At 43.6% G+C, this 138,747-nt stretch overlaps 5 protein-coding genes and 1 pseudogene across 12 annotated transcripts in view; 2 read left to right on the forward strand and 4 right to left on the reverse strand.

Annotated features, from left to right (window-relative positions):
• The window catches only part of LOC109875711 (S-adenosylhomocysteine hydrolase-like protein 1), a 53,506-nt gene extending 39,296 nt beyond the window's left edge, over positions 1-14,210 (reverse strand). For 2 of the 3 annotated variants that reach the window (XM_031803833.1, XM_031803832.1), the window contains exon 1: positions 13,603-14,127. In XM_031803833.1, coding sequence (XP_031659693.1) covers positions 13,603-13,794 — 192 coding nt within the window. In that variant the 5' untranslated portion in view covers positions 13,795-14,127. Of the gene's footprint in view, positions 1-13,602 lie in introns of all 3 variants that reach the window. The other variant, XM_031803831.1, reaches the window with a different exon arrangement.
• Positions 14,211-24,225: 10,015 nt separating this feature from the next.
• Positions 24,226-38,992, reverse strand: LOC109875710 (nuclear transcription factor Y subunit alpha-like). 4 transcript variants are annotated; one of them, XM_031804084.1, is made up of 10 exons: positions 38,863-38,989; positions 37,801-37,891; positions 37,356-37,439; positions 36,193-36,339; positions 35,824-36,000; positions 32,560-32,737; positions 32,230-32,384; positions 31,601-31,774; positions 27,516-27,626; positions 24,226-25,611 (listed from the first exon to the last, which is right to left on the reverse strand). In XM_031804084.1, the coding sequence occupies exons 2-10, from the start codon at positions 37,867-37,869 to the stop codon at positions 25,546-25,548; spliced, it is 1,161 nt and encodes a 386-aa protein (XP_031659944.1). In that variant the 5' UTR covers positions 37,870-37,891; positions 38,863-38,989; the 3' UTR covers positions 24,226-25,545. The 4 variants fall into 4 exon arrangements, with proteins under 4 accessions (XP_031659944.1, XP_031659945.1, XP_020323720.1 ...); XM_031804085.1 differs by lacking the exon at positions 38,863-38,989 and adding an exon at positions 38,102-38,785; XM_020468131.2 differs by lacking the exon at positions 37,356-37,439 and having other exon boundaries at positions 38,863-38,992.
• Positions 38,993-39,857: 865 nt separating this feature from the next.
• ngrn (neugrin, neurite outgrowth associated) lies at positions 39,858-42,712 on the forward strand. Of its 2 annotated transcripts, none has more exons than XM_031804337.1 (4): positions 39,858-39,988; positions 40,625-40,871; positions 41,159-41,269; positions 41,685-42,712. In XM_031804337.1, exons 2-4 carry the CDS (start codon positions 40,660-40,662, stop codon positions 42,463-42,465), a joined length of 1,104 nt encoding a protein of 367 aa, XP_031660197.1. In that variant the 5' UTR covers positions 39,858-39,988; positions 40,625-40,659; the 3' UTR covers positions 42,466-42,712. The 2 variants fall into 2 exon arrangements, with proteins under 2 accessions (XP_031660197.1, XP_020323728.1); XM_020468139.2 differs by having other exon boundaries at positions 39,859-39,988; positions 40,622-40,871.
• A 91-nt stretch (positions 42,713-42,803) lies between these two features.
• Positions 42,804-77,304, reverse strand: LOC109875708 (sortilin). Of its 2 annotated transcripts, XM_020468129.2 has the most exons (19): positions 76,651-77,301; positions 68,051-68,110; positions 67,612-67,685; positions 67,334-67,436; positions 66,901-67,062; positions 62,832-62,905; positions 59,871-59,920; positions 59,272-59,399; positions 58,850-58,994; positions 55,522-55,677; positions 55,018-55,227; positions 49,406-49,574; positions 48,973-49,163; positions 48,527-48,716; positions 47,904-48,020; positions 47,087-47,198; positions 46,303-46,415; positions 45,630-45,756; positions 42,804-45,458 (listed from the first exon to the last, which is right to left on the reverse strand). In XM_020468129.2, exons 1-19 carry the CDS (start codon positions 76,909-76,911, stop codon positions 45,444-45,446), a joined length of 2,457 nt encoding a protein of 818 aa, XP_020323718.2. In that variant the 5' UTR covers positions 76,912-77,301; the 3' UTR covers positions 42,804-45,443. The 2 variants fall into 2 exon arrangements, 1 of the variants encoding a protein (XP_020323718.2); XR_004205330.1 differs by having other exon boundaries at positions 45,630-47,198; positions 76,651-77,304.
• Positions 77,305-89,393: 12,089 nt separating this feature from the next.
• On the forward strand, positions 89,394-99,962 carry LOC109875717 (synaptophysin-like protein 2). Its single transcript, XM_020468138.2, has 6 exons — positions 89,394-89,551; positions 89,736-89,813; positions 92,366-92,484; positions 92,600-92,801; positions 97,700-97,891; positions 98,128-99,962. The coding sequence occupies exons 1-6, from the start codon at positions 89,534-89,536 to the stop codon at positions 98,260-98,262; spliced, it is 744 nt and encodes a 247-aa protein (XP_020323727.1). The 5' UTR covers positions 89,394-89,533; the 3' UTR covers positions 98,263-99,962.
• A 16,768-nt stretch (positions 99,963-116,730) lies between these two features.
• On the reverse strand, positions 116,731-117,419 carry LOC116356911 (glutamine-rich protein 2-like; annotated as a pseudogene).
• Positions 117,420-138,747: the final 21,328 nt, after the last annotated feature.

A 138,747-nucleotide genomic window follows, 5' to 3' on the forward strand; every position in this document is an offset into this window, starting at 1 on the left:
TATGTATACGTGTATATATATATGTATACGTGTATATATATATGTATACGTGTATATATATATGTATACGTGTATATATATATGTATACGTGTATATATATATGTATACGTGTATATATATATGTATACGTGTATATATATATATGTATACGTGTATATATATATGTATACGTGTATATATATATGTATACGTGTATATATATATATGTATACGTGTATATATATATGTATACGTGTATATATATATGTATACGTGTATATATATATGTATACGTGTATATATATATGTATACGTGTATATATATATGTATATGTGTATATATATGTATACGTGTATATATATATGTATACGTGTATATATATATGTATACGTGTATATATATATGTATATGTGTATATATATATGTATACGTGTATATATATATGTATACGTGTATATATATATGTATACGTGTATATATATATGTATACGTGTATATATATATGTATACGTGTATATATATATGTATACGTGTATATATATATGTATATGTGTATATATATATGTATACGTGTATATATATATATATACGTGTATATATATATGTATACGTGTATATATATATGTATACGTGTATATATATATGTATACGTGTATATATATATGTATACGTGTATATATATATGTATACGTGTATATATATATATACACATATATGTGTGTGTGTGTGTGTGTGTGTGTGTGTGTGTGTGTGTGTGTGTGTGTGTGTGTATATGTGTGTGTGTGTGTGTGTGTGTGTGTGTGTGTGTGTGTGTGTGTGTGTGTGTGTGTGTGTGCGTGCGTGCGTGCGTGCGTGTGTGTGTGCAGTGATCGTAGTCCCACAACTGTTTGTTTTGAACTGTCCTCGACATATTTTATAAAGACATAAAAAGTATTGTAATTGTAAAGTTGCAATATTTTACAGGCTACCAAGTGTAACAGTATAACTTTAGACCGTCCCCTCGCCCATACCGGGGCGTGCACACATCAACAACAGTCACCCTCGAAGCATCGTTACCCATCGCTCCACAAAAGCCGCGGCCCTTGCAGAGCAAAGGGGAACTACTACTTCAAGGTCTCAGAGTAAGTGACGTCACCGATTGAAACGCTATTTAGCGCGAACACCGCTAACTAGCTAGCCGTTTCACATCCATTACACAAGGACGGCCAACCATCCTCCAGGAGAGCCTTAAAGGGGCAGTGTTGTAATTAGAGACAGGATTGAATATGCAAAGGAACCAGGACCTCCACATCCGGTTTCTTCATCTGCAGGCCCCACAAAGTCCTTTCGTGGGGAAAAACTCATTCTGATTGGCTGGGCCTGACTCCCCAGTAGGTGGGCCTAGTTGGCCCCCCATGGCTGCACCCCTGCCCAGTCATGTGAAATCCGTAGATTAGGACATCGTGAATTTATTTAAATTGACTGATTTCCTTGAACTGTAACTCAGTAAAATCTTAATATCTAAATGTCTTATATAGTAGGTATCCGATTACAGAGCAGAGACATATTCTGGACTAAAACACTATATAAACACTGTTTCTAGGTAGAGAATAGATAATAGAGAATAATTATGCTAAACAACTTCATAAAGAGTGGGTAACTTGCCTGCTCCATCCCGTGCCGATGCCCACATCCATGTTGTGCTTTTCTATATGTCGTGGTTCCCTGTCTGTCCTTCTCCATGGTCAGCTCTTAGTCTCTAGCTCTGCCTCTTTCCCTCAGCCTCTGTTTCTCTGTCTGGGTGATGGTCCTGCGCGTCGCTGTCTGAGTGATGGTCCTGCGCGTCGCTGTCTGAGTGATGGTCCTGTGCGTCGCTGTCTGAGTGATGGTCCTGCGTGTCCCTGACGTTACGTTGCTATTGGGTTATTATTACTGAACATACACACCCCAGACCAGACAGACAGGGGGAGGTTTCAGGCATTGGAGATCACCATCATGTCTAATGGACATTATGTAGAAAGTGGGGGTGTCCAAACTGTCCAACCTGAACAATCTCTCCTCTCCCCCTCTGTCTGTCTGTCTGTCTCGGTCTTGTCCTTGGCAACTATATGCTAGCTAGAGCCGCAGACCATATGTTTAACACACCTGCACACAAGACACCACACACACCGAACTCTCAGTCCTGCCTTACTTAATCTACCCGAGGCCATTGCCAACAGCTCTTCCTTTCCTACTGTTGGTTCCCAGTCAGACAGGACTCCTAGCTAATAAAAAGGGGATTGAGGTGGAATTAAACCTTAGTTTCCATGAGCCTCCTAGCCTGGTTCCAGATCAGTTTGTGCTGGCTACAAGCCTACAGTGCATTCCTATACCCATCTAGTCATCCTAAAAATACTAATTCTGTCTCTTAGATGGCTGAGTAGGTATTCTGGTTCCCCTGGACTCTGTGATCCCCTAGTGACTGTCAATAGGAGGTGTAGGAGCAGAGAACAGGCTAAGTATAGAGGAAAATTAAAACCACTTAGAGTGGCACCACTAATACCACCATCTGACAGAACAGGACAGTACAGGACAGGACAGGAGGTGTAATCCATAGACCAGGGGTAGTCAACTACGATTTTAAAAAGGGTCGGGTCACACATACGGTGCATTCGAAAAGTATTCAGACCCCTTGACATTTTCCACATTTTGTTACGTTACAGACTTATTCTAAAATGGATTACATCGTTTTTTTCTCCCTCATCAATCTACACACAATACCCCATTATGACAAAGCAAAAACTGGTTTTCAGACATTTCGCAAATTAATTGAAAAGCGTGGAGTTTTTTCTTTGGTATTTTTTTATTAATCTTTTTTTATTTCACCTTTATTTAACCAGGTAGGCTAGTTGAGAACACCTTTATTTAACCAGGTAGGCTAGTTGAGAACACCTTTATTTAACCAGGTAGGCCAGTTGAGAACAAGTTCTCATTTACAACTGCGACCTGGCCAAGATAAAGCAAAGCAGTGCGACAAAAACAACACAGAGTTACACATAAACAAATGTAAAGTCAATAAAAAGAACGCAAGAGTGGGTATGACGCTACAAGCTTGGCATACCTGAATTTGGGGTGTTTCTCCCATTCTTCTCTGTAGATCCTATCAAGGTCTGTCAGGTTGGATTTGGAGCGTTGCTGTACAGCTATTTTCAGTTCTCTCCAGAGATGTTAGATCGGGTTCAAGTCTGGGCTCTGGTTGGGCCACTCAAGGACATTCAGAGATTGTCCCGAAGCCACACTTGCGTTGTTTTGGCTGTGTGCTTAGGGTCATTGTCATGTTGAAAGGTGAACCTTCGCATCCAGGACCTCTATACCAGGCGGTGTCAGAGGAAGGCCCTAAAAATGATCAAAGACTCCAGCCACCCTAGTCATAGTCACACCGCCTGGTATAGAGGTCCTGGATGGCAGGAAGCTTGGCCCCGGTGATGTACTGGGACGTACGCACTACCCTCTGTAGTGCCTTGTGGTCGGAGGCCGAGCAGTTGCCATACCAGGCAGTGATGCAACCCGTCAGGATGCTCTCGATGGTGCAGCTGTAAAACCTTTTGAGGATCTAAGGAGCCATGCCAAATCTTTTCAGTCTCCTGGGGAGGAATAGGTTTTCTCGTGCCATCTTCACAGCTGTCTTGGGGTGCTTGGACCATGTTAGTTTGTTGGTGATGTGGACGCCAAGGAACTTGAAGCTCTCAACCTGCTCCACTACAGCCCCGTCAATGAGCATGGGAGCGTGCTCTGTCCTCCTTTTCATGTAGTCCACAATCATCTCCTTTGTCTTAATCACGTTGAGGGAGAGGTAGTTGTCCTTGCACCACAAGGTCAGGTCTCTGACCTCCCTATAGGCTGTCTCATCGTTGTCGATGATCAGGCCTACCACTGTTGTGTCATCGGCAAACTTAATGATGGTGTTGGAGTTGTGCCTGGCCGTGCAGTCATGAGTGAACAGGGAGTACAGGAGGGGACTGAGCACACACCCCTGAGTGGCCCCCGTGTTGAGGATGAGCATGGCAGATGTGTTATTACCTACCCTTACCACCTGGGGGCGGCCTGTCAGGAAATCCAGGATCCAGTTGCAGAGGGAGGTGTTTAGTCACAGGGTCCTTAGCTTAGTGATGAGCTTTGAGGGCACTATGGTGTTGAACGCTGAGCTGTAGTCAATGAATAGCATTCTCACATAAGTGTTTCTTTTGTCCAGGTGGGAAAGGGCAGTGTGGAGTGCAATAAAGATTGCATCATCTGTGGATCTGTTGGTGCGGTATGCAAATTGGAGTGGGTCAAGGGTTTCTGGGATAATGGTGTTGATGTGAGCCATGACAGCTGCGGAGAGCGTGATCACACAAACGTCCGGAACAGCTTATGCTCTCATGCATGTTTCAGTGTTACTTGTCTCGAAGCGAGCATAGAAGTGATTTAGCTTGTCTGATAGGCTTGTGTCACTGGGCAGCTCTCAGCTGTGCTTCCCTTTATAGTCTGTAACAGTTGCAAGCCCTGGCGCATCCGACGAGCTTCGGAGCCGGTGTAGTACGATTCGATCTTAGTCCTGTATTGATGCTTTGCCTGTTCATGGTTCGTCAGAGAGCATAGCGGGATTTCTTACAACCTTCCGGGTTAGAGTCCAGCTCCTTGAAAGCGGCAGCTCTACCCTTTAGTTCAGTGCGAATGTTGCCTGTAATCCATGGCTTCTGGTTGGGGTATGTAAGTACAGTCACTGTGGGGACGACGTCATCGATGCACATATTGATCACAGTGCAATCCGTTTTGTCACCAAAGCCCCATATACTACCCACCATTGCGACCTGTACGCTCTCGTTGGCTGGCCCTCGCTTCATACTCGTCACCAAACCCACTGGCTCCATGTCATCTACAAGACCCTGCTAGGTAAAGTCCCCCCTTATCTCAGCTCGCTGGTCACCATAGCATCTCCCACGTGTAGCACACGCTCCAGCAGGTATATCTCTCTAGTCACCCCCAAAACCAATTCTTTCTTTGGCCGCCTCTCCTTCCAGTTCTCTGCTGCAAAAGACTGGAACGAACTACAAAAATCTCTGAAACTGGAAACACTTATCTCCCTCACTAGCTTTAAGCACCAACTGTCAGAGCAGCTCACAGATTACTGCACCTGTACATAGCCCACCTATAATTTAGCCCAAACAACTACCTCTTTCCCAACTGTATTTAATTTTTATTTATTTATTTATTTTGCTCCTTTGCACCCCATTATTTTTATTTCTACTTTGCACATTCTTCCATTGCAAATCTACCATTCCAGTGTTTTACTTGCTATATTGTATTTACTTTGCCACCATGGCCTTTGCCTTTACCTCCCTTATCTCACCTCATTTGCTCACATCGTATATAGACTTGTTTATACTGTATTATTGACTGTATGTTTGTTTTACTCCATGTGTAACTCTGTGTCGTTGTATGTGTCGAACTGCTTTGCTTTATCTTGGCCAGGTCGCAATTGTAAATGAGAACTTGTTCTCAACTTGCCTACCTGGTTAAATAAAAATTTAAAAAATTGATGAAGCCAGTGACTGACGTGGTGTTCTCCTCAATGCCATCGGAAGAATCCCGGAACATACTCCAGTCTGTGATAGCAAAACAGTCCTGTAGTTTACCATCTGCTTCATCTGACCATTTTTTTATAGGCCGAGTCACTGGTGCTTCCTGCTGTAATTTTTTGCTTGTAAGCAGGAATCAGGAGGATAGAAATATGGTCAGATTTGCCAAATGGTGGGCGAAGGAGAAATGTTTACGCTTCTGTGTGTGTGGTGAGTTTTTTTCCCCCTATGGTTGCACATTTAACATGCTGATAGAAATGAGGTAAAACTGATTTAAGCTTCCCTGCATTAAGGGCTTGTAAGTAAGCATTTAATATTATTTTTGATTTGATTTGATCTGATTTGACTGATAGTCAAACACTGTGAGCACAGCACTGCAGCATGACTCAGTACTGCTGGTAATGTCAGAAATAGAGAAGGTACTTACTGTTCCAGATTAAACAATGTTATCAACAGAGTTGCTGTTTGATTTTAGTGTTGAATTTAGATCCACGAGGCACCAGAACAGTTTCTGTCATAAGATCAACAGCGATAAAGCCTAGATAGTAAGTAAGCATTCAAGTTCGTTCTATAGCTATTTGCTAATAGCTTATCTTCTATCTCAAACATGCAGTGTATATTAAATGAATATCTGAGCTTGACCTTGACGTAAACAAAGTATGCCATAAAATGCTATCACAAAATAAAATGGCTTTGAATGTTTGACTAATGTAGAACATTGTTTTTCCTAAGAGGTAGTCTTTCATGACTGCCAATGACGTAAGTGATATGACTGCCTATTACCTAAGTGATATGACTGCCTATTACCTAAGTGATATGACTGCCTATTAACTAAGTGATATGACTGCCTATTACCTAAGTGATATGACTGCCTATTACCTAAGTGATATGACTGCCTATTACCTAAATGATGTGACTGCCTATTACCAAAGTGATGTGACTGCCTATTAACTAAGTGATATGACTGCCTATTACCAAAGTGATATGACTGCCTATTACCTAGTGATATGACTGCCTATCAACTAAGTGATATGACTGCCTATTACCAAAGTGATATGACTGCCTATTACCTAAGTGATATGACTGCCTATTACCTAAGTGATATGACTGCCTATTAACTAAGTGATATGACTGCCTATTACCTAAGTGATATGACTGCCTATTAACTAAGTGATATGACTGCCTATTAACTAAGTGATATGGCTGCGAATTAACTAAGTGATATGACTGCCTATTAACTAAGTGATATGACTGCCTATTAACTAAGTGATATGACTGCCTATTACCTAGTGATATGACTGCCTATTACCTAGTGATATGACTGCCTATTAACTAAGTGATATGACTGCCTATTACCTAAGTGATATGACTGCCTATTAACTAAGTGATATGACTGCCTATTAACTAAGTGATATGACTGCCTATTACCTAAGTGATATGACTGCCTATTACCTAGTGATATGACTGCCTATTAACTAAGTGATATGACTGCCTTTTACCTAAGTGATATGACTGCATATTACCTAAGTGATATGACTGCCTATTACCTAAGTGATATGACTGCCTATTACCTAAGTGATATGACTGCCTATTAACTAAGTGATATGACTGCCTATTACCTAAGTGATATGACTGCCTATTACCTAAGTGATATGACTGCCTATTACCTAGTGATATGACTGCCTATTAACTAGTGATATGACTGCCTATTACCTAAGTGATATGACTACCTATTACCTAGTGATATGACTGCCTATTACCTAGTGATATGACTGCCTATTAACTAGTGATATGACTGCCTATTACCTAAGTGATATGACTGCCTATTACCTAGTGATATGACTGCCTATTAACTAGTGATATGACTGCCTATTACCTAAGTGATATGACTGCCTATTACCTAGTGATATGACTGCCTATTACCTAGTGATATGACTGCCTATTAACTAGTGATATGACTGCCTATTACCTAAGTGATATGACTGCCTATTACCTAGTGATATGACTGCCTATTAACTAGTGATATGACTGCCTATTACCTAGTGATATGACTGCCTATTAACTAGTGATATGACTGCCTATTAACTAGTGATATGACTGCCTATTAACTAGTGATATGACTGCCTATTAACTAGTGATATGACTGCCTATTAACTAGTGATATGACTGCCTATTAACTAGTGATATGACTGCCTATTAACTAGTGATATGACTGCCTATTAACTAGTGATATGACTGCCTATTAACTAGTGATATGACTGCCTATTAACTAGTGATATGACTGCCTATTACCTAGTGATATGACTGCCTATTAACTAGTGATATGACTGCCTATTAACTAGTGATATGACTGCCTATTAACTAGTGATATGACTGCCTATTAACTAGTGATATGACTGCCTATTAACTAGTGATATGACTGCCTATTAACTAGTGATATGACTGCCTATTAACTAGTGATATGACTGCCTATTAACTAGTGATATGACTGCCTATTAACTAGTGATATGACTGCCTATTAACTAGTGATATGACTGCCTATTAACTAGTGATATGACTGCCTATTAACTAGTGATATGACTGCCTATTACCTAAGTGATATGACTGCCTATTACCTAAGTGATATGACTGCCTATTAACTAGTGATATGACTGCCTATTAACTAGTGATATGACTGCCTATTAACTAGTGATATGACTGCCTATTAACTAGTGATATGACTGCCTATTAACTAGTGATATGACTGCCTATTAACTAGTGATATGACTGCCTATTAACTAGTGATATGACTGCCTATTAACTAGTGATATGACTGCCTATTAACTAGTGATATGACTGCCTATTACCTAGTGATATGACTGCCTATTACCTAAGTGATATGACTGCCTATTACCTAGTGATATGACTGCCTATTACCTAGTGATATGACTGCCTATTACCTAAGTGATATGACTGCCTATTACCTAGTGATATGACTGCCTATTACCTAAGTGATATGACTGCCTATTAACTGGTGATATGACTGCCTATTACCTAAGTGATATGACTGCCTATTAACTAGTGATATGACTGCCTATTAACTAGTGATATGACTGCCTATTACCTAAGTGATATGACTGCCTATTAACTAGTGATATGACTGCCTATTAACTAAGTGATATGACTGCCTATTACCTAAGTGATATGACTGCCTATTACCTAAGTGATATGACTGCCTATTACCTAGTGATATGACTGCCTATTAACTAGTGATAACATCAAAGGTAAACGCTTTTATAAATGTATTGTAATGACTCCATTCTCAGCCACATTCCTCCCAGGAGGTGTATTGTTGTGTTACTAGTGGGTAGATTGCCTACTTCCTCCTCTTCACCCACCCACCCACACACACACACACAGGGCAGGCACAGCCAGTCAAACGTTTGGACACACCTACTCATTTAAGGGTTTTTCTTTATTTTGACTATTTTCTACATTGTAGAATAATAGTGAAGACATCAAAACTATGAAATAACACATATGGAATCATGTAGTAACCAAAAAAAGTGTTAAACAAATCAAAAGATATTTGAGATTCTTCAAAGTAGCCACCCTTTGCCTTGATGACACACTCTCAGGCCGATAACTACACTCCCAACTTGCATAACTGTCCAGGGTGCAGCCATTTGGTATGGAGAGAGGTCCTGGTTGAGACTTGGGGTAAATAAATCTCTTCTATTTGAAATGTGTTTGTTTGGTTTTAGAAAACCATAATAAAGCTATGTATTTTCCCCAAATATCGCTTCCCACTCATGCAAAAGAAAAGCATATTTTTGGTAAATACTTTTTAGATTTTATCTATGTTCAGTGTTTACAAAATCTATGTTTAGTGTTTACATAATCTTCTTCACTATTTTAACCCTGTAAATTAATCTTCTTACTCAAGACATTAACACCATTACATGTGGCACAGCTTGACAACAGTCAAGAGCCCTGGCTCACAGCCTCTCACATGAATTCATAACGCAGATTTATTTTCCTAAGACTCAGACCACATTCCTCCACTGTTTAAACACCAGGACCCGTAATCACAGCGTTTCTCAGAGTAGGAGTGCTGATCTAGGATCAGATCCCGGCTGTACATATAATCTTATCAATTATTATCTTAAAGGGAAAACTTATCTGATATCAGCAGACTTAGCTATGTCTGTTCTGAGATTAATTAATCTCCAAACCCAGAACTCTAAATATAGCGTGCGCTGGCCAGTTTACTGTTCATACTAAACAGTCTTTCACAGGAGGCATACCAAGTCCACTACTTTAAACCATGGCCCAAATTGGGCTATTTGGGGAATAGGGTGCCATTCAGGACACAAACAAACAAAGAGTAGGACAGATCCAATTTGATTTGGGTTGAACCAAGAGTTGACTACGCCCTGGATGCTTCAACAGAGACCAAAAGGTTTGTCCCGTCCACACTCTGGGGTTAGTATACAAATCAAAGGGGTAGTGCACCAGTTAAATCAGTTTTGCAATGGACATCCTTTCATGATGTTGGTTAGATCATATCAAGTTTCCATCTGTAGTAGCCTACTTTTATCCCCTGACTATACTGGATCTGTCTTTACTGAAACATACTCTGGGGATTAGCAAAAGTATTTATTAGTCTCTGTTGGGATTAAGATCAGGACTCTGTGAAGGCCAGTCAAGTTCTTCCACACCGATCTTGAAAAAAATTATTCTGTATGGACCTCGGTTTGTGCACGGGGGCATTGTCATGCTGAAACAGGAAAGGGCTTTCCCCAAACTGTTGCCACAAAGTTGGAAGCACAGGATCGTCTAGAATGTCATTGTATGCTGTAGTGTTAAGATGTCCCTTCACTGGAGCTAAGGGGCCCAAACCATGACAAAAACAGCCCCAGACCATTAATCCTCCTCCACCAAACTTTACAGTTGCCACTATGCATTGGGGCAGGTAGCGTTCTCCTAGCATCCGCCAAACCCAGATTTGTCCGTCAGACTGGTGAAGCGTGATTCATCGCTCCAGAGTCCAATGGCGGCGAGCTTTACACCACTCCAACCGACGCTTGACATTGCACATAGTGATCTTAGGCTTGTGTGCGGCTACTCGGCCATGGAAAACTATTTCAAGAAGTTCCCAACAAACAGTTATTGCGCTGACGTTGCTTCCAGAGGCAGGTTGGAACTCGGTAGTGAATGTTGCAACCGAGGACAGATGATTTATACGCTCTACGTGCTTTAGCACTCTGCGGTCCCGTTCTGCGAGCTTGTGTGGCCTACCACTTCGGGGCTGAGCATGTTGTTGCTACTAGACGTTTCCACTTCACAATAACAGCACTTACAGTTGACCGGGGCAGCTCTAGAAGGGCAGACATTTGATGGACGGACTTGTTGGAAAGGTGGCATACTATGACGGTGCCACGTTGAACGTCATTGAGCTCTTCAGTAAGGCCAGTCTACTGCCAATGTTTGTCTATGGAGATTGTATGGCTGTGAGCGTGATTTTATACACTTGTCAGCAACAGGTGTGGCTGAAATAGCTGAATCCACTCATTTGAAGGGGTGTCCACACAGTTTTGTATATATAGTGTATTCAAGGAAGATGGTCATTATAATAAACATACGGGTAAATGCTAAAAATCAAGGACCGACATAAAGTGTCTTATCAGGGCATTGGGCCTCCACTTGCCAGAACAGCTTCAATGCACCTTGCCATAGATTCTACATGTGTCTGGAACTCTATTGGAGGGATGTGACACCATTCTTCCACAATAAATTCCATCCTTTTGGTGTTTTTTTGTTTGTTTATATTGGTGGAAAACGCTGCCTCAAAGGCACCACTCCTGAATCTCCCATAAATATTGAATTGGGTTGAGATTTGGTGACTGAGACCGCCATGGAGTATGGTTCACCTATTTTCATTATCATCAAACCATTCAGTGATCACTCGTGCCCATCCTATAGCAATGGCACCGAACACGTGGATGTGCGATTAAGGCAGCCCCCGCACCTCTCTGATTCAGAGGGGTTGGGCTAAATGCGGAAGACACATTTCAGTTGAAGGCATTCAGTTGTACAACTGACCAGGTATCCACCTTTCCCAATGGTAGCCAAAATAATGGCCTGCCCAGCATTTATGACCCTTAGGCCGGGTGTGTATTACACGAAGTTCAAATTCCAAACTGGTTTTCGCTGAGCCTCTCACATTAAACGACCGTATTTCCAGTAGTTTTTTGTTGTTGTCTTGTAAGTGTAGTGGTACGCACACTAATAAAGCCGAGTGTACGCTACATGATTTTGGCCACGATCTAGCTGTCCCAGACAAGTTTTTGAGATCGGAGAAAAAAATCCCCATGCCAATGCCGACTCTGGGCGCACGGCAGTCACCGACGCTCGTTTAATTTGAGCGGATCAAACACTCAATCTGAGGACTACCGATCTCATTTTTGAGCAGTCCCAGATGTCCCGATATTTTCTCAGCACAAAATCTGCAACGCTCTTGTAGTGTGAGACGCGCAACGACAAGTTTAAAGAACAGTGATCAGCAATAGCCAATGAGAGCTCCCCAGAGAAGAAACCAGCGAGATGATGACGTTGTTTCGCATCACCCAGAATGTGTTGACTCTAGCAGGAGGGATGACTACTACTACTGTAGTATGACCTTGTACTTACCTTTAACCGAAGCCAAGGTGTCAGGTAGTTACAGCTCTGAAGTTTCCATTCAAAATGTTGGCTAGATACTTCAACTCTGTATGGCAAGCGTGACTGTCTTATTTAACGTTCACGAGTCTTCTTTTGAGTCACAGCTCGTAGCTACGTTAAATATAATCACATTGAATAATCTTGTAGTGTCCCTTACAAACAAAAAAAGACTGATGTTTTGAAACTGCTGTAAAAGTGCAGTAAATGCAGTCAACTGTGTTACTTTGGACGCCGATTATTGCCGAATAGCGGCCGTGTAGTGCACTGTAACTGCAGAACCACTGCAGAATTACTTCAGTAAAACAACAAGTGTCATTTTGGACGCAGTGTTTACATCATACTGCAGATATACTGCACTTTAACTGCAATATTTTAAGGGTTGTGGAGTTGTAAGGGTTGTGACCACCATCTGTGCCATATCGTTTGGTGTGCGCACTAAAGGCAAGTACAAACGTAAACTAATAGCTTGAAAGTCTTCACATTCTGGGTGACGCGAAACAACATCAGCATCTCACTGGCGAGCCCTTATTGGCTATTGCTGATCTCCGTTCTCAAAATGTGTCATTAGACATTAGACATCTCACATTACACGAGCTTTGCAGATTCTGCGCGAATAAAATAAAAAAATGTTTTGAAAATATCGGGACGTCTGGGACTGCTCAAAGACGAGATCGGTAGCCCCTCTGATTGCGTCTCTTGAATCGCTCACATTAAACGAGCGTCGATGACGGCTGCGCATGGGGATTTTAGTTTCCGATCTCAAAAACTTGCCTGGAAGAGCTAGATCGGGGCCAAAATCGTGTAGTGTACACCCGGTTTAAGCATGATGGGATGTTAATTGCTTAATTAACTCAGGAACAACACCTGTGTGGAAGCACCTGCCTTCAGTATACTTTGTATTCCTCCTCATTTACTCAAGTGTTTACATTATTTGGCCAGTTACACTTGTAGAATATATTCAAACGAGCATTGTGAAGGTGCTTCTGGCTCGTTATGGCCCAGCGCCCCATTAAGACACGTTCTCTTTATTTTGACAGTTACCTGTATATTATTAGAAAAAAGGTCCTGCTCTAAATGTAGAATTTCTCAATAAATAAATCAAACCTTTATCATTGGGTAACATGAGGTTTAACACATATTTGGTATGATTGAAATGTTATATTTTAGAAGGTCAGACATGCAATAGGATGTTTCTTCTCGTGAGTATGCTATAGCAGGCAGATCCTGCACCCATCGCTCCATCCCGTATATATGCAGTTTCCACAACAGTATCCTAGGCCTACGGTAGTGAATGATGATGCTGATGCTGATGGTGATGATGACTGTGCTTTGCTTCTTACCTTCTTGATGGGTTTGAGAGTTGGCACAGCAGTAAATGCTGCGGACTGCAATTCACCCACGTTCATGTTCATGTCGCTGTTCTTGCTAACGGTCATCGCAGAATATTTTTCCGCGACGTTCTCGGTCTCTTTGACATATTTAGTAGCCTGTTTCACCGCCTCCAATTTACCGTCCACGACCGCGTCTGTCATCTTCGCATTCAAGTGATTCCGACCTCTTGGTGATGATGTCAGACTTAGTAGCAACTGTGTAGGCTAGGATCTCTCACTCTCTGCTGTCACGCACCTCTCTCGTCTCCTTGTCCTGTGAGCTTTTCTGTTTCGTGTTTGTAATTTCCGAACCGAAACGGCCTGCTGTCAACCGCAAAATATAAAGACGGACCTTGTAGCACTAGCCTGACTATTATAGACAGTGTGTGGGCAGTGTTGAATGAGAACTCTATTTTTCTTGCCGTCGTGACTTCGGTCTTCGGCCGGTTAACCAGTCCGTTGCCAAGTCACAAGCTCAGCATCCGAAGTGGGCGGTTTGTTGGATAAGTCACCTGAACGAGGGGCCGGGTAGTGGGAGGCTTTCATCCAATGGTGACACGGGACTGCTTCTGTGCCCAATGAGAACTGGATTTGACCCATCTCACTTCTGGTACAGTTTGATAGCGTCATGACCACTGTGAGCCCACCATAGTAATACAAATTTGAACAAAATGTCCTGTCATTAAACTGTATTGATGGTCAAAATCAAGAGATGCACCATATGACTACAATTTAATTTGTAAAAAAAAAATTGTTCACTCAAATAATTTGTTAAGCACAAAAAAATGGCTCTGTCATCCTTGAAAGACTATACCAGAAGAATATAACATAGTCATTGATTGAGGAGATTAATAGCAGGGATTTTCTTGATGGAGAAATCGTACACTGAAGGTCATGAAATCAGAGGGTGTTATCATTGGCCTATATTAAGAACTAATTATGAACTAACTACTTATGAACAAATTATATTCTTAGAACAATTGATAGGAATTTAAGAATTAAGAGTTTTACGGACCCATTTACAGCGTGATACAATCTCTGTTTGAGACAGATGCAGAAACCACTGTTACAGATACTTTCACAGGTAAAATCTTCAGAGGATGACCTTCACAATAATGTGTATATAATGTATGGAAAGTGTCTCTCGGTGAATGTGTGTGTAGTTGTGTGTTTGTTCCCCCCACTGGGGGTTTCTGTCTCACTGTCAAGGTAATGAAAGACCCTGGGGGTTTCTGTCTCACTGTGAAAGTAATAAGACCCTGTTTTTTTGTCTCACTGTGAAGGCACTGAGAGACCCTGGGGGTTTCTGTCTCACTGTGAAGGCGCTGAGAGACCCTGGGGGTTTCTGTCTCACTGTGAAGGCAGTGAGAGACCCTGGAGTTTTCTGTCTCAATGTGAAGGTACTGAGAGACCCTGGGGGGTTCTGTCTCACTGTGAAGGCAGTGAGTGACCCTGTTTTTTTTGTCTCAATGTGAATGTAATGAGAGACCCTGGGGTTTTCTGTCTCAATGTGAAGGTAATACCTGGGGTTTTCTGTCTCACCCCCAGGGCCTCTCATTACCTTCACAGTGAGACAGAAAACCCCAGGGTCTCTCAGTGCCTTCACAGTGAGACAGAAAACCCCAGGGTCTCTCAGTGCCTTCACAGTGAGACAAAAAAAACAGAGTCGTATTACCTTCACAGTGAGACAGAAACCCCCAGGGTCGAAAATAGAAAATAGCAAAAATAAAGAAAACCCCTTGAATGAGTAGGTGTATCCAAACTTTTGACTGGTACTGTATATACTGTATATATATTTTGGCATGGAACCTGGGTATGTTCACAGAGTTTGTGTGGTGGTGGTACTGCATACGAAGCACATTCACCACTAGGCTCTCTCATTACCTTCACAGTGAGACAGAAACCACCAGGCTTTCTCATTACCTTCACAGTGAGACAGAAATCCCCAGAATCTAGAACCTGAACTCATTCTAAAACCTGTTGAACGCGATATTGAGGGAGAGCTCAGTTTGTTGTTATGGAAAGTTTTGAAATTCTATTGAACAAGTTTGGTTACTAGCTAGCTGCCTTTTGAGTTAGGATCCAGCAACACAGTTGGCATCAGTTGCTGGGACCCCTACTATCTGTCCAGGGATCCTGCCGACCAAGGCCGGGTTTGAGAAGCTGTTTGGCGTAGCAGCTAGAGTAGCTGCTAGCTAGCTGCCTATCAAGATAGTAGGGTTTTCTTGAGGTCTTGAACGTGTGAGGTTAGCCATTACGGCTGGGACCTCGGATTATCTGGGGCTTGTGGCTGTCTAGACCCCTGCTGTTTGTTGTTGTTTTTAAATCTTCCCTGTGACCTGCCCTGTCTGGAACCGCAAGGAGTAACAGCGTAACCTACTGTTGTTGGGATTACAAAGACCCAAGCCGGTGGGAGTACCGTTGAGGACAGTAGTGTCTCTCTATCACAGGTGAAGGATCCTTTAAACAAACAAAAAGAGCTCTACCAGCAGTTGTTACAACAACAAGAAAATAGCTTCAAGTGTTTTATCCAAATGCTGGTGGAGTCAACTAATAAAAGAATGGACTATGTAACCAGAGAGGTCCTGGACCTGAAGAACAGCTTTCAGTTCTCCCAGGGTCAGCTCGATGAGTTGAAACAGGAGAACGGCAAGATGACAGAAATTTGTAAGAGCACATCACTTCTGCATGTGAGTCCATGATAACAATGAATGAGAAATCTGATTATCCCGGGGGAGAATCTAAGTGGAATAACATGGTTGTGGACGGAATTGCAGAATAGCCCCATGAGACTGAGGACAGAGTGAGGGAAATTATCTCGGAGAAACTGAAGATGGACCACAGGAAGATCGAAGTGGAAGCGCGCCCACAGGATTGGAAAACCCACCACAGGCCCAGGTGACAGGTCCAGGTGACAGGCCCAGGTGACAGGCCCGGGTGACAGGCCCAGGTGACAGGCCCAGGTGACAGGCCCAGGCCCGATAGTGGTCAAGTTCCTGAGATTCAAGGAAAAGGTAGGTGTTCTTTTAGGGTTGTTGCTACAGGCAACCAAGTGCTAAAAGTCAGTATCTAAAAAATGCGTGAAATGCTTGTTAGTGTATGTGATGTAAACAGAGAGATCTACTTTCTTGGGGACCTGAATATTGACTGGTTTTCATCAAGCTGTCCGCTCAAGAGGAAGCTTCTCACTGTAACCAGTGCCTATAATCATGTTCAGGTTATTAATCAACCTACCAGGGTGTTTACAAACACTACAGGAACAAGATCCTCCACATGTATCGATCACATGTTTACTAATACTGTAGAACATTGTTCTAAAGCTGTTTCTGTACCCATTGGATGCAGTGATCACAATGTAGTGGCTATAAGGAAAGACAAAGTTCCAACATCTGAAATAGTTTATAACAGATCATACAAAAGATTTAGCTGTGACTCTTATGTGGATGATGTAAAACATATGTGTTGTTCTGATGTGATTAATAAGGAGCATCCAGACTTTACACTTGAATTTATGAAATTGATTCTTCCAATTATTGATAAACATGCACCTGTTAAGAAACTGACTGTTAGAACTGTCAAGGCTTCATGGATTGATGAGGAATTGAAAAACTGTATGGTTGAAAGAGATGGGGCAAAAGGAGTGGCTAATAAGTCTGGCTGCACATCTGACTATCTGCAAATTGAGAAAAAATATTATTATTGATCAGTATGACAACCTCCTGGCATTGACAACTTAGATGGAAAGCTACTGAGGATGGTAGCTGACTCAATAGCCACTCCTATATTTAATTTGAGCCTAGAGGAAAGTCTTTGTCCTCAGGCCTGGAGGGAAGCCAAAGTCATTCTGCTACCCAAGAGTGATAAAACGGCCTTTACTGGTTCTAACAACACAAATGAATGATTGTTTGAAGTTAATGATAAGAAGATTGTGGGAGCTGTACTGTTAGATTTCAATGCAGCCTTTGATATTATTGACCATAACCTTTTGTTGAGAAAACTTTTGTGTTATGGCTTTTCAACCTAAGCCATATCGTGGATTCAGAGCCATTTATCTAATAGAACTCAGGTTTTCTTCAATGGAAGCTTCTCTAACGACAAACATGTACAGTGTGGTGTACCACAGGGCAGCTCTCTAGGTATTCTACTCTTTTCTATTTTTTACCAATGACCTGCCACTGGCATTAAACAAAGCATGTGTGTCCATGTATGCTAATGATTTAAACCATATACGCATCAGCAACCTCAGCTAATGAAGTCACTGAAACCCTTAAAGAGTTGCAGTCTGTTTTGGAAAATTGGTGGCCAGTAGAAAAACTAAGAGCATTGTATTTGGTATAAATCATTCACTAAGTTCTATACCTTAGCTGAATCTGGTAATGACTGGTGTGGCTTTTGAACAAGTTGAGGAGACTAAATTACTTGGTGTCACCTTGGATTGTAAACTGTCATGGTCAAAACATATAGGTTCAATGGTTGTAAAGATGAGGAGAGGTCTGTCTGTAATAAAGAGATGGGGAGAGGTCTGTCTGTAATAAAGAGATGAGGAGAGGTCTGTTTGTAATAAAGAGATGAGAGGTCTGTTTGTAATAAAGAGATGAGAGGTCTGTCTGTAATAAAGAGATGAGGAGAGGTCTGTCTGTAATAAAGAGATGGGGAGAGGTCTGTCTGTAATAAAGAGATGAGGAGAGGTCTGTCTGTAATAAAGAGATGAGGAGAGGTCTGTCTGTAATAAAGAGATGAGGAGAGGTCTGTCTGTAATAAAGAGATGGGGAGAGGTCTGTCTGTAATAAAGATATGAGGAGAGGTCTGTTTGTAATAAAGAGATGAGGAGAGGTCTGTCTGTAATAAAGAGATGGGGAGAGGTCTGTCTGTAATAAAGAGATGAGGAGAGGTCTGTTTGTAATAAAGAGATGAGAGGTCTATCTGTAATAAAGAGATGAGAGGTCTGTCTGTAATAAAGAGATGAGGAGAGGTCTGTTTGTAATAAAGAGATGAGAGGTCTGTCTGTAATAAAGAGATGAGAGGTCTGTCTGTAATAAAGAGATGAGAGGTCTGTCTGTAATAAAGAGATGAGGAGAGGTCTGTCTGTAATAAAGAGATGGGGGAGGTCTGTCTGTAATATAGAGATGAGGAGAGGTCTGTCTGTAATAAAGAGATGAGGAGAGGTCTGTCTGTAATAAAGAGATGAGGAGAGATCATTCTGTAATAAAGAGATGGGGAGAGGTCTGTCTGTAATAAAGAGATGAGGAGAGGTCTGTCTGTAATAAAGAGATGGGGAGAGGTCTGTCTGTAATAAAGAGATGAGGAGAGTTCTGTCTGTAATAAAGAGATGGGGAGAGGTCTGTCTGTAATAAAGAGATGGGGAGAGGTCTGTCTGTAATAAAGAGATGGGGAGAGGTCTGTCTGTAATAAAGAGATGGGGAGAGGTCTGTCTGTAATAAAGAGATGAGGAGAGGTCTGTCTGTAATAAAGAGATGAGGAGAGGTCTGTCTGTAATAAAGAGATGGGGAGAGGTCTGTCTGTAATAAAGAGATGAGGAGAGGTCTGTTTGTAATAAAGAGATGAGAGGTCTGTCTGTAATAAAGAGATGAGGAGAGGTCTGTCTGTAATAAAGAGATGGGGAGAGGTCTGTCTGTAATAAAGAGATGGGGAGAGGTCTGTCTGTAATAAAGAGATGAGGAGAGGTCTGTTTGTAATAAAGAGATGAGAGGTCTGTCTGTAATAAAGAGATGAGGAGAGGTCTGTCTGTAATAAAGAGATGAGGAGAGGTCTGTCTGTAATAAAGAGATGGGGAGAGGTCTGTCTGTAATAAAGATATGAGGAGAGGTCTGTTTGTAATAAAGAGATGAGGAGAGGTCTGTCTGTAATAAAGAGATGGGGAGAGGTCTGTCTGTAATAAAGAGATGAGGAGAGGTCTGTTTGTAATAAAGAGATGAGAGGTCTATCTGTAATAAAGAGATGAGAGGTCTGTCTGTAATAAAGAGATGAGGAGAGGTCTGTTTGTAATAAAGAGATGAGAGGTCTGTCTGTAATAAAGAGATGAGAGGTCTGTCTGTAATAAAGAGATGAGAGGTCTGTCTGTAATAAAGAGATGAGGAGAGGTCTGTCTGTAATAAAGAGATGGGGGAGGTCTGTCTGTAATATAGAGATGAGGAGAGGTCTGTCTGTAATAAAGAGATGAGGAGAGGTCTGTCTGTAATAAAGAGATGAGGAGAGATCATTCTGTAATAAAGAGATGGGGAGAGGTCTGTCTGTAATAAAGAGATGAGGAGAGGTCTGTCTGTAATAAAGAGATGGGGAGAGGTCTGTCTGTAATAAAGAGTGGGGAGAGTTCTGTCTGTAATAAAGAGATGGGGAGAGGTCTGTCTGTAATAAAGAGATGGGGAGAGGTCTGTCTGTAATAAAGAGATGGGGAGAGGTCTGTCTGTAATAAAGAGATGGGGAGAGGTCTGTCTGTAATAAAGAGATGAGGAGAGGTCTGTCTGTAATAAAGAGATGAGGAGAGGTCTGTCTGTAATAAAGAGATGGGGAGAGGTCTGTCTGTAATAAAGAGATGAGGAGAGGTCTGTTTGTAATAAAGAGATGAGAGGTCTGTCTGTAATAAAGAGATGAGGAGAGGTCTGTCTGTAATAAAGAGATGGGGAGAGGTCTGTCTGTAATAAAGAGATGAGGAGAGGTCTGTCTGTAATAAAGAGATGAGGAGAGGTCTGTCTGTAATAAAGAGATGGGGAGAGGTCTGTCTGTAATAAAGAGATAAGGAGAGGTCTGTTTGTAATAAAGAGATGAGAGGTCTGTCTGTAATAAAGAGATGAGGAGAGGTCTGTCTGTAATAAAGAGATGGGGAGAGGTCTGTCTGTAATAAAGAGATGAGGAGAGGTCTGTCTGTAATAAAGAGATGGGGAGAGGTCTGTCTGTAATAAAGAGATGAGGAGAGGTCTGTCTGTAGTAAAGAGATGAGGAGAGGTCTGTCTGTAATAAAGAGATGGGGAGAGGTCTGTCTGTAATAAAGAGATGAGGAGAGATCTGTTTGTAATAAAGAGATGAGAGGTCTGTCTGTAATAAAGAGATGAGGAGAGGTCTGTCTGTAATAAAGAGATGGGGAGAGGTCTGTCTGTAATAAAGAGATGAGGAGAGGTCTGTCTGTAATAAAGAGATGGGGAGAGGTCTGTCTGTAATAAAGAGATGAGGAGAGGTCTGTTTGTAATAAAGAGATGAGAGGTCTGTTTGTAATAAAGAGATGAGAGGTCTGTCTGTAATAAAGAGATGAGGAGAGGTCTGTCTGTAATAAAGAGATGGGGAGAGGTCTGTCTGTAATAAAGAGATGAGGAGAGGTCTGTTTGTAATAAAGAGATGAGAGGTCTGTCTGTAATAAAGAGATGAGGAGAGGTCTGTCTGTAATAAAGAGATGAGGAGAGGTCTGTCTGTAATAAAGAGATGGGGAGAGGTCTGTCTGTAATAAAGATATGAGGAGAGGTCTGTTTGTAATAAAGAGATGAGGAGAGGTCTGTCTGTAATAAAGAGATGGGGAGAGGTCTGTCTGTAATAAAGAGATGAGGAGAGGTCTGTTTGTAATAAAGAGATGAGAGGTCTATCTGTAATAAAGAGATGAGAGGTCTGTCTGTAATAAAGAGATGAGGAGAGGTCTGTTTGTAATAAAGAGATGAGAGGTCTGTCTGTAATAAAGAGATGAGAGGTCTGTCTGTAATAAAGAGATGAGAGGTCTGTCTGTAATAAAGAGATGAGAGGTCTGTCTGTAATAAAGAGATGAGGAGAGGTCTGTCTGTAATAAAGAGATGGGGGGAGGTCTGTCTGTAATATAGAGATGAGGAGAGGTCTGTCTGTAATAAAGAGATGAGGAGAGGTCTGTCTGTAATAAAGAGATGAGGAGAGATCATTCTGTAATAAAGAGATGGGGAGAGGTCTGTCTGTAATAAAGAGATGAGGAGAGGTCTGTCTGTAATAAAGAGATGGGGAGAGGTCTGTCTGTAATAAAGAGATGAGGAGAGTTCTGTCTGTAATAAAGAGATGGGGAGAGGTCTGTCTGTAATAAAGAGATGGGGAGAGGTCTGTCTGTAATAAAGAGATGGGGAGAGGTCTGTCTGTAATAAAGAGATGAGGAGAGGTCTGTCTGTAATAAAGAGATGAGGAGAGGTCTGTCTGTAATAAAGAGATGGGGAGAGGTCTGTCTGTAATAAAGAGATGGGGAGAGGTCTGTCTGTAATAAAGAGATGGGGAGAGGTCTGTCTGTAATAAAGAGATGAGGAGAGGTCTGTTTGTAATAAAGAGATGAGAGGTCTGTTTGTAATAAAGAGATGAGAGGTCTGTCTGTAATAAAGAGATGAGGAGAGGTCTGTCTGTAATAAAGAGATGGGGAGAGGTCTGTCTGTAATAAAGAGATGAGGAGAGGTCTGTTTGTAATAAAGAGATGAGAGGTCTGTCTGTAATAAAGAGATGAGGAGAGGTCTGTCTGTAATAAAGAGATGAGGAGAGGTCTGTCTGTAATAAAGAGATGGGGAGAGGTCTGTCTGTAATAAAGATATGAGGAGAGGTCTGTTTGTAATAAAGAGATGAGGAGAGGTCTGTCTGTAATAAAGAGATGGGGAGAGGTCTGTCTGTAATAAAGAGATGAGGAGAGGTCTGTTTGTAATAAAGAGATGAGAGGTCTATCTGTAATAAAGAGATGAGAGGTCTGTCTGTAATAAAGAGATGAGGAGAGGTCTGTTTGTAATAAAGAGATGAGAGGTCTGTCTGTAATAAAGAGATGAGAGGTCTGTCTGTAATAAAGAGATGAGAGGTCTGTCTGTAATAAAGAGATGAGAGGTCTGTCTGTAATAAAGAGATGAGGAGAGGTCTGTCTGTAATAAAGAGATGGGGGGAGGTCTGTCTGTAATATAGAGATGAGGAGAGGTCTGTCTGTAATAAAGAGATGAGGAGAGGTCTGTCTGTAATAAAGAGATGAGGAGAGATCATTCTGTAATAAAGAGATGGGGAGAGGTCTGTCTGTAATAAAGAGATGAGGAGAGGTCTGTCTGTAATAAAGAGATGGGGAGAGGTCTGTCTGTAATAAAGAGATGAGGAGAGTTCTGTCTGTAATAAAGAGATGGGGAGAGGTCTGTCTGTAATAAAGAGATGGGGAGAGGTCTGTCTGTAATAAAGAGATGGGGAGAGGTCTGTCTGTAATAAAGAGATGAGGAGAGGTCTGTCTGTAATAAAGAGATGAGGAGAGGTCTGTCTGTAATAAAGAGATGGGGAGAGGTCTGTCTGTAATAAAGAGATGGGGAGAGGTCTGTCTGTAATAAAGAGATGGGGAGAGGTCTGTCTGTAATAAAGAGATGAGGAGAGGTCTGTCTGTAATAAAGAGATGAGGAGAGGTCTAGCCGTAATATAAAGAGATACTCTGCTCTTTTGACACCACACTCCACAAAGCAAATCCTGCAGGCTCTAGTTTTATCTTATCTTGATTATTGTCCAGCCATGTGGTTCAGTGCTGCAAGGAAAGACCTAGTTGAGCTGCATCTGGCCCAGAACAGAGTGGCATGTTTTGCTCTTCATTGTAATCATAGGGCTAATATTAACACTATACATGTCAGTCTCTCTTGGCTAAGAGTTGAGGAAAGACTGACTGCATCACTTCTTCTTTTTATAAGAAACATTATTTTGGAAATTCCAAATGGTTGCACGTTCCACTTACACACAGCACTGACACACCCACTTACCACACCAGATATGCCACCAGGGGTCTTTTCACAGCCCCGGAGGTCCAGAACAAATTCAAGGAAACATACAGTATTATTCAGAGCCATGAGTGCATGGAACTCCCTTCCATCTAATATAGTGCAAATGAAGAGCAAATCTAGCTTCAACAAAACATATAATGTGACCTACTTGTTGCGTTTATGTACTGACATACATGTGAAACTGATAGATGAACACACTAAATTTTAATGTTTAAAATATTTTGTCTGTATGACAAGCTGTTGCCATTGGTATCGGCTAATGGGGATCCTAATGAAAACAATATGAACACACACACACACACACACACACACACACACATACATATATATATATATATATATACAGTGGGGCAAAAAAGTATTTAGTCAGCCACCAATTGTGCAAGTTCTCCCACTTAAAAAGATGAGAGGCCGGTAATTTTCATCATAGGTATACTTCAACTATGAACTTGTTATACTGATAACAAGTTCAAACAGGTGCCATTAATACAGGTAACGAGTAGAGGACAGAGGAGCCTCTTAAAGAAGAAGTTACAGGTCTGTGAGAGCCAGAAATCTTGCTTGTTTGTACGTGACCAAATACTTATTTTCCACCATAATTTGCAAATAAATTCATTAAAAATCCTACAATGTGATTTTCTGGATTTTTTCCCCTCATTTTGTCTGTCATAGTTGAAGTGTACCGATGATGAAATTATAGGCCTCTCTCATCTTTTTAAGTGGGAGAACTTGCACAATTGGTGGCTGACTAAATACTTTTTTGCCCCACTGTGTATATACATACCTACATATATAACACACACACACACACACACCCTAGAAATACAATCAATGAAACACACAGAACTATAAAAAAGACAAAGTGAACCTAATACAATTTAATTAACAGATTAATACACAACAGTTCACAGTCAAACAATGTTGTAAACCACAAAAAAATAAATGTATGGTCCTTCAGAATCAGAAGAATATAAAATGTACTTTTCAAATAAAGATCCACGTAGAGTTAAACAGACAAAGTACATGGATAGTCAGACATCAATGCAACATACATGTGCTGTCTATCTCACAACAAACATCTAGTTTTTATCACGACAGTTGTATAAAATACATTCCCTGTACAAACAACCGGGGACTGGATATTGAAAAGCAGTGTTGGGGTCAATTCCATTTCAATTCAGGAAGTAAAGTGAATTTCCAATTCTCCTGTTTTTCTATGAGAAGTGCTTCCAAAAACATTCTTAACGAATATCCATTTTCATTTAGTCTGTCAATATCTGACTTGAGAATCCCTATGGACCAAGGCTTCTATAATGTTGCCTGTTTCAACAAACAAGATGCATAACTACCATAATTTTTTGACTCCGACAGCTGAATTTGTAAACAGTCTTTGCTTCAATAAAATACACACAAAAAAATTAAGACCAACGAAATGTATTCTGCAACTAAACTACCATCAGTTATGACCTGCTTTAGCAAACATGAAGTCATCGACCAGGGTTTTACTGAAGGCAAAAAGCATCTCATAGTTGTAACCTTAGTATTGGTTTCCAGGACACAGCATAACAGTTCCAGTAAAAGGTCAAGGGTTGAAGTTCATTCATAGTGACCCTTCATGGAGAAATCCCAGTTACAGAATACAGGCAGAGCCTTATATGGGCGAGGGGTGGGTAAGGTTGGGCAGTATCAAGATTTTCATAATGTCACACCGTTTCTGTACCATACTGGGTATTACTGGAAATGCACATAATGGGCGCTATTAAAATGATAATATATATATATATATATATATATATATATATATATATAAAATTACGCAATAAACAATTTAGGCAAGAGGGTTGAGTGTTCTTGATCCAGGATGGGATTGACTGTCTTTGCAGTAACCAAGAAGCTTGATCTTGACATCTAGCTACTTAGCGAGCAAGTTAGCAAACCAAATGCATAGCTGGAGCCCTGAACAGGATATCATTTATTTGACACATTTGAGATTTCTAAGCAGTGTTGTAACATGCACCCCCCAAAACAAAAATATGATTATATATATATATATATATATATAAACGGTATTGAAAATCATACTGCCGGTATTTGGAAACACCCCGGTACACGGTTTATCGGCCAAGCCTAGCGAGAGGTGTATATACGGAGGAAGACATTGTCGGGGTGTCGAATGCTATGAAACACGGACCATCTGGGCTACAGAGTCTTCTCCTGCCTGGGCGGCCAGCTCTGCCTGTTGCTACGGGGAGAGAAGGAGAGAGAGAGAGGGGAAAGATGTAAGGATACCAGTCAACACATGCAACCAAAAACATTCACTAGTTAATGTCTATACACCCATTACACAGTCATCAATGCCTCAAAATTGCATCTCAAAAGGGAATACATTTGATGATGTTTGTTTTTTTACTGATCTACACAACCTACTCCACATTTTCAAAGTAAAAAACAAAACAAGTTAAACTCTTTATTTATTTATTAAACAATTTAAAGCTTTCTTCAGACATCACAGCTGTGGAATCATTTTGAATAAGATTCTACCTACAGTGTCTTCAGAGAGTATTTGCACCCCAAGACATTCTACACTTTGTTGTGTTACAGCTTGAATTTAAAAATGGATCAAATTTAGATTTTTTATTTATTTATTCACACAATACCCCATTAATGTTAAAGTGGAATTATAAAAAATAAAAAAATTATGTTTACAAATTACACTGAACAACGGGTATAAACGGAATATGTAAAGTGTTGGTCCCATGTTTTATGATCTGAAATAAAACACACACAAAACTCTTTATTTCTCTCAAAATTTGGCAACAATTTTGTTGACGTCGCTGTTAGTGAGCATTTCTCCTTCACCAAGATAATCCATCCAACTGACATGTGTGACATTAAGAAGCTGATTAAACAGCATGAGGCCACTCTAAATGTTGCATTTTTGTCACACAAAACAATGCCCACAGATGTCTCAAGTTGTGAAATGGGAAATGCAATTGGCATGCTGACTGCAGCCCTATTTTAACAGTAAAGTATAACAGTAACTGGATTAGTTTGCACATCAAAAAATATTTTGAATCACAACATTTTTAGATAAAACTTGTTATGGAATACCTTTTCAGTCTTCTAATACACCTCTTAAAGCTGCAACATGTAACACATAACATAACACTTTGTGTTCAGGACAAATGAAACGGTAGATCTGTTCTATGTGCGCTATTTCTATGTTTCCTGTTTTTAATTTTCGTTTTTGAACACCAGTTTCAAACAGCCGAAAATACAATATTTTTGTGTTATGGAAAATATGTTTTACAGCGGTTTAGATGGTACACTGATTCTCTACAGTACACTTGCTTTTTTTGTTGTCACAAACTGAAATTAGGCAAACTATTATAATTTTTGCAAACAGGAAATGGCGGAGCGATGTCTGCATAGTGGCACCTTTCATAAAGCACTTAATTTTGCAGTGATTTTTGTGAAGCTTGATTTTGCTGTGGCTATTATGACATTTTGCATGGCGATATGCAACGATTTTGTTGAAATTGTCGTGAAAATTGACGTGTGGCTTGATTGAACCATGACATGGCAATTTTATGCGGAAATAGTGCTGTTTTTAAAAATGTATTTAAACCTATATTTAATTAGGAAAGTCAGTTAAGAACAAATTCTTATTTACAATGACGGCCTACCCCGGCCAAACCCTCACCTAACCCGGACGATGCTGGGCCAATAGTGACGCCAATAGTACTGTGATGCATTGCCTTAGACCGCTGCACCTCTAGGGAGCAGTGATTGGTCAAATGAACAAGCCCTTGCATAATCTAAGGGGAATTTGTTATTTTTTTAAAATTTTTTAAATGCAATCGCAGAACCCTGGAGGGACTGGAATGACATTGAATTTGTTTCTATTGTGATGCCAAATCATGGGCTAGTGCCACCAACTGAAAAACCTATTGGCACCAGTGAATTGTTGTCTGTAGCCCTGGATTTATGTGTATTGTATATAGCCTGAAGAACTTAGTAAGGACTCTTCACTTCAAATTGTATAATGGCAGTTATGGGGAGAAGGCAGATTGAGGCAGCCAGTAGGAGCTCAAACAATTCCTTCCTCAATTTCTGCTTTTGGTTCCCCCTCTCCAGCTCTCCTACCTGGGCCAGAGCCAGGGCCATCTCCTCCCTCTCCTTGGGAGAGAAGAAGCGTCCTCCGTCTCCCCTCTTGCGCTGCATGGCGTGGCGGTGACGGGACTCATGCAGATATTTCTGTCAGAGAGAGAGAGAGAAAAAGAGAGAGAGAGAGAGAAAGAAAGAGAGAGAGAAAGAAAGAGAGAAAGAGAGAGAGAGAGAGGTGTTAGTCACTAACAACTAGGGTTGTAACAGTTCACTAAACCCACAGTTCGGTACGTATTGCGGTTTTTGAGTCACGGTTCGGTTTCAGTACAGCGGGGAAATTAAGTGCCATTCACAATGTTCCTTGCATTGTCTGTTGTGACCGGATTGCTATTTTGGGCCTCTCAAGTTTCCACTCTGATGCTGCGTTCGTAACCATGCGGGGGAATTTACCGTGAAGTCGTAAATACCAGTTGCATTCGTGTGATTTTAACTCATTGAGGAACACTGATTGGTTAATGAACTAAAAGTACAGCTATCATGCTTGTAAACAAATTGTTGAGTTCAAAAACTCAATTTATAGATAGTTTTTTTTATAAATACTGTTTTTTTGTTGCATTTAACTGCCAACAATGCTGTTATAGAGGCCATTTTCTTAGTAGGTGACATTAGAGGTCCCCATGTGTGAGAAGTGGGAGCTCAGGATGATCGTCAATTTCCCACTAGAGTTGCAGCGATGTGACAAGATTGAAATTGGGGCGAAAGAGAGGGTAAAATAAAAAATAAAATAAAAACATTAATAATAAATAAAAGGGCATTATGATAATTTTTTACAATTTTACAGTATTATTTCAACCAAATAGAAATATATACAACACATAGGCAAATCATGTGTTTGACTGCACTGGGCCTTTAAGTAAGCGCAACACTGGGTGCATCGCCAATTAATTGAAAACTTGGGCTTCGGTTTGCTTATATAGAGAGCGGGTACAACTTACTTGCTGAAATGGGTGCAAGAGGGAAGCTAGTAACATGGTTCGAGGCCTTTCACAAGGTGCTGAAACCCCCTATTCACAACCACTGAGACGCAAATAAAAAACATATAAACACGTTGCTAAGAAAAGACAAACTAACCGACGGTAGTTTGCAGACAGTAAGATACACGACCAGTAAGAGATAGTTAACTAGGGGCTGTGCGTTCCCTGTGGAAACAACGTGGAAGGTGCATTCCACAACACGCTGGCAGAGCGGAACTGACCTTCCACTGATTTGCATTATTTTCCAGAGAACGCATAGCTCTCCTCCGGGTTGATTATCCCTTTTATACCATGGCTATAATTTAACACATTTAACGCCAAAAAATAATAATAAATGTGATCAACATCCACTGAAGTAGTAGTACAGTAGTTGCCTTGGTAACCAAACAGACTTGCTAGTCTGGCTAACCAAACCATCAGTCCTATAGCTTGCTATTATTATGAAAATCGAATTCAACAACGCCAATAATGTTTTCAAGTCGACTTCTGCTTTCAAAAGCAGCTCAAACATAAAACATGTTAAAAAAGAAGACTGCAGCAGTCCTGCTCTGAGAGACACTGCATAGACTATCTGACTAACAAACACACTATTCACCATTCAATTCTACCGTGCAAATATACTGTATACTGTCTTTCACGAGAGAGAATGTCCTAGAATGTCCGAGAAGCCCTTCAAACCTTCTCCAAACAACCGTTTTTCTCGGGCTTTATCACTTATCACGAGTTACCAACATATTTAAAATAATGATTGAAACATTTTCATTAAAACATTTTTTTTTTTATATAACATAATATTTCATCCTTTCACGAGATATAGTCTCAACACAAATCTAGGGTTTGTTTTTAAATTCATTTTTTATTCGTTATTTTACCGGGTAAGTTGACTGAGAACACGTTCTCATTTGCAGCAACGACCTGGGGAATAGTTACAGGGGAGAGGAGGGTGGATGAGTGAGCCAATTGTAAACTGGGGATTATTAGGTAACCGTGATGGTTTGATGGCCAGATTGGGAATTTAGCCAGGACACCAGGGTTAACACCCCTACTTTTACAATAAGTGCCACGGGATCTTTAATGACCTCAGAGAGTCAGGAAACCCGTTTAATGTCACATCCGAAAGACGGCACCCTACCCAGGGCAGTGTCCCCAATCACTGCCCTGGGGAATTGGGATATTTTTTAGACCAGAGGAAAGAGTGCCTCCTACTGGCTCTCCAACACCACTTCCAGCAGCATCTGGTCTCCCATCCAGGGACTGACCAGGACCAACCCTGCTTAGCTTCAGAAGCAAGCCAGCAGTGGTATGCAGGGTGGTATGCTGCTAGCATACCCAAACCGGCTGGTTGTTTCGTTATATCGGTTCGTTTGCCAGATAAGTGACCCAGTCGTTATGTCTTTTTGTTCTGTATCTATGGACGCGACCCAGTCGTTATGTCTTTTAGTTCTACATCTATGGACGCGACCCAGTCGTTCCTTCTAAATGTTCCGTTGTCATGATGGCTGGCAACGTACTTATCCCTTGTTTGGTAGCTAGCCAACTTTGGCTAACACATTCACGACAAAAACAGTGCAGCCAGAGTAACAGTAAAGTAGCTGCGAATAATTAAAAAAATAGAACAAAACCGAGAGGCTTGGATGGCCATTACATTTCTAGACAATTATAAATATAGTTTGTTTAAGCTGTTTTCTAGTGATTTGTTTGGTATACATCCATAACAATGTGCAATTTCACCTGGCAATGAATATTTGCTCTCTCGCCAGGCCACTGTTCAGAAGAGATATCCAACTACAACAGCTAACACAATAACTTAAAACTGAAACGACAAACTAGCTGCATTTCGTGTATTTTTTATAGACATTTCTTCGTATATAGCCATAAAAATTATGCTGATTCATGATTTCGACTGTCTGAGAAAAGCTGCCAGCAAGCCTGTCTCTTTCCGACTCCCAACATGTTCATTACCATAGGTCAGCTGGAGATTGAATTTCAATATTGAAACAATTTTGCAAATGTCGGAGAGACAGACAGCATGGTTTATTACAAATCTCTGCTGTTGAAAATCAAATGTTTGTCTAAAAGAAATGTGAGATAATGTCTAGATGCTTTTTATAGTGGAGATCAAGTTTATAAATTGCCTGGCTGGGCTGATGAGACAGTGGATTGCGCAGTCAGATGGAACAGAGTAAATAGCCATTTTCAATTTCATAGATCGGTACCGGTGCCCCCTGTATAACCTCATTATTGTTATTCTTATTGTGTTATTTTTGTATTATTACTTTAGTCTAGCTTGGCTCGGGCCTGTCGTTACACACTAACCCAGGCTACTCACCCTCCTCTCCTTGGGGATCTTGCCCTCTGCCTCGGGCCTGTCGTTACACACTAACCCAGGCTACTCACCCTCCTCTCCTTGGGGATCTTGCCCTCAGCCTCTAGCTTGGCTCGAGCCTGTCATCACACACTAACACTAACCCAGGCTACTCACCCTCCTCTCCTTGGGGATCTTGCCCTCTGCCTCCAGCTTGGCTCGGGCCTGTCGTCACACACTAACACTAACCCAGGCTACTCACCCTCCTCTCCTTGGGGATCTTGCCCTCTGCCTCCAGCTTGGCTCGGGCCTGTCGTCACACACTAACACTAACCCAGGCTACTCACCCTCCTCTCCTTGGGGATCTTGCCCTCTGCCTCTAGCTTGGCTCGGGCCTGTCGTCACACACGAACACTAACCCAGGCTACTCACCCTCCTCTCCTTGGGGATCTTGCCCTCTGCCTCTAGCTTGGCTCGGGCCTGTCATCACACACTAACACTAACCCAGGCTCCTCACCCTCCTCTCCTTGGGGATCTTGCCCTGTCTTCACACATTAACCCTAACCTGGGCTACTCACCCTCCTCTCCTTGGGGATCTTGCCCTCTGCCTCTAGCTTGGCTCGGGCCTGTCATCACACACTAACACTAACCCAGGCTCCTCACCCTCCTCTCCTTGGGGATCTTGCCCTGTCTTCACACATTAACCCTAACACAGGCTCCTCACCCTCCTCTCCTTGGGGATCTTGCCCTGTCTTCACACATTAACCCTAACCCGGGCTACTCACCCTCCTCTCCTTGGGGATCTTGCCCTCAGCCTCCAGCTTGGCGCGGGCCTGTCTTCTCTTCAGGATGCGATGGTACTGTTTAGCGTTGACGTACAGAGGTTCCTCCTCTAACATCTCAGCCCCGGGTAGAGGGATACGCTGCATAGCAGGCACCGCACCTCCACTAGGCATCATCTAGCAGGGAGAGAGAGAAAAAGAGACATACTAGATAGAGCCTCTGGCAAAGAGGAGAGAAGGATAGAGAGAGTGGGGTGGGGGAGAAAGAGAGACACTGCATAGACTATCTGAATAGCAAACACACTGATCGCTGTGTGTGTGTGTGTTTGTGTCTGACCGAGGCTAATTTGCAACAATTATTTCTGATCAAACACCCCATACCACAGAGATAAACTATTGTGTAATATTTAATTATATGACCTCACTGAGACGAGGTACTAGCCCACTACAGGCTCTATACTAACCCACTACAGGCTCTATACTAACCAGGTACTAACCCACTGCAGGCTCTATACTAACCAGGTACTAACCCACTACAGACTCTATACTAACCAGGTACTAACCCACCGTGCCCCAACCCCCTCAGTGATCTAGGTAATAGGATGTCCGGGTATCTCTGGTTAGGGCCTTACCATGACCATGCCACCAGCGTTCATCATGTTGCCTGAGACTGGCAGGGTGACGGTCACAGTGCCCTGCTGTCCACTGTTGGTAGTGGTGGTGTTGGCACCCCCTGTCTGTACCATTTGGGCCCCCGCCAGGCTGCCTGCTGGGATGGTGATCATTCCTGGGGAGAAAAAGCCTTCTTATCACCACCACCTTCACCATTTTATTTGTGTGTGTGTGTGTGTGTGTGTGTGTGTGTGTGTGTGTGTGTGTGTGTGTGGACAAGTGTAGGTGTGTGCAAGTGTGCGTCCAAGCATGTCGGTGTGTATGTGTGTGTGTCCATACTGTAAACATACCCTGTTGCAGGACGGTGCCATCTGCGTTGACTGGCTGGTAGACGATGGTCTGTCCATCAGCCGTCTGTGCCAGCTGCTGGCCCTGTTGCAACTGAATCTGCTGGCCCTGTTGCAACTGAATCTGCTGGCCCTGTTGCAACTGAATCTGCTGGCCCTGTTGCAACTGAATCTGCTGGCCCTGTAGGAACACACAGGACAGGGTCATATACAGTATGGCAACAAGTAAAGATGAGCATTGGCTTGTGCGAGCCACAATGGCTCATAGGAGCATGAGCATCTCTCTTGTTTCTGTCGTGTGAGGCAGCTTGATGTACCAGTACAGGGACAGGACGCTAGTCTATCGCAGGGCCTTACCCCTGATCGATCTCCTTAATGCTATAAAATATAATTAAAAATCTAAATACAATGTTATTGGTCACGTACACATATTTTGCAGATGTTATCGTGGGTGGAGCTAAATGCTTGTGTTCCTAGCTCCAACAGTGCAGTAATATCTAGCTAAATGCTTGTGTTCCTAGCTCCAACAGTGCAGTAATATCTAACTAAATGCTTGTGTTCCTAGCTCCAACAGTGCAGTAATATCTAACAAAATGCTGGTGTTCCTGGCTCCAACAGTGCAGTAATATCTAACAAAATGCTGGTGTTCCTAGCTCCAACAGTGCAGTAATATCTAACTAAATGCTGGTGTTCCTAGCTCCAACAGTGCAGTAATATCTAACTAAATGCTGGTGTTCCTAGCTCCAACAGTGCAGTAATATCGAACTAAATGTTCCTGGCTCCAACAGTGCAGTAATATCTAACAAAATGCTGGTGTTCCCAGCTCCAACAGTGCAGTAATATCTAACTAAATGCTGGTGTTCCTAGCTCCAACAGTGCAGTAATATCTAACAAAATGCTGGTGTTCCCAGCTCCAACAGTGCAGTAATATCTAACAAAATGCTGGTGTTCCTAGCTCCAACAGTGCAGTAATATCTAACTAAATGTTCCTGGCTCCAACAGTGCAGTAATATCTAACTAAATGCTTGTGTTCCTAGCTCCAACAGTGCAGTAATATCTAACTAAATGTTCCTGGCTCCAACAGTGCAGTAATATCTAACTAAATGCTGGTGTTCCTAGCTCCAACAGTGCAGTAATATCTAACTAAATGCTGGTGTTCCTGGCTCCAACAGTGCAGTAATATCTAACTAAATGCTTGTGTTCCGAGCTCCAACAGTGCAGTAATATCGAACTAAATGTTCCTGGCTCCAACAGTGCAGTAATATCTAACTAAATGCTGGTGTTCCGAGCTCCAACAGTGCAGTAATATCTAACTAAATGCTGGTGTTCCGAGCTCCAACAGTGCAGTAATATCTAACTAAATGCTGGTGTTCCGAGCTCCAACAGTGCAGTAATATCTAACTAAATGCTTGTGTTCCTAGCTCCAACAGTGCAGTAATATCTAACTAAATGCTTGTGTTCCGAGCTCCAACAGTGCAGTAATATCTAACTAAATGCTTGTGTTCCGAGCTCCAACAGTGCAGTAATATCTAACTAAATGCTGGTGTTCCGAGCTCCAACAGTGCAGTAATATCTAACTAAATGCTTGTGTTCCGAGCTCCAACAGTGCAGTAATACCTAACAATACACAAATCCAAAAAATAAAGAGAATGAAATTAATATAGAATATAATAAGTAAAATTAAATAGAAAAATAGTATATATATATATATATATATATATATCAGACTGAATCAACAAGGGGGGTTTATACAGTATATACAGTATATAAGGTGGCAAGAAAAAGTATGTGAACTCTTTGGAATCAGTTGGGTGATGCAACAGGACAATGACCCAAAACACAGAAGTAAATCCGAGGGATCACAGTTTGTCCACCCTGCACTGTGAATGTTTAAATGGTGTGTTCAATACACATGAAAACATATAAGTGTTTGTCTTATTCATTTTAAGCAGACTGTGTTTGTATATTGTTGTTACATTTTATGATCAATTTATGCAGAAGTCCAGGTAATTCCAAAGGGTTCAAATCCTTTCTCTTGCCACTGTACACACACAGGCCAGTTTATTAGGTACACACATCTAGTACCGTGTCCAGCCCCCGTTGCATACAGAACAGCCTTAATTCTTCGGGGCATGGAAATATTACTTAATTTGAATCAAGGGACCTAACGGGTGCCAATGAAACGTTCCCCACACCATTACACCACCACCATCCTGTACTGTTGACACCAGGCAGGATGGAGCCACGGACTCATGCTGCTTACGCCTAATCATGACTCTGCCATCAGCATGACGCAACAGGAACCGGGATTCGTCGGACCAGGAGATGTTTTTCCACTCTTCCAATTGTCCAGTGTTGGTGATGGCGTACCCAACTAGCCCTGCTTCTTCTTGTTTGTAGCTGATAAGTATGGAACCCGGTGTGGTCGTCTGCGGTAATAGCCAATCCGTGACCAAGGACCGACGAGTTGTGTTTCGTTATTTCCCCTGTCTGTTAACTTACACGATTCTTGCCGTTCTCCTTCGACCCTCTCATCAACGTGCTCTTGTCACCCACAGGACTGCCACTGACTGTTTTATCTGTTGTGGTAAAATTCTCTGTAAACCCCTAGACACTGTGTTGTGCGTGAAAAGCCCAGACGTTTATGAGATACTGAAACCAGCACGTTTGGCACCGACGATCATATCACGCTCAATGTCTCTTAGGTCACTCGTTTTGCCCAATCTAAAAGGTCAAATCGGAACACCGAATGTATATATTGCATAGGATTGAAGCTAAACATCTCTGGCCTTGCTGCAACTGGATCAGTTGACCCATGAATCAGTGTCAATGAGAGGTTTGAATTTACATTGTAGTTCATCATGTGGAAGTTGAACTAAAAGTATGTTTGAATTCAGACTCAAATGCTGTTTTTTAAATTTTATTTTACCTTTATTTAACTAGGCAAGTCAGTTAAGAACAAATTCTTATTTTCAATAACGGCCTAGGAACAGTGGGTTAACTGCCTGTTCAGGGGCAGAACGACAGATTTGTACCTTGTCAGCTCGGGGATTTGAACATGTAACCTTTCGGTTACTAGTCCAACGCTCTAACCACTAGGCTACCCTGCCGCCCCGGTTAGCGATGATGTCACATTGTCCCAAAAGAGGAAGTGTGTAATCAGAAGTCTGTATAGGTGTACCTTTCAGAGTGTGAGTGTGTGTGTGTGTGTGTGTGTGTGTGTGTGTGTGTGTGTGTGTGTGTGTGTGTGTGTGTGTGTGTGTGTACCTGGTTCTGTCCGGCTGTGATGGCTTGTTGTGGCTGTTGGATGATGATCTGTTGGGGTTGACCCTGCTGTCCCCCTAGCTGTAACATCTGTCCGTTCTGCAGCTGGATCTGTTGTCCCCCTAGATGGATCGTCTGACCGTTCTGCAGCTGGATCTGCTGTCCACCCTGTAGCTGGATCTGACAATGAAACATAATCAGATGATAGTGTGCTCATAATATCATTCCAACTCCAGACTCTGGCTCAAATAAATATGATTCCTAGAATGGGAAAAGACTCTTAAGAACACTGCACTCTGAAAGCATTCTAATTGAATTGAACGGGTTCTAGCAATTATATGTCTATGGTTTTCCTCTCATCCCATTCCTCACCTGTTGTAGTCCCTGTCCTCCAGACACAGGCACCTGCATGATGGTCTGTCCCTGTCCTCCCCCCATAGCCTGCACCATGATGGGTTGCCCTGACGATGTGATCAGCTGCCCTCCGCTCACCTGCACCACCAGGGGCTGGCCTTGGACCTGTGGGTGGGTGGGTTAAAGTTGGGTTAAAGTTGATATTCATTCTTAGATAATCATATACATTGAGTGTACAAATAATTAAGAATGCCGTCCTTTTCCCCCTCACAACAGATTCAATCCGTCGGGACATGGACTCTACAAGGTGTCTAAAGCGTTCCACAGGGATGAAGGCTCATGTTGACTCCAATGCTTTCTACAGTTGTGTCAAGTTGGCTGGATGTCCTTTGGGTGGTGGACCATTCTAGATTCACACGGGACACTGTTGAGCGTGAAAAACCCAGAAGTATTGCAGTTCTTGGCACAAACCGGTGCGCCTGGCACCTACTACCATTCCCCGTTCAAAGCCGCTTAAATCTTAAATCTTTTGTCTTGCCCATTCACCCTCCGAATTGCAAACATACACAATCCATTTCTCAATTGTGTCAAGGATTAAAAACCCTTCTTTAACCTGTCTCCTCCCCTTCATCTACACTGATTGAAGTGGATTTAACAAGTGACATCAATAAGGGATCATAGCTTTCACCTGCACTCACCTGGTCAGTCTATGTCATGGAAAGAGCAGGTATACATAATATTTTGTACACTCAGTGTATACTATAACTCTGCAGTTTCATGTCACAGCCAGAGCGCTGCTAAAACACCAAGCGTGTCATTAAGACAGAATATAAATTGCTGTTTTAGGACATAAAATTATGAACACATGAACCAGTTGACAGTGTAAGCGTATCATAGCGTGAACAATGGTGAAAAACTGGCCATAATATGATGGTCAATCCGATGTTTCAGACTGTTGCTAGTACCTTCATGGATGACTCGGACTGACTCAGTCAAACCAGTCACTGAGCTGGGGACATGCAGCTCAGAGCAGCGATAGCATTCTAGGGAAGCTAGCACTGAGATGGGGCATGGTAATCATGGTAGGCGAGAGGCATGCTGTACACTGTGACAATAATGCAGTGCGATGTAATACTGTGACCGGGTGACAATGTGACATAGGCAGACGGTCACACCACTACCTGGAGTGTCTGCACCTGCTGGCCAGAGGCCGTCAATACCGGCGCCTCGGTCTGCAGCTGCACAGCCGTCATTGTGCCCTGAGTCTGCAGACAAGGTCATGTTCATTAGGGCACCCAACCGGAAACCGTTTCAAAGCATTTTTGGAACGGAAAAAAATTATCATTTGCATTTCTTATTTAAACAAGCCCCTAAATCCAGGTAGTCCCTCGCTGTTTCGTTCAGTTTTCTGACGTTTAGTGCCTAATGAACACGGAACAACTACAGTTCACTTATCCCAGAAGTCTCAGAGATTAGATTGAATCATTTTATATAAAATGAATTGCCTATAATGACACTTCTCAGTCTAGACTCAACAACATGTAGGCCTACATTGTATTCCGTTGGTGTACCTCAGTAAAGTCTGGTTGAGATTCACCCAGCTCAGGTTGAACCGTTGCCACTCACCTGTTGTTGGATCTGTCCATTGGACGTCTGCACGACTATCTGCTCCCCTGTTGAGGTGGTGTACTCCATGGTCAGTTAGTCACAGTCCTTCCTGTCATTGTCAAAATACAGTTTGATCAATGAAATTAGAGGCATTGTGACAAATTAGGGATACAAAGGGAAAAACCCAATACAAGCTGGCATATCAATCCCAAAGGGTCACACAAGCAATCATAGGCTATGAGGTTGTTGTTGCCACATATAACAGGAAAAATACTGTGATTGATTGTTGGGCCATTAGCTGGACTAGCTAAACAGTCACCATTTCAGCAGACATGTGGAACACAAGCCTTCATGTGTTTTCCGGTTCTTGTTCCCCAGGATTGTAGCCTAATTTAAAGATTCAGCTGAGGCGGGTACATCATCGGATATCACTCAGTTTGAGTGCAAACATTTCGCTACAACCGCAATAACATCTTCTAAATATTTGTATGTGACCAATAAAATTTGATTTGGACAATATTTCTTGAAATTAACAAAATGGGCTACATGGTACACCCTGCAGCAAATGAATACAAATGCTAGCTAACGTTAGATTTGTTGAAGGACATCTTGAAGTGTGTGCTTTTTCTTTGTTGTTCGCTAGCTTTACTACTGCTAGCTACACAGCTAACGTTAGCTAGCTTGAGACAAGGCACAGGTATTACATTAGGTAACTAGCTAGCTGGATAGTTGACTAGCTAGTTAGCTTAGCTAGCAAGTTAAATGTTCACATAAAGAACGGAAGCGTGTTGAAAATTTATACATATTTGGGTATAATATTAGCTAGTTACAACACAACAAAAAAATCACATTATTTATAGGATTTATTCCAAGCTAACGTTGCATTTAGCATGCAAATCTGTCTCGGTTATGTAACAAGGATTATGTTATACTACAATCATACTGAAATCATTACAGTTCAAAAAATACAACAACGTTGATTTGCTTCAACATGCGATTCCTGTATTTTGTAGAGTTAGTAATTTGGTTGGTCAATGACAAACCAATCCGTGCTGACAACAACCATAGGGCTTCTATTACCGTTTCTCTGCTGTCCGGTATCCCTCTGATTGGCTCCAGTTCAGGGTTCCAAAGCCCAATCACCAAAGTGAGCAGACAAAATGGCGCAAATGAAAAACAACAGCGATGTCGAAGAGTTAAGCCATGTGATCGTTTAGGCGAAGAACGACGAAGATTGCCGATCTTTACAACCCGACTGATGATGCAATTGGTTCAGTATGTAATGTCCTGCCTATTTTTTTATTTTTTTACTGTTGGAGTCAGTTGTGGAAAAAGTACCAAATTGTCATACTTGAGTTAAAGTAATAATACCTTAATAGAAAATGACTCAAGTAAAAGTGAGAGTCACCCAGTTAAATACTACTTGGGTAAAAGTAAAAGATTACTTGGTTTTAAATATATTTAAGTATCAAAAAGTAAATGTAATTGCTAAATATACTTACGTATTAAAAGTACAAGTATTAATCATTTCAAATTCCTTATATTAAGAAAATCACACGGCACCATTATGTTTTTTACATTTACGGAAAGCCAAGGGCACACTCCAACACTCAGACATCATTTTCAAACTAATAATGTGTGTTTAATTAGTCCGCCAGATCAGAGGCAGTAGAGCTGAACATAGTTGTTGTCTTGATAAGTGTGTGAAATGGACCATTTTCCTGTCCAGCATTCAAAATGTAACAAGTACTTTTGGGTATCAGGAAAAATGTATGGAGTTAAAAGTATTTTTTTTCTTCTTCGGGAATGTAGTGAAGTAAAAGTAAAAGTTTTCCAAAATATAAATAGTAAAGTGAAGTACAGATACCTCAAAAAACTACTTAAGTAAAAAATACTTCAAAGTACTACTTAAAGACTTTACACCACTGGTGCTAATCTCTCTTTACTAAATGTTACCACTGCATACATGGGTAATATCCATAAATATCAATGCATTTACTTAAATTAAAGGTTTGTTGTTTGGTATTTTCGATCAAGTAGTGACTGAAATGTATCGGGGGTTTTTCAACACCACATGCCAGTAGGTGGCAGTATGTGGAAATATAGGTTGTATGCCAGACTGTTTGCGGAAAGGCTGCATTGTTTCCACGAGACAAGCAGATCTAGACTGAAATGTAGCTAAAGAAAGCAGGAGAATCTTATTTGGGTGAATACAATTGTTAATTATTTATATCAATGTTGGCTAGACACCTGGTTATTGTTTGACTACTTTGTGAGATGTGAATGTGCGGTAGCAGCAAGAGGCGTATTTAGCTAAACTAGCTAAGGTCTTTGGCTCTGTATACTAGCCAAGGTTACTATCAAATCACATTTTATTGATCGCATACACATATTTAGAAGATGTTATTGCGTTTGTAGCGAAATACTTGTGTTCCTAGCTCCAACAGTGGAGTAGTATCTAACAATTCACAACAATGCACACAATGTAAAATGGAATTCCACATTATTAAAGTGGCCAGTGATTCCATGTCTATGCACAGTGGGCAGCAGCCTCTAAGGTGCAGGATTGAGTAACCGGGTGGTAGCCGGCTGGTAATGGTTTGTTGGCTTTGAGATAGAAGCTGTTTTTCAGTTGCGGTACCAGGCGGTGATAAAGTCCGACAGGATGCTCTCAGTTGTGCATCTGTAAAAGTTTGAGAGTCTTTCCATTGGCAATGAGGTTATTTCATTGAGCTGAACTTTTTTTTTTTAGCTAACTAGATCAGACAAAATGGACGTACTGGGCAAATCGGATAGATTGAAAATGTTGAATTTCTGATCCTGTCTTTTCTTCATCCAGTAGTGTCTGGTGACCAGTGGTGAGCCTTCAGAATAGCCATGATGTCTTTCAGGATTGTCTCCAGGCTTGGCAAACTGTCAGTGATGCCCACAAGGAGCTGTAGTAGACACCTCTGCAGCGATGCCAGCAAGGCCTGGATGGATCAGAGGCAGACACACAGGACCTCGGCCCACAGACACAGAGGGAAGGAGGAGAGGTCTGAAGATCCAGATCTGGACGATGTAGACGACAAGGTCCAGGCTGTGTTCAGGTGAGAAACATTTATCCTAAACTGAACCCTAGGCTTTGCCTGGTCCCAAGATCTGTTTGAGCAGCCTTTCTGACAACAGCTGTTGGTGATTTATATGGCACAAACAGACCTGGGACCACCAGGCCTATTGAAGGATGCCTGTCTACATACTTTGCCACTTTCACACAGTCAGTGATGGGTCTACATAGTATCTTAAGATAAATATCATATCATTTATCAAGTCGTCACTCCACACTCGTGATGCAACTAGGCCTAATGCCGCCCCTCTCACCTTGGCCCCGGTCTAGTGAAGAGAGGAGGAGACAGAGGACGGTGAAGTACCATATAGTTAAGAGACAGCTGACTGAGTCTGGAGCTCCAGAGAGGATGTTGAGCTGGGACGCCATGGAACAGATCAGGTGAGGAAGGCTGCAATGTTACTAAATATTCAGAAATATATTATATACACACACACACACACAGTACAAAAGTCTAAAGTTTGGACACACCTACTCATTCCAGGGTTTGTCTTTTATTTTTTACTATATATATATATATATATTTTTTTTTAAAACTTTTCTACATTGTAGAATAGTGACAACAAACTATGAAATAACACATATGGAATCATGTAGTGAGCACAAAAAAAAGTGTTATATATAAATAATTTGAGATTCATCAAAGTAGCCACCGTTTGCCTTAATGACAGCTTTGCTATACTGTATGAATGACACGTTTTGATTGTCTGTCAGGTAGACTAGGGAGTCGTGTCAGCTTTATCTGCAACATTGTCAACGTTTTGCCTCAATGACTCAATTACTGACTACACCCCAGGTATCTGAAGCAGGAGCTACCAGAGGAATGGACCATTGACCGTCTGGCAGAGGGATTCTCTGTCCATCGTGACGTCATCCTACGAGTCCTGAGGAGCAAGTTCGCCCCCACCCCAGAGAGGAAAGCTAAACAGGACACCAGCGTGTGGGCCAGGCTGAGACAGCAGGCCTTACCTGGGGGTGGAGCACGGGGACAGGGCAGGCAGGTGGCCCTACCTGGGGGTGGAGCAGGGGGACAGGAGAGGCAGGTGGCCTTACCTGGGGGTGGAGCAGGGGGACAGGATAGGCAGGTGGCCCTACCTGGTGGTGGAGGGGCAGGGGGGCTGGGTAGAACACAGTATCCTGCCTCTGGACATAGAAGTAGCAAACCAGCCATGCTGCCCACAGGAAGTGGCACTGGTGCCCTGGTCACCCTGGCTAGCCACAGTAGCCAGAGGCTGATAGCCAGGGACTTGGAGGATGACCCTGGCCCAAGAGCCATGATGACTACTGCTAATTATCCTGCTGCTCCTCTCACCTCACTACCCACCCAGCTCTCATCCCCACCAACCCTGCACAGCAGACACACCTCAGGACAAGATAACTCGAGAGAGGAGTGGGAGGAAGAGGAAAATGTGTCGGAGAAGGTTGAGGAGAAAGACGACCAGGAGGAGAGATGGGATGGAAGGGTGTTTTCAGAGGAAGAACTGGAGGAACTAATGCTGTCGTCAAAGCCTTCGCCAGTGGTACCGAATGGGAGAGAGTTCTTTGACAGTGAAGGAAACTTCCTGTACAGAATCTGAGATAGCAAAATGGCACCCTATTCCCTACATAGTGCACTACTTTTGACCAGGGCTAATGGCACCCTATATTAGTGCACAACTTTAGACTAGGACCCGATGGGTGCCATTTTAGAAGTAGCCTGAGATGTTGTTGATGTGTTGGTTTCCTAAATACAGTCAAATGCAATAGACTTTGTTGGAAGATGCCAGAGACTGATTATCCCACAAACTAATAAAGCACCATTTCAAATGTATGGGTTAGTCACAAGTTTTGATTCTCTACTTTGGTTGTTTTCTTGAATGTTGCACATATTGACATTGGAATGAAATGCAATTTTAGTCCAGAAGAGGCAACTTTCAAAGGGGCAAGTTAATTTATTGGTCGTCAACCCAAAGCAAAATTATCTCAAATATACAGAACAAGAGATACCCAGATTCAACAATTGAGCATCACAATTATTTCTTTATACAGCCATTTTAAACATGTAAGAAAAGAAGGGTCACCTCTCAAATCAAAAGACAAAACCAGCATGATTAAATAGGTATGAATAATTCAGAACAAGGGTCTTCCCAGTGTTAACTACAGTACAGGTGTTGCCTCTATATGCCAAGCGACATTTATTTTAGTCCTGTGCAAGTACAGAGATGTTTTTGTACAAACCGAACACCACGTATAGGCTGCATTATGAGATGAAACATTGCATTTGTCTGTTTCACAGTGGACAAATCAAGTTGTATTTTATTGTACCTTTATTTAACTAGGCAAGTCAGTTAAGAACAAATTCTTATTTTCAATGATGGCCTGGGAACAGTGGGTTAACTGCCTGTTCAGGGGCAGAACGACAGATTTGTACCTAGTCAGCTCGGAGGTTTGAACTCGCAACCTTCCGGTTACTAGTCCAACGCTCTAACCACTAGGCTACGCTGCCACCCCCTGTATTACATGACAAGGGAATCAAATGAGTTTTATGTTCCCATTGCCTTATAGATTGGGAGAGTATTCAGAGAACAGTTGTACTGAACAGAAGGGTAGTCGGTATTGAAGGGAGTTTCATTTGAGGTGAAATCCTTATTCACATAATTACACTAAGTGCAATCTACGGGGTGTCAATGACAAAGTGAATGCAACTGTGGTTACACAGACATCTAGGGTGCATCCTATGGGCCCTGGTCAAAAGTAGTCCCCTATATAGGGAACAAGGTGCTATTTGGGATGCACACTTTGAATCTATTATAGACAGTACATACACTTGCCACTCATTGGGAAGGCACAGACCCAACCCCCCATACTACACAGACATTACCCCCAAATGGGCTTCCGAGGCTAGAATGATCCTGTCTCTGAAACTAAGTCAATGACCTTCTCAGGTAGTTAAACCGTAATAAAATATGTGATTCAGTAGAATTAGCTCATCTCATATTCACATATGAGCTACAGTACATAGAGGTCGGTTCTACACACACTGAAAACAGGCACGCCAGTGTTAAACTGCTACACATCCATACAACATTGTTATAAAAACCCCACTTCTTCTAGCAAACTGCTTCATCAATAATGTTCAGATCTATGTACTACATTTACAAATGTGCTTTTACTTCCTGTGTTTACATTGGTGCCCTCTCCATCTTATCAGCTCTGATCTACTGCTCAAACATGCTCTGCCCACAATGCAACACCTGGGCACAGTAGCAGCCAAATATAAACCAGCAGCCTCGATGTGTGTGTGTGTGTGTTAGTGCTAACTCATTGTGTAGTCCAGTGATGGATTCCAACTGTTCTTTCTTCACTTTTAGATCTACTTTCACTGATGTAGGATTACCTTAACATATTAAAACACCATTTTTTATTGAGAAATGAAGAGGCGTAAGGCCAATAGCTATTTGTACACTAGATTTTCTCCCTCTGACTAACTAAAACAGACAGTTCTCAAATACAAAAAAAAGGACATTGTTCCACAGCCAAATTATAATTTGAAATACATGCACGCAACATTATTTTGTATTACCCCATTGAAATCAAATGCATGATTTAGGAGGTGAAAGTTTGAGTCAGGTACACATTTCTCGGGTTAGGATGCGTTGCTTTAGTTCAGTCTAGTTTAGAGGGATGTTCACTCCTGCTATGAAAGCTTAGTGTGTTGATACAGTGGATCTAAAACATGTTATTGCTATCCAACTTTAAATGCTTATAAATATTTCCACTTGCATCTTATTAGTTAGGCAAAATACTTACAAATCATTTTTCCAAGCCACAGTACCCAACAGCAACCCATGTACCATGTCCCTGACTCTGTCACATCAATGAAAAAAGGAAAGCTCTTTATGTACAGTGCAGGGGGGGGGAAACAGGAAAAGTCTTCATTAGAAGCGCATATATGTAATATTCCCAAGAGCCCCAGTCCCAAGCGTGTATAACCCGTAATGTTGTTTATGTTCACTTGGTTGAAAAAAAAAAAAGATAGCTTTATGTTGTTAAGAGAAGATGCTGATGATGATAAAAACAGCTTCTACACAGCAGTTCCAAAGGTCCATTATTTAAATGTTCACCAGTAGTCCAGAACCACCACATTCCATCACTCAATTGTTCCCAAAAGAACTTGGAAGAATACATTCTGAAATCAACCACAACAACAACACTACTGGCCCCCTTTGCTCTCCTGCTGAACTCTGTATGTGTGTCTCACTCAGAACGGAAAGCCTCATTGGATACCTCACTGATGAGAGCTGCGTTAGAAGGACTCTCCACCAGGCGATGTAAGGTCAGGGGTTAAGAGTTAAAGGGTCATGGTGGAGGGGAGGAGGAGGAAGTAACAGGAAGCGAAGAAGAGAGCAGCAGCGAGCCTCGGTGTACACATAGGACAAACTTGTTCTTCAATATAGAGCAGTGAGCCTAAGGACAGACAGGAGACTAGATTCCCCTGGTAGCTGCAGGAGCTTCTAGGTTGTAAAGGAGAGACAGGAGGCTAGGGGTTCCTCCTGGTAGCTGGAAATGCCACCTGTTACTCCAGAAGATCCTAGAGACACACAGAGAACAAACAACATTCCTATGTAAGTGGACCTTTAATAGGAAGGACTAGAGAAAACACTGAGGCAAAGGAAAGTCACAACCAATTCTTCACCAATTGTATATTTATAATAAGTGCGGAGGCCATACAAAAAAAATGTTTGTGTGTTTGTACCATTACCTCGTCTGAATCGTGTAAGCCGGTCTTGTTGCTAGCCCGAGTGTGGTTGCTGTCTAATGGCTCGTCTACTCCGTCTCCCTGGGCCTCAGCATGCTGCTGTAGGACAGAGTACCTGTGTACCAGGAACCTGGAGGAGCCAATCAAAACAGCCCGAGCCACTTATAACCTTTTCACACATCATTGTGCCGACCAGAACCAAACGGTGCTGGCTCAGATATTTAACATTTTTTTCACTGTGCTTGAGTAACCGTCTCTGATCGTAAACAACAGTATAGCTTGATTTGCTATGTACCGATCTTAAAACAACAGTATAGCTTGATTTGCTATGTACCGATCTTAAAACAACAGTATAGCTTGATTTGCTATGTACCGATCTTAAAACAACAGTATAGCTTGATTTGCTATGTACCGATCTTAAAACAACAGTATAGCTTGATTTGCTATGTACCGATCTTAAAACAACAGTATAGCTTGATTTGCTATGTACCGATCTTAAAACAACAGTATAGCTTGATTTGCTATGTACCGATCTTAAAACAACAGTATAGCTTGATTTGCTATGTACCGATCTTAAAACAACAGTATAGCTTGATTTGCTATGTACCGATCTTAAAACAACAGTATAGCTTGACTTGCTATGTACCAATCTTAAAACAACATTTGCTGTACTGACCTTCCACCGCAGACGTACTTCTTGACAAAGAGGAACCCGGCCACGACACTGAGCAGGATAATAATCAGAACCGTCACTACGATGGGCGCTGAGCTGGACAGATGGCCGTCCGTCTTTAGGAGGGGAGAGATACAGAGAGAGTACAAGGACAACTCTTCCATCGTTGTCATGCAGTATACATAGAGAGAGAGAGAGAGACTTCCAGAAATGGGAAATCATGTGTTACCATGACTACTGACAGTCGTGCAGCAGGATTAAGGTCATGTAACCGATGGTTACTGAGGTTTACACTGTTTTGAAGATGAAATCCCTATCAATCTTTCTGTCAGTCTCTTGGGTTAAAATGTTTTAAGTGATTCCACGTTCCAACTGCCCTTGTTATACGTAAGTTGTCAAATTCAATAAATGTTGTTACGCAAGGATTCCTTCCATAGTTTTTTTTACATTCTAGAACAGGACCAGTGAGAACCAGTGAAAACCAGTGTGGACCACTGAAGACCAGTGAGAACCAGTGAAAACCAGTGTGGACCACTGAAGACCAGTGAAAACCAGTGTGGACCACTGAAGACCAGTGAAAACCAGTGTGGACCACTGAAGACCAGTGAGAACCAGTGAAAACCAGTGTGGACCACTGAAAACCAGTGTGGACCACTGAAAACCAGTGTGGACCACTGAAAACCAGTGAAAACCAGTGTGGACCACTGAAGACCAGTGAGAACCAGTGAAAACCAGTGTGGACCACTGAAGACCAGTGAGAACCAGTGGCGTGGTCATCTCTACTCACCAGTAGTTCCTGAGGTCCCAGTAGGTCATTGACACACCTCTTACTGAGGTCTATCTCTTTTCTTTCCGGCTGTGTTCCTCCCTCACACTTATCCCCAGGGATCTTCCTATAGCTGTGGACCAAGACGACATGGTTAGTGGTTAGTCATGGTCACGAAGAAAGTATCTTAATTAAATCAAATTGTATTGGTCACATACACATAGTTAGCAGATGTTATTGGTCACATACACATAGTTAGCAGATGTTATTGGTCACATACACATAGTTAGCAGATGTTATTGGTCACAAACACATAGTTAGCAGATGTTATTGTGTGTGTAGCAAAATGCTTGTGCTTAAATATACAGTGGGGCAAAAAAGTATTTAGTCAGCCAACAATTGTGCAAGTTCTCCCACTTAAAAAGATGAGAGAGGGCTGTAATTTTCATCATAGGTACACTTCAACTATGACAGACAAAATGAGAGAAAAAAAAAATGCAGAAAATCACATTGTAGGATTTTTAATTTATTTATTTGCAAAAACTTTTTTGCCCCACTGTATATATATATATTAAACTCTTCCATCGTTGATCATGCCGTATGCACAGAAAAAAACTTCCAGAAATATGAACCCATGTGCTACCATGACTACTGACAGTTGTGCAGCATGATCAGGTGGTTCCGTGATCCACACTCTGATAAGTCACCTTGTCTGAGACCTGTAGACTTGTGTTAGCTCCTCAAGCTAATTCCTAGACTTTAGCACAGTGGGCTAACACAGTCTTGTGATACACAGCGCAGGAGAGCCAGGTTAGACCACAGATGACTAAAGCCTTACCCTCTGGTCTGCAGCAGCTCCTTCTTGCCTTGCAGACAGAACTCCAGAACGTGGCCCTTCAGGTCCGGCTGCTCCACACACTCGGAGCTGTTCTCTTTACGATAGTACCCAAAGTCACTGCAGGATGGCAGCGTGGAGCAGGTTAGACAGGGACAGCAGGCAGACAGCACAGTTAGTGGTGTTGAGAACAATTACTATTCTTCTGCCACTGGTAAACTGTCTGGAGCTAGGGTGATCACCACAGTGTACTGTAGCTAGGGTGACCACCACTATGTACAGTAGCTAGGGTGACCACCACAGTGTACAGTAGCTAGGGTGACCACCACAGTGCACAGTAGCTAGGGTGACCACCACAGTGCACAGTAGCTAGGGTGACCACCACAGTGTACAGTAGCTAGGGTGACCACCACAGTGTACAGTAGCTAGGGTGACCACCACAGTGTACTGGAGCTGACTGAAACATATGCAGTAAACGGTAAAGTTCACCCAACTTTAAATACCATTGTGGTTACATTCCCATCTCCATACCGCCACACCAGAATGCATGCCCAATACAAGGCTTGATCTTAGGTAGTATACTAGCGTGGCTAAGGGAACAGATTCATGAGGACTAGACTTCTCACCACAGAAAGTCATCCAGGGTGCAGGGACAAGGGGCGGGTTGCTTGTTGACCTCATAGTCCCGTCCGTTCAAGCAGACAGAGGCCTTCCTCAGACGCAGGAACTTCTCCTTGTAACCCAACATACAGCCGTCGTTAGGGTCGCTGATGTCATCAGAGTGCGCCAGCCACTGCACGTAGTCTTGGTCCTCACCTGAGAAACAGACATGAGTTTGCAAGAGGCTTTAGTTCGGGGGGCTAACACAGACCTGTGATGTGCTGGAGACCCAGGAGCCATCTAATACGGCAGCTTTTTTCCCCTGGTATTGGGTACTCAGTGTTATAATGCACGTCTGGGTACTCAGTGTTATAATGCACGTCTGGGTACTGGGTACTCAGTGTTATAATGCATGTCTGTATCACATCATTAGCCTACAGTAGCTGTATCCCATGGTATTACTTGTACTCACAGTCTCTAGTGAGCAGCTCTCTGAAGTCGATGGTGACTGATACCCAGTACTGACTGAGCAGAGAGTCTCTGTAGCCCCAGACACTGACGTTCATAGACCTCGCCCCCGGCTCCGATGCTAGCCCTGTGAAGTGGATGGGATCGCTAGTGAACTGGTGAACGTGCCAGCACTGGCCCTCGTCTGTGGAAAACCTGACAGGAAAGAACACATTACTGTATATCAGCACAATGAGGTGTTTTATTGTACGTTTAAGTGGTTTCTTTCTTTCTTGGCCTCTGCATTCTAGCCTGGGTACCAGTTTGTCTTACAGCCGAATAGTATGAGACTGGGATCCAGGCTTCCTGCGTCGCCTGTCTGAAACGACAGCCTGATCTATTCCTTATACAGTACACAACTTTTGACCAGAGCCCTTCTTATGGAAACACAGACGTACTTGATGTCTTTGATGGGCTGAGCAGAGTGCTCCACGGCCACCAGGAGTCCACCAGAGTCCAGGATGGCATAGTGGTGTGGTCCCTCCAGGGCCTGTAGCCAGGTGTAACCTCCATCATCTGACACGAATACGTCAGGCTTCATCACAGAGATGGCATCGCCCACACTCCCTGAGAGGTCAGAGGGGTCAGGGGTCAGAGGTCAAAATTAAATAGACAGTAAGGTGTAGCCTCTATCATCTGATAGTTTAACTATTTATTAAGTTACTGTATACTCTTCAAGAATCCATTTTCTATTCAGTATATCATTCATTTAAAAAATATATATATATATATTTTGAAATGGATGTACCAATCCATTTAGAGAACAGATGGTATACCTCCTGATCCATTTGACCTGTCAGAAAGAAGAAGAAGAAGACCTCACAGCCCTATCCATAACACACTGCACGGCATATCCTCTTCAATCATAATCAGTCACTTAGTGGTGCGATATTGACTACATTTTGCATGTCACCATTTGCATGCCAGCAGGGTGTGGTCCATCAAGGTGATGGAGTGACACAGGTGTGTGTATATGTGTGTTTACAGCACACAATCAGCTTCAACTTTGTCAATGGAACATCAGCTGTACACTTTCCAGACCAGGAGGAGAACTCCGTCCATTCATGTGTGTTCCTTTTATCTCAGAATGGGTGTCTAATGCAGACCTGGGTTTAAATACTATTAAAATGGTATTTCAATTACTTTCCAAGACATTTGTTAGTAAATAATTGGAAGAATATTTAGTTTTTAAACACAATTAGTTGAATATTTGATATGTTTGGAATTACACTTGGAAAGTATTAGCATGTATTTGAAAATACTAAAATACACAGTATTTATACAAATACATACTGTGCTGCATTTAAACCCTGTATTTAAAATGATGTATATGGACATATTTTGAAAAAGTTGGTTATTTATAGGACATTATTTGAAAATACTTTTAAATAGTTCCAACAGAGGTAGGTGATTCAGTCCACATTAATTTAATACTCCAATATATATATATATATATATATATATATATATATATATATATATATATATATATATATATATATATATATATATATATATATATATATATATATATATATATATATATATATATATATATATATATATATATTACTACCAATCAAACCACACGTGTATTGAAAACCAGTTCTAAATCTAATGTATGAAACAAAATGGGGGAAATGCTAGTTTTGCAGAATTTTGATAATGTCTTATTCAACACATCTCATGTCATTTTCTGATATGGAGTGATTTCCTTAAATTGACTGAGTAGAAATGGAATTCACCCCAAAATCTTGATTCCTTTGATTGATACATGCTTTACCGTACCATTTGCAACAGGAATAAACTCGATCATTGTCAAAGCATATTAAAGCCCACACACCAATCCAGAAAGTGAAGACATGAACACCTCAGAGACAAACAGAACCTCAGTAGTTGGCCTCCATGCACAAGGCACATCCATCAACACTGCTTCCTGCGCACTCAATCTCATCCTGAGTGTCCCCAACCAATGGCTACGTCCTGTGGCTGATCATGACTAGAGTGGGAGGGACAATATGGCCTCAAAGAGTTATTCTCGCTCAGACCTGGCCGTGTCTCTTCTGCCTGAATTCTGTCTTCTTTGTTGTCAGCATACACATCAAATCAACTGCCGTCTCAAGTCTTGCAGCATTTGGCACGGGTCTCTTGTACACTGGTCGACCCTTGTTTCAAAGCTGTATCCGTGTGGAGCGTTACCTGGCGGTGGTTTGTAACCTTTCTGAAGTACAAACCCCTGAGATACAGGGTGGGCTGTTGTGGTGCTGTCTGGCTGATAGTTCTTGGGGCCGGTTTGTTCGGTGTGCATCTGATTTAAAATGTCTATATACATCTATGCTTACTTTGATTCTGTACCTCCTCCTGACGTCTGTGAAGAGGTTCTGCTGACTCTCAAGGCTGTGAAACAGCCTGGGCCAGGGGACAGAGAGGGGACAAATAACATGAGGATGAGGGCGTTTAAGGTCATTTTGATTATCTTGGTGTCTATGATGGCGAGTTACCTCCCCATTATTGTAATTCTATCTTTAGCTATTGTCCCTCAATCATGATGAAATGCAGTACTTCACACATACCATTGGTTTATCCATTTTTGTGATCACTGGGTTTGTGCAGCCTCTCCTTTATGTCCACAGGGCTGGGAAGCTCCCCTGTACCAGGGCTCTCTCAATCTAGTTCCTTTCTTTTCTTCCTGATAGATGTTTTAAAATGTTTTGGGCATTAATCCTCAACAATTGTTTTCTATATTTTGATAAATCAGGATAATAATTAGTTGTTTGTTTTGTTCTATAAATATTTGAAACGGGGAGGAGCCTTTACAAGCCTCTCTGGGTTTTCTACCTCTCCTGTAAACGCTATTTTGACTTGCCTTTTAAACCCTCATCACATTGTCTTGTATTTTCCTGTGTGCAAATAAAGAAATAACTTAATTAAAAATGTAATCATTCTCTGAGGATGAGGTGAGCAGACTACCTATTAGACACAACTGATTCGAACATTGTATATTGGTGGTTCTCTGTGGTTCAGTTGGTAGAGCACGGTCCTCTGTGGTTCAGTTGGTAGAGCACGGTCCTCTGTGGTTCAGTTGGTAGAGCACGGTCCTCTGTGGTTCAGTTGGTAGAGCACGGTCCTCTGTGGTTCAGTTGGTAGAGCACGGTCCTCTGTGGTTCAGTTGGTAGAGCACGGTCCTCTGTGGTTCAGTTGGTAGAGCACGGTCCTCTGTGGTTCAGTTGGTAGAGCACGGTCCTCTGTGGTTCAGTTGGTAGAGCACGGTCCTCTGTGGTTCAGTTGGTAGAGCACGGTCCTCTGTGGTTCAGTTGGTAGAGCACGGTCCTCTGTGGTTCAGTTGGTAGAGCACGGTCCTCTGTGGTTCAGTTGGTAGAGCACGGTCCTCTGTGGTTCAGTTGGTAGAGCACGGTCCTCTGTGGTTAGTAGAACACGGTCCTCTGTGGTTAGTAGAACACGGTCCTCTGTAGTTAGTAGAACACGGTCCTCTGTAGTTAGTAGAACACGGTCCTCTGTAGTTAGTAGAACACGGTCCTCTGTAGTTAGTAGAACACGGTCCTCTGTAGTTAGTAGAACACGGTCCTCTGTAGTTAGTAGAACACGGTCCTCTGTAGTTAGTAGAACACGGTCCTCTGTAGTTAGTAGAACACGGTCCTCTGTAGTTAGTAGAACACGGTCCTCTGTAGTTCAGGTAGTAGAACACGGTCCTCTGTAGTTCAGGTAGTAGAACACGGTCCTCTGTAGTTCAGGTAGTAGAACACGGTCCTCTGCTGTTCAATTGGTAGAACACGGTCCAGGATAGTTGGTTCGATACCCGGGACCACCACTAAATGTATGCAGCATGAATAAGTTTGGATAAAACTGTCTGCTAAAAGGCATATATTGTATCATTACAGCGGTGTCAGACTAATCTGCAAAATTGTAATTATTTGCCTACCTCCTCATGCCTTTTGCACACATTGTATATAGACCCCCCCTTCGTTTTCTACTGTGTTATTGACTTGTTAATTGTTTACTCCATGTGTAACTCTTTGTTGTATGCTCACACTGCTATGCTTTATCTTGGCCAGGTCGCAGTTGCAAATGAGAACTTGTTCTCAACTAGCCTACCTGGTTAAATAAAGGTGAAATAAAAATAAATAAAAAATGTATTAATAATAATATAATATCCAGTGCCTTCGGAAAGTATTCCGACCCCTTGACTTTTTCCACATTTTGTTAGTTTAGGTTATAAAATTGATAAAATATCCCCCCCCTCTCATCATTTCTACACACAATACCCCATAATGACAAAGCAAAGTGTTTTTTTTAAAACTGAAATATTGCATTAGCATAAGTATTCGGAACCTGTACTTTGTTGAAGCACCTTTGGCAGCAATTAAATGACACTACAAATATGAAGCAAGCTTGGCACCTGTATTTGGAGAGTTTCTCTCATTCTTCTCTGCAGATCCTCTCAAACTGTCAGGTTGGATGGGGAACGTTGCTGCACTGCTATTTTCAGGTTTCTCCAGAGATGGTCGATCGGGTTCAAGTCCGAGCTCTGGGTGTGACACTCAAGGACTTCTCCCGAAGCCACTCCTGCGTTGTCTTGTCTGTGTGCTTAGAGTCGTTGTCCTGTTGGAAGGGTGAACCTTCATCCCAGTCTGAGGTCCTGAGCGCTGTGGGGCAGGTTTTCATCAAGGATCTCTCTGTACTTTGTTCCGTTCATCTTAGCCTCGATGCTGACTAGTCTCCCAGTCCCTGCGGCTGAAAAACTTCCTCACAGCATGATGCTGCCACCACTATGCTTCACCGTAGAGATGGTGCCAGGTTTTATCCAGACGTGACACTTGGCATTCAGGCCAAAGAGTTCAATCTTGGTTTTATCAGACCAGAATCTTGTTTCTCATAGTCTGAGAATGCTTTAGGTGCCTCCTGGCAAACTCCAAGCAGGCTGTCATGTGCCTTTTACTGAGGAGTGGCTTCCGTTTGGCCACTCTACCATAAAAGGCCTGATTGGTGGAGTGCTGCAGAGATGGTTGTCCTACTGGAAAGTTCTCCCATCTCCACAGAAACTCTGGAGCTCTGTCAGAGTGACCATTGGGGTCATGGTCACCGCCCTGACCAAGGCCCTCCTCCCCCGATTGCTCAGTTTGGCAGGGGCAGCCAGCTCTAGGAAAAGTATTGGTGGTTCCAAACCTCTTCCATTTAAGAATGATGGAGGCCACTGTGTTCTTGGGGACCTTCAATGCTGCAGAAATGATTTGGTACCCTTCCCCAGATCTCTGCCTCGACACAATCCTGTCTCGGAACTCTACGGACAATTCCTTCAATCTCATTGCCTGGTTTTTTCTCTGACATGCACTGTCAACTGTGGGACCTTATATTAGACAGGTGTGTGCCTTTCCAAATCATGTCCAATCAATTGAATTGAAAACAGGTGGACTCTAATCAAGTTGTAGAAACATCAAGGATGATCAATGGAAACAGGATCACCTGAACTCAATTTTTAGTCTCATAGCAAAGGGTCTGAATACTTATGGAAATAAGGTATCGGTTTTTTATTTGTAATATATTTGCAAACATGTCTAAAAACCTGTTTTCACATGTCATTATGGGGTATTGTGATGTCATTATGGGGTATTGTGATGTCATTATGGGGTATTGTGATGTCATCGTGGGGTATTGTGATGTCATCGTGGGGTATTGTGATGTCATCGTGGGGTATTGTGTGTAGATTGCTGAGGATTTGTATTTATTTAATCCATTTTAGAATAAGGCTGTAACGTAAAAAACAAAAAGTGGAAAAAGTCTCGGGGTCTAAATACTTTGCGAAGGCACTGTATGTCTTTTAGATTACGGGAGAAGGCCACAGATCAGTGGCTGAGTCTAGACATGAACCACGAGTGTCAACGCTGGACCAGCCTCCGGCACAAACACAACTGCCTGTCCTTTTTGCTTAGTCAAATTGAAATAGTCATGGACAGGTTAATGAGGATGAGGTGTGTGTGTGTGAGTGATTTACCGTGAGCCATGATGAGTCCTACAGCATTTGGTTCACTGAGAGGCAGCATGGGGACGTTCAGCTTCATAGCCGTGCTGTAAGCTGCGTGGATGTGGAGACTGCACTTGTCTGGGTCTTTGGCTGTGGAGTCACATTTGGTGTTGGCAGGTTTCTGCAGGGGCACCCATTCCCCTCCCTGGTCGAAGGACACCACGGACTGCACCGAGCCGTCTGGGGAGAAATAAATAAATGCAACGACGAGACAGAGGTTATTCTGAGAGACATATAGATATAATCCAGCGTTTCTCCATGTATGGCTCTCCTATAGACATGCAGCTGAACTCACACTGAACAGCTAATGAAAGTCATTCATCCTAGGCCTCATAACTGTTACGGCGGAAACACACCGTAGTCTGTCTGGGACACAGTCACGCAGCCTTTTTCCTGCCACACACCAATGCCTTTGGAACTCCCTTTACCATCTCAGGCCTGCTCTAACTGTTGGGGTGTGTGTGTAGTCCCTACCCTCTGCCAGTATACTGGTGATGAAGACCCCTCGTAGAGAGGTAACGTTGGTGAAGTCAGTGTCTCCCCCTGTGGTGGTGTAGAGGTGACGCTCCAGAGACTTAGAGTACACCGTACCCCTGTCGTCTGACACGTAGATGCTGCCGTAGCCTGTGTCTGGGAATATATAGGAGAAGAACTGTATTTGGGTACTGTAGAGATAAGATATGGAGATAAGAGGAGGGGAGTAACAGGGGAGGAGGACAGTAACAGGGGAGGAGAGGATGACAGGTCCAGGGGAGGAGAGGATGACAGGAAAGGAGGAACAGGGGAGGAGAGGATGACAGGTCCAGGGGAGGAGAGGATGACAGGCACAGGGGAGGAGAGGATGACAGGTCCAGGGGAGGAGAGGATGACAGGAAAGGAGGAACAGGGGAGGAGGACAGTAACAGGGGAGGGGAGGAGGACAGTAACAGGGGAGGAGAGGATGACAGGTCCAGGGGAGGAGAGGATGACAGGTCCAGGGGAGGAGAGGATGACAGGTCCAGGGGAGGAGAGGATGACAGGTCCAGGGGAGGAGAGGATGACAGGTCCAGGGGAGGAGAGGATAACAGGAAAGGAGGAACAGGGGAGGAGAGGATGACAGGAAAGGAGGAACAGGGGAGGAGAGGATGACAGGAAAGGAGGAACAGGGGAGGAGAGGAGGGGAACAGGGGAGGAACAGAGACTTAAACAGTGCCTCTGTCATCTGACAAATAGACGGTGCCAAAGTCAGTGTCCAGGGACATAAAGGATTAGGTCACTGTATTAGGTCACTGCGACAACTGTATTAGAATATATAAAGAATGGAGAAAATTAAAGGAGAGGAAGAGAGGAGACATGGCTAGAGACAATGAAACATTTAGAAACTAAAGGAGAACATTTTAAGAGAAAGTTGTTCCATATAGTGAACCTGTTATTCAATGCATTTGTATGGGCTAAAAGCAATAAGGCCCTCCAACATTTTTTTAATGAATAAACACAATACCAGTCAAGAGGTTGAACACACCTACTCATTGAAGGGTTTTCCTTCATTTGTACTATTATTTACATTGTTACATCATGCAGTAATTTAAAAAAGTGTTAAACAAATCTAAATCTATTTTATATTTGAGATTCTTCAAAGGAGCCACACGTTGCCTTGATGACAGCTTTGCACACTCTTGGCATTCTCTCAACCAGCTTCATGAGGTAGTCACCTGGAATGCATTTAAATTAACAAGTGTGCCTTGTTAAAAGTTAACTTGTGGAATTTCTTTCCTTCTTAATACGTTTGAGCCAATCAGTTGTGTTGTGACAAGGTAGGGGTGGTGTACAGAAGATAGCCCTATTTGGTAAAAGACCAAGTCCATATTATGGCAAGAACAGCTCAAATAAGCAAAGAGAAACTTTAAGATATGAAGGTCAGTCAATGTGGAAAATGTCTTGAACTTCGAAAGTTTCTTCAAGTACAGTCGCAAAAGCCATCAAGAGCTATGATGAAACTGGCTCCTATGAGGACCACCACAGGAAAGGAAGAATTACCTCTGATGCAGAGGATACATTCATTAGAGTTACCAGCCTCAGAAATTGCAAGGGTTTTTCATTTATTTGTACTATTTTCTACATTGTAGACATCTGGGTTCGCACCTTGGGCTATACTTGGCCTTGTCTCAGGATGGTAAGTTGGTGGTTGAAGACATCCCTCTAGTGGTGTGGGGGCTGTGCTTTGGCAAAGTGGGTGGGGTTATATCCTGCCTGTTTGCCCTGTCTGGGGGTATCATCGGATGGGGCCACAGTGTCTCCTGACCCCTCCTGTCTCAGCCTCCAGTATTTATGCTGCAGTAGTTTATGTGTCGGGGGGCTAGGGTCAGTCTGTTATATCTGGAGTACTTCTCCTGTCTTATCCGGTGTCCTGTGTGAATTTAAGTATGCTCTCTCCAATTCTCTCTCTCGGAGGACCTGAGCCCTAGGACCATGCCTCAGGACTACCTGGCATGATGACTCCTTGCTGTCCCCAGCCCACCTGGCCGTGCTGCTGCTTCAGTTTCAACTGTTCTGCCTGCGGCTACCGGATGTGCTACCTGTCCCAGACCTCCGGTTTTCAACTCTCTAGAGACAGCAGGAGCGGTAGAGATACTCTGAATGATCGGCTATGAAAAGCCAACTGACATTTACTCCGGAGGTGCTGACATGCTGCACTCTCGTCAACTACTGTGATTATTATTATTTGACCCTGCTGGTCATCTATGAACATTTGAACATCTTGGCCATGTTCTGTTATAATCTCCACCCGGCACAGCCAGAAGAGGACTGGCCACCCCTCATAGCCTGGTTCCTCTCTAGGTTTCTTCCTAGGTTTTGGCCTTTCTAGGGAGTTTTTCCTAGCCACCGTGCTTCTACACCTGCATTGCTTGCTGTTTGGGGTTTTAGGCTGGGTTTCTGTACAGCACTTTGAGATATCAGCTGATGTAAGAAGGGTTATATAAATACATTTGATTTGATCAACTATGAAATAACACATATGGAATCATGTAGTAACAAAAAAAAAGTTAAACAAATTGAAATATATTCAATAGAAACACAAGCAATGGACATTAGACCAGTAGAAATTTGTCCTTTGGTCTGATGAGTCCAAATTTTTGAATTTGGGTTCCAACCGCCGTGTCTTTGTGAGACGCAGAGTAGGTGAATGGAGGATCTCCACATGTGTGGATCCCAACGTGAAGCATGGAGGAGGAGGTGTGATGGTGTGGCGGTGCTCTGCTGGTGACACGGTCTGTGATTTATTTAGAATTCAAGACATACTTAACCAGCATGGCTACCACAACATTCTGCAGTAATACGCCATCTCATCTGGTTTGTGTTTAGTGGGACTATCATTTGTTTTTCAACAGGACAATGACCCAACACACCTCCAGGCTGTGTAAGAGCTATTTGACCAAAAAGGAGAGTGATGAGTGCTGCATCAGATGACATGGCCTCCACAATCACCCGACCTCAACCCAATTGAGGTAGTTTGGGCTGATAAAAATAGTTTTAAAAAATAAAGAAAAACCCTTGAATGAGTAGGTGTGTGCAAACTTTTGACATATATATATATATATATTTTTTTTTAATTTTATGGACTTCAAGGGGTCTTAAAATTCCAATTCAAATTGCTAAATGATCCTTGCTATGACCTTCTTAAAACAAGTAGAAGAAGACCGGAATAGGAGTGGAAGGAGATGAAGGGAGGTCAAGAGGACATCGGTCCTGTTGTGTCTCCAACATGGTTAACTAGAGTGACATTCTGTGGAAAAAAAGAACACAGTATAGGCTATTGACTGACCTCCTGGTTCATCCACGTGCATGAAAACCATGTCGTCATTGGCTGACAAGATAGAATAGAACTCCTCGTGGCCAACCGGAGGCAGCTGAGCCATGTTCCAATCCTCCCCCTGGTTAGTCGACACATGGATCATCCTCAGAGTGCCCTGGGTGAGGGAGACAGAGACAGACAGAGAGAGGGGAGGGAAAGACAGAGGGGGAGGGAGAGACAGAGAGAGAGAGAGAAAGAGGGGGGAGAGAGAGAGGGGGAGAGATGCAAAGATAGAGATGCAGAGATAGAGAGTGCGAGGGAATGAGAAAGAGAGGGAGATAGATGGTATCAGCTAGGCCTTAGGCTTAAAAAACAAGCTCACATACAAAACATTTGCAAACTAACACACACAAATAAACAAGTACAGCACACAGACACACACTCATACTTACAGTTCCAGTCATAACAGAAGCAAACAGGAACTTTCCCCCCAGGCCGAAAGAGAAGATTTTAATGGCAACAGTCTTGATGGTCTTCCCGTAGTCTGCCGTCTTTCTCAAGTCTAGCATCCCCCTTTCATCTGAGAAAGAGAGAGAGAGAGAGACAAAGAGGAAGAGAATGAAAGAGAGAGAGAGGGATTGGTGGAAACAGCAAGAGGGATTGAGAGAGAGAAAGAAAGAGAGAGAGAGAAAGAAAGAAAGAGAGAGAGAGAGAGGGATTGATGGAAACAGCGATAGAGGGATTGAGAGAGAGAGAAAGAGACAAAGAGGAAGAGACAACGAAAGAGAGAGAGAGGGATTGATGGAAAGAGAGAGAAAGAAAGAGAGAGAGAGAGAAGGAGAGAGGGATTGATGGAAGACTTGGATTTGGGATTGATCAAGACTTGATACAGTTTCTAACTATAAGAATAGATAAAAGTAAACATCTGTCTCTCTCCCTCCCTCTCTTTCCTTGGCATCCATGTCAACTATTTATGTCAGTCTGTCACGAGAGACTATGAAATCATTTTCAAGGTTTATTAGCTATTTGAATGGATGTCGGCGTCACTCACTGCAGGATCCATTGAGGTTGGTGGTAAAGAATAGATTACTGTCCATCCCCCTGGAAACAGAGAAGACAAGCTGTCACACATTACTGTATAGAACCTAGCTTTTGGAAACATGTACAAGCTGTCCCCCACACATTACTGTACAGTTCCTAGCCTTTGGAAACAGAGAAGACAAGCGGTCACACATTACTGTATAGAACCTAGCTTTTGGGAACATGTACAAGCTGTCCCCCACACATTACTGTGCAGTTCCTAGCCTTTGGAAACAGAGAAGACAAGCTGTCACACATTACTGTATAGAACCTAGCCTTTGGAAACATGTACAAGCTGTCCCCCACACATTACTGTACAGAACCTAGCCTTTGGAAACATTTACAAAATAGCCGAACATGTTTTGTTGTACAGCACCATGGTCACTTTTTTTGAAACTATAGTGGAATAAAATATGACCTTGTTGAGGATATTCTGTTGGGACACACTGGTAACAGTTGAAAATACGCTGCTCCTGCTGTACTAAAAAAAGACCTTGGTGACGTGTTTCATCATCTTAGCGGCTAATTGTCATGGTGCCACATGCCTACGGTTAGTTTACCACACGTCCCATCCCGCAGACTGTTAGAGCCGTGCCCTTCTCAAACAGGTACTTCGCGCCAACGGTTCCATTGTGCCGATCTTCAGAATCTCGTCATGTCCTAGTTAGGAATATAGGTCAAGCTAAACTATCAAGGTTAGGTTTCAAGGGACTGGGAGGAGAGGCTGGGTGGCGTGATATCGCTGTATGTGTTTCTGCCTGCCTGCCGTCGTGTGTGTGTGTGTGTGTACTCAAAACTACTGGTGCTGCAGCATTAGAAAGTGAACCAGCGAAGGTAAACAAACAGAGCTAGTACCGATGCCCTTTCAGCACAGCTAGTACTGGCTTGGCCCAGAGAACACCTAGTCAAACACTAAACTAACAAAGGGCTTGGCCCAGAGAACACCTAGTCAAACACGAACTAACAAAGGGCTTGGCCCAGAGAACACCTAGTCAAACACTAAACTAACAAAGGGCTTGGCCCAGAGAACACCTAGTCAAACACTAAACTAACATAACTGCAATGCCAGTTTCCTGCCTGCTTTTACTGTTTGCATGGTGCCCTGACAACAGTGGGGGAAGTACTGGATGTTTATTCAACATACTCAGGGGTGAAAGTAGATGTCATTTCTTCCTGACACGGACAATCCTGTGTGTATGAGCTCTCTGTGGGCCTAGTCTGTGGACTGGGCCTAGTCTGTGGACTGGGCCTAGTCTGTGGACCGGACCTAGTCTGTGGACCGGACCTAGTCTGTGGACCGGACCTAGTCTGTGGACCGGACCTAGTCTGTGGACCGGACCTAGTCTGTGGACTGGACCTAGTCTGTGGACTGGACCTAGTCTGTGGACTGGACCTAGTCTGTGGACTGGACCTAGTCGTGAAGATTTGTCATTTAACGTTTAAACTGCATTGCCTTTTATTGTGTCAAACACAACCGGTCCGCACGTCTCGGTGTCGCCCACTCGACCTCTGCCTTGTCAGTGTTTTCATCTAAACACGGCACATTTTGGAACGTAGGCTATACCCCACGTTTTCAAGTTCATTCCTTCATGTTTCATGCCTCTGACATGCAGTAATGATAAAGAATAATAATAACTAGTAACGATATATAGTAACGGTAACGATAAAGAGTAACGATAAAGAGTAACGATAAAGAGTAACAATATATAGTAACAGTAATGATAAAGAGTAACGATATATAGTAACGGTAAAGAGTAACGATATATAATAACGATAAAGAGTAACGGTAACGATAAAGAGTAACGATATATAGTAACGATAAAGAGTAACGATATATAGTAACGATAAAGAGTAACGATATATAGTAACGATAAAGAGTAACAATATATAGTAACGGTAACGATAAAGAGTAACGATAAAGAGTAACGGTAACGATAAAGAGTAACGATATATAGTAACGATAAAGAGTAACGATATATAGTAACGATAAAGAGTAAAAATATATAGTAACGATAAAGAGTAACAATATATAGTAACGATAAAGAGTAACAATATATAGTAACGATAAAGAGTAATGATATATAGTAACGATAAAGAGTAACGATATATAGTAACGATAAAGAGTAACGATATATAGTAACGATAAATAGTAACAATATATAGTAACGATAAAGAGTAACGATATATATTAACGATAAAGAGTAACAATATATAGTAACGATAAAGAGTAACAATATATAGTAACGATAAATAGTAACGGTAACGCTAAAGAGTAACGATAAAGAGTAACAGTAACGATAGAGTAACGATATTGTACTGATAAGTAACGATATAGTACTGATAAGTAACGATATAGTACTGATAAGTAACGATATAGTAATGATAAGTAACGACATAGTAATGATAAGTAACGATGATAAATAGTAATGATAAGTAACGATATAGTACTGATAAGTAACGATATAGTACTGATAAGTAACGATGATAAATAGTCATGCTAAATAATTGTGTAAAAGCCAACAGTTTTTCTTGACATTGTGTTGTAGTTATTGTGATTAGCTCATGTTTCACCTGTATAGCGTACCCCACTATCTCTTTAACTGGAACGCCGTACCGGACCGGAACACCTTACTTTGACCCTTGAACTAAATGTAAAACTAAAAATCGGCTAGCTGCCTGAGGGAGAAGAGGTCAAGAAAATATAATTCCACCAAATCAACCTCAGGGACTCAGAGCTGCCGTTTGAGAGGGAATGAACATTCAGTACAGTCTACATAACAATAGTGGTCATTATAGGAAATCAAAACAGACCGTGAACAATGGTATAACTGGCTGCTAATAGATCATATATATATATATATCTCTCTATTACCCTGTGGCAGCCATGTAAGGATGAGTTCTTAATATATTTACCTAAAAAGTTGTCTCTTACCATTTGGCCAAACACACCATGTCGTGGATCTTCCTCCACTTCTCCCCAAAGTCCTCAGACAGCCAGAGTTCATTCTGGTAGAAGGGTTAAATGGTTAACAAGGGTATTCAAAATGCATGCACACACACACACACACACACACACACACACACACACACACACACACACACACACACACACACACACACACACACACACACACACACACACACACACACAAAAAGATAAAGGACGCCAGTAATGTTCTCTAGTTTTGTTTGGATTCCCACAGCTCAACTCTCCACCTCCGACACAGACCTGCTATTGCGTCAGGCCTGCAATTGCGTCAGGCCTGCTATTGCGTCAGGCCTGCTATTGCGTCAGGCCTGCTATTGCGTCAGGCCTGCTATTGCGTCAGGCCTGCTATTGCGTCAGATCATGAAGTGATTTAGAGGGTCTTCACACTTAAAGACTTTCTGCTAAAATACTCTCTGAGCATGGGCTCAAAAAGTGTGCCCGTTTCATATGCAACTAAATATTTCGCTGTACGACCAGGAGTTTTATTTTATTTTGGGAGCACAGTACAACTAGGAAATAAATCTCCCAGATAATAACGGTTGCGGTGATAAGGCTTCCCTTGTACCATTGTTTCAGGACGGCCTTAGAGGAACGAGTGCAGATTTCAAAAGCGTCACGGTTGCACCATCACTACAGTGAAAACGGCTTTGCTTTCAACCCGATCAGGGTCGAAAGATCTGACCCATATTACCGGAACCAAATATGTATCTTCCTGTAGCGAATTCTTTAAAATAAATAAATGTAGAAACCATGTCAAGGACCGTTCTAAATCTACTCATGTATCGTAAACACATTTAATCGTGTCGACAATTTAGGTTTTTATAATAAATGTATATGTCTTTACAGCATTATGTAATAGTTGTAGATGTCCTTCAGAAGTAGATTGAATTCATACAGGCCCAGTATAGGCTGAATCTCAATCCATTATTAAACAATATTTTTTTTAAGTATTTTCTGGTGCTCCTAAATTTCATGTGGTGCTCCTAAATTTCATGTGGTGCTCCTAAATTTCATGTGGTGCTCCTAAATTTCATGTGGTGCTCCTTACTTTCATGTGGTGCTCCTTACTTTCATGTGGTGCTCCTTACTTTCATGTGGTGCTCCTTACTTTCATGTGGTGCTCCTTACTTTCATGTGGTGCTCCTTACTTTCATGTGGTGCTCCTTACTTTCATGTGGTGCTCCTTACTTTCATGTGGTGCTCCTTACTTTCATGTGGTGCTCCTTACTTTCATGTGGTGCTCCTTACTTTCATGTGGTGCTCCTTACTTTCATGTGGTGCTCCTTACTTTCATGTGGTGCTCCTTACTTTGTTAAGTTGGAAGCACCAGTGCTACTAATTCATAAATGTAAAAAAATGTAGAGTCCTACTACAGTTGCTCCCCATCTGTCGGGGCAGTGTAAACAGAATTGTTTCATTGAGCCAACACTCTTACAACGTTTTTTGTTTTTTTAAATCGCAGAGCAATGTTTTTGAAACAACTGAAATGTACAGACATTTTGAAGACTTGTCTTAAGTTTTTTACTTGAATTGTAGTAACAGGCTGTTTCATTTTGAAATTGTCGCCGTAGCTTTAAATCCCAGCAGCATTTCTTTGTTGTTGCTTGCAGGCAATAAAGAAACTCCCCCGCTGAATCATCAGTGTTTTCAATGGAAACGTGCTTTTACCTCATATAATGACTTCCATGATATTGATCAAATGAAGCCTGCTTTGTTCTAAGGTCACTTTGATATGCTAGTGTAAGAGTACATACAGTCCCTTCGGGAATGTATTCAGACCTCGAGACTTTTTCCACCTTTTGTTACATTACAGCTTTATTCTAAAATGGATTAAATAAATGAAAATTCCTCAGCAATCAACACACAATACCCCTTAATGACATCACAATACCCCATAATGACATCAGAATACCCCATAATGACATCAGAATACCTCATAATGACATCAGAATACCTCATAATGACATCAGAATACCTCATAATGACATCACAATACCCCATAATGACATCACAATACCCCATAATGACATCAGAATACCCCATAATGAAAAAAGCAAAAACAGGTTTAGACATTTTAGCAAATGTATAAAACATTTCAAACAGAAACACCCCATTTACGTAAGTATTCAGACACTTGGCTATAAGATTCAAAATTGAGCTCAGGTGCATCCTGCTTCCATTGATCATCCTTGAGATGTTTCTACAACTTGATTGGAGTCCACACACCTGTCTATATAAGGTCACACAGTTAACAGTGCATGCTAGAGCAAAAACCAAGCCACAAGGTCGAATGAATTGTCCATAGAGTTCAGAGACAGGATTGTCTCTAGGCACAGATCTGTGGAAGGGTACCAAAAAATGTCTGCAGCATTGAAGGTACCCAAGAATACAGTGACCTCCATCATTCTTAAATGGAAGAAGTTTGGAACCACCAAGACTCTTCCTAGATCTGGCCAAACTGAACAATCGGGGGAGAAGGGGCTCCCGAGTGGCGCAGCGTTCTAAGGCACTGCATCTCAGTGCAAGAGGCATCACAATAGTCCCTGGTTCGAATCCAGGCTGCATCACATCTGGCTGTGATTGGGAGTCCCATAGGGCGGCGCACAATTGGCCCAGTGTCGTCCGGGTTTGGCCGGGGTAGGCCATCATTGTCAATAAGAATTTGTTCTTAACTGACTTGCCTGGTTAAATAAAGGTTAAATAAAGGTTAAAAAAATATTTAAAAATTAAATAAGGCCTTGGTCAGGGAGGTGACCTAGAACCCGATGAGCTCTGTCAGAGTGAACCTCTGTGGATATGGGAGAATCTTCCAGAAGGACAACCATTTCTGCAGCACTCCACCAATCAGGCCTTTATGGTAGAGTGGCCAGATGGAAGCCACTCCTCAGTAAAAGGCACATGATTTTGCCAGGAGGCATCTAAAGGACTCTCAGACCATGAGAAACAAGATTCTCTCATCTGATGAAACCAAGATTGAACTCTTTGACCTGAATGCCAAGCGTCACGTCTGGAGGAAACCTGGCACCATCCCTATGGTGGTGGCAGACTCATGCTGTGGGGATGTTTCTCAGCAGCAGGGACTGGGAGACTAGTCAGGATCGAGGCAAAGATGAACAGAGAGATTATTGATGAAAACCTGCTCCAGAGCTCTCAGAACCTCAAACGGATTAAATTGAAGACAGACGGAAGCTCTGAACACCTGTGTGGAATGGAAGAATGGCCACCAGAAATGTGATGTCACTGAAAAACACTGTCTTTTGCTGCAACTGTGATAAAGCAGGTTAAAACAGTGTGCATTAAGTGTATATTTAGCTTTTATTATTATTATTTTTGATGTGATAGGAAAGTAAAGGGCTTTATGTTTCTAGAATCGTATCACAATTGAGAATGGATTCACGTTTAGATGGAGTATTTGGCTGTTTTGGCTGCCAGTGCCAGTCAACCTCTGAACCATATTACACTCTTGAATAATGTAACAATTCACAAGTATGTGCAGACAATTAAAGGGTTTATTTTCTTGTCCGTACACATTAAATTAGCTGACAAAAATTTAATTTAATTTCTTGGGGACCTCCAGAGCAAGGCGGGGGGGGCCCACGGGCTTGGATTGTTAAATAGTTTGTGCTTAATGGCTAGTGGCTACTGTGATATTTACGGTAAATTTGAGCTGCGACCCAATAATGTCACATTTCCAGACACAACAAAAGGCTAAGGCAAGGATGTAATATGAATTGGCCACTCCTCAGACTCTCCTTTATCTCTTGTAGTGGGAATAAGGCCATAAGATAAAGAAGGTCTGAACGGCTCTTGTCAATCCTGAGCGCTACATCACGGGAGACTGGCCAGGTGACAGGTGTGTAAAAGTACTGATAACTTGTGTGTGCTGATGGGTCTGGGTGTTAGGAGAAGTAACAATATGTTGTATTACTCCACAGCTTCCATAAGCAAGCACACACACACACGCGTGCACACACACACACACACACACAAACACGCTGACCCCCCCACTCACAGTGTTGCTGATGACCAGGAGAACGTTGGCATCTATGGGGTTGTATATGATCTGCATCAGGGGGTTGAAGGGAAGGTCCTGCTGCTCAAAGCTGTTCCCAAAGTCTCTGGAGATAAAGATACGAGAGCCCAGGCTGCCAGACACATCACCTGTCAGGATCACCTGAGAGGAGCAGGACAGGCGAACCAAATTAACTCCTAGAACTAATAGGAACATCGAACATCTTTTCTTTGCTACATACGGAGACATCCTGTATCATAAGCTTAGAAAAGTAACTAAAAGTAACTAAAAAGTAACTAAAAGTAGCTAAAAGTAGCTAAAAAGTAACTAAAAAGTGTGGTCTTTATTTTCAGGAAAACATTTCTTATAGGATGAATGATGCCATGAACATGTAAGCTAGTTCACGGGTTTAAAAACACAAAACGAGTCCTACCTTCCCAGAGTTCTCTGGTCCGATGGCGATGCCGAACTCTGTCCGGATGAAAGTGTTGTTGATGAGGTTTGTGACGTCCTGGAACGACTTCCCGTAGTTCTCACTGAGGAGGCAGAGGAGGTGAGACGGTCAAATAGGACACTTTCTTGTCCACTTTTCTTGTATACTAATATACTTTTAAATATTTAACCAGTTGTCAGCTCAAATAATAGCTGTATTCTTACACGGACATTCTTGCGACATAACTGGTGGTGAATCGCAACATGAAGAACCCTTACCTTCGATAGAGTTTAGACTGACCGAATCGCAACATGAAGAACGGCACCTGGAATGTTGTCAGAGCCAGGATGACCTGTAGAGAACAAGTCCAGCTTAAGGACTAGTATAAACTGTATGGTTCGGGCCCTGAATGCTGATTGGCTGAAATCCATAGTATGTAAGACTGTATACCAAGGGTATGACAAAACATGTATTTCTACTAATCTAATTACGTTGGTAACCAGTTTATAATAGCAACAAGGTAACTCAGGGAATGGTGGTCTATGGTCAATATACCACGGCTAAGAGCTGTATTGGTCATATATTTATATCACACACCCCACGGGCCTTACTGCTTTAGTAAAGAACACCTGTATTCCATCAATGAGTTTGACATGACGATCATTTAAAATCAGCACATAATTATGACAGAATGGAACATGATAAAACAAAACTCACCCCGGTGGCGTCTCCAACCCAGGCCAGTGACACGGACCCACTCAGGTCATTGAAGGAATACTGAGAAGAAAAAGTGAGATAAATCAGAATATTTGCATTCTGTTTATTGTTGGCTGACTGATATGCATCACATACATACAGTTGGCGTTGGAAGTTTACATACACCTTAGTCAAATACATTTAAAAACTCAGTTTTTCACAATTCCTGACATTTAATCCTAGTAAAAAAAATCCTTGTTTTAGGTTAGTTAGGATCACTACTTTATTTTAAACATGGGAAATGTCAGAATAATAGTAGGGAGAACGATTTATTTCAGCTTTTAATTTCTTTCTTCACATTCCCAGGGGGTCAGAAGTTTACATACACTCAATTAGTATTTGGTAGCATTGACTTTAAATTGTTGAACTTGGGTCAAATGTTTCAGGTAGCCTTCCACAAGCTTCCCAGAATAAGTGAATTTGTGGGTGAATTTTGGCCCATTCCTCCTGACAGAGCTGGTGTAACTGAGTCAGGTTTGTAGGCCTGTAAGCACCCCCACAACATGATGCTGCCACCCACGTGCTTCACAGTTGGGATGGTGTTCTTCGGCTTACAAGCCTCCCCCTTTTTCCTCCAAACATAACAATGGTCATTATGGCCAAACAGTTCTATTTTTGTTTCATAAGACCAGAGGACATTTCTCCAAAAAGTACGATCTTTGTCCCCATGTGCATTTGCAAACCGTAGTCTGGCTTGTTTATGGTGGTTTTGGAGCAGTGGCTTCTTCCTTGCTGAGCGGCCTTTCAGGTTATGTCGATGTAGGACTCGTTTTACTGTGGATATAGATACTTTTGTACCGGTTTCCTCCAGCATCTTCATAAGGTCCTTTGCTGTTGTTCTGGGATTGGTTTGCACTTTTCACACCAAAGTACATTCATCTCTAGGAGACAGAACGCGTCTCCTTCCTGAGCGGTATGACGGCTGCGTGGTCCCATGGTGTTTATACTTACGTACTATTGTTTGTACAGGTGAACGTGGAACCTTCAGGCCTTTGTAAATTGCTCCCAAGGATGAACCAGACTTGTAGAGTTCCACAATTTCTTTTCTGAGGTCTTGGCTGATTTCTTTTGATTTTCCCATGATGTCAAGCAAAGAGGCACTGAGTTTGAAGGTAGGCCTTGAAATACATCCACAGGTACACCTCCAATTGACTCAAATGATGTCAATTAGCCTCAGAAGCTTCTAAAGCCATGACATAATTTTCTGGATTTTTCCAAGCTGTTTAAAGTCACAGTCAACTTAGTGTATGTAAACTTCTGACCCATTGGAATTGTGATACAGTGAATTATAAGTGAAATAATCTGTCTGTAAACAATTGTTGGAAAAATGACTTGTGTCATGCACAAATCAGATGTCCTAACCGACTTGCCAAAACTATAGTTTGTTAATCAGAAATTTGTGGAGTGGTTGAAAAACTTGATTTTAATTACTCCGACTTCAACTGTAACTAAAAGGAAGCAAGCCATCACATTAGTCATGGGGTGTGTAATACAAGAGTGGTTTTTAGGCATACGTGATCTTGAAAATTAACTGCAGAAGATCTAACAACATAATAAGGATATACACCACATGATCAAAATATCTTGTTCTGACTGGCAGCACGTTGTCTAACTGGAATTTACACTACATGACCAAAAGTATGTGGACACCTGCTCGTCAAACATCTCATTCCAAAATCATGGGCATTAATATGGAGTTGATCCCTCCCCCTTTGCTGCCATAACAGCCTATACTCTTCTGGGAAAGCTTTCCACTAGATGTTGGAACATTGCTGAGGGGATTTTCTTCCATTCAGCTGGAAGATCATTAGTGAGGTCGGGCACCGATTAGGCTTTGCAGTCGGTGTTCCAATTTATCCCAAAGGTGTTTGATGGGGTTGAGGGCAGGGCTCTGTGCAGGCCAGTCAAGTGCTTCCACACCGATCTCGACAATACATTTCTGTATGGACCTCACTTTGTGCACAGGGGCATTGTCATGCTGAAACTGTTGCCACAAGTTGGAAGCACAGAATCATCTAGAATGTCATTGTATGCCGTAGCATTAAGATTTCTATTCCCTGGAACTAAGGGGCCCGAACCATGAAAAACAGCCCCAGACCATTATTCCTCCTCCACCAAACTTTACAGTTAGCACTATGTATTCAGGCAGGTAGCTTTTTCCTGGCATCCACCAAACACAGATTCATCTGTCGGACTGCCAGATAGTGAAACGTGATTCATCACTCCAGAGAACGCGTTTCCACTGCTCCAGAGTCCAATGGCGGTGAGCTTTACACCACTCCAGCCGACACTTGGCATTGCGCATGGTGATGTTAGGCTTGTGTGCAGCTGCTCGGCCATGGAAACCCACTTCATGAAGCTCCTGACTAACAGTTCTTGTGCTGACATTGACTTTACTTCCAGAGGCAGTTTGGGACTCGGTTGTGAGTGTTGCAACCGAGGATTCATTTTTAAGTGTTACGCGCTTCAGCAGTTGGCGGTCCAGTTCTGTGAGCTTGTGTGGTCTACCATTTCACGGCTGAGCAGTTGTTGCTCCTAGATGTTTCCACTTCACAAAAACAGCACTTCGAGCTAACCGGGGCAGTTCTAGCAGGGCAGAAATTTTACGAACTGTCTTGTTGGAAAGGTGGCATCTTTCGACGGTGCCACGTATAAAGTTACTGAGCTCTTCAGTACCGGCCGTTCTAATGCCAATGTTTGTCTATGGAGATTGCATGGCGGCGATTTATATCCACCTGTCAGCAATGGGTGTGGCTGAAATAGCTGAATCCACTCATTTGAAGGGGTGTCCACACAGTTTTGTATATATAGTGTATTCAAGGAAGATGGTCATTATAATAAACATACGGGTAAATGCTAAAAAGCTATTTGGGCACTTTATAAAATGTAGATTAGACATATAACACACACACATACATATATATATATGTATCTGTATGTATACGTATGTATGTATGTATGTATGTATGTGTGTATGTGTGTATGTATATATATATAGTATAGTATATATAAGTTATACGCCTAATCTACATTTTATAAAGTGCCCAAATAGCTAAGCAACATAAGTGTTATGTCTGTTTGTGTGTGTGCACAAGTGAACCTAATTCCCTTTCCCTCCCTACTGCTGTACCATTCGTCTGCCTCTCACTGTTATCTATAAAGCGTCACATGTAGACACTAGAGTGTTACAAAGCCACACATGTAGACAGTGTTACAAAGCGTCACATAGACAGTGTTACAAAGCCACACATGTAGACACTAGAGTGTTACAAAGCCACACATGTAGACACTAGAGTGTTACAAAGCCACACATGTAGACACTAGAGTGTTACAAAGCCACACATGTAGACACTAGAGTGTTACAAAGCCACACATGTAGACACTAGAGTGTTACAAAGCCACACATGTAGACACTAGAGTGTTACAAAGCCACACATGTAGACACTAGAGTGTTACAAAGCCACACATGTAGACACTAGAGTGTTACAAAGCCACACATGTAGACACTAGTGTTACAAAGCCACACATGTAGACACTAGAGTGTTACAAAGCCACACATGTAGACACTAGAGTGTTACAAAGCCACGCACCACTAATCCTTAGCGTGCAGAACCAGACCAGTAGGCCTTGGACCAAAATGTCCTCACAGTAAGAGGCTGCACTATAGTATAACTAGTCCCAACTGTCAATCAACTGCCAAATCCTCTTTAGAAGAAGAGTCAAACATACACGTACTTAACCCAAATTACAAAAATGACATGTTGTTTTCCTTATGACAGCAATCCATGATTTGGTTTAGTTTACCTGGCACTGTATCTACATGCTTAGGGTTTTAGCAGTTGTGGCATACATCCAATCAAGTCCTGGCTGGTCCCGATATTAGCATTTTCTTCTCTCCAAAATCCTCCTAAAGGATCTAAAATGGATTGTTAAGCTCAACAAAGTCAACAAAGTCACTTACAGAAAAAAGATGCTAATATGACTTGAAATGGGATTTGTGCCACAACTTCTAAAACGTTAGCATGTGGAAACAGTGCCAGGGAAATTAAACCAAAAGCATGGATTTCTGACCGGAGCTGTTGGTTCTGCTAGCTAGCTAGAATAAGATACTTAAACTCTTAATCTCATCAAGCGGTTACTCTACTCTTTCACTTATGTGGACATTCGTAGGATTAGGCCCAGGCCACATCCGGGCAGTACTATCTATAAACCAGACCTGGGTTCAAATAGTATTTGAAATCATTTCAAATACTTCCATCTGTGCTTGATTGAGATTGGTTCCTTTGCAGCAGGCAATAGACCAATCCCAAAAGTGCACCTGGCACTCCAGGCAAACTCTCAGAGTATTTAATAGATCTGAAATATTTCAAATAGTATGTAAACCCAGGTCTACTATAAGCTGCAGTGGGAACTATGCTGTACGGTACCCAAACAGGAGTATGTTGGACCTATGGAGGACATTTAGGTTGAGCCTCTTGGAATTCTGCCTTCAGTCTTTAGGGTTCTTCCAAAATAGGACTCTATTCACTATAAAAAGGTCACTACTTTTGACCAGGGCTCATAGGAGAAAGTGTGGCATTTGGGACACACTTTTAGTCCCTAGATTACCCATAATCCTGCCTTTGGCTTCAAGGTCTGGCTGGGACAGAGAAACTATGCAAAGTATATCGCTTTGGAATGGCGTTAGATCTGAAACTATGTCAATCATTATCAGTGCATGACTAAGAAGATCTGTGACAACACAATACTGTACGCACAGGAGTGAATCCGTTTATTATAATGACTAAGTGGTCATTGTTTGTCCTATTCACGGTTGGTTCAGAGATGTACAAGTTGTAGCCAAGGACTGACTATAAAGCTGATTGTTCATTGTCAGAGGTTAACTAGGGTGCAGGAGGTGGTGTCCCTACTCTTTCCACCTCAGGGCCTGGTGTTACCACTTCTGAATCATGTCAAGCTTCCTTGTGTAGCCAACGTGCAAAAACACATTCATATGTAGGAGGAAGGTATCATTTGGAAGAAAGTGCATCGTTATAAGTTCCTACTAAAACGTTTATACTAAATGTAATTTGTTTTCACTTGCTTAGAAGGTAATGAAGGACGGCGGTAAGGACAATCAAGAACAGGACACACACTCTTATCAGGAACTACCAACTAAATCAACGAGGTGTCTGTGAATAAGCTGTTTTGTTATCCGAATAGACCACAGACATATTGGGTAAGATGTTGTAAAAAAAAAAAAATTGGTTTACTCTATCCTGTGTTAACACAGCCAGATAATTATATAGCCTTGTTTCAAGGACATCTAGTGATCTGAAATTAGACTGTGCTTTAAGGAAGAGCTAGCTACAGGGTGTTTGAGGACAACATCAATAAGAAAGGCAGTCAGCAGCTTGTTCATGATGTACAGTGCATTCGGAAAATATTCAGACCCCTTGACTTTTCCCACAGGGGCGGCAGGGTAGCCTAGTGGTTAGAGCGTTGGACTAGTAACTGAAAGGTTGCAAGTTCAAATCTCCGAGCTGACTAGGTACAAATCTGTCGTTCTGCCCCTGAACAGGCAGTTAACCCACTGTTCCTAGGCCGTCATTGAGAATAAGAATTTGTTCTTAACTGACTTGTCTGGTTAAATAAAAGGTTAAATAAAGGTTAAATAAAGGTCAGATAAAAAAGGTTACAGCCTGATTCTAAAAATGTATTAAAATTGTATATTTCCACCTCAATCTACACCCCATAATGACAAACCAAAAACGGCTTTTTAGATATTTTACATAAATATTCAGACCCTTTACTTGTTGAAGCACCTTTGGCAGCAATTAAATGACACTACAAGTATGAAGCAAGCTTGGCACCTGTATTTGGAGAGTTTCTCTCATTCTTCTCTGCAGATCCTCTCAAACTCTGTCAGGTTGGATGGGGAGCGTTGCTGCACAGCTATTTTTCAGGTCTCTCCAGAGATGGTCGATCGGGTTCAGGTCCGAGCTCTGGCTGGGCCACTGAAGGACATTCAGAAACTTGTCCCGAAGCCACTCCTAAGTTGTCTTGGCTGTGTGCTTAGGGTCGTTGTCCTGTTGGAAGGTGAACCTTTTCCCCAGTCTGAGGTCATGAGCGCTCTGGAGCAGGTTTTCGTCAAGGATCGCTCTGTACTTTGTTTCGTTTAGCTTTGCCTTCATCCTGACTAGTCTCCCAGTCCCTGACGCTGAAATATATCCCCACAGCATGATGCTGCCACCACCATGCTTCACCGTAGACATGGTGGCAGGTTTCCTCCAGACGTGACGCTTGGCATTCAGGCCGAAGAGTTCAATATTGGTGTCATCAGACCAGAGAATCTTGTTTCTCAAGGTCTGAGAGTCTTCAGGTGCCTTTTGGCAAACTCTAAGTGGGCTGTCATGTGCCTTTTACTGAGTGGCTTCCATCTGGCCACTCTACCGTAAAGGCTTGATTGGTGGAGTGCTACAGACATGGTTGTCCTTCTGGAAGGTTATCCCATCTCCATAGAGGAACTCTAGAGCTCTGTCAAGAGTGACCATCGGGTCCTTCTCCCCTGGGTTGCTCAGTTTGGCCGGGAGGCCAGCTTTAGGTAGAGTCTTGGTGGTTCCAAACTTCTTTCACTTGTTTTGGTACCCTTCCCCAGATCTGTGCCTTGACAGGTGTGTGCCTTTCCAAATCATGTCCAATAAATTGAATTTACCATAGATGGACTCCAATCAAGTTGTAGAAACATCTCAAGGCTGATCAATGGATAGTCAAAAACCTATGAATATGGGCCTACTCCCAATTCTCATCAGTTCTGCCAGTTCTATTGTAAATGTCAGATGTGCTCTCAGAAGCAGAAACAGTTGCTTGTGAACATATCTAACTACACAACCCTTTCCCTATATGCCTAGCCTATTACCATTCTTGAAAAACATTTTACCATCCAGACACACTGAGTCAGAACATGATAACAAGGTAGCCTGAACTACAGGTTTTGCATGTGTGAATTTGATAAGCTAAATGCCTAACAACTAAACTCACACCAGTACTTTCTTTAAAATACCCTCCATAGACTACACAGGAAATGAAATACCCTCCATAGACTACACAGGAAATGAAATACCCTCCATAGACTACACAGGAAATGAAATACCCCCCCATAGACTACACAGGAAATGAAATACCCTCCATAGACTACACAGGATATGAAATACCCTCCATAGACTACACAGGATATGAAATACCCTCCATAGACTACACAGGATATGAAATACCCTCCATAGACTACACAGGAAATGAAATACCCTCCATAGACTACACAGGAAATGAAATACCCTCCATAGACTACACAGGAAATGAAATACCCTCCATAGACTACACAGGAAATGAAATACCCTCCATAGACTACACAGGAAATGAAATACCCTCCATAGACTACACAGGAAATGAAATACCCTCCATAGACTACACAGGAAATGAAATACCCTCCATAGACTACACAGGATATTTTACTATCTATTCTAGAGTTGGGCAGAAAATGAAAATAAGCTAGCAGGCCACGTAATTTGTAGTATTAAGTACACCACCATCATTCCATGAATTACCTAACTATCAAACGTACACTGGGTTACAACTATTGTCTATAGCTTACATAGATAAAGAATATATCCTTATTGAAAAATAATGCCAGTTCAAGCCATGTGGAAAAACAAGGTAGCTAAACAAGGCCTAGTATGAAGTAAAGCAGCATCATTCCTATGGGGAAATATAGGTCAGACTCATAACCATTAGACAGGGAACAGTTGAGAGACCGGACTAACTGGAGACGCGTATTAGTATATGTTTACACTAGACTGGAGAATGGCCTCCATGCAGTACGGCACTGGGCGGGATATAACATTTAAATGAATTGCTCTTTGTATTTCTATACTGTATTAGAGCTGTAGAACAGAAGACAAACTGTATGCTAAACTCACATAAGATTAAACGTAACATGATTTAAAGATACCCTAAAACAGTTAGCTACAGAGATGCTAAATTGAAGATTATAACCCATAGTCCTGCACTGTACAGTAGCCTACTTGTGTCAATCATATGCTGGGGGGGGGGGGGGGGGGGGGGGGGGGGGGGAGCATGTGACAAATAAACATTTATCTTGTTTTGTCTTTATTATGAATCCTCATTAGCCCTTACGAAAGGGCAGTATGCTGCAAATGCGTCCAAGATACAACATTCAATTGCAGTTACTGCACTTTTACTGCAGTTTCAAAACGGCAAAATTTGTGTAGGGGGTAAGGGCTGGCTTGACGATAGTTCAGTGAGTCAAACATGAAAACATTGATCTCGTTCACATGCCGTAGTATTAAACACAAGAAGTGTTTTACACAACTGGAAAATATATGCCATTTGGTTAGTTGCATGGCAACCGCAACAGATCAGTTGCACTGTTAAAACCCACGTCATTTGAGAAGGGAGCAGTCATGTCATTATGAGGATAATTGTCGAGGTAAAGTGTCACCTGAAGAGCATTAACCTATTATGTGGTTGAGTGTAACCTAACCGGACCTGCGGGGTTAACTTACGGTTTGGGTGTTGTTAGTCAACTTGGTGTCGAATCCCTGGAGACGGTTACAGTCTCCTTGATCCGCACTTCTTCTGCTCCTAATGTGGTCGGATGATTCAGAATCAAACGGATCTAAATCTGGTGATCTCTTTTCGATATTCAAACTGGGATCTTTCACAAATTCATACTGACCGCTGTTATATTGTCCTTCTTTAAAATCATAAGATGACGTCAAATGCTGGAATATAAAAATAATAACACAGTGCGCCAGAACTCCCATATTCACTGTTGGCCAAAAACACGACTATTATTGTACGATATATTTTTGTTATTCTAGTAATCCTGACTAGAAATCGTGGGTCGCTCCGGTTCGAACACGGCCGCCGATGACATCAACACAAACAGTAGTCCTGACAGCGAGTGGTAGCCTACTTCGGGCTTTGTATGCTCTGCATGGGTCATAGACTATTTGAGGCGGTGCGCTCCAGTCTCCAGGGCGCTCAGTTTTACGTCCCGATGCGCGGAAAAAATGTCGGAAGTCCCCAGCTAAAAACAAATCAGACGCACTAATGTGCCGAGATACATTAGGTCCAATTGTCCACCGTGCAACTCCTTGTCCAAAAATTATACAATGTAACGGTGCATGAAATTGTGTCTATGGGATGGATATTACACACCTTTGCAGATAGCCCGCTGTGATTGGATTTTACTGTGTTTGACACTGAAAATGAGTCTTCTGATTGGTTAAGACCCCATTCGCACTTCCTATCACACAACTCTCTGGTAGCTGGCAAAGCCTTGTCAAGCTTGGTTGAGGGCACTACAGCTATTCTATAGAGACAAAGATTATGGATATACCGATAGAGAGCAATAATAATGGCGTATTTTTGTAGGCACTAACTTCGCAATGGTTCGTTGGACAAAGCCTATGGGGAAATGAATGGTTTTTGTAGGGTTTTGGATAAACGCCAAAAATACGGTCATGTTAACTTACTAATATCTCATAGAACAAAACGTATCAGATCTCCTAAGCCTGTGTTTACCTCAGACCTTTATTATCGTCGTCTATCCCAAAACCAATTTTCCACATGACTAAACGAACCAGGGGTAACTAATTTCCGGTTTTAAGGACTACTCGCCAGCTTGTAGGGTTGTTACTAGTTGGCACAGCCACAAAGTCATAAACCTAAACAATGATTTCTACAATTTATCTTCTTAAAATGTGATTTTAAACCTAACATTAACCCTAACCACACTTCTAACCTTATGCCTAACCTTAAATTAAGACCAAAAAGCTCATTTTTGTTGTCATATTTTTGACCATATTGCCAATTTTTTCCCCCATGGGGAAAATTAATGGGGAGAGAATAGGGTTTTGGGGTCGACAACAACAAGGTCTGAGGTAAACACAGGCTTAGGAGATCTGATACGTTTTGTTCTTTGTCAAAATAAGGGTTAGTTAACATGACCTTTATAAATTATGAAGCCTTCATGTTTTGCTCTATGAGTTACTATTAGTCAGTTAACCTGAACTCTATGAATTATGAATCCTTCATGTTTTGCTCTATGAGTTACTATTAGTCAGTTAACCTGAACTCTATGAATTATGAATCCTTCATGTTTTGCTCTATGAGATAATATTAGTCAGTTAACCTGAACTCTATGAATTATGAATCCTTCATGTTTTGCTCTATGAGTTACTATTAGTCAGTTAACCTGAACTCTATGAATTATGAATCCTTCATGTTTTGCTCTATGAGTTACTATTAGTCAGTTAACCTGAACTCTATGAATTATGAATCCTTCATGTTTTGCTCTATGAGTTACTATTAGTCAGTTAACCTGAACTCTATGAATTATGAATCCTTCATGTTTTGCTCTATGAGTTACTATTAGTCAGTTAACCTGAACTCTATGAATTATGAATCCTTCATGTTTTGCTCTATGAGTTACTATTAGTCAGTTAACCTGAACTCTATGAATTATGAATCCTTCATGTTTTGCTCTATGAGTTACTATTAGTCAGTTAACCTGAACTCTATGAATTATGAATCCTTCATGTTTTGCTCTATGAGATAAAAGCAGTCAGCTAACATGACCTCTATGAATTATGAAGCCTTAATGTGATTTATGTGCTTTTTTAAATTACATAAATGCTTAAAAATTCACAAAAAGTCACGTTAGCTGATAGAACAAAAACGTATCAGATCTCCTAAACCTGTGTTTACCACAGACCTTATTTCCGGGCGTTTATCCAAAAACAGCATTAATTTCCCAATAGGTTTTGTCCAACGAGCCATGGAGGAGTGCCTACAAAAAGATGCCATTACTAGCCTATTTCTCTCCATTATGGAAGTATTTGTCCCTTCAGTGAGCTTCATCAATTTGTTAATATTTATGATTCAGAATATGTACAATTATCAAAGGAAATATACAGTACCAGTCAAAAGTTTGGACAGACCTACTCATTCCAGGGTTTTTCTTTGTTTATTTTTTTACTATTTTCTACATTGTAGAATAATAGTGAAAACGTCAAAACTATAAAATAACACATATAGAATCATGTAGTTACAAAAAAAGTGTTAAACAAATCAAAATATATGTTATATTCTTCAAAGTGCGACCCTTTACCTTGATGACAGCTTTGTACACTCTTGGCATTCTCTCAACCAGCTTCACCTGGAATGCTTATCCAACAGTCTTGAAGGAGTTCCCACATATGCTGAGCACTTGTTGGCTGCTTCTCCTTCAATATGTGGTCCAACTCATCCCAAACCATCTCAATAAGGTTGAGGTCAGGTGATTGTGGAGGCTAGGTCATCTGATGCAGCACTCCATCACTCTCCTTCTTGGTCAAATAGCTCTTACACAGCCTGGAGGTGTGTTGGGTCATTGTCCAGTTGAAAAAAAATGATAGTCCCACTAAACACAAACCAGATGGGATAGCGTATCACAGCATGAAGTTGTTTAACCATGCTGGTTAAGTGTGTCTTGAATTCTGAATAAATCACAGACCGTGTCACCAGCAGAGCACCCCCACACATCACACCTCCTCCTCCATGCTTCACGTTGGGATCCACACATGTGGAGATCATCCATTCACCTACTCTGCGTCTCACAAAGACACGGCAGTTGGAACCAAAAATCTCAAATCTGGACTCATCAGACCAAAGAATACATTTCCACTGGTCTAATGTCAATTGCTTGTGTTTCTATTGAATATATTTCGATTAGTTTAACTTTGTTTTGTTACTACATGATTCCATATGTGTTATTTCAAAGTTGATGTCTTCACTAATATTTTACAATGTAGAAAATAGTAAAAAATTAAGAAAAACCCTTGAATGGGTAGGTGTGTCCAAACTTTTGACTGGTACTGTACATGAATAGGAATACATGTTTATAAGCATGCAAAACATGTATAGGCCTACCTACTGTATAAAATGTTCGAAAAGCCATTGTCCAAAATAAGAGTTTATTAGATGGCAGAGCCTAGTTGTGGCAGCCTCTTATCATGAGTCAGGTAAGACTCAGATGCAGATAACATCAAAGTAACAACAGTTTAGTAATCCAACCTGGGCAGCCAAAAGACAGATCAAGGGCAGGCAGAGGTCAGTAATCTAGATAGGTGGGGCAAAGGTACAGGACGACAGGCAGACTGAGGGTAGGCAGGGGTCAGTAATCTAGATAGGTGGGGCAAAGGTACAGGATGACAGGCAGACTGAGGGTAGGCAGGGGTCAGTAATCAAGATAGGTGGGGCAAAGGTACAGGACGACAGGCAGACTGAGGGTAGGCAGGGGTCAGTAATCTAGATAGGTGGGGCAAAGGTACAGGACGACAGGCAGACTGAGGGTAGGCAGGGGTCAGTAATCTAGATAGGTGGGGCAAAGGTACAGGACGACAGGCAGACTCAGGGTAGGCAGGGGTCAGTAATCTAGATAGGTGGGGCAAAGGTACAGGACGACAGGCAGACTGAGGGTAGGCAGGGGTCAGTAATCTAGATAGGTGGGGCAAAGGTACAGGACGACAGGCAGACTCAGGGTAGGCAGGGGTCAGTAATCTAGATAGGTGGGGCAAAGGTACAGGACGACAGGCAGACTGAGGGTAGGCAGGGGTCAGTAATCTAGATAGGTGCGGCAAAGGTACAGGACGACAGGCAGACTCAGGGTAGCCAGAGGTCAGTAATCTAGATAGGTGGGGCAAAGGTACAGGATGACAGGCAGACTGAGGGTAGGCAGAGGTCAGTAATCTAGATAAGTGGGGTAAAGGTACAGGATGACAGGCAGACTCAGGGTAGGCAGAATGGTCAACACTGGGAAAACAAGAACAATCAAGAGACAGGAGCAGAGGGAAAGACACTGGTATACTTGACAAAAAATTCCCCTGGCAACAGACAGAGAGCACAGGTATTATACATAGGGGCTAATGAGGTAGATGGGCGACACCTGGAGTGGTGTGGAGACAATCACAAAGACAGGTGAGACAGATCAGGGTGTGACAGTACCCCCCACCCCCCTCTCTAGGGGCCCACTTGGCGTCCTACCTGGGCACATACCTGGTTGACTGGGATGTCGGTGTTGGAAATCTGTGATGAGGCCCTCCCAGTCAACCAGGTACTGGAACCCCCTGCCCCGAGGTCAAACCTTCAGGAGAGGCCTCATTGTGTAAGCCGGTTGGCCGTTGATGAGATGGGGGAGAGGGGTGGGCCTGGAAACAGGAGACAAAGGGCTGTGAGACATGGGTTTAACTCTAGACACATGAAAGGAAGGATGTATAAGAAGGGTTCGGGGCAACAGAAGACGAACAGCAGAGGGGCTAATGATTTTGGATCCAGGGTGGAAAGCCTTACCTTCTGCCCGAGACGATGCCGGGGTCTGGTGGCGATCCGCTTGTCGTCAATTCCTGGAGGTGGTCTAGAGGAGGGCCAACCGGGCTGTCGTCCAGTTACGACAACAGAGGTGGACAAACATATGGGGTAGAAGGTATGCCGACCTCCTCTTCCTGCTCAGGGAAGAGCAGGGGCTGATACCCCAGGGAACACTCAAAAGGAGATAGGCCCGTGGCAGTGCAGAGAAAGGTGTTTGCAGGCGTATTCGACCCACACCAGCTTCTGGCTCCAGGTGGTGACCAGGCAGCGCAGAGTCTCTAGGTCCTGTTTGGCTCGCTCCGACTGGCTGTTGGACTGGGGGTGGAACCCGGAGGACAGGCTGGCTGATGACCCAATGAGGGTGCAGCACGGCCTTCCAGAATTGGGACAAGAACTGAGGGTCCCGGTCAGAGACCATGTCGACTGGTATGCCATGGATCAGGAAGACGTGCTGCATCATGAGCTGGGCTGTATCTTTGGCAGAGGGTAGTTTGGGAAGAGGAATGTAGTGGTCGGCTTTGGAAAACCGATCCACCACTGTCAAGATGGTGGTGTTGCCATCAGATGGGGGAAGACCCGTGACGAAGTCCAGGGAGATGTGAGGCCAGGGACGGTGAGGGACAGGCAGTGGTTGTCTCATCGTGCACCAGCGACTCCTGTGGCGGGCTCTGCGCAGTGCGCGCTAACCAAGGTTGCCAGGTGCACGGCGTTTCCTCCGACACATTAGTGCGGCTGGCTTCTGGGTTGGATGGCGCTGTGATAAGAAGCAGTGCGGCTTGGTTGGGTTGTGTATCGGAGGACGCATGACTTTCAACCTTCATCTCTCCCGAGCCCGTACGGGAGTTGTAGTGATGAGACAAGATAGTAGCTACTACAACAATTGGATACCATGAAATTGGGGAGAAAAAGGGGTAAAAAAAATATTGATATTATAAAAATTAAAAAAAGAACACAGACATGGGACAGAAGAAAGTTGTTTTTTTCTGGACATTTTGAGCCTGTAATCGAACCCACAAATGCTGATGCTCAAGATATTCAACTAGTCTTAAGAAGGCCAGTTTTATTGCTTCTTTAATCAGTACAACAGTTTTAAGCTGTGCTAACATAATTGCAAAAGGGTTTTCTAACCATCAATTGGCCTTTTAAAATGATGAACTTGGATTAGCTAACACAACGTGCCATTGGAACACAGGAGTGATGTTGCTGATAATGGGCCTCTGTACGCCTATGTAGATATTCCATTAAAAAAATCTGCCGTTTCCAGCTACAATAGTCATTTACAACATTAACAATGTCTACACTGTAGTTCTGATTATTTCAATGTTATTTTACTGGACATTTTTTGTTGTTGCTTTTCTTTCAAAAACAAGGACATTTCTAAGTGACCCCACACTTTGTCTGTCTGCTCTCTGGTCCGCCCACCCATCCGCCTGTTACTTACAGAATTCCATAGGCTACATTGATGGAGGTGCTGACGGGTGGGTCATTCAGGTCAACAATTCAACCCTGCCTAAATGACCGTACTATGCTCTCTGTTCTGTTCCTGAATTAACTCACATAATGTGTTATTTGTTTGCTGTACACAACCTCAGATTAGATTTAATTCATTTTATGAGAAGGAGTGAGTCAGAAACCGATTTTGTTTCCCGATAAGATGTTAAATGTATTCATGTGATGGGAGAGCCCTAGTGCCAAGGGGATTGGGGGAACCCATGACCGGAGATCATGTGGTGTTGGAGAAAAAAGACTGCCTGGAGAGAGTCTCTTGCCGGCCAGACGGTTTTAAAAATCAGTGGCCATCACGACCACAGGACCTTCAACGACACCTAGCCTACTTCCCTGGCGTTGGAACATTGAGAATGATGAAAGACATTCTAGAGCCTTCCAGAGTTCCAGAATGTTGAGTCATTCCACTGCAGGAATATCTCCACAACAACAAGTCCCTGCACTGATAGGATGGGAGTAAGGAAAGGAGGAGAAGACATTCTAGAGCCTTCCAGAGTTCCAGAATGCTGAGTCATTCCACTGCAGGAATATCTCCACAACAACAAGTCCCTGCACTGATAGGATGGGAGTAAGGAAAGGAGGAGAAGACATTCTAGAGCCTTCCAGAGTTCCAGAATGCTGAGTCATTCCACTGCAGGAATATCTCCACAACAACAAGTCCCTGCACTGATAGGATGGGAGTAAGGAAAGGAGGAGAAGACATTCACACTACCATGATAGTGACAACTCTAGCCAGCTGATGTGACAACCTAGTATCCACCCAAACCCCACCCATTTACACATTATTTTAGACTGTTGATTTTTGATACCATACTATCACGCCCACAAATCTGAAGGTGACTTAGAATGGTGACTTAGACTGGTGACTTAGAATGGTGACTTAGAATGGTGACTTAGAATGGTGACTTAGAAAGTAGACTTAGAATGGTGACTTAGAAAGGTGACTTGGAAGAAGAGAGATCATGATACAGAAAGACACAGGAAGAAGAGAGATCGTGATACAGAAAGACACAGGAAGAAGAGAGATCATGATACAGAAAGACACAGGAAGAAGAGAGATCGTGATACAGAAAGACACAGGAAGAAGAGAGATCATGATACAGAAAGACACAGGAAGAAGAGAGATCGTGATACAGAAAGACACAGGAAGAAGAGAGATCATGATACAGAAAGACACAGGAAGAAGAGAGATCATGATACAGAAAGACACAGGAAGAAGAGAGCATGATACAGAAAGACACAGGAAGAAGAGAGATCATGATACAGAAAGACACAGGAAGAAGAGAGATCGTGATACAGAAAGTCACAGGAAGAAGAGAGATCATGATACAGAAAGACACAGGAAGAAGAGAGATCATGATCCAGAAAGACACAGGAAGAAGAGAGATCATCATACAGAAAGACACAGGAAGAAGAGAGATAATGATACAGAAAGACACAGGAAGAAGAGAGATCATGATACAGAAAGACACAGGAAGAAGAGAGATCATGATACAGAAAGACACAGGAAGAAGAGAGATCATGATACAGAAAGACACAGGAAGAAGAGAGATCCTGATACAGAAAGACACAGGAAGAAGAGAGATCATGATACAGAAAGCAGTGGAGCGTCTAATAAAGAAAGCATAAAGAGGGCCAAGGTAGGAAGCAGGAGTGGTGATGTGTTGGAGTGGAAAGTGGTGATAGTGTTTGATGAGACCACAGGGCCTCACACCCTATCAGACTAACTAATGTCATAGAGAAAGAGGTAGGTGAAGTGAAATTAGCTTGGTTCATTGGAAATGGTAGATTGTTAATATTGTGTGGCAGCCAGGCTCAGGAAGAGAAGATTTTTTAAATGGAAAAGCTTAATGGGAAGAAGATTGAAAGCCATGTCCCTGGTGCTTATGCTAGATTGAGGGGAGTCATCACTGGTGTCCCAATATCTATGTCCACAGATGATATTAAAGAACATGTGAAGGGAGGCAGAGTGATTGAGGCCGAAAAGGTTGATCAGTAGGAAAGAGAGTTGAAGAAGTGAAAGCTAATCAGTGATGCTGAGGTTTGAGAAAGTCTTATCTGGAAAAGTTCAGATCGGGGCTCCCCGGGTGGCGCAGCGTTCTAAGGCACTGCATCTTAGCGCACGCGGCGTCACTACAGTCCCTGGTTCAACTCCAGGCTGTATCACACCCTCGGCCGTGATTGGAAGTCCCATAGGGAGCCGCACAATTGGCCCAGCGTCGTCTGGGGTTGGACAGACTGGCCAATAGAGAACTAGCTTGGGGTTGGCTGTCATTGTAAATAAGAATTTGTTCTTGAAGGTTAAATAAGTTTAAAAAAATTAAATGCTTAGTTTCAATTTTAGGACATTTTTTTTCATATGCAGTATGGTGTATTAACTAGCTGCTCAGTGTAAAGAAAATGATTATGGTGAATGTGGAAGCAATGTGAAGGTTAAGTGCTGTAATTGAGGGGGGAGAACACAGTGCAGCATTGGGTGGATGACAGGTACGGAGAGAGGCTAGAGAGGATCAGAGATAAAGGATCAGTCATGATGTATCATACTCAGAGGCCATAAAACAGATTGGTAGAACTACAGTGCAGACTGATGGAGCGGACATGGATGTATCTGTAGTAAGTGGCCCTGCTGTCAGACTGATGGAGCTGACATGTATGTTTCTGTAGTAATTTTTTTTTTTTTTTTACCTTTATTTAACCAGGCAAGTCAGTTAAGAACACATTCTTATTTTCAATGACGGCCTGGGAACAGCGGGTTAACTGCCTGTTCAGGGGCAGAACGACAGATTTGTACCTTGTCAGCTCGGGGATTTGAACTCACAACCAGTTACTAGTCCAACGCTCTAACCACTAGGCTACCCTGCCGCCCCAAGTGACCCTGCTGTCAGACTGATGGAGCTGTAGTAAGTGGACCTGCTGTCAGACTGATGGAGCTGACATGGATGTACCTGTAGTAAGTGGCCCTGCTGTCAGACTGATGGAGCTGACATGGATGTATCTGTAGTAAGTAGACCTGCTGTCAGACTGATGGAGCTGGCATGGATGTACCTGTAGTAAGTCGACCTACTGATGGAGCTGACATGGATGTACCTGTAGTAAGTAGACCTACTGTCAGACTGATGGAGCTGTAGTAAGTAGACCTGCTGTCAGACTGATGGAGCTGAGATGGATGTATCTGTAGTAAGTGGACCTACTGTCAGACTGATGGAGCTGACATGTATGTACCTGTAGTAAGTGGACCTGCTGTCAGACTGATGGAGCTGACATGGATGTACCTGTAGTAAGTGGACCTGCTGATGGAGCTGACATGGATGTACCTGTAGTAAGTAGACCTACTGATGGAGCTGACATGGATGTACCTGTAGTAAGTGGACCTACTGATGGAGCTGACATGGATGTACCTGTAGTAAGTAGACCTACTGATGGAGCTGACATGGATGTACCTGTAGTAAGTAGACCTACTGATGGAGCTGACATGTATGTATCTGTAGTAAGTGGACCTACTGTCAGACTGATGGAGCTGACATGGATGTACCTGTAGTAAGTGGACCTACTGTTGGAGCTGACATGGATGTATCTGTAGTAAGTAGACCTACTGATGGAGCTGACATGGATGTACCTGTAGTAAGTAGACCTGCTGTCAGACTGATGGAGCTGACATGGATGTACCTGTAGTAAGTAGACCTACTGATGGAGCTGACATGGATGTACCTGTAGTAAGTGGACCTACTGATGGAGCTGACATGGATGTACGTGTAGTAAGTGGACCTACTGATGGAGCTGACATGGATGTACCTGTAGTAAGTGGACCTACTGATGGAGCTGACATGGATGTACCTGTAGTAAGTGGACCTACTGTCAGACTGATGGAGCTGACATGGATGTACCTGTAGTAAGTGGACCTACTGATGGAGCTGACATGGATGTACCTGTAGTAAGTGGACCTACTGATGGAGCTGACATGGATGTACCTGTAGTAAGTAGACCTACTGATGGAGCTGACATGGATGTACCTGTAGTAAGTAGACCTACTGATGGAGCTGACATGTATGTATCTGTAGTAAGTGGACCTACTGTCAGACTGATGGAGCTGACATGGATGTACCTGTAGTAAGTGGACCTACTGATGGAGCTGACATGGATGTATCTGTAGTAAGTAGACCTACTGATGGAGCTGACATGGATGTACCTGTAGTAAGTAGACCTGCTGTCAGACTGATGGAGCTGACATGGATGTACCTGTAGTAAGTAGACCTACTGATGGAGCTGACATGGATGTACCTGTAGTAAGTGGACCTACTGATGGAGCTGACATGGATGTACCTGTAGTAAGTGAACCTACTGATGGAGCTGACATGGATGTACGTGTAGTAAGTGGACCTACTGATGGAGCTGACATGGATGTACCTGTAGTAAGTGGACCTACTGATGGAGCTGACATGGATGTACCTGTAGTAAGTGGACCTACTGTCAGACTGATGTAGCTGACATGGATGTACCTGTAGTAAGTGGACCTACTGATGGAGCTGACATGGATGTACCTGTAGTAAGTGGACCTACTGATGGAGCTGACATGGATGTACCTGTAGTAAGTGGACCTACTGATGGAGCTGACATGGATGTACCTGTAGTAAGTGGACCTACTGATGGAGCTGACATGGATGTACCTGTAGTAAGTAGACCTACTGATGGAGCTGACATGGATGTACCTGTAGTAAGTGGACCTACTGATGGAGCTGACATGGATGTACCTGTAGTAAGTAGACCTACTGATGGAGATGACATGGATGTACCTGTAGTAAGTAGACCTACTGATGGAGCTGACATGGATGTACCTGTAGTAAGTGGACCTACTGATGGAGCTGACATGGATGTACCTGTAGTAAGTGGACCTACTGATGGAGCTGACATGGATGTACCTGTAGTAAGTGGACCTACTGATGGAGCTGACATGGATGTACCTGTAGTAAGTAGACCTACTGATGGAGCTGACATGTATGTACCTGTAGTAAGTAGACCTACTGATGGAGCTGACATGGATGTACCTGTAGTAAGTGGACCTACTGATGGAGCTGACATGGATGTACCTGTAGTAAGTGGACCTACTGATGGAGCTGACATGGATGTACCTGTAGTAAGTAGACCTACTGATGGAGCTGACATGTATGTACCTGTAGTAAGTAGACCTACTGATGGAGCTGACATGGATGTACCTGTAGTAAGTGGACCTACTGATGGAGCTGACATGGATGTACCTGTAGTAAGTGGACCTACTGATGGAGCTGACATGGATGTACCTGTAGTAAGTGGACCTACTGTCAGACTGATGGAGCTGACATGGATGTATCTGTAGTAAGTGGACCTACTGATGGAGCTGACATGGATGTATCTGTAGTAAGTGGACCTGCTGTCAGACTGATGGAGCTGACATGGATGTATCTGTAGTAAGTGGACCTGCTGTCAGACTGATGGAGCTGACATGGATGTATCTGTAGTAAGTGGACCTGCTGTCAGACTGATGGAGCGGACATGGATGTATCTGTAGTAAGTGGACCTGCTGTCAGACTGATGGAGCTGACATGGATGTACCTGTAGTAAGTGGACCTACTGATGGAGCGGACATGGATGTATCTGTAGTAAGTGGACCTACTGATGGAGCTGACATGGATGTATCTGTAGTAAGTGGACCTGCTGTCAGACTGATGGAGCTGACATGGATGTACCTGCCTGTTCAGAAATCTTGTTTATGAATGTGTGGTGTCAAAGGACACTTTTGATAATGAATAAAGTTGACTTCATAGCTTTTATTAGTAAGGCTATCAATACAACTGGGGTACAATATGGCACGACTTTAATTAAAACGAAAAGGCAATTCAAACTTGTATTATTAATTACTATGATTTGTTTGTTTAGGATTCCTGGCAATATAAATAGTGTATGTATGCTTGTTTGCATGTGACTATTCCTCTTTTGTTTGTTGATATTTGTTTAAAAAATTACGAAAATACGACTTGGGTTGTGGAAAGCAGAATTGCCAGGTTGACGGTTATTGTGGAGATGGCAAAACATATATTGGGGGGGGGGGGGGGGGGGGGGGGGGGGGGGGTAACAGATGTTATTGTTGAAATGGTTGTTGACATGCTGGGTGGAGTGTTTCAGCATGATTTAGATACAGTTTACTTTGGTTGGGGAGAGGGGTGTGGCAGAAGTCAGGGATTTATTTGGTTTAGAGTTGTATTTTCATGGTAATACAGAATCGGGCAGATCGCGATTGATCGAACTTTCCACACAGTAGGTGGCGGTATGCACTTAAACGATTGTTTGCGGACCGCCATGATATCATAGAAGAAGACGAAGTTGAAGACGGAAAGGCGGACTATCCATTCACAACGTGTCACTTTAAGAACGTCGGTGATCACGTGTGCAGTGCTTTTCACACACACAAAAAAGTTTGACATAAATTTCGAAAATTATTTTGTAATTTTCTAAGTGTTTAATACTGTCCGAGAAATAAACTTGGATAGTGGTACGATGGACGGGATATCCCAGGTAACAACAGCGTGTCAAATACGTTTTTATGTGTTTTCTAAATATAATTTTCAACCTACTTCTATTCCGCAAACATATTGTGTGGTAATCAATGCATGTTGTGGTTGAATGCGGAAGCTCTAACGAACACCTTGTTTTAGCTAATAAAAACGTTGTTTACCTCTTCGCCCCTGAATATCAAAAGAACATTCTGACTTCAGGATTTGCTCCTGACCTGGGGCCCTTGAAAGAGCCCTTGGCATTTATTAGAGTGCTCGAATGGGTAAGTCATTTTTGTTGTTGTTCTTATTTACATATTAGGATATTATGTAGGTAACCAAGTAGAGCTCAACCCGGAGATGTACTCTACACCGACGGAGTTGAGCGGCGAGACGTGTGGACGGACTGGCGCTTTTACGTCACATAATATGAAGTTTTTATTTAAAAAACAAATACGGCTTTCGGTCTAACCAAAGAATAGCCTCGATTAGGCTCAACGCTGTTGATGTGAAATCAAATCAAATGTATTTATATAGCCCTTCGTACATCAGCTGATATCTCAAAGTGCTGTACAGAAACCCAGCCTAAAACCCCAAACAGCAAGCAATGCAGGTGTAGAAGCACGGTGGCTAGGAAAAACTCCCTAGAAAGTGAAGTAACGTTACATCGATGAGTCGAATTTCGCTTAGTTATTATGTGGCCTAGGATGGGAAGGAATTAACTGTATCAAATATATGTTTTTATTTAGCTAAATCATTTAGGCCTATGCAACCAGTGACTTTAAACCATGTTGCTGGTGTTGTGCGGGAAAATCCCCCACCCCTTCGCGTTCTTCATTGCTGCGATTTGCTTATTTCTGCTCTTCACTCTGTTGTCAGTTTAACCTACATTTCACTGGTCTTAGTATAGCAGAATGGGTTTCTAATTGAATGAAACTACCTTGTCACTGTACAGAACATGCCCATAGTGGTGGTATGGTAAGAGTTCACATATTCATCATGTAAGTACAATGTAATCATTTAGGCGTCCTGAACCTATATTGTAAGAACTTCGTTGTAGTCAACTGAACAGTAAACATTGTTGCAATTATGAGATTGTTACAATGTATTTTGTGAAGCATGTTATGACTGCCTGCCTGAGTTGTGACAGGGAACACATTGTGCAGTTACAAAATACTATAGACCATACCTCTTTAGATTCTCGTTTTCATCTTGCTGGTAATGTTGATAAAATACTACCAGTTAGAGGTCGACCGATTTATGAGTTTTCAACACTTATACCGAATAAGGACAATTACAGCAATACTGAATTAACACTTATTTTAACTTAATATAATACATCAATAAAATCAATTTAGCCTCAAATAAATAATGAAACATGTTCAATTTGGTTTAAATAATGCAAAAACAAAGTGTTGGAGAAGAAAGTAAAAGTGCAATATGTGCCATGTAAGAAAGCTAACGTTTAAGTTCCTTGCTCAGAACATGAGTGTAACAGTATAGCTTCCGTCCCTCTCCTCGCTCCTACCTGGGTTTGAACCAGGAACACATCGACAACAGCCGCCCTCGAGGCAGCATTACCCATGCAGAGCAAGGGGAATAACTACTCCAAGTCTCAGAGCGAGTAACTTTTGAAACGCTATTATTAATTTTTTGCCTTGTCAGCTCGGGGATTGGATCTGAGTCCAACGCTCTAAGAAATTTATTTTCAGTGACTGCCTAGGAACAGTGGGTTAACTGCCTTGTTCAGGGGCAACAGAGGATTTATTTTGACCTTGTCAGCTCGGGGATTGGATCTGAGTCCAACGCTCTAACCACTAGGCTACCTGCCGCCCCTTGTATCCTGTAGTGTATGTATAACAGGCATGTTTGTTACAGCTATTAAAACCACCTCTAGAGCAAGGCTGTTTTATAGTAGGCTAGTGGCTAGTCCTCAGTCATTTTGTCAGGCAGATTTGGGGGCATTGCCAGTAGCTTATAAAACTCAAATGAAAAACACATAATCAAAAAAAATGGAGATTTTTTTTTTTTACAAATCTGTTTGCAAAAACAAAATATACTGAAACTATGTTTGACTCCAAAACAAACTAAAATAACTTTTAAACTGAACATAAAACCAAATGTTTTTTTTTTTTACAAATCTGTTTGCAAAAACAAAATATACTGAAACTATGTTTGACTCCAAAACAAACTAAAATAACTTTTAAACTGAACATAAAACCAAATGTTTTTTTTTTTTACAAATCTGTTTGCAAAAACAAAATATACTGAAACTATGTTTGACTCCAAAACAAACTAAAATAACTTTTAAACTGAACATAAAACCAAATGTTTTTTTTTGGGGGGGGTGCGGTCAAATATAAATGTTTAAATAAACATAAATCTAACCACCATATTTAACCCTTGTATCAAACCCAGACCGTCACTACAGTTCTACAACCACAGTTGATTTCCCTAAGGCTGTTTTTTTTTCATTCTATATTCAAGTGATGAAAATCACTTCCTGTGAGGAAGGATGTCATTCTGGTATGTGTGCGTGACTCATCCACGATGACTCGAAGGCCCATGACCCAGTCTTGCTCCACTTTCTGTCAGTAGTTCTATCTGATCCGTTACCTGACCTATCAACTCCTGTCACAACGCCTTCAGACTGCTTTAAACCTGTAAAGCAAACTGCCGTTATAGTTACCACGGGGTGACATAGTCATATGTTCTGTAGGTTTTTGGACTGAACGTAATTTCTCAAAGTTATTTCCAGTTATGTCCCGTCGTGTGTCAACTGCTTCTTTCATTTTGATTGTGTCCTGTCCTTATTTGAGCCTTCGTCTATCTGCAGGTCTTCTCCATATTTGCCTTCGCTACAACGTCGGGTTATGCCGGCTCTACGAGCATCAACGTGCTGTGCCAGGGAAGCAGAAGCCAAGAAATCACTGCTGACTTTAACTACCCATTCAGGTAAGCAGAACATAAAACAAAAACATGCATTTATGTACGACTATGACTGACCTGAGAAGTGTGTGTGTGTGTTTGACCCTTGTGAACACAACCTTATCTCACTCTACTCCTACAGACTCATGGCTCACCCATACACTGTCCCCTCCTGTAAGAACGACTCCAGCACTATCCAGACCTATCTGACCGGCGACTACTCCTCCTCAGCTGAGTTCTACGTCTGTATCGGGGTGTTTGCCTTCCTCTACAGCACCGCCAGCCTGGTGATCTACCTGGGCTACCAGCACGTCTACAGGCAGACCAGCCGCGGCCCCATTGTGGTGAGTTAACTGGGAATTGTTCTGTTCATACTCTTTCTTTGTTGTTGTTGTTGTAGTGGTGAGTTGAAGATGGTAGGTGTTGAGCCCGTCTATAGAACGACCTTGAACACTAAAGAGCTTGAGAGATTGTGTTGTGTGTAGCTAAAGACATTTGAAATCTGTGTGAGACTTTGGGAACAAGCAAACATTCTGTAAACCTGGCCCCATTGAGGTGAATAAACTGGAATGGTGAACTTTATGCTCTCTGTGGTAGTGGTGAGATGGTGTTGATGAGTGTTTATGCTCTCTGTGGTAGTGGTGAGATGGTGTTGATGAGTGTTTATGCTCTCTGTGGTAGTGGTGAGATGGTGTTGATGAGTGTTTATGCTCTCTGTGGTAGTGGTGAGATGGTGTTGATGAGTGTTTATGCTCTCTGTGGTAGTGGTGAGATGGTGTTGATGAGTGTTTATGCTCTCTGTGGTAGTGGTGAGATGGTGTTGATGAGTGTTTATGCTCTCTGTGGTAGTGGTGAGATGGTGTTGATGAGTGTTTATGCTCTCTGTGGTATTTTTATTTTTATTTTATTTCACCTTTATTTAACCAGGTAGGCTAGTTGAGAACACCTTTATTTAACCAGGTAGGCTAGTTGAGAACACCTTTATTTAACCAGGTAGGCTAGTTGAGAACACCTTTATTTAACCAGGTAGGCTAGTTGAGAACAAGTTCTCATTTGCAACTGCGACCTGGCCAAGATAAAGCATAGCAGTGTGAGCAGACAACACAGAGTTACACATGGAGTAAACAATTAACAAGTCAATAACACAGTAGAAAAAAAGGGGGAGTCTATATACATTGTGTGCAAAAGGCATGAGGAGGTAGGTGAATAATTACAATTTTGCAGATTAACACGAGTGATAAATGATCAGATGGTCATGTACAGGTAGAGATATTGGTGTGCAAAAGAGCAGAAAAGTAAATAAATAAAAACAGTATGGGGATGAGGTAGGTGAAAATGGGTGGGCTATTTACCAATAGACTATGTACAGCTGCAGCGATCGGTTAGCTGCTCAGATAGCTGATGTTTGAAGTTGGTGAGGGAGATTTTTGCAATTCGTTCCAGTCACAGGCAGCAGAGTACTGGAACGAAATGCGGCCAAATGAGGTGTTGGCTTTAGGGATGATCAGTGAGATACACCTGCTGGAGCGCGTGCTACGGATGGGTGTTGCCATCGTGACCAGTGAACTGAGGTAAGGCGGAGCTTTACCTAGCATGGACTTGTAGATGACCTGGAGCCAGTGGGTCTGGCGACGAATATGTAGCGAGGGCCAGCCGACTAGAGCATACAAGTCGCAGTGGTGGGTGGTATAAGGTGCTTTAGTGACAAAACGGATGGCACTGTGATAGACTGCATCCAGTATGCTGAGTAGGGTGTTGGAAGCCATTTTGTAGATGACATCGCCGAAGTCGAGGATCAGTAGGATAGTCAGTTTTACTAGGGTAAGCTTGGCGGCGTGAGTGAAGGAGGCTTTGTTGCGGAATAGAAAGCCGACTCTTGATTTGATTTTCGATTGGAGATGTTTGATATGAGTCTGGAAGGAGAGTTTGCAGTCTAGCCAGACACCTAGGTACTTATAGATGTCCACATATTCCAGGTCGGAACCATCCAGGGTGGTGATGCTAGTCGGGCATGCGGGTGCAGGCAGCGATCGGTTGAAAAGCATGCATTTGGTTTTACTAGCGTTTAAGAGCAGTTGGAGGCCACGGAAGGAGTGTTGTATGGCATTGAAGCTTGTTTGGAGGTTAGAGGTGAGATGGTGTTTATGCTCTCTGTGGTAGTGGTGAGATGGTGTTGATGAGTGTTTATGCTCTCTGTGGTAGAGGTGAGATGGTGTTGATGAGTGTTTATGCTCTCTGTGGTAGTGGTGAGATGGTGTTTATGCTCTCTGTGGTAGTGGTGAGATGGTGTTTATGCTCTCTGTGGTAGTGGTGAGATGGTGTTTATGCTCTCTGTGGTAGTGGTGAGATGGTGTTTATGCTCTCTGTGGTGAGATGGTGTTTATGCTCTCTGTGGTAGTGGTGAGATGGTGTTTATGCTCTCTGTGGTGAGATGGTGTTGATGAGTGTTTATGCTTTCTGTGGTGGTGGTGAGATGGTGTTGTGCAAAATCCTCCTAGAACTATTTTCACTCGACTGTTTTTGTTAAGAGTGGCATGAAACACACTAAACGACTCGAGTGCAATTAAAGACACCTGATATCGGCAAACAATCTGGATCACACATTGATTCTTATACAATTAAAAAAAAGGGTTCTACCCTTGTTTCACTCCAAGGAAGTGTAACACCACACCTCGACTAACACCACCTCCGTGGAGTCTAAAATGAGATCCAAGAAAGCGCTATTAACGGGTGTGTCAATAAAGACCTGGAACTGAGGAAGGCTGAGGGGTCCTCTGGAACTGAGGAAGGCTGAGGGGTCCTCTGGAACCGAGGAAGGCTGAGGGGTCCTCTGGAACCGAGGAAGGCTGAGGGGTCCTCTGGAACTGAGGAAGGCTGAGGGGTCCTCTGGAACTGAGGAAGGCTGAGGGGTCCTCTGGAACTGAGGAAGGCTGAGGGGTCCTCTGGAACTGAGGAAGGCTGAGGGGTCCTCTGGAACTGAGGAAGGCTGAGGGGTCCTCTGGAACTGAGGAAGGCTGAGGGGTCCTCTGGAACTGAGGAAGGCTGAGGGGTCCTCTGGAACTGAGGAAGGCTGAGGGGTCCTCTGGAACTGAGGAAGGCTGAGGGGTCCTCTGGAACTGAGGAAGGCTGAGGGGTCCTCTGGAACTGAGGAAGGCTGAGGGGTCCTCTGGAACTGAGGAAGGCTGAGGGGCCCTCTGGAACTGAGGAAGGCTGAGGGGCCCTCTGGAACTGAGGAAGTCTGAGGGGCCCTCTGGAACTGAGGAAGTCTGAGGGGCCCTCTGGAACTGAGGAAGTCTGAGGGGCCCTCTGGAACTGAGGAAGTCTGAGGGGCCCTCTGGAACTGAGGAAGGCTGAGGGGTCCTCTGGAACTGAGGAAGGCTGAGGGGTCCTCTGGAACTGAGGAAGGCTGAGGGGTCCTCTGGAACTGAGGAAGGCTGAGGGGTCCTCTGGAACTGAGGAAGGCTGAGGGGTCCTCTGGAACCAAGCTAAATCAAGCGCACATCAAATACTTTCAAGTCTTTGACATTGTGTATTTAACCCAGGTCTCCTTCACTAGTTTAAGTCCCAAACAATCAGATGCATTAAAATGGAAATCATAAGCCTTATAACACATTTTTGTGAAATGCAGTACTAACCTGGTACAGAGTGAGGTTATTATGGTCTGTTTACGTACACTGCCTTCAAAAAGTAGTCACACCTCTTACATTTTGCACATTTTGTTATAGCATTAATTGAAAATGGATTAAATTTTGTTCTACACACAATGCCCCATAATGTCAAAGTGGAATTATGTTTTTCAAAATGTTTACAAATGAATAAAAATGTATTTAAATCTGAAATGTTTTAAGCGACTAAGTATTCAACCCCTTTTGTTATGGCAAGCCTAAATAAGTTCAGGAGTAAAAATGTGCTTAACAAGTCACATGCAGTGCATTTGAGAGAGTATTCAGACCTCTTACTTTATCTTCATTTTGTTCAGTTTTAGTCTAAAATTGATTAAATAGTTTTTTTTCTCATCAATCATAATGACAAATCAATTTTAGAATTTTTTAACATTTTAGCAAATGTATTAAAACATTTAAAATTTACATAGGTATTCAGACCCTTTACTCGGTACATTGTTGAAGCACCTTTTGGCACCGATTTACAGCCTCGAATCTTCTTGGGTATGACGCTACAAGCTTGCCACCGCTGTATTTGGGGAGTTTCTCTCGTTCTTCTCTGCAGATTCTCTCAAGCTCCGTCAGGTTGTAAGTGTTGCTGCACAGCTATTTTCAGGTCTCTCCAGAGATGTTTTGTTCGCGGTCAAGTCCGGGCTCTGGCTGGGCCACTCAAGGATATGCAATTGTAGCACGGATTTCGAATTCATTTGAAACACCGACACATTGTGCAGTTAAAGAAGAGACTGTAGCCCATTTTACTCTTTAGAGTCTCGTTTTCATCTTCCTACAAATGTTGATAAAATACTACCAGTATATTACTAAAATATGGCTGTAATACTCAACACAATATAATACTATCAGCCATCTTTCATTGCAGCAAATCTGTCAGTATCAAGTCATTCACACCCGTCTGTAGGTGGTGTTTCTTGAGATTGACAAGTGTTTTTGACATTTTTATTTTACATTTATTTAACCAGGCAAGTCAGTTAAGAAATTTATTTTCAGTGACTGCCTAGGAACAGTGGGTTAACTGCCTTGTTCAGAGGATTTATTTTGACCTTGTCAGCTCGGGGATTGGATCTGAGTCCAACGCTCTAACCACTAGGTTACCTGCCGCCCCTTGTATCCTGTAGTGTATGTATAACAGGCATGTTTGTTACAGCTATTAAAACCACCTCTAGAGCAAGGCTGTTTTATAGTAGGCTAGTGGCCAGTCCTCAGACATTTTGTCAGGCAGAACCATACTGAACAAATTTTGGGGGCATTGCCAGTAGGCTATAAAATGAATCATGAAAAAAAACAATTGTAAACTGAAATAAAATAATTACATATGTAAATGACATTTTCTGTTTCCATTTTTCTTTTTTTCACATTTCTACCACATGTTTTCACTTTGTCATTCTGGGGGTATTGTGAGATCTATTGAATTCAGGTTGTAACACAACATTTGGAATAAATCAAGGGATGTGAATACTCTCTGACGGTACCGTTTAGTTGGGTTTCTTTTTTAAAGTTCCAACATCCTGAACCTGAATGTATTGTACAGTTTGTATTGACCATGTCTCCCATCCTTCCAACAGGACCTGCTGGTGACCGCAGCCTTCACCTTCCTGTGGCTGGTGTCCTCCTCTGCCTGGGGTAAAGGCCTGACTGACGTAAAGTGGGCTACCAGCCCCTCTAACCTGGTAGGCTTAATCTCCACCTGCAAGGACGTCAGAAACAAGTGCACACCAGGAGCAGTGCCTCACATGGGGCGACTCAACTCCTCTGTGGTAGGTTGGTTATAATCTGCACCTTCAATTCAAGGAAACTTTTTTTTTAAAGTTTACTTCCTCAATTGATTGAATTGAACCCTGCTTCACTTGAAGTCCTCTTTTGTAGGACCCTCTTTCAATCTCACAACGGGAAAGGTTCATAATGAGGCATAGTAGCAACATCTTCAATGGGGGGGGAAATGTAACTCTTCCTGACTAACGAACATGATTTTGTTGCCCCTCCCTTACGGCAGATCTTTGGATTCCTCAATCTGATATTATGGGGTGGTAACTGCTGGTTCATCTTCAAGGAAACCTCTTTCCACAAGTCAGCCAACCCCCCTGCGGACGTAGAAGAGGGTTCAGGGGTCAGGCCCATGCCGTCCTAACTGGGAAGTTCTCTGCTGTCAACGGCTGTGTTCCAGACTGCCTGCACAATGCAGCCACACCGCATAAATTAACCAATCTTTTGGGGCGAATCTTAACTTCCACTCAAATTCTCACATAGTCATCGATGCCAATAGGAGACAATGTGACATTGTGGAAGTTAAGATTTTCCTCTCTTATGTGATTTCACTTATCCAGACGTTTTGAGATGTGACTGATTTGCAGATGACCAGGAACAGGGCTGACGTTCCCTCCAACCAAGTAGTTCCTGTACTTTTTTTCCCCCCCCAAATGATTTGTAAATTGGTTCGAATGCTGCTTAGAAATGTCTTCCGGAATCTTAACCACAGTTTCGTTCATGCATTGCCACATTTATTAATCAAAAGCTTTCGAAGTTGTGCATTTTAGGTTCTTTAAATAGGTACAAAACAGAATCCAGGAAATATGGAAGGAGACATTTTGGGGTGGTGTGGGGGGGGGGTTTAAGTCATAACTGCATGAAACAAAACTAGTTAACTCTTTACTTAACGGTATAACTAACCCAATGCAACAATCAAATCAGTTTATTATAAAGTCTCTGTGATTATTTCTTCTTTTGTTACTTTGTGGATAGTTTAGTGTTTTTTTTGTTTAATGTTTATTAAAAAAAAGGGCTCGTTGCAACGGGGGCTCGTTGCAACGGGGGCTCGTTACAACGGGGGCTCGTTGCAACGGGGGCTCGTTACAACGGGGGCTCGTTACAACGGGGGCTCGTTACAACGGGGGCTCGTTACAACGGGGGCTCGTTACAACGGGGGCTCGTTACAACGGGGGCTCGTTGCAACGGGGGCTCATTACAACGGGGGCTCGTTGCAACGGGGGCTCGTTACAACGGGGGCTCGTTACAACGGGGGCTCGTTGCAACGGGGGCTCGTTGCAACGGGGGCTCGTTGCAACGGGGGCTCGTTACAACGGGGGCTCGTTGCAACGGGGGCTCGTTACAACGGGGGCTCGTTACAACGGGGGCTCGTTACAACGGGGGCTCGTTACAACGGGGGCTCGTTACAACGGGGGCTCGTTACAACGGGGGCTCGTTGCAACGGGGGCTCGTTACAACGGGGGCTCGTTGCAACGGGGGCTCGTTACAACGGGGGCTCGTTGCAACGGGGGCTCGTTGCAACGGGGGCTCGTTGCAACGGGGGCTCGTTACAACGGGGGCTCGTTGCAACGGGGGCGTTGCTCGTTATTTGCCTCGTAAAAGAAAGGAAGCAGAAATAGTTACGGACATCTATGTGACGCCATGATCAATTCTACAGTACTTTCATGTCATGTTTCAAAATGTGCCTTTTTCTTTCTTTGCGCCAGAAGATTTGTAAAATGTAATGTGTTTTTAAATTAACAAGTTGGGTTTTTTTTTTAATGGGGGGTGGAAAGCCAGTAAAGTCCTGTTTTCACTTTGTCGTACCTTTTGGTCACAAACATTTTTCAACTCTTGTCGTTCAAATACATTTTAAATGATGTACTGATATGTTCTGTATTTCCTTGGGTCTCTTTCTACCTCAGTTTTGTGAAGGCAGAACCTTTTACTCTTTTAAAAAGAAAAAAAGTTATCTTTCAAATGGTAGGTCTCATTCAGTGTTTATAGATACATTTCACTTTAAGGTGTCATTATTGTGACACACCATTAAACAAAGCTGTCAATTAAAGGGAAATAGCTGGTAAATGTCTCCTGTCTCTTCTATAATTTACATTTGTCTTCATGTCTGCACTGAGTTTACTATTAGGAATGTGTACAATACAGTGTACAGAACATTAAATTGACAGTAAACCCTCCACAGCCCCAGGACAGTAAACCCTCCACAGCCCCAGGACAGTAAACCCTCCACAACCCCAGGACAGTAAACCCTCCACAGCCCCAGGACAGTAAACCCTCCACAGCCCCAGGACAGTAAACCCTCCACAGCCCCAGGACAGTAAACCCTCCACAGCCCCAGGACAGTAAACCCTCCACAGCCCCAGGACAGTAAACCCTCCACAGCCCCAGGGACAGTAAACCCTCCACAGCCCCAGGGACAGTAAACCCTCCACAGCCCCAGGACAGTAAACCCTCCACAGCCCCAGGGACAGTAATCCCTCCACAGCCCCAGGACAGTAATCCCTCCACAGCCCCAGGACAGTAAACCCTCCACAGCCCCAGGACAGTAAACCCTCCACAGCCCCAGGACAGTAAACCCTCCACAGCCCCAGGACAGTAAACCCTCCACAGCCCCAGGACAGTAAACCCTCCACAGCCCCAGGACAGTAAACCCTCCACAGCCCCAGGACAGTAAACCCTCCACAGCCCCAGGACAGTAAACCCTCCACAGTCCTGCTTCAGATACACCCCCCCTCAGCCCCAGGACAGTAAACCCTCCACAGCCCTGCTTCAGATACAGCCCCAGGGACAGTAACCCCTCCACAGCCCCAGGGACAGTAACCCCTCCACAGCCCCAGGGACAGTAACCCCTCCACAGCCCCAGGGACAGTAACCCCTCCACAGCCCCAGGGACAGTAACCCCTCCACAGCCCCAGGGACAGTAACCCCTCCACAGCCCCAGGGACAGTAACCCCTCCACAGCCCCAGGGACAGTAACCCCTCCACAGCCCCAGGGACAGTAACCCCTCCACAGCCCCAGGGACAGTAACCCCTCCACAGCCCCAGGGACAGCAAACCCTCCACAGCCCCAGGACAGTAAACCCTCCACAGCCCCAGGGACAGTAAACCCTCCACAGCCCCAGGGACAGTAAACCCTCCACAGCCCCAGGGACAGTAAACCCTCCACAGCCCCAGGGACAGTAAACCCTCCACAGCCCCAGGGACAGTAAACCCTCCACAGCCCCAGGGACAGTAAACCCTCCACAGCCCCAGGGACAGTAAACCCTCCACAGCCCCAGGGACAGTAAACCCTCCACAGCCCCAGGGACAGTAAACCCTCCACAGCCCCAGGGACAGTAAACCCTCCACAGCCCCAGGGACAGTAAACCCTCCACAGCCCCAGGGACAGTAAACCCTCCACAGCCCCAGGGACAGTAAACCCTCCACAGCCCCAGGGACAGTAAACCCTCCACAGCCCCAGGGACAGTAAACCCTCCACAGCCCCAGGGACAGTAAACCCTCCACAGCCCCAGGGACAGTAAACCCTCCACAGCCCCAGGGACAGTAAACCCTCCACAGCCCCAGGGACAGTAAACCCTCCACAGCCCCAGGGACAGTAAACCCTCCACAGCCCCAGGGACAGTAAACCCTCCACAGCCCCAGGACAGTAAACCCTCCACAGCCCTGCTTCAGATACAACCCCTCAGCCCCAGGACAGTAAACCCTCCACAGCCCCAGGGACAGTAAACCTCCTTGACCAAGGCCCTTCTCCCCCGATTGTTCAGTTTGGTCAGCTCTAGGAAGAGTCTTGGTGGTTCCAAACTTCTTCCATTTAAGAATGATGGAGGCCACTGTGTTCTTGGGGACCTTCAATGCTGCAGACATTTTTTTTGGTACCCTTCCCCAGATCTGTGCCTCGACACAGTCCTGTCTCGGAGCTCTACAAAAAAATCCTTTGACCTCATGGCTTGGTTTTTGCTCTGACATGCACTGTCATCTGTGGGACCTTATATAGACAGATGTGTACCTTTCCAAATCATGTCCAATCAATTGAATTTACCACAGGTGGACTCCAATCAAGTTGAAGAAACATCTCAAGGATGATCAATGGAAACAGGATGCAACAGATTAATTTCGAGTCTCATAGCAAAGGGTCTGAACACTTGTGTAAATACCTTTGGCATTTTTTTCACTTTGTCATTATGGGGTATTATGTGTAGATGAATGATTTTTATTTAATCCATTTTAGAATAAGGCTGTAACGTAACAAAATGTGGAAAAAGTCAAGGGGTCTGAATACACTGTACATGTTTACAACTGTAACATGATAAATGACCATTGGAGTGGGGGCAGGGAAAATGTATTGGCCTTCCTTCCTTCTCTTATTGGCCTTCCTGCAACCCCTGTTGTTCTGGGTGTCCTGGAGGGCAGGCGGTGCTCACCCAATGATTTGTTTGGCTGAGTGTACGAAAACATGTTTTTACGTTTTATTTAACTAGGCAAGTAAGTTACAAACAAATTCTTATTTACAATGACTGCCTCCACCAGCCAAACCCGGACGACACTGGGCCGATTGTGCCGCCGCCCTATGGGACTCCCAAATCATGGTCGGTTGTGATACAGACTGGAACCGAACCAGGGTGTGTGTGTAGTGACGCCTCAAACACTGAGATGCAGTGCCTTAGACCGCTGCGCCACTTGGTAGTGTCTTGGGGTCAGTGGCGGCAGAGCTCCCGAATTTCTTCAGCCTCCTGAGGTTTAAGAAGTTGCTGTCTTGTCTTCTTCACCAATGTGTCCCTATGGTTTGACCATTTCAGCTCCTCTGTGATGTACACCGAGTTACTAGACGTTGTTGACCTTCTCCACGGCGGAGAAGCATAGAAATACACTTTATAGGGCCTCCCGGGTGGCGCAGTGGTCTAAGGTGCTGCATCGTAGTGCTAGCTGTGCCACCAGAGACTCTGGAGGGTTTGTTTGGCCAGTAGAGATATCCTTGTCTCATCGCTCGCTAGTAACTCCTAGTTGAATGCGCGCTGTGTTATGAAGCAGTACAGCTTGGTTGTGCATCGGAGGCCGGCTGTCTTTTTCATGGTTTGGGCTAGGCCAGTGAAGGGGAATCTTAAGGCTATAGCATACAACGACATTATAGACGATTCTGTGCTTTGTTGCAACAGTTTGGGGAAGGCCCTTTCCTGTTTCACCATGACAATGTTCCCTTGCACGAAGCAAGGTCCACACAGAAATGTTTTGTCGAGATAAGTGAAGTGTGCAACTTGACTGGCCTGCACAGAGCCCTGACCTCAACCCCATCGAACACTTTTGGGATGAATTGGAACACCGACTGAGAGCCAGACCTAATTTCCTAACATCAGTGCCCGACCTCAGTAATGCGCTTGTGGCAGAATGGAAGCAAGTCCACGCAGCATGTTCCAACATCTAGTGGAAAGCCTTCCCAGAACATTTGAGGCTGTTATAGCAGCAAAGGTGGGACCAACTCCATATTAATGCCCATGATTTTTCGAGTGAGATATTCGACGAGCAGGTGTCCACATACTTTTGCCATGTAGTCAAGATGAGACTTATTACCTTATGCTGCTGTAATAAAATGGTAATTTATGGAAAACTATATATATAAAAAATAATAATACTTGAACAGCTTTTATATTGAAATTACAGGCAACATGTAGAAATAAATTATGAAATAGTTTTAACTTAGTTGTTTGGAGCGCCATCTAGTGTAGCAAAAGCATAAACTTCAGGTTGCTCATTTTGGACTGCAGTAACATCATGATAACACCAGATGGCAGTAAAACCATTAGTTTAATACAGAGTAACTGGTCTTTTTGTTGTTGTTTTTGAATTTAATTAATTGTAATTTTACTGGGCTAGATCTAGATATTCTCATTCAATTAATTGTTATAATTAATTAAAAATTAAATTAATCAAATGTGTTATACACAATACATTCTGTAATGTTCTGCCCTCCTGATCAGACTGCCAATTGGCTTAATGGCTGGATGGATCGTAATGTCCTTCACGAGACAGAGGAGAGCCTAGTTCATATATCGCTATCTAAAGATATCCATCTGCTATACTTGGTCATATTCATTAGTGCACACTGTAGCAAAACATTTTGCAACGGAAAACAAAAACTCCCCGTTTCAGACCATTTTATTCCATTTGGTTCCTAGTGATAACATCTAATGTCCCAGCATGCACCTCACCAGACACAGGAGGTTATCAAACTCATATTGGTGTTCCAAAAGCAAAATAGGCCTGAAGTGTGAGTTGCTAGCCCCACAAATCTCAGTGGCCGGCTATTGTCATAACTAGTATTGATATTCAAATCGGTATAGCTGCAAGGAGTTGGAAAAGAGCAGAAGCTTAAAATAGATCTCGCTGAGGTAGAAGCCAGCCTGAAGCTCACAGCCTTCTTACTCACAGAGAAGAGAGAGAAGAAGGAAGAGAGGGATGAAAGAAGGAAGGAAGGAAGGGAGAGAGAGAGAGAGAGAGGAAGGGAGTGAGGAAGGGAGTGAGGAAGGGAGGGAGGAAGGAAGGGAAAGAGGGAGAGGAAATGAGAGAGAGAGAGACGAGGAAGGGAGTGAGGAAGGAAGGAAGGGAAAGAGGGAGAGGAAGGGAAAGAAAGAGAGGAAGGGAGAGAGAGAGGAAGGGAGAGAGAGAGGACGGGAGAGAGAGAGACGAGGAAGGGAGTGAGGAAGGAAGGGAAAGAGGGAGAGGAAGGGAAAGAAAGAGAGGAAGGGAGAGAGAGAGGACGGGAGAGAGAGAGAGAGACGAGGAAGGGAAATAGAGAAGAAGGAAGGAAGGGAGCGAGGAAGGGAAAGAGGGAGAGGAAGGTAGAGAGAGGAAGGGAAAGAAAGAGAGGAAGAAAGGGAGAGAGAGAGGAAGGAAGGAATGAAGGGAGAGAGGAAGGGAGAGAGAGACGAGGAAGGAAAATAGAGTGGAAGGAAGGAAGGGAGAGAGAGAGGAAGGGGAAGGGAGAGAGGAAGGGAGGGAGAGAGAGAGGAATGGAGGGAGAGAGAGGAATGGAGGGAGAGAGAGAGAAATGGAGGGAGAGTGTCCGTTGAGAGAAGGTCTTCAGGCAGTCTTTTAACATTGAGGTAAATGTACTGTACGACAACATGATCTCTTGAGAGAAAACATTTCCAGAAAAAACACAAAAGACTTTTATCTTTCCTCCAGGGTGCTTAAGATTCTGCCATTGAAAAAAGGCATGCCGTACTCCAACAATGAGCAAAATATATGAACTATGCTAGATTACAGTCTGTGTAGATATTGCAATAGGGATTTATTTCAGTATATGAATCAGTTTCAAGATAATGTTTTTTAATATAATCCTAATTTCATTGTCTGAACATCATTTCCCCCCTCCGTAGATCCATTTATTTTTAATTGCAGAGTGGGGCGCGGGCTTCCATTAGTGAAATTAAATCGTGAAAATATCTCTCCTGTGACATCCCATAATGAGTGTTTCCTCCTTGTTATAGAAATGGACTGATTGGTGTCTCTTGGGATGTCTATCGCCCTCCGCTGGTTTAGAACTATCAGAGGTTTGTTGGCACAATCTGACTCTGTTCTGATGAGAGTGATGAGCACTGGAGAGGTAAACACTGGACTGGCCCTTGTAACCAAAGGTTGAAGTTGGCCATCAATGTCTTTGAGCTATATCTACGGGTACGGTTGATGAGCGTAGTGAGGTGCGTAGTTAGTCCCAGGGGACCATGTGAGACCCTCATCGCACTGCGGCATGACACGACCTTAACAGACAGAGAGTCCTCCAACACAAGAACTATACTGGTCATGAGGAAGTACCTGGTCAGTAGGACTATGTGTAATGTAGGCAGTGGGACCAAAACAACAACAACAACAACTACCACCAAAACAACAACTACCACATCTACCAAAACAACAACTACCACCAAAACAACAACTACCACATCTACCAAAACAACAACTACCACATATACCAAAACAACAACTACCACATCTACCAAAACAACAACTACCACATCTACCAAAACAACAACTACCACCAAAACAACAACTACCACATCTACCAAAACAACAACTACCACCAAAACAACAACTACCACAACAACCAAAACAACAACAACTACAAAACTATAACTACCACATCTACCAAAACAACAACTACCACCAAAACAACAACAACATCTACCAAAACAACAACAACATCTACCAAAACAACAACTACCACATCTACCAAAACAACAACTACCACCAAAACAACAACAACAACAACTACCAAAACAACCAAAACAAAAACAACTACAAAACTATAACTACCACAACAACTACCAAAACAATAACTACCAAAACAACAACTACCACAACAACCAAAACAACAACAACAATAACAACTACAACAACAACAACCAAACAACTACAACAACTACCACAATAACAACTACAACAATTACAACCAAAACAACAACAGCTAGCACAACAACAACTACCCCAACAACAACAACAACAACCAAAACAACAACAGCTAGCACAACAACAACTACCACAACAACAACAACAACAACAACTACAATAACAGCTTAGTACACAGCATAGAGGAGTGGAAATGTAGAGACTTCATTAACATTTTAGATGTTGGGAACATGATGTCTTCCATATGCTCTGTGCAGTGGGGCGTTACCAGGGGTGGAAATTAGGTCAGCCCGGGGCTAGTACGTTTCACACCAGGCTAGTAGAAAATGTGCAAAACTGGCCCGTCAGACTAGTAAAATGTTGTCTTTTCAAATATAGCATGGCACAGATTTTGGTCCCGAATGCTACCAGGCTAGTATGAATTACGGCCTAATAGACCAGCTGGACAACAAAATCCTTGAGTTCTATCCTTGGATGTTACTAATTACTATCTAAATCACTTTCATATTAACACACCCTGTAAGAGGTCATTTAGAGGTTATTGACATCAACACAATTAAGAAGAGAAGTGGTAAAATGGTGGTAAAACCTCCAGCAAGACTGACCTATCACCACTCAGACACCTCAATGTACAGCTGTCAGCTGCTGGAGAGGAGAGACCAGTCAGTTGATTAATGGACCTATCACCACTCAGACACCTCAATGTACAGCTGTCAGCTGCTGGAGAGGAGAGACCAGTCAGTTGATTAATGGACCTATCACCACTCAGACACCTCAGCTGCTGGGGAGGAGAGACCAGTCAGTTGATTAATGGACCTATCACCACTCAGACACCTCAATGTACAGCTGTCAGCTGCTGGAGAGGAGAGACCAGTCAGTTGATTAATGGACCTATCACCACTCAGACACCTCAGCTGCTGGGGAGGAGAGACCAGTCAGTTGATTAATGGACCTATCACCACTCAGACACTTCAATGTACAGCTGTCAGCTGCTGGAGAGGAGAGACCAGTCAGTTGATTAATGGATCTATCACCACTCAGACACCTCAATGTACAGCTGTCAGCTGCTGAGGAGGAGAGACCAGTCAGTTGATTAATGGACTTTTCATCACTCAGACACCTCTGGATTAGGGCCAGAGAGACAGATAGCAGTAGTAAAACCAGGGAATCTATAGAGATTTACCATTTTTATAACATACCGTAATACATGAATATGTGCCAATTTAAGGAGGATAACAGATCGTTCAACATGATACTCGCTTTCTATTCTGATAATAACATACACTCTGACACCATCTCTCTGTCCATTGTGATCAAACATCCCATTTAGAAGAGCAATGTGTAATATAATGCAAACGGTGCCATTTCAGATACTTAGCATTTAGAAGAGTTCAAAGGATGCATCCCAATCATCTCACATTTCTCTTGAATTGTGTACTTGCTCAATTCCCTTCTTGGATTGAAAGGAAATGATCGGCCTATGGAAACTTCCTCTAGCCCATGCCCACACCAATTCAATGCTTTTAAACTACTGGGGAGTAGTGAACAAGGAGGAAGGACGCTTCAGGAGGAAGGACACTTCAGGAGGAAGGAGAGATTATTGAGAAGCAACCATAGAGAGACAGGTGTTGAGGTACCAGGGGATTGGCTGGTGATGAAGGTAGGTTAGGACTGCATCTGTTATCTGTAATAAGGAAAAAACAAGCAGGGTTGTGTGGGTCAGTATGTGATAAGTTCCAGCATTGTCTGTCTAACTGGGCTGTAGGGAGACAGACAGGAGAGGAGGCAGGCAGGCAGACAGACAGAAACAGAGACAGACAGACAGACGGACAGACAGAGTGAGAGGGGAAAGGTGGAGAGAGAGAGAAACTCTGACCCTAGATGTTTTGCTGCTGGATCCTTCCTTGTCGTCTGAAACGTTGCTGTGTGGTGATTGGGTGAAATGATTGGAGAGCCACGTGCTTTTCATCTTCTTCATACCATCATTCTATTACAATACATTTCTTCTTCGTTACCTCAGAAATAACTAGGCGTTACTATGACAACAGCCGGCGATTGTCAAGTAAATAACTGCTGGTCTTAATTGACTGTTAATGAAAACTTCTTATGGATAGTGGGCAGTATTCGGAAGTTTGGATGAATGACGTGCCCAATGTTAACTGCCTGTGACGCAGACCCAGAAGCTAGGATATGCGTATAATTGGTAGTATTGGATAGAAAACACTCTAAAGTTTCCAAAACTGTTGAAAATAATGTGAGTATAACAGAACTGATATAGCAGGCGAAAACCCGAGGAGAATCCATCCGGGAAAGTTTTGGAGCTCACCACTCATTATAATGGCTGTCGATGGGAATATGAATGGAATACCTCCCAGATTGCAGTTCCTAGGGCTTCCAGTAGATGTCAACAGTCTTTAGAAAGAGTTTCAGGCTTCTTTTTTTGAAAAATGAGCTAGAAATTGTAGTTTTTCTAAGTGTCTCCCATTTTGGCTGTAGTGTTGTTTATCTCCGGTAATGTTCATTATTTATCTCCGGTAATGAACATAATATACTACCTTCTAAATTTGATCGTTTATTGATATATTAGGGTACCTGAGGATTGATTAGAAACGTTGTTTGACTTGTTTGGATTAAGTTTATTGGTAACTTTCGGGATTCATTTGTATGCATTTTGAACGAGGGAACCGGTGGATTACTGAGCCAACTAAACTGACTTTTTTGGAATATAAAGAATGACTTTATCAAACAAAAGGAACATTTGTTATGTAGCTGGGACCCTTGTGATTGCAACCAGAGGAATATCTTCAAAGGTAAGTGATTTATTTTATCACTATTTCTGACTTTCGTGATACCTCTGCTTGGTTGGAAAATGTATGTAATGCTTTTGTATGCGGAGCGCTGTCCTCAGATAATCGCATGGTGTGGTTTTGCCATAAATCCTTTTTGAAATCTGACAAAGCGGCTGGATTAACAAGAAGTTAAGCTTTTAAATGATGTAAGAGACTTGTATTATCATGAATGTTTAATATTACGAATTTTGTATTTTGAATTTCGCGCTCTGCAATTTCACCGGATGTTGTCGAGGTGGGGCGCTAGCGGCATGCCTTTCCCAAATAGGTTAACATTAAAACATTTAGCATCTCCTGGCTTCCAAGCATAGCCCACAAGCCACTGATGCAGACCTTTGGAACATCTACATTATTTTTTAAAGTCTAATAAATCCATGTCATATAGCCTACACCTTCACAATAAATCCATGTCATATAGCCTACACCTTCACAATAAATCCATGTCATATAGCCTACACCTTCACAATAAATCCATTATTTATTTTAGACAGGTCTAAAGAAACATGATATGAATATAATGTAGTCTATTTCAGAAGAACAGAATAGCATACATCTTAAGTTAGGCCCTGATCTGGCTATGACACATGACCGTGGGCTACACTACTTCATTTAGCAGACAGGATTTGCTTAGAATTCCATGGCATTATTTTATATTATAGCATGAAGAACACAATTGAACAAAGCTGAATAAAATAGAAAGGATATTATTTTCTCCAAGCGATTTGAGGGAGTGTTGCACATGCGGCTATTCTGTGTTGAGTGGTTAACAAAGACACAGCTACTCCTATATGCTTCATTTAGAGTTATTTATGTAACTTTAGTTGTGATACAAATGTTGGGATGTGTGTTTAGATTTTTTATACATTGTAAGGCTACATTATGCGACTAATGATGATTTGAAAAAAAGTTGCATGAAAGGCATGAGCTCTGCTTTGTTGTTTTTGCGCAGGCTGTACACACTTCATCAGTCTCTCATTCACAAAAGCACTTGATAATGCCTCAAATTTCCATGCAGCATCCCCTTTGTGTGGCTGTAATGCCCCCTAAAAAAATCCATGCCTGTTGCGGCCAGTGGTCGTTGTTCCCTTGGGCTGAATATAATAATTATAGTACAACGTTGACCTATTCTATTATGTGGGAGGAAGAAATATTCCAAACATAGAACAGTAGGACAGTTGGACAGTTGTGGGATGCGATAGATCCCCATATTAAAACATCGTCTGGGACAGTTGTGGGACGCGATAGATCCCCATATTAATACAACCACTAACATCAAATAACTTTTTTTAAGCATTGAGGTTGACGCAACAGATCAGAATGTTTAGCTTAAAATGTTGATAAACTATTAGGGTATTTCTTCACATTATATGAGCAGCAATACGCACGTGGCAGTAGGCTATAAGCATGTGGCAGTAGGCTATATGCACGTGGCAGTAGGCTATAAGCATGTGGCAGTAGGCTATATGCACGTGGCAGTAGACTATAAGCACGTGGCAGTAGGCTATAAGCATGTGGCAGTAGGCTATAAGCACGTGGCAGTAGGCTATAAGCATGTGGCAGTAGGCTATAAGCATGTGGCAGTAGGCTATAAGCATGTGGCAGTAGGCTATAAGCACGTGGCAGTAGGCTTTAAGCATGTGGCAGTAGGCTATAAGCACGTGGCAGTAGGCTATAAGCACGTGGCAGTAGGCTATAAGCACGTGGCAGTAGGCTATAAGCACGTGGCAGTAGGCTATAAGCACGTGGCAGTAGGCTTTAAGCATGTGGCAGTAGGCTATAAGCACGTGGCAGTAGGCTATAAGCACGTGGCAGTAGGCTATAAGCACGTGGCAGTAGGCTATAAGCACGTGGCAGTAGGCTATAAGCACGTGGCAGTAGGCTATAAGCACGTGGCAGTAGGCTATAAGCACGTGGCAGTAGGCTTTAAGCACGTGGCAGTAGGCTATAAGCACGTGGCAGTAGGCTATAAGCACGTGGCAGTAGGCTATAAGCATGTGGCAGTAGGCTATAAGCACGTGGCAGTAGGCTATAAGCATGTGGCAGTAGGCTATAAGCATGTGGCAGTAGGCTATAAGCACGTGGCAGTAGGCTATAAGCACGTGGCAGTAGGCTATAAGCACGTGGCAGTAGGCTATAAGCACGTGGCAGTAGGCTATAAGCACGTGGCAGTAGGCTATAAGCACGTGGCAGTAGGCTATAAGCACGTGGCAGTAGGCTATAAGCATGTGGCAGTAGGCTATAAGCACGTGGCAGTAGGCTATAAGCACGTGGCAGTAGGCTATAAGCACGTGGCAGTAGGCTATAAGCACGTGGCAGTAGGCTATAAGCACGTGGCAGTAGGCTATAAGCACGTGGCAGTAGGCTATAAGCACGTGGCAGTAGGCTATAAGCACGTGGCAGTAGGCTATAAGCATGTGGCAGTAGGCTATAAGCACGTGGCAGTAGGCTATAAGCACGTGGCAGTAGGCTATAAGCATGTGGCAGTAGGCTATAAGCACGTGGCAGTAGGCTATAAGCACGTGGCAGTAGGCTATAAGCACGTGGCAGTAGGCTATAAGCACGTGGCAGTAGGCTATAAGCACGTGGCAGTAGGCTATAAGCACGTGGCAGTAGGCTATAAGCACGTGGCAGTAGGCTATAAGCACGTGGCAGTAGGCTATAAGCACGTGGCAGTAGGCTATAAGCACGTGGCAGTAGGCTATAAGCACGTGGCAGTAGGCTATAAGCACGTGGCAGTAGGCTATAAGCATGTGGCAGTAGGCTATAAGCACGTGGCAGTAGGCTATAAGCACGTGGCAGTAGGCTATAAGCATGTGGCAGTAGGCTATAAGCACGTGGCAGTAGGCTATAAGCACGTGGCAGTAGGCTATAAGCACGTGGCAGTAGGCTATAAGCACGTGGCAGTAGGCTATAAGCACGTGGCAGTAGGCTATAAGCACGTGGCAGTAGGCTATAAGCACGAATGTTCCATTAGTGGAAAACACCATTCTCAAAAGTGACCGCAAATGCGGATTATGTAAGTAATACTTTTATTTATAAAAGTTTAAAATGGTGAAAATTATCTTCCCTAAATTTGAAACTCATGCGCTGCATATTAATGCCAGTTAGGCTCTACACCCATTATAAATCAAATGAATGTGCTTCATTTTAAGAAGTTATTTGGCCAATTTAGTTGCGATACAACTAAAAACATGCATGTCATCTACGCAATTAAATTGCTAATGGAGGACGCTTTTCCCGTGGTTCATTTTCCTGTTGTAAAGATAAGCAATGTGCTTATTATTAGGAAAGTTGAGAAATACATATAGTAGGCCTAACCTATAGAAAGCTGATGGGATCCTCCACTTTTTAATAGAGACCATCAAACTGTTTCGCATAGCACACGTTCTACAGCAGGTACTGGGGTACGCGCAATGCCGTACTTATTTTCCACCATAATTTGCAAATAAATTCATAAAAAATCCTACACTGTGATTTTCTGGATTGTTTTTCTCATTTTGTCTGTCATAGTTGAAGTGTACCTATGATGAAAATTACAGGCCTCTCTCATCTTTTTAAGTGGGAGAACTTGCACAATTGGTGGCTGACTAAATACATTTTTGCCCCACTGTATATGTCTGTTACGTTTATGGGGGGTAAATTAAGGAAGACGTCCTCTTCTGCAAACCAGGACAACATGAGAGGATATTTTTAAAGTACTGGACAGCTTTGTGACATCAAATGGACTTTGGTCGAGATGTGTTGGTGTCTGTACTGATGGAGCAAAAGCCATGACAGGGAGACATAGTGGAGTGGTAACGCGCATGCAAGCAGTTGCTCCCAACGCCACTTGGGTCACTGCAGCATCCACCTAGAGGCTCTTGGGTAGACTGCAGCATCCACCGAGAGGCTCTTGGGTAGACTGCAGCATCCACCGAGAGGCTCTTGGGTACACTGCATCATCCACCGAGAGGCTCTTGGGTCACTGCAGCATCCACCGAGAGGCTCTTGGGTACACTGCAGCATCCACCGAGAGGCTCTTGGGTACACTGCAGCATCCACCGAGAGGCTCTTGCTGCCAAGGGAATGCCTGACAGCTTGAAAGACGTTTTGGACACTACAATGAAAATGGTTAACGTTAAAGCAAGGCCCCTGACCTCTTGTGTATTTTATGCATTATGCAATGATATGGGCAGCGACCATGTAACGCTTTTACAACATACAGAAGTGCGCTGGTTATCAAGGGGCAAAGTATTGACACGTTTTTTAAAATTTATTTAGAGATGAGCTTAAAGTTCTTTACTGACAATCATTTTTACTTGTCTGACTGCTTGCATGATGACGAGTTTCTCACAATGCGCAATTACGCAGGTACTTTACCGAAACGGATGACACAAACAACTGGATTCGTTATCCCTTTCATGCCCATTTACTGATATCTGAACAAGAGAGCCTCATTGAAATTGCAACAAGCGGTTCTGTGAAAATGTAATTTAATCAGAAGCCATTGCCAGATAACTGGATTGGGCTGCGCTCAGAGTATCTTGCCTTGGCAAATCGTGCTGTTAAGACACTGATGCCCTTTGCAACCACGTTGCTATGTGAGAGTGGATTATCGGCCCTCACTAGCATGAAACCTAAATACAGACACAGACTGTGTGTGGAAAATGATTTAAGACTGAGACTCTCTCTAATACAACCCAACATTGCAGAGTTATGTGCATCCTTTCAAGCACACCCTTCTCATTAACCTGTGGAGTTATTCACCATTTCTGATGAACAAATAAGGTTTTATATGTAAGATGGCTAAATAAAGAGCAAAATTATTGATTATTATTATTTTATTATTTGTGCCCTGGTCCTATAAGAGCTCTTTGTCACGTCCCACGAGCCGGGTTGTGACAAAAACTCACACTCATTCTTATGTTTAATAAATGTATCGTATCGTGTGTGTGTGGCAGGCTTACAATGGTGGCAAAAAAACAGCATTTGAGAGTGCGCTGACCCTGGTGCTAGAGGGGGTACAGCTGAACCTGGTGCTAGAGGGGGTACAGATGACCCTGGTGCTAGAGGGGGTACAGCTGACCCTGGTGCTAGAGGGGGTACAGCTGACCCTGGTGCTAGAGAGGGTACAGCTGACCCTGGTGCTAGAGGGGGTACAGCTGACCCTGGTGCTAGAGGGGGTACAGCTGACCCTGGTGCTAGAGGGGGTACAGCTGACCCTGGTGCTAGAGGGGGTACAGCTGACCCTGGTGCTAGAGGGGGTAGAGCTGAGCCTGGTGCTAGAGGGGGTACGGCTGACCCTGATCCTAGAGGGGGTGCAGCTGACCCTGGTGCTAGAGGGGGTACAGCTGACCCTGGTGCTAGAGGGGCTACAGCTGACCCTGGTGCTAGAGGGGGTACAGCTGAACCTGGTGCTAGAGGGGGTACAGCTGACCCTGGTGCTAGAGGGGGTACAGCTGACCCTGGTGCTAGAGGGGGTACAGCTGAACCTGGTGCTAGAGGGGGTAGAGCTGACCCTGGTGCTAGAGGGGGTACAGCTGAACCTGGTGCTAGAGGGGGTACAGCTGACCCTGGTGCTAGAGGGGGTACAGCTGACCCTGGTGCTAGAGGGGGTACAGCTGAACCTGGTGCTAGAGGGGGTACAGATGACCCTGGTGCTAGAGGGGGTACAGCTGACCCTGGTGCTAGAGGGGGTAGAGCTGACCCTGGTGCTAGAGGGGGTACAGCTGACCCTGGTGCTAGAGGGGGTAGAGCTGACCCTGGTGCTAGAGGGGGTACAGCTGGAGGTTGAATGTTTGAAAGGGTACGGGACTATAAAACGTTTGGGGAACCACTGTTTTACAGCATAGTTTATGGTTCCAACCCAGCCCCTCCCCTTCCTGTTTCTGTATCTCCCTCCAGCCCCTCCCCTTCCTGTGCCTGTATCTCCCCCCAGCCTCTCCCCTTCCTGTGTCTGTATCTCCCTCCAGCCCCTCCCCTTCCTGTGTCTGTATCTCCCTCCAGCCCCTCCCCTTCCTGTGTCTGTATCTCCCTCCAGCCCCTCCCCTTCCTGTGTCTGTATCTCCCTCCAGCCCCTCCGCTTCCTGTGTCTATATCTCCCTCCAGCCCCTCCCCTTCCGGTATCTGTATCTCCCTCCCTCCAGCCCCTCCCTTTCCTGTGTCTGTATCTCCCTCCAGCCCCTCCCCTTCCTGTGTCTGTATCTCCCTTTCCCTCCAGCCCCTCCCCTTCCTGTGTCTGTATCTCCCTCCCTCCCACCTTTCCCCTTCCCATGTCTGTATCTCCCTCCCTCCAGCCCCTCCTTCCTGTGTCTGTATCTCCCTCCAGCCCCTCCCCTTCCTGTGTCTGTATCTCCCTCCAGCCCCTCCCCTTCCTGTGTCTGTATCTCCCTCCCTCCAGCCCCTCCTTCCTGTGTCTGTATCTCCCTCCAGCCCCTCCCCTTCCTGTGTCTGTATCTCCCTCCAGCCCCTCCCCTTCCTGTGTCTGTATCTCCCTCCAGCCCCTCCCCTTCCTGTGTCTGTATCTCCCTCCCTCCAGCCCCTCCCCTTCCTGTGTCTGTATCTCCCTCCCTCCAGCCCCTCCCCTTTCTGTGTCTGTATCTCCCTCCAGCCCCTCCCCTTTATGTATCTGTATCTCCCTCCCTCCAGCCCCTCCCCTTTATGTGTCTGTATTTCCCTCCCTCCAGCCCCTCCCCTTCCTGTGTCTGTATCTCCCTCCCTCCAGCCCCTCCCCCTCCTGTGTCTGTATCTCCCTCCCTCCAGCCCCTCCCCTTTCTGTGTCTGTATCTCCCTCCAGCCCCTCCCCTTCCTGTGTCTGTATCTCCCTCCCTCCAGCCCCTCCCCTTCCTGTGTCTGTATCTCCCTCCAGCCTCTCCCCTTCCTGTGTCTGTATCTCCCTCCAGCCTCTCCCCTTCCTGTGTCTGTATCTCCCTCCAGCCCCTCCCCTTCCTGTGTCTGTATCTCCTTCCAGCCACTCCCCTTCCTGTGTCTGTATCTCCCTCCAGCCCCTCCCCTTCCTGTGTCTGTATCTCCCTCCAGCCTTCCTGTCCTCCCTGACCTCCTTAATTACTGTAGTCCACAGATGAGTTGTGTTTCTGGGAGATGTGTTCAACCCCCAGACAGATGCTGCATGGTTTATAATAGTGTTAACACAGCAAAGGCCCCAAGTCGCCAGGAGAGGATAGCACCAGCCAGGCCAGAGGACAGTTCTGCAGTGGAGTCAACCACTAACACTAGGACATTAGCACTGAGGAAATCAGTGTTAGCTAACCATCTAGTATCATCACCATGGGTCGTAGAGAGAAAAATCAATCTGATAGGGAAAAGTCTCCATCAAATTAGTGAATGAGTTCAGCTCAGAGGGATAACACTAATCCCGCTCTGTAATCTGCATGATGGGGTTTGTCTGTTGATTTTACTCTGTATTAATCACATCTCATAGACTCTGGATTAAAGCCATATCAGGCCATACCAGGCCATATCAGGCCATACCAGGCCATATCAGGCCATACCAGGCCATATCAGGCCATACCAGGCCATACCAGGCCATATCAGGCAATACCAGGCCATACCAGGCCATATCAGGCCATACCAGGCCATACCAGGCCATATCAGGCCATACCAGGCCATATCAGGCCATACCAGGCCATACCAGGCCATATCAGGCCATACCAGGCCATACCAGGCCATATCAGGCCATACCAGGCCATATCAGGCCATACCAGGCCATACCAGGCCATATCAGGCCATATCAGGCCATACCAGGCCATACCAGGCCATATCAGGCCATACCAGGCCATATCAGGCCATATCAGGCCATACCAGGCCATACCAGGCCATATCAGGCCATACCAGGCCATACCAGGCCATATCAGGCCATACCAGGCCATATCAGGCCATACCAGGCCATACCAGGCCATATCAGGCCATACCAGGCCATATCAGGCCATATCAGGCCATACCAGGCCATACCAGGCCATATCAGGCCATACCAGGCCATACCAGGCCATACCAGGCCATACCAGGCCATACCAGGCCATATCAGGCCATACCAGGCCATACCAGGCCATACCAGGCCATATCAGGCCATACCAGGCCATATCAGGCCATACCAGGACATACCAGGCCATATCAGGCCATACCAGGCCATACCAGGCCATACCAGGCCATACCAGGCCATATCAGGCCATATCAGGCCATACCAGGCCATATCAGGCCATACCAGGCCATACCAGGCCATATCAGGCCATATCAGGCCATACCAGGCCATACCAGGCCATATCAGGCCATACCAGGCCATACCAGGCCATACCTGGCCATATCAGGCCATACCAGGCCATATCAGGCCATATCAGGCCATATCAGGCTATACCAGGCCATACCAGGCCATATCAGGCCATACCAGGCCATATCAGGCCATACCAGGCCATACCAGGCCATATCAGGCCATATCAGGCCATACCAGGCCATATCAGGCCATACCAGGCCATATCAGGCCATACCAGGCCATACCAGGCCATATCAGGCCATATCAGGCCATACCAGGCCATACCAGGCCATACCAGGCCATACCAGGCCATATCAGGCCATACCAGGCCATATCAGGCCATACCAGGCCATACCAGGCCATGTTAAGTACACACAACTGCTATAGAGGTTGAAGTCAGTTCAATTTGAGAGAAATTTGAGAAGCTAGCCTACACAGAACATTGCAGATATATATTTTTCAAAATGGCGTTTTTTTCCCTCCACAGTAATTCATGTCGGCTATTATTTGGATGTTAATCTGAAGTCTAACCTGTACTCTGTGTTTATTAGAGACAAGAGACACTGAGATATTGCTTTGAGGGATTAGACGAGCATTCTCTGTGTGTGTGTGTGTGTGTGTGTGTGTGTGTGTGTGTGTGTGTGGGTGTGTGTGTGTGTGCGCATATATATATATATATATATATATGTATGTGTGTGTGTGTGTGTGTATATATGTGTGTGTGTGCGCATATATATGTGTGTGTGTGTGTGTGCGTACTGTGTACTGATGATGACAGAGGGATCAAACTGAATCCTAATAATGACAGGACAGTATTATGTTAAGAGACCATCACCCTCCAAACACACTACAGCAGGGATAGATTACCAGATGGTATTACTAGAGCAGAGAAACCTCTTAAATCTCACCACAAGGCTCTTCACCAAGCACCAAGTGTACTGCAGCTTGACATAGGCTTTATTTAACACTATGAAACAAATGTGTACGGCTATAGGGCTTTACACAGGGCTGATCTAAAGAGTCAGCCTGCAGCGGGGGCTTCGCTGGTCACATGAGGATGACACGAGACATAAAACAAAACGCGTTGCTATTCTTCTCTTCATTTTGTCCTGTTCTTGTGTTAAACAGTGATTACAGACAGTCACCACACACTACACGGTGACTGGCTGGCTTATGTAACCTGGTCATTGGGAGTTAGGACAGCTTGCACAGCCAGGAGCCCCCGCCTCCGTCTCCTCCCCCTCCTCCACCTCCTGAGGGAGAGAGAGAGGGGGGAGGGAGAGAGAGAGGAGGGAGAGAGGAGAGGGAGAAAGAGGGAAGGGAGAGAGAGGAAGGAGAGAAAAAGAGGGAAGGGAGAGAGAGGGGAGGAAGAGAGAGGTGAGGGAGAGAGGGGAGGGAGAGAGAGAGGAGAAGGAGAAAGAGAGAAGGCAGAGAGAGGGTGGAGAGAAAAAGAGGGAAGGGAGAGAGAGGGGAGGGAGGGGAGAGAAAGGAGGGAGGGAGTGGGTAGGGAGAGAGAGGAGAGGGGAGGGAGGGAGTGAGGGAGGGAAAAAGAGGAGGGATAGAGAGGTGAGGGAGGGGAGAGAGAGAGGTGAGGGGGGGAGTGGTGCAGCAGTAGATTCCTCCCTCTCTAAAGTTGATAAATCCTCTCACAGACTGATTCATATCTTAGTCAGTCAGTCCAGTGTTCCATAATGTGACTTTACATAATCAGTACCCTCTCGGGTTTAGTTTGGGCTGCTGCCTGAGTCACACACACACACACGCACACACACACACACACACACACACACACACACACACACACACACACACACACACACACACACACACACACACACACACACACACACACACACACACACACACACACACACACACACACACACACACAGTCTTGTACAGCTAACCTTGTGGGGACACAGAATTCAGTCCCATTCAAAATCCTATTTTCCCTAACCCCTAACCTAACCTAACACTGACCCTTACCCGTACTCTTACCCTAACCTTAAACCTAACCCTAACCCAAAAACCTAACCTTAACCCTAACTCTAAACCTAAAACAAACCCTAGCTCCTAGCTCCTAACTCTTAACCTTATTCTAACCCGAACACTAATTCTAACCTTAACCCTAAACCCCCTAGAAATAGCATTTGCCCTCATGGGGACTAACAAAAAGTCCTCAGTTGGTCAAATGTTTGTTTGTTTACTATTCTTGTGGGGATGTCTGGTCCTCACAACAATAGTTAAACATGTCCTATCTCAAAACACACAAAAGAGTGAAAAGCCATATAGATGTCCCATTAGCAGCCTGTATCTCCCTGGATCCTCTGCTGAGGGAACCTCCTCACCTACAGTATCCTCCATTGTTATCAGCCAGAGGCTAAATAAATAGATTCCTGTATCTAGCTAGCCATAGCCACTCGATGGCAGCCTGCATGGGTATCATATCCTCGGCTCCTATGCCATTGTAGTGTAACGTGTCTTCTGTTGTTCTGGGGTTGTAAGGCAGACATCAAACATAGCTTTGATTTAATTTATGCTGTTGGGTAAAGGGTAAGCTGTATATTATGTTTGCCAGTGGTACTCTGTGTGTAGAAGCAGAGACACAAACATCATCACCAGATCCCGTCCTCCTCCCTTTGCCATACTCTCACTAAAATACCCCTCTTCAAATAAAATACACAGCCCAATTGAAAAAACACCCCTCCCCCAGAGAGAATAGTTACTGTGACATTAGACTGGAGAGTCAGCCAGGCGTGATCTGCCACTAGTGACCACTACAGCAAAGAGACAGAGAGAGAGGGGGAGAGAGAGAGGGAGAGAGAGAGAGAAAAAGAGGCAGAGAGGCAGAGAGAGAGAGAGAGGCAGAGAGAGAGAGAGAGAAAGAGAGAGAGAGAGAGAGAGAGAGAGAGAGAGAGAGAGAGAGAGAGAGAGAGAGAGAGAGAGAGAGACAGAGAAAGAAAGAAAGAAAGAAAGAAAGAAAGAAAGAAAGAAAGAAAGAAAGAAAGAAAGAAGAAAGAAAGAAAGAAAGAAAGAAAGAAAGAAAGAAGGAAAGAAAGAAAGAAAGAAAGAGAGAGAGAGAGAGAGTTAGATGAACCTGGAGAAGAGTCCCCTAAGCAAGCTGTTCTTGGGGATCTCTTCAAAAACACAAACAGACCCCATAGAGCCTCAGGACAGCAGCACAATTAGACTCAACCAAAACATTCAGGGGGAAAAAATCAAATAAATAGAAAAGCAGCCAACAAGTGCTCAGCATATGTGGGAACTCCTTCAAGACTGTTGAAAAAGCATTCCAGTTGAAGATGGTTGAGAGAATGCCCAGAGTGTGCAAATCTGTCATCAAGGCAAAGGGATGACGACTTTGAAGAATCTCATAAAATAAAATATATTTTTTTAGTTACTACACTATTCTTTTAAAATGTAGAAAATAGTAAAAAATAAAGAAGAACCTTGGAAGGAGGTGTCTCCAAACATCTGACTGGTACTGTACATGTATTCACATTCCGGATACTGACTCAGCTCGTTTTGATATTTCTTCATTTCTTCATTGTCTTTCTTCTTTGTTTTCTTCTTTTGTTTACTTTGAGTAAAGTGTGTATTGGTATTGTATTGCTAGATATTGATGTATTGGTATTGTATTGATAGATATTGTTGTATTGTTATTGTATTGCTAGATATTGATGTATTGTTATTGTATTGCTAGATATTGATGTATTGTTATTGTATTGATAGATATTGTTGTATTGGTATTGTATTGCTAGATATTGTACAGCAACTCACTGCCTTCCTGAAGACAAACAATGTATACGAAATGCTTCAGTCTGGTTTTAGACCCCATCATAGCACTGAGACGGCACTTGTGAAGGTGGTAAATGACATTTTAATGGCATCGGACCGAGGCTCTGCATCTGTCCTCGTGCTCCTAGACCTTAGTGCTGCTTTTGATACCATCGATCACCACATTCTTTTGGAGAGATTGGAAACCCAAATTGGTCTACACGGACATGTTCTGGCCTGGTTTAGATCTTATCTGTCGGAAAGATATCAGTTTGTCTCTGTGAATGGTTTGTCCTCTGACAAATCAACTGTAAATTTCGGTGTTCCTCAAGGTTCCGTTTTAGGACCACTATTGTTTTCACTATATATTTTACCTCTTGGGGATGTTATTCGAAAACATAATGTAAACTTTCACTGCTATGCGGATGACACACAGCTGTACATTTCAATGAAACATGGTGAAGCCCCAAAATTGCCCTCGCTAGAAGCATGTGTTTCAGACATAAGGAAGTGGATGGCTGCAAACTTTCTACTATTAAACTTGGACAAAACAGAGATGCTTGTTCTAGGTCCCAAGAAACAAAGAGATCTTCTGTTGAATCTGACAATTAATCTTAATGGTTGTACAGTCGTCTCAAATAAAACTGTGAAGGACCTCGGCGTTACTCTGGACCCTGATCTCTCTTTTGAAGAACATATCAAGACCATTTCGAGGACAGCTTTTTTCCATCTACGTAACATTGCAAAAATCAGAAACTTTCTGTCCAAAAATGATGCAGAAAAATTTATCCATGCTTTTGTCACTTCTAGGTTAGACTACTGCAATGCTCTATTTTCCGGCTACCCGGATAAAGCACTAAATAAACTTCAGTTAGTGCTAAATACGGCTGCTAGAATCCTGACTAGAACCAAAAAATTTTATCATATTACTCCAGTGCTAGCCTCTCTACACTGGCTTCCTGTCAAAGCAAGGGCTGATTTCAAGGTTTTACTGCTAACCTACAAAGCATTACATGGGCTTGATCCTACCTATCTCTCTGATTTGGTCCTGCCGTACATACCTACACGTACGCTACGGTCACAAGACGCAGGCCTCCTAATTGTCCCTAGAATTTCTAAGCAAACAGCTGGAGGCAGGGCTTTCTCCTATAGAGCTCCATTTTTATGGAACGGTCTGCCTACCCATGTCAGAGACGCAAACTCGGTCTCAACCTTTAAGTCTTTACTGAAGACTCATCTCTTCAGTGGGTCATATGATTGAGTGTAGTCTGGCCCAGGAGTGGGAAGGTGAACGGAAAGGCTCTGGAGCAACGAACCGCCCTTGCTGTCTCTGCCTGGCCGGTTCCCCTCTTTCCACTGGGATTCTCTGCCTCTAACCCTATTACAGGGGCTGAGTCACTGGCTTGCTGGGGCTCTCTCATGCCGTCCCTGGAGGGGGTGCGTCACCTGAGTGGGTTGATTCACTGTTGTGGTCATCCTGTCTGGGTTGGCGCCCCCCCCTTGGGTTGTGCCGTGGCGGAGATCTTTGTGGGCTATACTCAGCCTTGTCTCAGGATGGTAAGTTGGTGGTTGAAGATATCCCTCTAGTGGTGTGGGGGCTGTGCTTTGGCAAAGTGGGTGGGGTTATATCCTTCCTGTTTGGCCCTGTCCGGGGGTGTCCTCGGATGGGGCCACAGTGTCTCCTGACCCCTCCTGTCTCAGCCTCCAGTATTTATGCTGCAGTAGTTTATGTGTCGGGGGGCTGGGGTCAGTTTGTTATATCTGGAGTACTTCTCCTGTCCTATTCGGTGTCCTGTGTGAATCTAAGTGTGCGTTCTCTAATTCTCTCCTTCTCTCTTTCTTTCTCTCTCTCGGAGGACCTGAGCCCTAGGACCATGCCCCAGGACTACCTGACATGATGACTCCTTGCTGTCCCCAGTCCACCTGGCCATGCTGCTGTTCCAGTTTCAACTGACCTGAGCCCTAGGACCATGCCCCAGGACTACCTGACATGATGACTCCTTGCTGTCCCCAGTCCACCTGGCCATGCTGCTGCTCCAGTTTCAACTTCCACCTGACTGTGCTGCTGCTCCAGTTTCAACTGTTCTGCCTTATTATTATTCGACCATGCTGGTCATTTATGAACATTTGAACATCTTGGCCATGTTCTGTTATAATCTCCACCCGGCACAGCCAGAAGAGGACTGGCCACCCCACATAGCCTGGTTCCTCTCTAGGTTTCTTCCTAGGTTTTGGCCTTTCTAGGGAGTTTTTCCTAGCCACCGTGCTTCTACACCTGCATTGCTTGCTGTTTGGGGTTTTAGGCTGGGTTTCTGTACAGCACTTTGAGATATCAGCTGACGTACGAAGGGCTATATAAATAAATTTGATTTGATTTGATTTGATATTGTTGTATTGTTATTGTATTGCTAGATATTGATGTATTGGTATTGTATTGCTAGATATTGATGTATTGGTATTGTATTGCTAGATATTGATGTATTGGGATTGTATTGATAGATATTGATGTATTGGTATTGTATTGCTAGATATTGATGTATTGGTATTGTATTGCTAGATATTGATGTATTGGTATTGTATTGCTAGATATTGATGTATTGGTATTGTATTGCTAGATATTGATGTATTGGTATTGTATTGCTAGATATTGATGTATTGGTATTGTATTGCTAGATATTGATGTATTGGTATTGTATTGCTAGATATTGATGTATTGGGATTGTATTGATAGATATTGATGTATTGGTATTGTATTGCTAGATATTGATGTATTGTTGGAATTAGAAACATAAATATTGCACTGCACCTGCAATAACATCTGTCAGACTGTGTACCAATAAACTCTGATTTGATTTGGTTTGAGAGGGAGCGAGAGAGATGGAAAGAGAGAGAGAGAGAGAGAGAGAGAGAGAGAGAGAGAGAGAGAGAGAGAGAGAGAGAGAGAGGGAGAGAGAGAGAGAGACAGAGAGAGAGATGGAAAGAGAGAGAGAGAGAGGGAGAGAGAGAGAGATGCCATGTATAAAAGGGCAGGCCTGGGTAGACAAACACTGCACCTTTCAACCTGTCAACTCTGGCATGTTAGACAGCCACTTACTAACAATAACAGCCAGGACCCAGACCACGTGCTCTCTCTCTCTCTCTCTCTCTCTCTCTCTCTCTCTCTCTTCATCTTTCTCTCTCTCTCTCTCTCTCTTCATCTTTCTCTCTCTTTCTCTCTCCTCTATATTGTTAGTTCAGTGGAGCGGCTGCCTTGTGTTATGGCTGCCTGGCCTGCAGCAGCTGAGATCCTCCCTGGTGTTATGGCTGCCTGGCCTGCAGCAGCTGAGATCCACCCTGGTGTTATGGCTGCCTGGCCTGCAGCAGCTGAGATCCACCCTGGTGTTATGGCTGCCTGGCCTACAGCAGCTGAGATCCACCCTGGTGTTATGGCTGCCTGGCCTGCAGCAGCTGAGATCCACCCTGGTGTTATGGCTGCCTGGCCTACAGCAGCTGAGATCCACCCTCGTGTTATGGCTGCCTGGCCTGCAGCAGCTGAGATCCACCCTCGTGTTATGGCTGCCTGGCCTGCAGCAGCTGAGATCCACCCTGGTGTTATGGCTGCCTGGCCTGCAGCAGCTGAGATCCACCCTGGTGTTATGGCTGCCTGGCCTGCAGCAGCTGAGATCCACCCTGGTGTTATGGCTGCCTGGCCTGCAGGAGCTGAGATCCTCCCTGGTGTTATGGCTGCCTGGCCTGCAGCAGCTGAGATCCACCCTGGTGTTATGGCTGCCTGGCCTGCAGCAGCTGAGATCCACCCTGGTGTTATGGCTGCCTGGCCTGCAGCAGCTGAGATCCACCCTGGTGTTATGGCTGCCTGGCCTGCAGCAGCTGAGATCCTCCCTGGTGTTATGGCTGCCTGGCCTGCAGCAGCTGAGATCCACCCTGGTGTTATGGCTGCCTGGCCTGCAGCAGCTGAGATCCACCCTGGTGTTATGGCTGCCTGGCCTGCAGCAGCTGAGATCCTCTCATACAAACCCAATATGATCCTCCAGTTTACCAGGCTAAAAAGGGACAGTGAGTCAGTACTGTACTGAACTGAATACACAAGGATGACAGGTCCCTTGTGAGAATGCGAGAGTGGTTATTTGGAGCCTTGGTTTCCCTCCCTGTGTCTTCTGTCTCTAGTCTACTCTACTGGATCTCAGCACTACTAACCCATTGGGCACACAATGGTTGAATCAACATTGTTTCAACGTAATTTGTCAACGTATTGGGGCATGGAATCAACGTGTAAAATTAGAATCTCCAAATCTCAGAGCTGACCCGGTGATCAATCTGTCTGGTTAAAATCTCAGAGCTGACTCAGTGATCAATCTGTCTGGTTAAAATCTCAGAGCTGACTCAGTGATCAATCTGTCTGGTTAGAATCTCAGAGCTGACTCGGTGATCAATCTGTCTGGTTAGAATCTCAGAGCTGACTCAGTGATCAATCTGTCTGGTTAGAATCTCAGAGCTGACTCGGTGATCAATCTGTCTGGTTAGAATCTCAGAGCTGACTCAGTGATCAATCTGTCTGGTTAGAATCTCAGAGCTGACTCGGTGATCAATCTGTCTGGTTAGAATCTCAGAGCTGACTCGGTGATCAATCTGTCTGGTTAGAATCTCAGAGCTGACTCAGTGATCAATCTGTCTGGTTAGAATCTCAGAGCTGACTCGGTGATCAATCTGTCTGGTTAAAATCTCAGAGCTGACTCGGTGATCAATCTGTCTGGTTAGAATCTCAGAGCTGACTCAGTGATCAATCTGTCTGGTTAGAATCTCAGAGCCGACTCGGTGATCAATCTGTCTGGTTAGAATCTCAGAGCTGACTCGGTGATCAATCTGTCTGGTTAGAATCTCAGAGCTGACTAGGTGATCAATCTGTCTGGTTAGAATCTCAGAGCTGACTAGGTGATCAATCTGTCTGGTTAGAATCTCAGAGCTGACTCGGTGATCAATCTGTCTGGTTAGAATCTCAGAGCTGACTAGGTGATCAATCTGTCTGGTTAGAATCTCAGAGCTGACTCGGTGATCAATCTGTCTGGTTAGAATCTCAGAGCTGACTAGGTGATCAATCTGTCTGGTTAGAATCTCAGAGCTGACTAGGTGATCAATCTGTCTGGTTAGAATCTCAGAGCTGACTAGGTGATCAATCTGTCTGGTTAGAATCTCAGAGCTGACTAGGTGATCAATCTGTCTGGTTAGAATCTCAGAGCTGACTCGGTGATCAATCTGTCTGGTTAGAATCTCAGAGCTGACTCGGTGATCAATCTGTCTGGTTAGAATCTCAGAGCTGACTCAGTGATCAATCTGTCTGGTTAGAATCTCAGAGCTGACTCGGTGATCAATCTGTCTGGTTAGAATCTCAGAGCTGACTCGGTGATCAATCTGTCTGGTTAGAATCTCAGAGCTGACTAGGTGATCAATCTGTCTGGTTAGAATCTCAGAGCTGACTCGGTGATCAATCTGTCTGGTTAGAATCTCAGAGCTGACTAGGTGATCAATCTGTCTGGTTAGAATCTCAGAGCTGACTCAGTGATCAATCTGTCTGGTTAGAATCTCAGAGCTGACTCAGTGATCAATCTGTCTGGTTAGAATCTCAGAGCTGACTAGGTGATCAATCTGTCTGGTTAGATTTATATTTAAATGTACATTTATATTTATTTATACATTTATATTTGAGTTGTTTATCAGATGTTCTTATCAGTTAGATCATAAATCCCTTCATTATTTATCTATTACATATTTATTTATTTATTACCCAGAACTAAAATGTTGCACAATATGGTATGTTTACGTAGTCTGTCGAGAGATTAATTCATTTATTATCTCTAGTGGTTCTTATCCAGAAAGACTACAGTTAATGCATTCAACTAAATTAGGTATAACATACAGATCATGATATTGTCTTCGAGATGCTTTACAGAGAGGTTTAAAGAGTACATGTAAACAACTCATGCGAAGACCTTTAATGCTTGTCTCAGACCAAGGCCAACAGCACTGTATGCTGGAAAATGTTCATGTGGGAAGCAACCCGTCTGCCTAGTTGATGCAAATCCCTCTTTTATGCAGATGACGTACGTGTACCTCTCTGACAGCGTATCGCCTGAACACCTGTCGGGGTCTGGACTTAGTTTGGTGTAGTGGTCTCTGCTGTCAACACTGACATGGGTGCCACAAATCTTCAGCCTGTTGCTAAGCGATGGGAGGAGGGACGTGTTAGGGATTACAATAAGTGTTGTTTGTGTAGTATCATCATCATCATCATCGTGATCACCGTCATCGTTGTTATCAATGAGTAACCTTGCCTAAGACTTGAGTTAGCTCCCTGAGCTATTGGAGCAAATTGGAACCTGAGCCCTGAATAAAACACTCTGCTTTACTTGACTGTAGTTGTCTACCTCCCAACACTAACACCTGGCCTTGCTATTGTTCTCTTCTCCCTCTCTCAGCCCAATCAGTCTATTAATAGATGAACTAACCTCCATTTGTGTTGGAAAATCATTCCAGGTGACTACCTCATTTATTTATTTTTATTTCTTTATCCATTATTTTTACCAGGTAAGTTGACTGAGAACACATTCTCAGTTGCAGCAACGACCTGTGGAATAGTTACAGGGTAGAGGAGGGGGATTATACGGTGACCGTGATGGTTTGATGGCCAGATTGGGAATTTAGCCAGGACACCGGGGTTAACACCCCAACTCTTACGATAAGTGCCATGGGATCTTTAATGACCTCAGAGTCAGGACACCCGTTTAACGTCCCATCCGAAAGACGGCACCCTACCCAGGGCAGTGTCCCCAATCACTGCCATGGGGCATTGGGACATTTTTTTTAGACCAGAGGAAAGAGTGCCTCCTACTGGCCCTCCAACACCACTTCCAGCAGCATCTGGTCTCCCATCCAGGAACTGACCAGGACCAACCCTGCTAAGCTTCAGAAGCAAGCCAGCAGTGGTATGCAGTGTGGTATGCTTCTGGCATACCACCCTGATGAAGCTGGTTGAGAGAATGCCAAGAGTGTGCAAAGCTGTCATCAAGGCAAAGGGTAGCTACTTTGAAGAATCTCAAATATAAAATATAACTCGATTTTTTTAACACGTTAGGTTACTACATGATTCCATGTGTGTTATTTTGTTACGTCCGTCGTTGAATGAATGAGACCAAAGTGTAACGGATGTGAAACGGCTAGCTTAGTTAGCGGTGCTAGCTTAGTTAGCGGTGCTAGCTTAGTTAGCGGTGCTAGCTTAGTTAGCGGTGCGCGCTAAATAGCGTTTCAATCGGTGACGTCACTTGCTCTGAGACCTTGAAGTAGTAGTTCCCCTTGCTCTGCAAGGGCTGTGGCTTTTGTGGAGCGATGGGTAACAATGCTTCGTGGGTGTCAGTTGTTGATGTGTGCAGAGGGCCCCTGGTTCGTGCCCGGGTATGGGCGAGGGGACGTTCTAAACTTTTACTGTTACAAAAGTGCAGTGTGGAAAGTGATAATTTAATGATAATTTAATAATGAAACACAGAAAAAACAACAAAAGATAAACGAATGCAAAGTTCTGCAGGGCTAGACAGCTACTGTGGAAAAACAAGATCCCACAAACTAAGGTGGAAAACAGGCTGCCTAAGTATGATTCCCAATCAGAGACAATGATAGACAGCTGCCTCTGATTGGGAACCATACCTGGCCAACAAAGAAATAGAAAACTAGAATGCCCACCCAAGTCACACCCTGACCTAACCAAATAGAGAAATAAAAAGGCTCTCTAAGGTCAGGGCGTGACATATTTCATAGTGTTGATGTCTTCACTACTATTCTACAATGTAGAAAATAGTTTAAAAAATAAAGAAAAACACTGGAGTAGGTGTGTCCAAATGTTTGACTGGTACTGTATGTGATTGGATGCAGAATACCATTATACAGATACATTAGAGGGAAATAGGATCTCACCAATCCGTTCTCAGCCATCAAGTCATCTGCAGCTATAAGGGAAAAAAAGGACTAGATTGGTTGGTGAGTGATGATGAAGGCTATAGACAGGCGTTTACATTGAAACACTGCAGTAGGAGACAACAGTGCCGTCACCAGCATACAGGTCAATTATTCATCTGAGGATGAGGTTTTTTGGATTGTCACTGTCTGTCACATCTTAAATATTTAAATGGAGCTACTGCATTATGGAATAGAAAAGTATTTTTTTATCACGTCCTTGTCATTCTGCTGCCCTTGGCTAGATGAGAATATTCCCAGTAAGCAAAATGACGTTGAAAAGACATCTAAAAGAAAAAGGTACAGTGTATTCAGAAAGTATTCACACCCCTTGGCTTTTTCCACATTTTGTTACGTTATACCGCCTTGTAAAAAAAAAAAAATGTAAGCGCATTAATCTACACACAATACCCCATAATGATTTTTTTTACAAATTTAAAAAATAAAATAAAAGTGAAATATTCCATTTACATAAGTATTCAGACCCTTTACTCAGTACTTTGTTGAAGCACCTTTGGCAGCACTACAAGCTTGGCACACCTGTATTTTGGGGAGTTTCTCCAGATCTTCTCAAGCTCTGTCAGGTCGGATGGGGAGCGTTGCTGCACAGCTATTTTCAGGTCTCTCCAGGGATGTTCGATCAGGTTCAAGTCCGGGCTCTGGCTGGGCCACTCAAAGACATTCAGAGACTTGTTCCGAAGCCACTCCTAAGTTGTCTTGGCTGTGTGGTTAGGGTCATTGTCCTGTTGGAAGGTGAACCTTTGCCCCAGTCTGAGGTCCTGAGCACTCTGGAGCAGGTTTTCATCAAGGATCTCTCCTAGAGAATTCTCTTCGTTGATAGTCACAGCCGTGTATATCCCCCCCAACCAGATACCTCGTCGGCCCTGAAAGAACTTCACTGGACTCTATGTAAACTGGAAACCATACATCCTGAGGCTGCATTTATTGTAGCTGGGGATTTTAACAAAGCTAACCTAAGATCAATACTCCCTAAATTCTATTAGCATATCGAATGCGCGACACGAGCTGGCAGAATTCTTGATCATTGCTACTCGAACTTCTACGATGCATACAAAGCCCTCTCGCGCCCAGCCTTCGGCAAATCTGACCATGAATCCATTTTGTTGCTCCCAGCCTACAGACAGAAACTGAAACAGGAAACGCCCATGCTCAGGTCAATACAATGCTAGTCTGACCAATCGGATTCCACGCTTCAAGATTGCTTCGATCACGTGGATCGCCTCAGACAACAACATTGATGTATACGCTGACTCGGTGAGCGAGTTTATTAGCAAGTGCATCAGAGATGTCGTACCCGCTGTGACTATTAAAACCTTCCCTAACCAGAATCCGTGGATTAATGGCAGCATTAGCGCAAAACTGAAAGCGCGAACCACCGCTTTTAACCATGGCAAGATGACCGGAAACATGACCGAATACAAACAGTGTAGCTATTCCCTCCACATGGCAATCAAACAAGAAAAGTGTCAATATAGAGACAAAGTAGAGTAGCAATTCAACGGCTCGAACACGAGACGTATGCAGCAGGATCTACAGACAATCACGGATTACAAAAAGAAAACCAGACCCGTCGCGGACATCAACGTCTTGCTCCCAGACAAATTAAACAACTTCTTTGCTCGCTTTGAGGACAATACAGTGCCACTGACACGGCTCGCTACCAAAGCCTGTGGGCTCTCCTTCTCCGTGGCCAACATGAGTAAAACCTTTAAACATGTTAACGCTCGCAAGGCTGCAGACAGCATCCCTAGCCGCGTCCTGAGATCATGCGCAGACCAGCTGGCTGGTGTGTATACGGACGTATTCAACCAATCCCTATCCCAGTCTGTTATCCCTGCATGCTTCAAGATGGCCACCATTGTTCCTGTTCACAAGAAAGCTAAGGTAACTGAAATAAATGACTATCGCCCAATTGCACTCACTTCTGTCATCATGGAGTGCTGTGAGAGACTAGTCAAGGATCATATCACCCTACCTGATACCCTAGATCCATTCCAATTTGCATACCGCCCCTATAGGTCCACTGATGATGCAATCGCCATCACACTGTACACTGCCATATCCCATCTGGACAATAGGAATACCTATGTAAGAATGCTGTTCATTGACTACAGCTCAGAATTTAACGCCAGAGTGCCCTCCAAACTCGTCCTTAAGCTCGAGACCCTGGATCTCGACCCCGCCCTGTGCAACTGGGTCCTGGACTTCCTGACAGGCCGCCCCCAGGTGGTGAAGGTAGGAAACAACACCTCCACCTCGCTGATCCTCAACACTGGGGCCCCACAAGGGTGTGTTCTCAGCCCTTGGTGAGGGCCCTCGGAGTGTGGAGTCAGAAAAATAACCTCTCACTCAACATCAACAAAACAAAGGATAGGAAACAGCAGAGGGAGCCCTTCGACCTCATGGCTTGGTTTTTGCTCCGACATGAACTGTCAACTGTGGAACCTTATGTAGACAGGTGTGTGCCTTTCCAAATCGTGTCAAATCAATTGAATATACCACTGGTGGACTCCAATCAAGTTGTAGAAACATCTCAAGTATTCTCAATGGAAACCGTTGTGATTGGTCCATTCCATATTGTCCGTTTTACATTGACCTGTCCTGTTTTTAGGATATGTTGTTTGTCAACATGACAGCTCTTTTTTGTTGTTGATTGGGAATGGACAATCAAAATATTTTGCACTCTTGCCTTTGACAAAGTGGGCACTGCTTATCACAGGGCGGCATCAACGCCACCGGTTGAGAACAATTGGCATTGTTTTTTGGTATAATTATGTGAGATTTTCTGTGTTGTTGGAGGTGTGTCTTGGTCAGTTAAACTCAGAATATGCCACCCTTGTCAATCTGCTGCCATAGGCGGTTGCCTAATCATGCCTAATGAGAGGGCCGGCCGTGAATGTGGTTCAGGCCGCCATCATGACTGTCCTGCGTTCATCGGAAGGCCGTAATTACCTCTCTCTCTCTCTCTCTCTCTCTCTCTCTCTTTCTCTCTCTTTCTCCCTCTCTTTCTCTCTCTTTCTCCCTCTCTCTCTCTCTCTCTCTCTCTCTCTCTCTCTCTCTCTCTCTCTCTCTCTCTCTCTCCCCCTCTCTCTCTCCCCCAATCTCTCTCTCTCTCTCTCTGTTGTTGTAGGGTCGGTTTCCGGCAGCAGAACCCCTAAGTGATCTGGTTACATGGAGAGCAAAGGGAGGTAAAGTGGAGGCTGAGTACTGTAGCCACCACCACCGTACAGTCAGTTACTAGGCAACGCTGTCCTCGTCACAGCAGGAAAAAGAGTCGAACTGAACATTAATCACTGTGCGTCTTCAGATTTAAATTTCCTTCACATCTCAATTTCCTTCACATCTCAACAGCCTTCACATCTCAACGGCCTTCACATCTCAATGGCTTTCACATCTCAACGGCCTTCACATCTCAACGGTCTTCACATCTCAACGGCCTTCACATCTCAATGGCCTTCACATCTCAACGGTCTTCACATCTCAACGATCTTCACATCTCAACGGCCTTCACATCTCAACGGTCTTCACATCTCAACGGCCTTCACATCTCAATGGTCTTCAAATCTCAAAGGTCTTCACATCCCAACGGCCTTCACATCTCAACGGTCTTCAAATCTCAATGGTCTTCACATCTCAATGGTCTTCACATCTCAACGGCCTTCACATCTCAACGGCCTTCACATCTCAACGGCCTTCACATCTCAATGGTCTTCAAATCTCAATGGTCTTCACATCTCAATGGTCTTCACATCTCAATGGCCTTCACATCTCAACGAGCTTCACATCTCAATGGTCTTCACATCTCAATGGTCTTCACATCTCAACGGCCTTCACATCTCAACGGTCTTCACATCTCAACGGCCTTCACATCTCAATGGTCTTCAAATCTCAAAGGTCTTCACATCTCAACGGCCTTCACATCTCAACGAGCTTCACATCTCAATGGTCTTCACATCTCAATGGTCTTCACATCTCAACGGCCTTCACATCTCAACGGTCTTCACATCTCAACGGCCTTCACATCTCAATGGTCTTCACATCTCAACGGCCTTCACATCTCAACGGCCTTCACATCTCAACGGCCTTCACATCTCAATGGTCTTCAAATCTCAATGGCCTTCACATCTCAACGGTCTTCACATCTCAATGGTCTTCACATCTCAACGGCCTTCACATCTCAACGGCCTTCACATCTCATTGGCCTTCACATCTCAATGGTCTTCAAATCTCAATGGCCTTCACATCTCAACGGCCTTCACATCTCATTGGCCTTCACATCTCAATGGTCTTCACATCTCAACGGCCTTCACATCTCAATGGTCTTCAAATCTCAGCATTAAGTTTCTTCCTAACAAACTAAGGCTGATTTAAATTGATGCCATAAAACAAATATACAGCGGCAGAATTCGGAAGTTCAGCACCACAGGGCAGTGGACAGCAACTGTCTCAGGGGCATCCCTGCAGAGACTCAATTGCTTTTTATTTTTTTGATGTGACCCAATCCGGCATCCATAGCCTTGCCAAATAAGGCCCAGTATAGCAGCATTTAAAATTGCCAAAGCTCATACAAGCTGGTGGTGAGCAAACCAACCTGCCTGATTAGGGTGATCAGTTTTCCCTGATCCTCGGCTCTGTGAATCCATCAATCCAAATGGGATCAATCACAAAGGTAAACACTCCTAGTAAACACGGCTTGCCTGCAAAGTCCATTTATTTTATTTATTTATAAAGCCCTTCTTACATCAGCTGATATCTCAAAGTGCTATACAGAAACAAGTTTGTAAGCAGATTTGGTGTGAATTCGATGTGACTGTGTTGTGTACTAACATGGATCCTTCCTGTCTCTCTCCCTGTCTCCTTCCCTATCTCCCTCCCGGTCTGCCTCCCTGTCTGTCTCCCTCCCGGTCTGCCTCCCTGTCTGTCTGCCTCCCTGTCTGTCTCCCTCCCTGTCTGTCTCCCTCCCTGTCTCCCTCCCTCCCTGTCTGAATCATTGTCTGTCTGAATCCTTGTCTGTCTGAATCATTGTCTGTCTCCTTGTCTGTCTCCCTCTGTCTCCCTACCTAACTAACTGAGATCAACAGGATCAGTCAACACAGGATAAATACTAACTGAGATCAACAGGGCCAGTCATCACAGGATAAATACTAACTGAGATAAACAGGGACAGTCATCACAGGATGAATACTAACTGAGATCAACAGGGCCAGTCATCACAGGATAAATACTAACTGAGATCAACAGGGCCAGTCATCACAGGATGAATACTAACTGAGATCAACAGGGCCAGTCATCACAGGTTAAATACTAACTGAGATCAACAGGGCCAGTCATCACAGGTTAAATACTAACTGAGATCAACAGGGCCAGTCATCACAGGTTAAATACTAACTGAGATCAACAGGGCCAGTCATCACAGGATAAATACTAACTGAGATCAACAGGGCCAGTCATCACAGGTTAAATACTAACTGAGATCAACAGGGCCAGTCATCACAGGTTAAATACTAACTGAGATCAACAGGGCCAGTCATCACAGGATGAATACTAACTGAGATCAACAGGGCCAGTCATCACAGGATAAATACTAACTGAGATCAACAGGGCCAGTCATCACAGGATAAATACTAACTGAGATCAACAGGGCCAGTCATCACAGGATAAATACTAACTGAGATCAACAGGGCCAGTCATCACAGGTTAAATACTAACTGAGATCAACAGGGCCAGTCATCACAGGTTAAATACTAACTGAGATCAACAGGGCCAGTCATCACAGGTTAAATACTAACTGAGATCAACAGGGCCAGTCATCACAGGATAAATACTAACTGAGATCAAGGGATATAAAGTAGGTGTTTATGTGTAACTCTGTGTTGTTGTTTTTGTCGCACTGCTTTGTTTATCTTGGCCAGGTCGCAGTTGTAAATGAGAACTTCTTCTCAACTGGCCGACCTGGTTAAATAAAGGTGAAATAAATCAAAAATATATATTTGAAAATATATAAGAAATGCTTATGTGATAATAAATGGATGTGTAGTATGTTTATGAGTGTTATGAAATCATTATGTAGGTACCTTTCAGATAAGGTGTTTATCAAAATAATGATCTAGTTCTCTCCAACAGATACAAGTGAGGAAAGGATACTGTCGATACAGGATTCAGGCCCCCAGTCTTATGTGGTATTGGGAGTCGATACAGGATTCAGGCCCCCATTCTTATGTGGTATTGGGAGTCGATACAGGATTCAGGCCCCCAGTCCTATGTGGTATTGTGAGTCGATACAGGATTCAGGCCCCCAGTCTTATGTGGTATTGTGAGTCGATACAGGATTCAGGCCCCCAGTCCTATGTTGCATTGGGAGTCGATACAGGATTCAGGCCCCCAGTCTTATGTGGTATTGTGAGTCGATACAGGATTCAGGCCCCCAGTCTTATGTGGTATTGTGAGTCGATACAGGATTCAGGCCCCCAGTCCTATGTTGTATTGTGAGTCGATACAGGATTCAGGCCCCCAGTCCTATGTTGTATTGGGAGTCGATACAGGATTCAGGCCCCCAGTCCCATGTGGTATTGGGAGTCGATACAGGATTCAGGCCCCCAGTCCCATGTGGTATTGGGAGTCGATACAGGATTCAGGCCCCCAGTCCCATGTGGTATTGGGAGTCGATACAGGATTCAGGCCCCCAGTCCCATGTGGTATTGGGAGTCGATACAGGATTCAGGCCCCCAGTCCCATGTGGTATTGGGAGTCGATACAGGATTCAGGCCCCCAGTCCCATGTGGTATTGGGAGTCGATACAGGATTCAGGCCCCCAGTCCCATGTGGTATTGGGAGTCGATACAGGATTCAGGCCCCCAGTCCCATGTGGTATTGGGAGTCGATACAGGATTCAGGCCCCCAGTCCCAAGTGGTATTGGGAGTCGATACAGGATTCAGGCCCCCAGTCCCATGTGGTATTGGGAGTCGATACAGGATTCAGGCCCCCAGTCCCATGTGGTATTGGGAGTCGATACAGGATTCAGGCCCCCAGTCCCATGTGGTATTGGGAGTCGATACAGGATTCAGGCCCCCAGTCCCATGTGGTATTGGGAGTCGATACAGGATTCAGGCCCCCAGTCCCATGTGGTATTGGGAGTCGATACAGGATTCAGGCCCCCAGTCCCATGTGGTATTGGGAGTCGATACAGGATTCAGGCCCCCAGTCCCATGTGGTATTGGGAGTCGATACAGGATTCAGGGCCCCAGTCCCATGTGGTATTGGGAGTCGATACAGGATTCAGGCCCCCAGTCCCACGTGGTATTGGGAGTCGATACAGGATTCAGGCCCCCAGTCCCATGTGGTATTGGGAGTCGATACTGTCTTATGTGTTTAACAGTAAAAAAGTAAACACTTAATGTGTGTGTAAGGCCTTGACTGCAATAACAAGCATTCAGAAACACTCACCCTCACCTGAGATGAGCATATAGACTATTGTATGGACTGAGCTGAGGGTATAGACTATTGTATGGACTGAGCTGAGGGTATAGACTATTGTATGGACTGAGCTGAGGGTATAGACTGAGCTGAGGGTATAGACTGAGCTGAGGGTATAGACTGAGCTGAGGGTATAGACTATTGTATGGACTGAGCTGAGGGTATAGACTGAGCTGAGGGTATAGACTGAGCTGAGGGTATAGACTATTGTATGGACTGAGCTGAGGGTATAGACTATTGTATGGACTGAGCTGAGGGTATAGACTGAGCTGAGGGTATAGACTGAGCTGAGGGTATAGACTATTGCATAGACTGAGCTGAGGGTATAGACTATTGCATAGACTGAGCCGAGGGTATAGGCTATTGTGTAAACTGAGCTGAGGGTATAGACTATTGTATAGACTGGGGCTGAGGGTATAGACTATTGTGTAAACTGAGCTGAGGGAATAGACTATTGTGTAAACTGAGCTGAGGGTATAGACTATTGTGTAAACTGAGCTGAGGGTATAGACTATTGTGTAAACTGAGCTGAGGGTATAGACTATTGTGTAAGCTGAGCTGAGGGTATAGACTATTGTGTAAACTGAGCTGAGGGTATAGACTATTGTGTAAACTGAGCTGAGGGAATAGACTATTGTGTAAACTGAGCTGAGGGAATAGACTATTGTGTAAACTGAGCTGAGGGAATAGACTTTTGCATTGAATGAGTGATTTAATTGAATTTCTTCCATGCGGAGAAGATGCATCTCATTCTGCACCCATGAATCTTGAGAAAAGAAGACATTTCTACTAGTGTATCCTGGCCAGGGAGGACATGTTATGGGAAGGGAACTGATCAGTGACTTTAACGCTCATTCTTTAGAACTGGACAGGAAGTCCAGACAGAGCGTCTTCTTTGTCTGTGTGAGGTTAGGATACAGTAGTAAGTCATTGTAGCCTAGTACTAGAGTAGCTTGTCTGGTACCCAGTGGAGTGTATTCATGGTTGCCATGGGAAGCCACCCCCCCCCCCCACCCCCACCCCCAACCCCCCAAAATAAATAATATATATATATATATCTTATTCTCTCTGTATTTCATAATTTTCTTTCAATTCGCAAGAGGTTGAATGTATTTCACAGGAGAAAGCATCCGAGCGAGTTAAACAGCGCGCCTCTGTCTCTCTATGAGTAGACCATCTATCTGATTCTGTCTGGTCATAAAGAGTATGACATTGTTGCCGCCTGTAGCGCTGAAGGTAAGGGCAGCCAGCGACCATCTGGCCTCCATTGACAAAGAAAGTGTGAAACATTTGCCAATCAGCGTTGAGCTTAACTTGAGTTGAGCTCAACTGTGAATGGTTCTGGCAAACCAACAACAAAAAAAAGGTGTGAAGGGAAGCCATCTTGGATTTGGCTTCACTCATATGAAATCCCATTGAGAGCAGACGTCATTGACAGAAAAACTATAATTGTTGCAGCTCGTTGTGGTGTTGTTCTCTGGTGGCTTGCTAGACAAAATGGGACCTTTTCCTAAATTAGCCATGGATGGAAATAGGGATGTGGACTTGTGGTTTTATTTCCCCGTTCTGGCCAATGGTTATAGCAGTGATTCTGATCTAACCATTCATTCATACATTGTTGAGCCCCTGGCCTGAGAGCATGTTAGTTCAATATGTAGCTAGATGTAGAAGGATAATGTTAACTAGCTAAAGTTGCCCATGAATGGAAGTTATACTAGCGAGCAAGCATTTTAGCCAAGTAGCCAAGGACAACAAAAACATAAAAGCATGTACTGTATGACAGGGTGACAGACCATTTCATCAACTTGAAAGAGAGAAGGAAGGCATTGGTGTTTCTCTACAAGTAGGGTGAGTCAACATGTTTTTTCTACTTGCACAAACACGTGCACACACGCACACGACACACAGAAATCAGAACCATGGACAGCCACATCATATTTATCTTATTGGACTAAATAGTTTGGGGTATATTTTACTCGTCCCTGTATTAGACTAAGCAGAGGTGATTTGATGATATTGAAATGTTAAAGTTGAAATGGTGCTGGAATAGTGGAGGCAGCTCCGGGTTTCTTCGTGACTTGCGGTAACTCT

Source organism: Oncorhynchus kisutch, linkage group LG24 (assembly GCF_002021735.2).
Source record: "Oncorhynchus kisutch isolate 150728-3 linkage group LG24, Okis_V2, whole genome shotgun sequence".
NCBI lineage: Eukaryota > Metazoa > Chordata > Actinopteri > Salmoniformes > Salmonidae > Oncorhynchus > Oncorhynchus kisutch.

What these genes read in the sequence shown, in the direction of transcription:
- LOC109875710 (XM_031804084.1), bottom strand. Translation starts at nt 37,869, where the DNA reads ATGGAGTACACCACCTCAACAGGGGAGCAGATAGTCGTGCAGACGTCC. An exon ending in GAGGACAGGGACTACAACAG is followed by an intron (nt 36,001 to 36,192) that starts GTGAGGAATGGG and finishes TTTCATTGTCAG; the next exon opens with ATCCAGCTACAGGGTGGACA. An exon ending in TCACAGCCGGACAGAACCAG is followed by an intron (nt 32,738 to 35,823) that starts GTACACACACAC and finishes GTGTTCCTACAG; the next exon opens with GGCCAGCAGATTCAGTTGCA.
- ngrn (XM_031804337.1), top strand. Translation starts at nt 40,660, where the DNA reads ATGATGTCTTTCAGGATTGTCTCCAGGCTTGGCAAACTGTCAGTGATG. An exon ending in AAGGTCCAGGCTGTGTTCAG is followed by an intron (nt 40,872 to 41,158) that starts GTGAGAAACATT and finishes GCCCCGGTCTAG; the next exon opens with TGAAGAGAGGAGGAGACAGA. An exon ending in GACGCCATGGAACAGATCAG is followed by an intron (nt 41,270 to 41,684) that starts GTGAGGAAGGCT and finishes ACTACACCCCAG; the next exon opens with GTATCTGAAGCAGGAGCTAC.
- LOC109875708 (XM_020468129.2), bottom strand. Translation starts at nt 76,911, where the DNA reads ATGGGAGTTCTGGCGCACTGTGTTATTATTTTTATATTCCAGCATTTG. An exon ending in CTTCTGTTATGACTGGAACT is followed by an intron (nt 58,995 to 59,271) that starts GTAAGTATGAGT and finishes TCCCTCACCCAG; the next exon opens with GGCACTCTGAGGATGATCCA. An exon ending in ACCCTGGATGACTTTCTGTG is followed by an intron (nt 48,021 to 48,526) that starts GTGAGAAGTCTA and finishes GCCATCCTGCAG; the next exon opens with TGACTTTGGGTACTATCGTA.
- LOC109875717 (XM_020468138.2), top strand. An exon ending in CCAGCCGCGGCCCCATTGTG is followed by an intron (nt 92,802 to 97,699) that starts GTGAGTTAACTG and finishes TCCTTCCAACAG; the next exon opens with GACCTGCTGGTGACCGCAGC. An exon ending in GGCGACTCAACTCCTCTGTG is followed by an intron (nt 97,892 to 98,127) that starts GTAGGTTGGTTA and finishes CCCTTACGGCAG; the next exon opens with ATCTTTGGATTCCTCAATCT.